The sequence below is a fragment of the Glycine soja genome, chromosome 12 (assembly GCF_004193775.1).
Source record: "Glycine soja cultivar W05 chromosome 12, ASM419377v2, whole genome shotgun sequence".
Classification (NCBI taxonomy): domain Eukaryota; kingdom Viridiplantae; phylum Streptophyta; class Magnoliopsida; order Fabales; family Fabaceae; genus Glycine; species Glycine soja.
Window position 1 is genome coordinate 44,236,755 of NC_041013.1, and position 123,660 is coordinate 44,360,414.

At 33.0% G+C, this 123,660-nt stretch overlaps 15 protein-coding genes and 1 long non-coding RNA gene across 22 annotated transcripts; 10 read left to right on the forward strand and 6 right to left on the reverse strand.

The window, feature by feature from the left end:
- The first annotated feature begins 3,549 nt into the window (after positions 1–3,549).
- Positions 3,550–7,604, forward strand: LOC114378359 (transcription factor bHLH130-like). Of its 2 annotated transcripts, none has more exons than XM_028336941.1 (7): positions 3,550–3,695; positions 4,192–4,821; positions 6,011–6,342; positions 6,469–6,639; positions 6,918–6,983; positions 7,077–7,145; positions 7,245–7,604. In XM_028336941.1, exons 2-7 carry the CDS (start codon positions 4,209–4,211, stop codon positions 7,296–7,298), a joined length of 1,305 nt encoding a protein of 434 aa, XP_028192742.1. In that variant the 5' UTR covers positions 3,550–3,695; positions 4,192–4,208; the 3' UTR covers positions 7,299–7,604. The 2 variants fall into 2 exon arrangements, with proteins under 2 accessions (XP_028192742.1, XP_028192743.1); XM_028336942.1 differs by lacking the exon at positions 3,550–3,695 and adding an exon at positions 3,748–3,965.
- A 4,537-nt stretch (positions 7,605–12,141) lies between these two features.
- LOC114379159 (ras-related protein RABA4c-like) lies at positions 12,142–14,218 on the forward strand. Its single transcript, XM_028337760.1, has 2 exons — positions 12,142–12,698; positions 13,498–14,218. The coding sequence occupies exons 1-2, from the start codon at positions 12,472–12,474 to the stop codon at positions 13,955–13,957; spliced, it is 687 nt and encodes a 228-aa protein (XP_028193561.1). The 5' UTR covers positions 12,142–12,471; the 3' UTR covers positions 13,958–14,218.
- Positions 14,219–17,238: 3,020 nt separating this feature from the next.
- Positions 17,239–21,366, forward strand: LOC114380041 (sm-like protein LSM7). Its single transcript, XM_028338944.1, has 6 exons — positions 17,239–17,350; positions 17,488–17,525; positions 17,610–17,691; positions 18,487–18,552; positions 20,256–20,308; positions 21,053–21,366. The coding sequence occupies exons 2-6, from the start codon at positions 17,523–17,525 to the stop codon at positions 21,140–21,142; spliced, it is 294 nt and encodes a 97-aa protein (XP_028194745.1). The 5' UTR covers positions 17,239–17,350; positions 17,488–17,522; the 3' UTR covers positions 21,143–21,366.
- A 71-nt stretch (positions 21,367–21,437) lies between these two features.
- Positions 21,438–24,950, reverse strand: LOC114380040 (cytochrome P450 705A12-like). Its single transcript, XM_028338943.1, has 3 exons — positions 24,354–24,950; positions 23,029–23,353; positions 21,438–22,269 (listed from the first exon to the last, which is right to left on the reverse strand). Exons 1-3 carry the CDS (start codon positions 24,917–24,919, stop codon positions 21,616–21,618), a joined length of 1,545 nt encoding a protein of 514 aa, XP_028194744.1. The 5' UTR covers positions 24,920–24,950; the 3' UTR covers positions 21,438–21,615.
- A 2,483-nt stretch (positions 24,951–27,433) lies between these two features.
- Positions 27,434–32,311, forward strand: LOC114379884 (TMV resistance protein N-like). Of its 2 annotated transcripts, XM_028338684.1 has the most exons (6): positions 27,434–27,976; positions 28,694–29,795; positions 29,956–30,231; positions 30,359–31,135; positions 31,631–31,703; positions 31,856–32,035. In XM_028338684.1, exons 1-6 carry the CDS (start codon positions 27,468–27,470, stop codon positions 31,885–31,887), a joined length of 2,769 nt encoding a protein of 922 aa, XP_028194485.1. In that variant the 5' UTR covers positions 27,434–27,467; the 3' UTR covers positions 31,888–32,035. The 2 variants fall into 2 exon arrangements, with proteins under 2 accessions (XP_028194485.1, XP_028194484.1); XM_028338683.1 differs by having other exon boundaries at positions 31,631–32,311.
- A 1,539-nt stretch (positions 32,312–33,850) lies between these two features.
- LOC114379886 (putative pentatricopeptide repeat-containing protein At3g08820) lies at positions 33,851–37,958 on the forward strand. Its single transcript, XM_028338688.1, has 2 exons — positions 33,851–36,283; positions 36,839–37,958. The coding sequence occupies exon 1, from the start codon at positions 33,860–33,862 to the stop codon at positions 35,918–35,920; it is 2,061 nt and encodes a 686-aa protein (XP_028194489.1). The 5' UTR covers positions 33,851–33,859; the 3' UTR covers positions 35,921–36,283; positions 36,839–37,958.
- Positions 37,959–40,600: 2,642 nt separating this feature from the next.
- On the forward strand, positions 40,601–44,934 carry LOC114379891. Its single transcript, XM_028338693.1, has 7 exons — positions 40,601–40,932; positions 42,200–42,373; positions 42,453–42,545; positions 42,611–42,679; positions 43,535–43,741; positions 44,332–44,457; positions 44,567–44,934. The coding sequence occupies exons 1-7, from the start codon at positions 40,708–40,710 to the stop codon at positions 44,711–44,713; spliced, it is 1,041 nt and encodes a 346-aa protein (XP_028194494.1). The 5' UTR covers positions 40,601–40,707; the 3' UTR covers positions 44,714–44,934.
- Positions 44,935–49,908: 4,974 nt separating this feature from the next.
- LOC114379889 (chaperone protein dnaJ GFA2, mitochondrial) lies at positions 49,909–57,580 on the reverse strand. Its single transcript, XM_028338692.1, has 18 exons — positions 57,315–57,580; positions 57,137–57,227; positions 56,762–56,848; positions 56,504–56,586; positions 54,601–54,684; positions 54,449–54,487; positions 53,636–53,725; positions 53,095–53,145; positions 52,925–53,012; positions 52,750–52,814; positions 52,580–52,654; positions 52,180–52,252; positions 51,740–51,831; positions 51,580–51,651; positions 50,898–50,954; positions 50,765–50,813; positions 50,519–50,585; positions 49,909–50,390 (listed from the first exon to the last, which is right to left on the reverse strand). The coding sequence occupies exons 1-18, from the start codon at positions 57,384–57,386 to the stop codon at positions 50,294–50,296; spliced, it is 1,332 nt and encodes a 443-aa protein (XP_028194493.1). The 5' UTR covers positions 57,387–57,580; the 3' UTR covers positions 49,909–50,293.
- A 2,706-nt stretch (positions 57,581–60,286) lies between these two features.
- LOC114379883 (FT-interacting protein 1-like) lies at positions 60,287–64,181 on the forward strand. The gene has a single exon (XM_028338682.1). The coding sequence runs from the start codon at positions 60,413–60,415 to the stop codon at positions 63,953–63,955; it is 3,543 nt and encodes a 1,180-aa protein (XP_028194483.1). The 5' UTR covers positions 60,287–60,412; the 3' UTR covers positions 63,956–64,181.
- Positions 64,182–66,817: 2,636 nt separating this feature from the next.
- LOC114379880 (TMV resistance protein N-like) lies at positions 66,818–74,058 on the reverse strand. Its single transcript, XM_028338678.1, has 6 exons — positions 73,712–74,058; positions 72,420–72,957; positions 70,406–71,495; positions 70,031–70,306; positions 69,134–69,934; positions 66,818–68,695 (listed from the first exon to the last, which is right to left on the reverse strand). Exons 2-6 carry the CDS (start codon positions 72,908–72,910, stop codon positions 66,908–66,910), a joined length of 4,446 nt encoding a protein of 1,481 aa, XP_028194479.1. The 5' UTR covers positions 72,911–72,957; positions 73,712–74,058; the 3' UTR covers positions 66,818–66,907.
- A 4,170-nt stretch (positions 74,059–78,228) lies between these two features.
- LOC114379881 (TMV resistance protein N-like) lies at positions 78,229–84,162 on the forward strand. 3 transcript variants are annotated; one of them, XM_028338680.1, is made up of 5 exons: positions 78,230–78,813; positions 79,584–80,673; positions 80,764–81,042; positions 81,171–81,971; positions 82,267–84,162. In XM_028338680.1, exons 1-5 carry the CDS (start codon positions 78,347–78,349, stop codon positions 83,758–83,760), a joined length of 4,131 nt encoding a protein of 1,376 aa, XP_028194481.1. In that variant the 5' UTR covers positions 78,230–78,346; the 3' UTR covers positions 83,761–84,162. The 3 variants fall into 3 exon arrangements, with proteins under 3 accessions (XP_028194480.1, XP_028194481.1, XP_028194482.1); XM_028338681.1 differs by having other exon boundaries at positions 79,584–80,655; XM_028338679.1 differs by having other exon boundaries at positions 78,229–78,813; positions 79,584–81,042.
- Positions 84,163–86,564: 2,402 nt separating this feature from the next.
- Positions 86,565–89,681, reverse strand: LOC114379887 (O-fucosyltransferase 20-like). The gene is made up of 6 exons (XM_028338689.1): positions 88,891–89,681; positions 88,477–88,642; positions 88,101–88,190; positions 87,706–87,989; positions 87,345–87,603; positions 86,565–87,240 (listed from the first exon to the last, which is right to left on the reverse strand). The coding sequence occupies exons 1-6, from the start codon at positions 89,520–89,522 to the stop codon at positions 87,004–87,006; spliced, it is 1,668 nt and encodes a 555-aa protein (XP_028194490.1). The 5' UTR covers positions 89,523–89,681; the 3' UTR covers positions 86,565–87,003.
- An 8,789-nt stretch (positions 89,682–98,470) lies between these two features.
- Positions 98,471–103,001, reverse strand: LOC114379888 (beta-glucosidase 13-like). 2 transcript variants are annotated; one of them, XM_028338691.1, is made up of 14 exons: positions 102,920–103,001; positions 102,496–102,587; positions 102,319–102,388; positions 101,743–101,801; positions 101,552–101,627; positions 101,292–101,369; positions 101,111–101,198; positions 100,755–101,007; positions 100,516–100,631; positions 99,588–99,802; positions 99,462–99,493; positions 99,169–99,271; positions 98,960–99,056; positions 98,471–98,850 (listed from the first exon to the last, which is right to left on the reverse strand). In XM_028338691.1, exons 1-14 carry the CDS (start codon positions 102,933–102,935, stop codon positions 98,682–98,684), a joined length of 1,464 nt encoding a protein of 487 aa, XP_028194492.1. In that variant the 5' UTR covers positions 102,936–103,001; the 3' UTR covers positions 98,471–98,681. The 2 variants fall into 2 exon arrangements, with proteins under 2 accessions (XP_028194492.1, XP_028194491.1); XM_028338690.1 differs by lacking the exon at positions 102,920–103,001 and having other exon boundaries at positions 102,496–102,692.
- A 1,361-nt stretch (positions 103,002–104,362) lies between these two features.
- On the forward strand, positions 104,363–108,591 carry LOC114379885 (TMV resistance protein N-like). Of its 2 annotated transcripts, none has more exons than XM_028338687.1 (5): positions 104,363–104,770; positions 104,931–105,460; positions 105,654–106,755; positions 106,956–107,231; positions 107,313–108,591. In XM_028338687.1, exons 2-5 carry the CDS (start codon positions 104,967–104,969, stop codon positions 108,483–108,485), a joined length of 3,045 nt encoding a protein of 1,014 aa, XP_028194488.1. In that variant the 5' UTR covers positions 104,363–104,770; positions 104,931–104,966; the 3' UTR covers positions 108,486–108,591. The 2 variants fall into 2 exon arrangements, with proteins under 2 accessions (XP_028194488.1, XP_028194487.1); XM_028338686.1 differs by having other exon boundaries at positions 104,365–104,770; positions 104,926–105,460.
- Positions 108,592–110,775: 2,184 nt separating this feature from the next.
- Positions 110,776–112,312, reverse strand: LOC114378023. Its single transcript, XR_003659242.1, has 2 exons — positions 111,878–112,312; positions 110,776–111,630 (listed from the first exon to the last, which is right to left on the reverse strand). It is a non-coding gene; the product is annotated as an uncharacterized LOC114378023 (long non-coding RNA).
- Positions 112,313–118,135: 5,823 nt separating this feature from the next.
- On the forward strand, positions 118,136–120,930 carry LOC114379056 (G-type lectin S-receptor-like serine/threonine-protein kinase LECRK1). The gene is made up of 2 exons (XM_028337608.1): positions 118,136–119,012; positions 119,312–120,930. The coding sequence occupies exons 1-2, from the start codon at positions 118,136–118,138 to the stop codon at positions 120,928–120,930; spliced, it is 2,496 nt and encodes an 831-aa protein (XP_028193409.1).
- Positions 120,931–123,660: the final 2,730 nt, after the last annotated feature.

Genomic DNA, 123,660 nt, shown 5'->3' on the forward strand with positions numbered 1-123,660 from the left:
CTACCATAAAATCATTTTCTCTTGAATGATGATATATACTCAGCACATTTGTAGAATCTATTTTAGAATAAAAAAAGGGAAAGAAATATGAAATGTGCATGATGTGTGATATAATAAAAAGAGATGACAAGACAAATATTACTCTATAAATTAGTGTATGTGTCGTTGTATTGATAATAATGCAACTTTTTTAAAAAAATTTCTTGAATTTTTTTACCGTAAATTTCATTATAAATACATTTTATCATATAAATTTATTGTATTCAACATTAATAACGTTAATATACATTACACATAAAAAAATTAAAAGAAAATGAGTTATTTTTGGTAAATAATAAAAAGAAGTTATCTTAAATTATAAGTTATTTTTTAATATATCTTCACTTTTATGATTTTGGCTTATTAATTTATTCTTGGATCCATTAGAAAAGGTAACGATATTGGATCTGGCTCAAGATATCGTCATGCCTAAAGCAAAGTGATCTGAAATTCAATACCACTCCGATGACTTGCTGGTATATTAAGTGATAATTTAGTTAATTAAAATTAGTGACTAATTAATTTTAAATTTAGTGAGAATTTATATATTAAAAGACAATCTATTTGATTAAAAATAATGACAAATTGATTTTAAATATGGTGAAAATTAATGTATTAAAGACAATTCATTTAATCAAAATTAATAACTAATTAGTTTTAAGAGAAACAAAAAAAAAAATATCAGTAATAAACATTTTTCTTTTGGGTGGCCTATAGTAAGAACTTATCCGTCTAAGGCTTACAGAATATTGTAAAAATTTTCATATAAATTAATACATGTAAATAATAAATGAAAGGGATAAGCGAATGTTATATTTTGTTGGTCTTATTTTAAAAATTTTTAAGTACGAAAAATATTTATTTGAACGTAAAAAATTGTCATGGCTTCCATAGTTTCTCTCTTGCGTCTAAAACAATGTGCTAAAGAACTAATTGACCGAGACTCGCTTATTTGTCTTTTTATGCTTTTTCCACTGAACCAATGAGAAAATGACTCACGAAACCGATTTTGAACCTTTCGTACACATCATCATCATCTTCTATCTTGCTCTATTTTAATTGGATATATCATTGTGCAAATATATAAATCATAGCCACCCTTATTTAAACTTTGTGAAAACAATAAAGCAAGAAAGAAAAAGGAAGCTTCTGAAGAAGCACATTTCTAAGACTAATGTAGCCATCTTTTCTATGCTAATTAAGCGTGATGGTTGAATGAATAGGTCTTGTTTTCTTCGTTCACCGTCGTACAAAGTTGAGTAGTAATATCTGTAAAAGAATTCAAGAAATTATAGCATTACCCAACAAATTAGTTAAGAAACAAAAATGTTTATAGGCTGACTTTTTTATTTTTATTTTTTTGACAATACTTACATTGTAAAAAACTTCGCTATTACTGAAGTACAATGCAAAATTTTGAATGGCAGATCGACGACGGTTAAATATCCGTTAAAGCTAAGTGCGTAAAAAAAAAATTTATAGTCAAAATGACACTGCCGTTAAGTTTACTCATTACAGATGATCAAGAGGTGGTTGTTGATAATAATAGACAAAATTCTAATTGTTGTTACTAATGGTTTGACAATCACTAATTGTTAGTAGTTATTTTTTTTTCTTAATTCAGTCATTCATTAGGAGAAAGGAACCATGACTAATTTAGAATTACAAAAGATATGTAAAATTTGATTAAAAATTATTTTTGTTAAGGATAGAATTTCCACCCAAACAATTTAAATTTAACTTTAGCATATTAATCACTCATGTCTAATATAGTAATTGTTATTAGCTTACTTTGTTTACAAATTTTTAAGCAAATAAATTTTAAGACAAAATTAAAAAAAGTACTATATTAAAATAAATAAAATCAATTACAAGTATGTATAGTACCTAATATCCTACATTATATAAATAAGTATTATTATAAAATATTTATAACAACTAAAAACATATTGAATTTTTATAAAAGACTACAACCAAAATTTGAAATATTTTTAGAAATCAAAAACATATTTTACCCTATCATAACAATGTATATAACACATGTATATCCTACATTATATAAATTAATATATAATTATTATATTTAAAAAATATAAATGCATACATGTTTAAAGAATATACTTGACAAACAAGGAAGAGTACTAACAACATTTTCTAAACAATTTTTTTATAATTAATTGAAATTTACTAGAAACTACTAAATAACTAGCAAAGGCCCATTGAAAAGGAGTAAACTTACATAATTTTATAATTTTTAATTAATTTTAGTCAATAATAAAAAGTGTGTTAGAATGTGTTACCCAACATTTTTTTCAAGTAAATATATAAACACATGTAATAAAGATTGTATTATATTAAATTAAATTAAATTAAATAATATAATTAATAAATATAAAATTTATTCTGTGCGAGCATTATATATAAAATTGTGTTAACAACAAAAAAATTCATAATAATAATAATAATAATTAAAAAATTATCTAAACAATTGCTACGTCACTAATATCTATACCAAGGGTTAAGTAATGTATATAAAATATAAAGTAATAAAAACTTATAGATGAAACATTATTGCCAACGACTAAGTTGTTAATAATATCATATAATAACTGTCAATAAAAATACCATACAATAAATCCTAGTCAGTGCACTCACATCGATGTGTTTAGATACCAGTTCACACACATTTTAATGAGCACAAATGAAAAAACTTCTTTCTAGTATCTACAATCTAAAACTCACTCATGCTATAAATCGTCATTGAGCGTCAGACATTTTCGTAAAGAAAGAGTAATTTCATTTTGAGAAATGTTGTAACAATAATATATTCTAAGAATAAAGCAACTCTACCCTTTTTGAGTTTCCTTAAATTTATAAACTAAAGGAAGATTTCCTTAAATCCGTTCAATCATGCTTTTGTATCCAAACTTACTAAAAAGTGCTTTTCCTTGGTAACCATTAATCATTTTTTTTTTTTACGAAAAGGATGGTCGTTATATAATAAACAATAGAACCATTTAAGAGATAATGGAAGAACCTAATAAGGGTAAAGGTGGTTGCCCCTTCCTGCAACCAAAGAACGCCAAATATGCACATTCATTCCTTATATACCCTACGTTCCTTAATTCTTTGATCCTTAAACTAAGTATCACTTGCCCAATTCTACTCATTTTTTGTACTTCTTTCTATTATATATGACTTCCTAAGTTCCATGAAAAATAAAAGAAAAGCTTCCAAAGCTTATTTGTTTATAGTATGACTTAAAAGAGAAGTGTAATTAATGCACTTTCTCCATTTAGCAAGTATACACAGAGAAAGTTAGATGCCAAAACACACATTCTTTAAGTTTGGCCATTTCACGGGGTAATATATATTTCGTCAAAGGGAAGATTATGAAGAAAAAATAAATAAAGAGAAAAGGACAAAAGGTCATCATGGTATTATCGTTATAATGGAGAAATATAAGGGTAATCACTGAGCAACAAAGTACATAAATATATCCCAAAGGCAAGACAAATAGGCTTAGCTTTCATCCCCACAACTCTTCTCTTCCTCTTTGATTGTTTGTCTGGATTTTGAGTTCTGATCCAAACTGTTGAAGCTGAAGAACCTGAGCCCAATTGAACTCTAACGTGCCAAAATTTTTTGAGTTGCATGTATGCCCTCTATTGTGTTTCAATTTGCTAATTTCTTTTTTTTTTTTTTAACTTTTTTTATTTGATTTTTAAGATTTATGGTCCCAAAAGCTACTCCTGCTATGGCAGGAACAGAGGTCAAGAAATAGTGTTTCTCATTCTGTTAGAGTGACACTTTTCTATTTCTGACCCTTTGTCAGGTTTTGCTGTTTTAAACTTTGTTGAGGACAGAATTTGCATTTCTCTTTGAAATTTTGGTCTTAAATTTTTTAGGCTATCCTGGTCACCAAGGTAATTGCAAAACATGTAAAATTTTTCCATGAAGAAAACATAGCTAGTTATATAAAGAAATCAATATAAGGATAACCTTTTTTTTTTCTTTTGGGGTGATTTTCAATTTCTAATGAAGAAAATCACTAACTAACTAGGAAAGCTAACAATTACAATAAATCACTAGTGACATAATTGGTGATTTCGAGAATAAAGATACAATGAGAATTTTTCTGGTTATTTTCAGGTGATTGTGAAGATAAGATGAGTATTGTGTATAGTCATGCTGTGAAGTACTCTCAAGGGGAAACAAGGATGAACCCAGAAATGGATTCAAACATTGGTCAACATTGTCACCAACAAAATTCTGGACTAATGAGATACCGTTCTGCCCCAAGCTCATTGCTCACAAGCCTTGCGAACAACAACAACATTAATAATAACACCACCACCAATGGTTGTGTTAATGGCAAAGCTTTCAGAAGTGTGCATAATCATCATCAGCAGCAACGTTATCCTCCCTCCACAAGTTCTGAAATGGAGACCATGTTGGCCAAGTTGATTTCTTCAAACAATTCTGAGCCTTTGCAAGTGAAGGAAGAAGCAGTGGCCTCTGTTTCACAGCCACCACAACAGCACAATGGTTACTCCTATGGGTCTTCACCTCAGATGATGTACCAAACTCAGCAAATTCAAGGCTTGCCTATGCCAAATGGTTCTTTAGGGAATGCTTTTGATGGCTCATTCAGTGCAGTGAATTCCCTTGCTTCACAGAATTCCACACAACCTAGACTGGGTGCTTCCACCAATTGCAACAATCTCATTAGGCAAAAGAGTTCCCCTGCTGGGTTTTTCTCCAATTACTCAGTTGATAATGGTATGCCCTTTTGTCTAAGTAACTGTCATGGAATTTCATTTGAGTTTAATTTTTCATACACCCAAAAATCACCTAAATTATGACTTTTAAAATAATTATTACAGAAGTTAATCTAATCATACATCACAGTCTATAATTGAATTTACATTATCAGCGCATTTTAATTAAATTCATTTCATTTTGTGTAAAATTTCTTCTTCCTATGAATGTCAATGTGTTCTCTCATTTTGCTTAAATTCAAAACCATTTTCCATAAAAAAAATTAGTTTGGTCATGTGAATTGAAGGGGTTAATGGATCATATCTGATCAAAGATTTGTGGAAATTTTAAATTAATATAATGAAGTTTGCCAGTTAATTAATTAGCTTCAAGTGAAGTCAAGTTAGATCCCTTTTTTTCCTGCAGTATTGCTAAATATAGTAAAGCAATTGGGGGTTACTTGTACAGAATATAAAATCGAGTATCCATTTCCTACATAGAGTTGACTTTAATTTTAACTATTCTTATTAAGAAATTAAACATCTTTTAATCAAAAGAAAACTAATCATATTGTACATTTGAGGGAAAAAGAAGATGAGAGGGAATGAAATATCAGGGAAGAATCTGAGAAAAAAAGGCATAAGAGTTAGCTGTAAAAGCACTAAAAAAAAATGGGTCACAGGTGGAATCCTTTAATTATATGTATTTTTTTTCCTTCTGAGTAGCAATTTCTCATACCAATAAATTTAATTTTTCGTTACCAGCACCCTTTGGTCTTAGTGAGAGTTCGGTTAAAGTAAGATGTTAGATCCAAATATTATGAATTCAGAAATAGACTTCAGTAAACTTTTTTCTCTCCCCAGTAAATGGTTACTTTTGCTTGGTTTGGTTTTGAGAAAAGAAAATGAGAGGATTTTAAAATTTGAATAGAAGAGAAAATATAAGAAAAAAAAATTTGTTTATCTTTAAATATGATTTTTTCTCTTTTTCCTTTTTCTTTTCTTTTTAACAAACCAGACAAAAAAAAATCATTATCTGTGCTTTTTTCTCTTTATTTTTCTTTTCATCAAAGATATTATAATTGAAGTTCAGATTTGTCGAGGCTTGAAGTGACTTTTAGATATCAGGACTGTTATATAAAAAATAAAATAAAAATCCTTTTTAGTGTTGTAAAGAGTATAACATTTTGTATTGATTGCAAATCTTGTAGCAATGAGAGATGTGGCAAGTTTTAGGGGCTGTGATGTCTCAAATGGACAAGCTATTACATCCTCAAGTGGGTTGCATGGTGGTACTTTGAACTTATCATCTAGGCCATCCTCTTGCTCCACCCGAATGCCACAGATTGCTGAAAATGGAAATGAAGGTGTGGAAGGAAATTATGTTGAAAGTAGAAACCTGAGAAATGATAATATCAACAGCACTAAATGTTACATGCCTAGTTTCACCACTGACTTCTGGGATGGTTCTTCATTCAGTCCCAGAACAGCTAGTAACAATGGTGAAATCTCATTTTCCACTTCAAATGCTATGGATATTCAGGTACAGAATAATTGAATTACATCATATGATCCATGTAGCCAACCTCACCTAGTGAGATAAGGCTTTTGTTGTTGTTGTTGGCCTTTTTGTTCTTTGTTGTTGATCAGTGAAAAATTATGTTACCAGGGTGAAGATTTTGGATATCAAAAAGTTGGTTTGACCCACCATTCGAGTCTGCCTGGCTCTTCTAGTAGGGTGGCTACAATGGAGAAGTTTTATCAAATTCAAGGATCTGTTCCATGTAAAATTCGAGCCAAGAGAGGTTTTGCCACTCATCCGAGAAGCATTGCAGAGAGGGTAAAAGTCTCATTTGATTCTACTGTTACTCTAGATTACTAATCATATGCAAGGTTTTAAAAGATGGTTTGCGACCATGATTTTAGTCACCACATCAAAGTTTTTGGGATCTGTGAACTGCAATTGTGACCGCATTTGTGTACAATTTCCCACAATATCAAAAATCGCAACAAAACCATGACTGCAATTTATAATCTTGATCATATGATTGCATTGCCATTTAATGAAGTAGCTACTGGTGAACTGCTTCTTATGTTATCTTCATATGCATATTTCAGGAAAGAAGAACTCGAATTAGCGCAAGAATCAAGAAATTGCAAGACCTTTTCCCAAAAACAGACAAGGTAATCTAATCTAACTCTTTCACTAGCAAATCACATTGTTGAGTAAAGCTTCTTCATGGGCACTATGATGACTTGATGCTTTTCTCTTGGCAGCAAACAAGCACTGCAGATATGTTGGATTTGGCAGTTGAGTACATTAAAGACCTGCAGAAACAAGTTAAGGTACTGAGAAATATAAGTCTTCCCATAAATCCTGAAAACAAAATTTAGCCTCCACTATAGTCTATGTTGTCTCACCAAATAATTTTGTTCATCTTGCAGATGCTTAGAGATACTAGGGCAAAGTGCACTTGTACAAGCAATCAGAAGCACTGATTTATATCCTTGTAGATATAAAAAAGAAGGAGCATTTTTTTTCTTTTTATGTATTTATCCTTTGGTGTACCAAAATTTTGGGTCAGTGTGATTATGTAGAGTAGTGCTGATATTTGCAAGTATCTAAGAATTTAGGTCCAGGCCCGAGTGAATCTCTTCAGTTTTTTTTTTTTTTTTTCATTCTCCCTCATTTGTTTTTCTTTCTTTCCTTTGCTTGATTTAAGGATCATAATATACTAGCAAGTTTAGAAAGAGTCAATTGTAACTGTTCATTTTACTCATAAGAGGTTTGATGGCATTACAAAATGAATGTGTCCTGAGAACTGTCACACGCTAAAGATTGAGTACATTAAGCGGTATAAGATCTTTGTATTCGTGTTGCATATATAGGGGGTTTCCTTATTAGGAGTGCAGAAAAGAGGGGTGGAACTGCCTTGATACATTGCTAAAATTTATCTCTCCCATTTGGACTATTGCCAAGCTATGCATACTGCAATGCTTATAATCATTTCAGATGGGTGTGACATTAGATCTGAGAGGATAGGTCTAGCTTATATTGATGTAGCAAAGAACAGTGCTGGGAATTCATTTTCTAATATACTTCTTTTAACACTTTATTTATTCTTGATTAAAATTTATCAGAAATTACAAAATTATGAGAGAGGTTTATTATTGATCACAAGTAGTTAATGACATACGTCAATATGTTAACTTTGACTCACAAGTGGTTGAGAATAAATAACTGTGATTGTATACAATTATTGATATATGGTTTAAGGCCATACATAACCGAAGAATGAACAAGATTCTTCAAGAAAAAAATAAAGGTTCCAAAAGTGTCACAAGGTTAGTGAAATGTCATGCTAGTTAGTTTTAACTCACAAGTAATTAAAAGTATTGAGGTTATTGAAATGTATAACAATGATTAATATTAATTATGCCTTAAAAGTGGTCAACATATAACCCTGTTGATAGTTTGTGATCACTTATTCTTAACCACTTATAAAGCGAAGTTGATCATATTTATGTAGTTAATTAACCACGTTTCTGGATAAATGTTGGGTGTACAGATTCCTATATGGATCTTGAACATTTTCCCTTTTACATACCTGACAAGTAGGATTTAGATTCTTCCACTGTACGAGAAAGAATCCAGATCCATTTATTCCAATATATGACACCATATGAAGAGCATAAAGCACTCTAGCTAAAAAAGTGGAAATGACAACAAACAAACGGAAACAAAGTCAACACATGTAAATTCTACTTCCCTATCTATGATTCAACTCAAATGAGCCTTTTAAGCCATTCAAGTACTTCTTGATTGGAAGTCCTTCCCTATAACCAATCAGAACCACTTTCCAATCAAATTCAACAAAGAATTATGAGTCTTGATTATCCTCACAGGCTAAAGGTGGAGCAAATGGTGACCCTGCATCATCCTCACATTTCTTGGATAGAAGATTCCCATATAGTTCTTGGTTACCCTCAAACGAACTATCTTGAAATGCAGAAAACTGCTTATTTTGCTGTGTAGGACCTAAGAGGTCGTTAAAGGACATATTAATAAAGTAGACAAAAAGGTAGTTCTTCCCAATTATTGCTGAGGAATCTTCCCTGATCAACTATTCAGAGAAAGGTTCAATGCTTCATTCAAGGTTTGAAAGCTTCCCTAAGGACGAAGAAATAATGCTACTACGCAAGTTGTTGGACAGGTTGAGCACAACAAAGCATGTTAAGTGTTACATAGGTAAAATTAGGGCCACAGAAATTAACCTAAACTAGAGTAAAAAGGGAAATAAAATCATAAAATAAAGAAATATTTTTCATTCATTCATTGATTTTCCTAAAAGAAGAATACATTTATATAGACCTAATTGATGCTAATCAATGAATATTGTCTATCCATATATCAACATCTCATTATTTAAAATAAAATAATGTCACAAATATCAATTTTACTGCATATATTTTGAGAAATCACTTTTTAGGATTGATATATGTTATTCTCGAAAGTAATTTTCGCTAGTCATACAAAATCAAATATCTTCCTTTAGGAGCCGCAATAATTGCTAATCACTTATTGATGGATGCATATTTATTTTTTTGTTAGATATTGTAAGATTGATACCCGTATATGAAATTCCTAACGGACAAAACATGTGAAGACACTTGATGACGTGTTAGCAATTTTGACTTGTGATTATTGTTACTTTTATATTCAGTGTAAAAAAGAAAAATAAAGTGTCTTGTACATTGTATAATAGATGAAGTCAACTATGGATGTACCTTTAAACACATTGTCACCCGGAGGAAAATACACATTATCACAATTCACAAATAAATTTGATGGAAAATGTAATATTAGGTAAACAAGCTTTAAAGAATAATGAGTACAAATTAAGATGGGTAAAAATTAAGATTTAAATAATGATAAAGATAGGGATAAAATAGGAATTAAAAAGTAACAAACAAGTGATGTAAAAACAGGGTTTAAAAGCATATAATTGGTAATAATAAATATATAGATAAGGGAGAGCGGTGTACTAGCAAATTGGGAGCTGTATTTAGGAAGAGCCCAATTTTCCCAGCCTAACCCACCATTTTGCACTCCCCGGGCCACTACTCATTTAAAAATAAATAAATCCAAATAAATTAATTTTTATGTAACAAAGTTAATTTAAACAAAAATATAGGTTGTCAACAGGGTAAAATATATTTTTGGTCCCTAAGTTACAATTTTTTCGTTTTTGTCTTTATAAGTTTATTTTTTTCTAATTTTAGTTTCGGTAAGTTTAAGTTTTTTTTAATTTTTATTTTTATAAGATATTTTGTTCATTTTTAGTCCTAATAATTTTGTATTTTTCTAATTTTGATTCCTGTAAGTGTGAACATATAAAGACTATAAATGAAAAATAGAATATTAAAGGGTCTAAAAGTAAAAAAACATAAACTTACAAAGACTAAAAAAACAAAAAAAAAATTACATGAATCAAAATTGAAAAAGTGTTAACTTAGAAGGATTAAAATTAAAAAAATAAACTTACATAGAAAAAATAAAAAAAAATACAAAATTATAAAGACTAAAAACATTTAAATTTATAAAATAACAAAATTACAATGCATAATAATAGAAGTAAAATAGAGTACATTAATTATATCAATAAACAAATATTAGAAATTAAAAACAAAACTCAATGCGCATAAAATATCAACCTTAAAATGAATATTGACTACATATGTAATATTAAAATTATCATTTATGATTTAATCAATTATAAAAATAGTAATAAAAGAAAAAATAGCCCACCCACTTTGGACCAATGAAAATTGGAATTAAACTAAGCCAAAATGAAATCGGATCAAACCATCAAATTCGGCACATTTTGACACCTCTAGGAACAAGATACTTCGTTCAATCTCAACTATAAACACTCAACTATAAATAACAATAAATATATGATGAATTGTGGATCAAAATATAAATAAATATTATTTAGTTTTAATTTATTTATTTTTAAAATATCTTTTATTTAATTGAATTTTTTTTTCATTCAACATTTTTTATTCTTAACATGAAAATCTAATGAAAGATAATTTAGAAAAAAATATTTTTTAAAAATGTGATTAATAATATTAAATAATACTAATTAGCTTTCTTAATAAGTGCATAACTTAATTAATTTTATTTAGATTTAATTAGAGGAAATTACACTCTAATTTGATCCAATGAACAAGTTTATAAGAAATTCAATATTCACAAACACTAAACATCAATAAACACCATAATACATTCGTTTATCAAATTTGATTCAATAATGCATAAACGAAGTTGAAATAATTGAGACCTTTTATGCAAGAGCATGATGATAATAAGTAACAAAACTCACCATTTTGGGATGGAAAATTAATAATAAGTGATGCTTAATTAGTTATAGTATGTTAATAACACATAATAATCACAATAACATTCACAAGAGGGTTAAAAGACGTGTGTATCTGGAGCGGATATAGAATTTATCCCAAGTATGCTAATTGAATCAAAATCCCACCGAATTAGATAGGGAGATACTATGAATGAGAGAAATACTATTATCTTCTCTGCCTGATGGCTACGATTTCCTCAAAGTGTAGTGTGAATCTAAATTTTTTTAATGGGACAAATATTTTATAATCACCAGACAAGAACAAAAGTTCTTCATTTGGACACCGAGTGAGACTAGGGACAGATGTAGGATCATCAGGTTTGATTAAATTCGACACGATCAAATCGAATTGCTTGCATTTTCAATCCTTCACCATAATGAGACCTCTCAGATCATTGAGTTCCGATTAGCCCATCTAATTTTTATAACTATACCCCATGCATGTAATTCTTCTTCCCTAAGTGAGATCCTATTCATCATAGGAACACTTACATAAGTCCAAATAACTAATATCTATCAATTAATATATCATATATTATTGTATTTTATTTACATGATTGGTATTAATAATCTAATAATTAAAAACGTTAATTCACAAAACTACAACATTTTGAACTATATACAATCAAGATTAATTTGTCACCATCTTTTTTTTTCTTCGGAGATTTGTCACCATATATAACATAAAAATAGATTGTCAAATAAAATAAATAAAAATGATTGATTTTTCAATAATTACTTTAAAATCCATCTCCAAAATTATTTCTAATTAGTTAATATAGAAAAAGTTATATTAAAAGTACATTTAGTTATTATAGGACTTCTCTTACATTCTGTACCCCCCATCTTAGATTCCATCATTCCACGTCACAGACTCACAGCTAAATATATTTGCTTTGCTTCAGTTAATAAAAGTGGTGTCAATATCCCAATCTTCCTTTCTTGTCGTGTGTCCCAAGTTGCTGTCCAAATTCCAAACTGTAAACTCGTTTTCTCTGCTTTCAGCAAAAGAACGCCTTTGAGTGGCAACATGAAACAAACATTAATGAAAGTGAAACTGATTGACATGCCATTTTTTGCTTACCCAAATGCCTCTCCAACCAAAACCAACCACCCCTTTTTCTCTTTCCTATAAACAACCTTCCTTGGAGCACACAAAGCGTGTGCACACAAAAAAGGTCCCATTTTTATGCAGGGTTTGCCTTGTTGAGTTCAGTTTTCAAAAGGGTTGTTTTGTTTGTTGAAGAATGGCTCAGTGGCAGGGTAATGCGGATGAGGGAATTGACTATATGTTCAAGATTGTGATGACTGGGGACTCTGGGGTGGGAAAGTCTCAGCTTTTGAATCGGTTTGTGAAAAACGAATTCCACATGAAATCGAAACCAACAATTGGGGTGGAGTTTCTGACTAGGACGGTCGTCATGGATCACAAACTTGTCAAAGCACAGATTTGGGACACTGCTGGTCAAGAAAGGTCCAACATTTTTCTACTATGCATTCAGTTTCTACAAAATGAATTGCTTTATTATTATTATTAGTTTTATGTGCCATAATGTCACTCTGCTTGTGTTGAGCTGTAATTATCATTTTTATATTGATAATGATTAGGATACAACTAAGATCTGTGAAGTAGAGATTGAGATCTGATCAGATCTTTTGAGAATTGAGATCAAATATAGCAGCATAGTTTTTTTAATATAATTAAACCAAAAGATGCATGTCGGTGAGTTATGGCCCTTCAATTAAGTTATACTCATCAAATGTTTATCATTTGATGGTTTCTTGGTTGCCTCGGTTGCAGCATCAGAATGCGGCGAGTGTGTGATGAGTTTTAACTAAGGTTTTGAAAAACGGTCCATGGCTGTGAGTTCGGCCGCAACAACAAGGTCTTGGGGTTCTCCGTGATTGCAATTGTCGTTGCATTAACTGTATTTGTCTACAATTTCTCGTAATGTCAAGGATGACAACTAAATTGTGATTGCAATTTAAAACCTTGGTTTTAACTATAGTTACAGAATTCTCTTAGTAACCCTGTGTTACATACCGAATTCACCGTACCACTAGTACTGTGTACTGCGGGATGAGCCCTGTACCTACATGAACTGCATAACCGTGTACTATGTACCTAGTAACTATGATTTTAAATAGTCTATCAATTGCCATGTTTTTGTGTTTTATTAGTTTGTATGGATGTTGTTGATTTAGTTCCTGAAAGTGTCCTTCAGATGCATGTCTATTTCATTTTCATGTGACAATGTTGGTGTTCATCACAGGTACCAGGCTATTACGACTGCGTATTACAGGGGTGCAACCGGCGCATTACTAGCATACGACATAACCAAGCAGCAAACCTTTGATCATGTTGAGAAGTGGTTGGATGAACTACGGATACACGCGGATAAAAACATACTTGTCATGCTTGTTGGCAACAAATCTGACCTGAGTTCTCTTCGAGCAGTGCCTACTGAGGTAGCCAGAGACTTTGCACAGCAGGAGGGTCTCTTCTTTCTCGAGACATCTGCGCTTGACTCCAGCAATGTGGAATCAGCTTTCATTGGTCTCCTCTCTCAAGTATATAGAACAGTCAGTAGGAAGCACATCCTTGTGGATGGACATGAATCAAATTGGGATAAAGTAAACCTTGAACTTGAAGGAACAAAAATTAAGGTCCCATCGCAAGAACCAGAATGCCAGAATGCTAAAAAGAGATTCAATTGTTGCAGTATTCTTTAGAATTTTGTATTCACCTAGAGCCACCTTTATTCTTGGGTAAGGACTATTTTCCTCCCTCCCCCATGCTGTTGTGGATTTTATGTATACATTGCCATCTATTTTTTTTTCCTTTTACTGTACTTTACCTTTCAGGAGATAGTTGTGAGGCATAGTTTTGCAAACTCAAGAATGATATGATGAATTTGAGTAGTCTATTCAATGTATCTAGCTGTGACTCCTTTACCTTGATTATTTATTCAAAGCAGCTACCCATCCCAAGAATGCAAATATGACAGTATTCTCAGTTATACATGGCAGGAGGATGACATTGTTTAATATTATGGGTTATGGATAAACATACTCTTGAAGCCAGAAACAATTCATTTTAAAGATACGGGGTTTGCTATGAAATAATGAATGACTATCCCCTCACTGGTATTGAATAAAGTTTGACCATCCATGGAAAGTTTTCAATTGTTATACTAATCCTGAAGTATTTCCGTGCTAAAGTTGTTACCCCTTTTGCCAGGCACTAAATTTTTGTATTGTTTTCATTCTTCATTGATCTCAGCACATTCTGGTTGATGTGGCCATTAATTTTCATTTAGGATTTCTCTGTTATAATTGAACCAACCTCATTGCTACGCTTTAGTAATTTCTTTCCTCCGATAAACTAGATGCAAATGAAGGTTGATGAAACTTCTAATGAGTTTGTGGGAGACCTTCTTCATTAATATTAAATCTGAGAAATATTTATGTTCCTCTCTGCAATAGGTTGATGGGGTTTTGCATTACCCTGGAATTAATGTTTATATATTTGGGTTTGATGGATCTCAAACATTTGTTAAATACTCGATGATTAGGATATTTCTGATAATAAACTCGTGTATATTTGACATGAGTACATGACATTTCTGTAGAAAATCTAAACTAGAGGAACCAGGAAAAGAAACACACATATGATGTCTATCCTGCCTATCCTCTCTAACAAAACCTAATTAAGTAGTTTGCTCCTTGGCAAGTGAAAGTGCTGGTTGCATCATCATAGGCATAGCTATAAGCCTGAGGACACGAAGCCTTGAACACCTTGGAATAGCTTGTTGGCTGACACTTCCTCGGGTTACTGAAGTCACCTGTGCAACAATATTCCGGTTTGTTGAAAGCCATACATGCACTCTTACAATGCCATAACTAAGAGATGTTTGTGGTTTGTGATTTGTTGAATATAATTCTGATTATATCACAATTTACGATTTGCATGAGCTAGGTGATACATAGGAGGTTCAACAAACGCAATCTTTATACAATAGGGAAAAGGTGAAGTTTAGTTTGCTTGCTTGACATTATGACAACCGAAAAGTTTATATTGAAAGAATCAACAGATTGCCGATATTTTATTTTTCAGGTGCTAAACTGTCCGGATTTTTCTTAACTAAAATCAAAGAAAAGGTGACTATGTCCTTTTGACTTGAATAATAAAAAAATTGATTTCGTGTTGGCTAAAGTTTTCTGATTAGGAAGAAGCAGATGATCCATAATATGGGGTTCTAGTTTCAATGTTGTTTTCTGTTCTAGGTATGCGTTACGTATTGGAATAGAATGCTAATGAAGTATTGATCTTAGCTGCCATTTCAGGCACAAAGTTCTTGCGTATGGATTATACTCCTTGGTTTCCCAAAGCACCTTTATTTTATCATAAAATGTAATACAATATTTTTAGAGAACGACATTACAGGTCAATGTTTGAAGGAATAAAATCGTATGTAACCCAAATATCAATTATATAAGTAAAAATTGTTTATTAACCCACTTAATAGTGAATTGATTTAAATATTTTATTTTTTTCTTTCCTTAGAATCAAAATTTTACTTTTAAAAATAGCCAATTTTTTTTAAAAAAAGAGTTTCTTTATCTATTATCTATAATTATATAAAAATTGTCCAGCCTTACCACGTGTTGGCCGGATAGTGTGCAAGATTATTATTACTATTATTATTATTTCTTAAATAACTTTTTGTTCCTTATAAAATAGAGGTTTTTGATTTTAGTACTTTAATTTTTTTTATTTTGAATATAGTCCTTTAAAATTTTTTATAGTCTTGTCAATCAAGTAACAATGTAATGTAAATTATGGTATAACAATATTGACAACTTATTCATTTGTTACATCAGCATGAAGTTTGACAAGATAATGACATATAAGTTTTACTGTTAAATTGTGGTTTTTTAAATCTTCGTTTGTTTAAAAATAGTTAATAATCACAGTAATTTATTAAGAAGTTTGAAACACAGTTTACCAACAAAAATTACGTGGCTGTCCTGTGAGATCGAGATTTCGAAACAAATCATTAGTTAATGTTGTTAATTGACCGTAGAACTAAAATAAAATAAAATTTAAATCCTTAAAGCACTAAAACAAATAAAATTAAGGACTCAAATTAAAAAAATTCTATTTTTTAGAGAACAAAAATTTATTTAAGTTTTTTTTTCACTTTACTTTTTTACTCTTTATTTTTCGTTTTGATTTTTTTTTTAAATTGTACAGATGGGAAGAATCCTCTTGAGTATGAGTGATCACGGATCTAGATCAATCTGATAATTTAGTGAATCTGAACCGATTCAAATTTAAAATTTTGAATTGGTTCGAATCATTAATTTAGATCTGATTGAAAAATTGCAAAACTGATGAGTTTAGATTGAATCTCAAATCTTACTTTTGAAAACCAATTAGATTTGATCCATCTAATTACTTAGTATATTTTATTTTATTTTATAAATATTTTTTAACCTTTAGAGTTTGGATTTTTTTTAGCCCAACCTAATTTATTTAATTTTTAATTTAAGGCCACCGATCAATTATTACTATGATTATAATATAAAACATTGTTTAATTTTTAGCTTGGAATAAAACATGTCATACTAGACTAGTAGTTAAATTTTTTATGAGTTAAATGTATTAAATTAGGATAAATATTGATATTGATCCATGAAAATGTAAGACATTAACAAATTATTTCTTAAATGATAAAAAATTCAAATTTAATCTAAATGTATAAAAAGTGAAACATATTGATATGACACTTAACTCTCATTTGTTATATCTCTAACCTAAACACCTAAGTCTTAATGATGAGATGACAACTAATGATTGTTACATACTTAAAAGTTAACTTTTTAATTTAATCTATAAATTTAATAAATGATTGTTGTTTTAATTCCCAATTTAATCCCTTATAGACATTTTAGTTCTTAAATTTAATTATAATGATTAAATTTAAGACCAAAATGCCACGGATCCGACATACTTGAGTATCTGACATCGTGTGACATTCCAGTAGACGTGGTGTGGTGGTTTGAGTGAGATTAGTCTACTGTGCTTGTTTCATCTCTCTTTCCGTCGTCCACCATTCTCAGGTCACTCTCACTTCCTCCTTATTCTCATTTCTTCTCTTTTTGCATTTACATTACATGCAATCAATCTCATATTCTTATTCTTAAATTAAGTAGATTCATCCACCAATTTAATTGTAGTTTGGTTCTTTGTGGTGCAGGTCAAGTTCTACAGTGGCAACTAGCTCAGTGAGACATGGTGAGTTTCCTTCTATATTCTGCTTCTGCACAGCCACATCACACTAAAAAAATTCACTTTTTTTGCGTTTGGTCACATGATCAGTCAGGTAGAAAAGAAACGGTTCTGGACTTGGCAAAGTTTGTTGACAAAGGGGTTCAAGTTAAGCTCACAGGTGGCAGACAAGGTCAGACACCCCGTTTCATTTTGCTGGCTTTTATGAGTGTTAGTTCCTCTAGTTAGGAGTTTGTTACCATCTTTTAAAGAAGAAAAAAGGAATTGTATTGGAATTTTGGAGTCAGAGCCTCAACAAGTTCTTGGCTTCTTGCACAAGTTAGTTGAGGAATTCTGTTATGATCTCAAGTTTGATGATATATGTGTGGTCTTTTGTTCGATTATTTGCATGCTGTGTGCTTTGAATATAGGTCTTGCTCAGAATTGAGTTACTGAATATGCAGTTTAAGCTCAGAGACAATTAGCTGCATTTTTTGCATTGCAAGGTTGTTACTTTCCTGTTGAACAATTTTTTTTTTCGGGGGGGGGGGGGGGGGGGGGGGGGGGGGTCTTCAGGATTGGTTTTTTTTCTTTGGACCAATTTGCAGTGGCAGTATTCACTTTATACAACTCCTTCTTACAACTGACTGGAGCACAAATGTTAGCATCTATAAGGGCATCCCTTTTTCCTCTTAAAATTTGATATAGTGTGGGATTATTTTTATGGCTTCTCTTTTCTGTTCTCTATGACTATTTATAGGGAATAGATCTTTCTAATAGCCATAGTGACTTGGCTGCCTTGAGGCATTGTTGACCATTTCTTGTGTACTTCTATGTATTTATTTTTAAATAGTTTCAGAGGACATCTTGTGTTCCCATTGTTTTAATTTCCTTCTTTTCTGTCCAATAATTTGTTTTAGGTTAAAACAAGAGAAGTTAGTAATGTGGGTGGTCTAACATATTTTAACTTGTTGCATTTCACTGACAGGAACTCTGAAAGGATATGACCAGTTACTTAATCTTGTCCTGGATGAAGCTGTTGAATTTCTAAGAGGTAATTACTAAATAGCATTAAGCCATTAATAGTTTAATACCAACACCATGTATTGGCATTTAGCGCTCAAATCATGTGTTTCAGCATTGGTGAATTTTCAGTCACTTACTATTATGTCCATGACTTCATCTTTCCTACAACATTCTGAAATAAGTTGGGGGGCAATCCATATGAAAATTCTTCTAAATTTTTGCCTGTTTGTATGTGCTTTAAAGAAAGAGAACTTTTTAATTTAATTTTTTTTGGATAATTAGATAAGTTTAGTTGAACAAAAAGTTAACCGCATCATCAAAAAATCACAAACAAATGTGAGAGACTAAAGAGTAAAGAATAAGGCAGAGATCTGTTAGGCACTACCATCCATCCAGTCCTCCCAATGCCCAACTTATTTCTTAAGTCTTAACTACAATCATTTTCCATTACTTGATTTTGCTTATCTTTTTGCCATGAAGTCCCCATAACTCTCTGGTTTTTCTCTGCTCTAGGCAGAATATGGAGAAAAAACTGAAAATAAATTATAGAAGAAACATCATGATTCCCTTCTTGCTACAGTTGTTTGGTGAACTACTGTACAGATTAATTTCTTTCTTCAAGCTTAAAATGAATAAGTAGTTGCCCAATTAAAAAAAAAGTTTAAATTTTTTAAGTAAGTTACACAAATGAGTTATGGTAAGCTTACGCTAATTAGGTGATTTTGGTGTTTCCCACCTTCTCTAGAATGGCCGAATTTTAGCTGTGATGGGGTCAGTTACCGACAATAGTCTAGTTGCTGCATGTATGGAATTATGGCTTAAGGTTGGCTCAGCCATTGGGAAAAATGGAAGCTTATGCTGGAACCAGAATTCCTCACCACAGTCAGGATGCTTGATAAAGGGTGTAGTGATGCCAACATGTGTGCCTCTTTACTTCTTGGAATAAAGACTATACTCAATATGGACAGGGATGTTCAATGGTGTCATGTGGTTAGAGAAAGTAACTCTTTTGCTCATGGTCATGCCAAATGTGGGCTCAGAGTTAATGATGATCTAGTTGTATTTCATAGTCTACCTCCTTCGATTTCTGTTGCTTTCAATGCAGACGTAATGAAAACTCTTATGGATGGAGTTGTTAGGATGTAGTTTTGTTGGGCTTTTGGTCCCTTTTCCTCACCAAAAGAAGGTTACATAACTGAGTTTTAACAACAAAAAACAAATAGATGTACAAAATTTAAGATAATTAGATAATTTTATTGGTATTTTCCAAAGTTAAAAAGAGTAGCTTCTTAAAAAGCTATATCATAAAAATATTTTTTTTCTAAAGAACCTTTTCTTTTTCAGTTTTATGCTGTTAAAATGTGAAAGTTTTTTTTTTCTTATTTTACAAAATTATCAAAATACTTTAAAGGGACTTTTCCCCTACTTTTGAGAATTAATACCTGAATGAATAATGAATTAAAAGTGGCATGCTTTAACATAATTCTTAATATTGCTTATTTTACAAAAATTATCAAACTGGACCCTTTCTTTCTCATACTAGAGACTGCCTTCATACTTAAGAATGGAGTTAACAGTGCCCTTTTGCAAATAAACTATTTAATTTAAAAAAATTAGAGTTCAATAGTTAAATATTTTATTGTTTAGTTACCAAAAAGAAAAATCTTTTATTAGTATAATAACATTTCAGTTCAGAATTAAAATCCATTGTATCTTCTTTTTGTGCTGCAGATCCTGATGATCCTTTAAAAACTACTGATCAGAACAGAAGTCTTGGCTTAATTGTAGGTTTCTTTCTTTCTTTCCCATGTAATTTTGTGATTTTGTGTAAAACATAAATTACCACCCGAGTATCACATGCTGAAAAAATTGCATAAATAATTGTCTGGTTTATTTATCAGAAAGCTGCTGGGTTGTTTTACTTGTTGATAGAACGTACGTAAAGGGGAATGCAATTTGTCTTGCAGATGCTTTGTTTGTCTAGCTCAACAAGCTATCTTGTCAAAAGTTAAATTCGCATGAATAAATGTTGAGGGAAAAACCATAGGCAGCACCTGTAGATTCTTGTCAACTTATTTGTTCAGATCTAAGAATGTCAAGAGGGGTAGGGGGAGAAATAGAAAAAGCTGGAAATTGGGTTCCATAAACCAGCAACTATACATTTCCCCTCTGTGTTGAGGAATTGTGAGAAAAATAAATTTATAGCGTGTTTAGCCGTAGGTTTCTTTTTAAAAGAGTGATGATTGGCTGATTTTTTATATGGTTGGACGTGTGTTTCCTGAGAGTGAAAAGTTTTCTTTTCCTTGTTTTTGTGGGAGCTAAATTTTAAATGTTATAATTCATACATGCAAATGCCTATTAAAATCATGTATTAAAAAAGTTTGGAATTACACAAGATGACCAAAGCAAACACTCATAGTTGAATAATTGAGTAGCCATTTTCTTTTCATTTCATGATTTGAATCTTGTTGAGCTATAGTTTTTGTGTATATTACTCTTGAAAATTTACTGCTTTTGCTGCAATGCAGGTTTTTAGGGGAACTGCTGTCATGCTTGTGTCCCCAACTGATGGAACCGATGAAATTGCAAACCCCTTTATTCAGCCTGATGGCGCCTAGGTGTTACATGTTTATATATAACACGTAAATTTTATAGGTATGCTAATCAAGCTTCTCTTTATTTGCCAATCATCATTGTTGTCAGTTTAATATTACTGTCCTAGGTGTCATCGGACTTTTTTAGTGCACTTAATGGATAGATTTTAACATGTTTTCAGTGTTTGATAAAAACACGTTGCATTTTGTTTTACTGATTAAATTGAACTTCCTGTTATGAGTTTTCAGACGCTCAGATTACAATGATTTATTGTTGTTTACAATTTAACGTGGCACTTTTAATTTTTACACGCATTCATTCGAACATGGGAGCCCTTCATTATTACTGAATGAAAAAATAACAAGACTTGGATTCAGGAAGTGTCTTTCCGTAAAACAATGAAAATTAGGATAAAAAAGGATAAAATTGAAGATAAGGGTTATATTATATATTACCCATCATATCATAATATAAGTTCTTCCTTGGTGAGTCTTCATTATATTGAATTATATAATATATCATATGGGATAAAATGTACTACGGGAACGCAAATAAGGGGGTGAACCATGCTCAAAGACATACCAGACCCAGATTCCATATCAACCTTTTCTCCTTTTCCATCTTTACCAATTTTCCAATCAAAGCACTGCACCATAGCAGCAACTGCAGTGTTCATCAAGCTGAATGCCAATGCTGTCCCTGGACACCCTCTCCTCCCACCTCCAAATGGAACAAAATTGAACTTCATTCTCTTACCATCATCACTCAAATCCTCATGATCTTGTTCTTGCAAGAACCTTTCAGGGCAAAACTCATTAGGATTGTCCCAAGAATCAGGGTCTCTCATTATGGCATACAAATTGATTGCCACTGCTGTCTTTGGTGGCACATCGAAGCTGTTTATTTTGCAGTGTTGGCGACACTCTCTTGTCGTGATTGGTGCCGGCGGGTAGAGTCTTAGTGTTTCCTTCACAACTGCTTGCAAATATGGCAAGTTTGTGATATCGGATTCATCAACAAGCCTAACATTGCCAGTGACTAACTCTATCTCCTTTCTCACCTTTTGAAATGCTTCAGGGTGGTTGAGGAGCTCGGCCATTGCCCACTGTGTTGCTTCTGCTGAGGTGTGTGTGCCTGCAATGAAGAGATCCTTGCCAAAAGAGTAGGATTCATTTTAGTTTCTGAGGCCATCACAATTTTAATCAACAATTAATAATGACAAACAAGGTTTTAAAAAACAGTCAGGGATTGTAATTTCAACTGCAACTTCAACAACATTTATCTGTAATTTCTCACAATATAAAAAAATGGGACGAAATTGTAACCATGGGCTCAGTTTAAAACCTTGATGTCAAACTAAATCAGTAGTAATGTTCTTGTCAAGTTTTAACCGTGACAAATTTTAGTAAGAGTTTTGTGGATAACTACTATAAATTAGTTAAACAGTAAATTGAAATTAAAAAAGCGTTAAATCTAATTCAATGCTAAAACATTCAATAATACTTTGTAAAATAATTCAATAGTTAAACTAAATTATTTAAATTTATTTTTTTGGATTTTTGGACGAATATAAATACTTTTTTTCTCTTTAAAATGAACACATATAAGAGAGAAACTAATTAACTCTGAGAATGAGAAAACAAGTGGAAATAAAGGAAAGAGAAAACTACATTCACACTCCTGATTTTTTTTTTGAGTTACACACAGCTTTACTTTTTTTTTTCTATTCCAAAATTAATCCTTCAATATTTGACAATATTACACTGTCCTTATATATTACAGTAACGTCCATTACAAGAAAAATTATTGTAAACATTAAACAATAAGAGATATCATGTGTAATTCAAAAAAACTGAAAGAAGTGTTAATGTAATTTGCTATAAAGAAAAATATGATAAATGAAACTTACCATAAAGAAGGCTTTAATATGAGCCATTGTGATCTTGAACTCTGCATGAGCATCATGATAAACATCTAACAGAATATCCATCAAATCCCTTTCACTTTGATCACCATTTGCACGCGATAATCTTTTGTGTTCATGCTCCTTGAGCACCTCTTCCAACAACTCATCGTACCTTGTGCTCATGTCTATGGCCTTTTTCCCATACACCCAAAAACTCAACTCCTTGAAAGGGCCCAACACATCACCAAAGCACAATTTCGCAGCTAGCTCAAAGGACTCCTTTACTAGCTTCCTGATCCTCTCAGCATCCTCGCATTTTTCCGCACAACTTGTTGCAAATCATGACAAAATATAGTATAAGTATGACTTAGAGAAAATTGAGACACTGAACTTTTTTTAATAGGAAAAAGAACTAAGTATAACTTAATGTATTTAATTTGATAGAAACAAATCAGATAAAAGGAAAATTAGGTCACATTAATCCATGTTTGATAGTGTGAAAAGAAAATTAAAGAAAAAAAATTGAAATTAAATTGGAGGAAAGGTTTAAAATTTGTCTTTAAACTTTTCAGTGTTTTTTTTTACTCAAAAAATTGAAATGAGCTATTTTTAGACACTGCTAAATTAAAAGCTTTCTAGACACATGAATAAGGACGGTTCTAATAAAACTGTCTTTAACAAATGATCGGTGTCATTTTCATAAATTTTATTGTTAGTTGTGTCTTCTGTCTTTTCTTTTATTATTATTATTTTATTAGAATTTATTTAATTTTTAAATAGAAAATGTATATTATAATTTTAAGATAATTTTTTCAAAAAAAATATCTCAGAAGGCTAACCTTCTACAACGATTCTAAGATGATTTTTTTTATGGAATGTGGTTGAAAGTTAAGACGTTGGCTCTAAGGATCAAATTGTCTTTGAATGTACTCTACAATCGCGTCTTAGAAGATCAGTTTATATATTTGAACTTAAATGTATTTTTTTTATATCAGTTATATCTATATATATAATTGATATAAAAACATAAGTTAAGATTTATCCAAATTTTGGTTCGAAAAAAAAATTTAAATTTTGTAAAAATAAAAAAAATGTAGTAAAACTTTTGTGAGACAAATTTTAAACATTTTGATATGTCGAAGATGAGAAATTGCATTTTAATTAATAATATATTTAAATTTTGTAAAAATGTATTAAAAATTTTGCGAGACAAATTTCAAAGATGTTGATATCTGGGAGAAGAGAAATTGCATCTTAATTTTGAAAGTTAAACTTTAATTAATTAATACACCTAGGTGACTAGCATGAAACTGATGATCGATGATCACCTGGTGCTCATGGCCGTCCTGCAAGTGACATTGTTGGTGAATTTGGTGAACTCGGAGCCCAAATCAAGTGCAACAGTCTCACGAGCATTGTCAATAACCCTTTTGATGGAACGTAGTATCTCTTCCCTCCTTATGCTCCTGGAGCGCTCAAGTTGGCGCGTGGAGAGAAGCTCCGTGACGCAGAGTTTCTTCATGAAGCGCCAGTAGGGCCCATAGGGGGCGGTGACGAAGCCGGAGGTGCCGAAGGGGAGCCTCTCGGCGAAGGCGAAGGCGGGGCGCGACGAGAAGGCGAGGTCGTGGGTCTTGAAGACATCGGTGGCGACGGCGGCGGAGGAGACAAGGAGGAGGAGGCGGCGGGAGGGGCCGAGGCGGAGGAGGAGGAGGGGACCGTGCTTGGATGAGAGGGTGTAGAGGGATTTGTATAGGGAAGGGGTGAGGTGGTGGAGGTGACCTAGCAGAGGAATGCTTGGTGGGCTTGGGGGAAGCTGGAGGCTATTATTGGAACTGCTGCTCAAGATAAGGGATATAAGCAAGACAAGGAAGAGGAACACTATCATCTCAATCATGCTATCTGCTCATCATGGAACATCATTTGCTGCTCTCTATTTATGGAATTATGGCCTTTTACTTTTATTCAAAATCTAACTTTTTTTGTGGTTAGGATTTTGTTAAATTTCCTTTCAAATTTTTTACAACCTCAATTGTTTCAACTCTGTTCTCAAGTCTTTCTCACAGTCAACAAAAGTGAACAGATAAATGTACTTTAATAGGTAAATACGACTAAAAGTATTAGGTGTTGTTTCTGTGCTAATTTTTTTTTACCCATTATCTTTTGAAAGGTTAGCCGGTTTTATTTAAAATTATTTTTAAAAAAATGATGTTATTTTGGTTTAAACAAAAAAATATTATAATTTATGATATTTTATGTGAAATTTACTTTTTATTATTATCTATTTATGTACATATTATATTATTATTTGTTCAATATTAATAGGATATTATATTAAAATATTAAAAAAAATATTTTGTTAAAATTAATTGGATCCCAGTTTAATCATTGACCCTAAAAATAATTATTTAATTCATCAAGACTAATAAAAATGCTAGATTGCTTATTTATCATAAATTTTAACTTTATTTTAAGAGTATCATGACATTAAATTATTTAAGATAGGATTATTTTTTAAAAAATAATTTTTTAACCAATAAGTATATCTTATTTTGTTATAAGCTCAACAAATATACTTACTTTTATGAAAAATGAATGTTTATCATTAATAAATCTCATATTAATTTAAATTTAGTAATAAAATATTTTTATTTTTCTTATAATTAGAACCATGAAAATATTGTGTTTTGTTTCTTATATATGATATGAAGTATTACATGCTCAAAGTTGGTTTACTTTAAAAGTGAAAAGTTCTGTTTATTTGACATACACCCACCTACCGTACGTAGATGCCGATTGAACTCTAAAAACTATAGTATTAGCAGCCAAATAATTAACGTGAATAACATTAGAGTGCAAAAACTAAGGTTAAAAACTTCTCTTACCTAGCACCTTCTCAACAAATAGTAGGAAAAACAAATGGATATAGTGAAATTTGGAGCATTGACATGAGCGATATCCCAGTTGATTCAATAAGTTTTACTTGGATAGTGGACAATGCGATAATCTTCATAGTTATGCATTGTTCACATTTTGAATCTGACAGTAATTATCAGCGACCGATGAAGGCAGCAAAGAGTTATGAGTATAGGCTTGGAGTTGTACTGCTAGAACTCTTCACGGGAAAGGAAGCTATATTCAAGTATGGGAGGCACCACATTAAGTGTGGTGGACTTTGCGGTGCAGTGCCCTAATAATGATTATCTCCTGTTACGAAAAATTATTCTACACAACACATACTATTATTAGTATCAAACTAATAATTAATTCAATCAATGTAATGATTCAATGAGTCATTGTTGAACGAACCAGTCAACAGTTCAAGTGCATAACAAGAATATAATAACAGAATAAATGTCTATTAAACATTTGTCTTGTTTTGATGTCCAAACTTGATGTCCAAACAAACAATCTCACTTCCCTCTTTTCTATCATATACGTATCATGCATCACTACTCTTCTTCTTCACCAAAAATATATCTTGTGTAGCTTTGGTGGTATATTCTTCTTTCTCTATTTTTTTTCCTCTCCTGATCCAAAGTCTAAACATAACCAAAAATAGGTTAAATATCAATTTAGATCTATTATGTTTTAGTATTGATTTACTTTAGTACATTAAATCTTAAAACATTTTATTTTGATCTTTTATATTTTTAAAAGTTTATCTTGATCTTTTATATTTTCAAAAGATTCATTTTGTTAATTTCTTTTGATCCACCTAACAAACATGATTATTTTGTTAGATTTAAAATAGGACGACTAAAATCACCATTATCTTTAAAATACATTCAATGCAATCACTACATCCATCATTAACAACTAGTTTAAAAATGTAACCTCCATCCACCAAACAACACCAGTGCATTATCCTATAACCACATTGTTATTGAGCACCAACATGTATAAAAAAAATTGGGTTTCAATGGTGATGAGAAACATTAAATATGATTTCATGGTGATAATTTTAGATCTTGCTTAGATTTTTAACCTCTACTATTTAAAATTAATTATTTTAAAAGTTAAAAATTAATGGAACACTAACATTGTTTAATCAATGAAAATTAGAAGAAATGATCAAAATAAAACTTTTAAAAACATAACAAATCAAAATAAAATTTTTGAAAATATAAAAACAAAAAATAAATTTTTTAAAACTTAATATAGGAAAATGAAACTTTCTAAAACACAAATAATCAAAATAAAATTTTTAAAACTCAATGGAATTAAGTGAAATAATATTAAAATATAATAGAGTAATGCACCAAAAGTGAAATTAAGGAGGAAAAAAAAAGCATGTCCACGATACTCTTGTTCAAAATATTAAATCTTTCCGGCACTAACAATCCATCTAGTTAAAGTAACATTTAACAATACTTGCATTGGTGGCATCAAAGATCATCTCTCCGTACTTTGCATTATAGCTGTCATTGACTTCAATTCCTTTGATGGAATTCATGTCGTCGTCGTCTTCTTCTTCATCCTTCTCAAAATCCAATCCTGGAAGGATGTACGATGTGTTCATCAATTTCAGGGGAGAAGACACCCGTAGGAATTTCGTTTGTCATCTCCATTCCGTCCTCTCAAATGCTGGGGTCAACACTTTCCTTGACGACGAGAATCTTGTCAAGGGAATGGAACTAATACAACTAATGCGGGCAATAGAAGGGTCTCAGATATCTTTGGTTGTTTTCTCCAAGAACTATACTCAATCTACATGGTGTCTTACTGAGCTTGAAAATATCATCAAATGCCACAGACTTCATGGCCACGTAGTTGTGCCCATATTTTACCATGTTTCCCCATCCGATGTACGTCGTCAGGAGGGTGATTTTGGAAAAGCTCTGAATGCATCTGCAGAAAAAATATATTCAGAAGATAAGTATGTGTTGTCCAGGTGGGGCAGCGCACTCACCACTGCTGCAAATTTCTGTGGTTGGGATGTGATGAAACCCGGGTAAATCAACCAATACTTTCTAGTTTCTTGCTTCTTTTATTTGCGAATAAAGCTCTAATAGTATAAACTTCTCTATAAACATAGAAGAAAGTGGTTGTCTAACTTAACTTAAGTAAAAATGGGGTTAAACAACCCAATAGATAGATGTTAATACCTGCAACCAACCACACAATTACACCAATAATCTATAATAGGCTTATTTAACCCCATTTTACTAGGGGTAACCAACTATCTTTTAGTACGTAATAGAATTACACCCATCATCTATAATGGCCTTATTTAACCCCATTTTACTTGGGGTAAGTTAGACAATTGCGAAAAGAAAATAACAATGCAAAATTATTCGAGTTTAGTGAAAATTTAGTTATGCACTTGATGGTTTTATATAAAAGCTCTCATTTAACATTTTCAAAAGCTGAATTGCATAACTTGATTTTAACTTATTGGAGAAGCTCAAAACTTTGTTTGAATAAACTTTTCCGTAAGCAGAAAATAAGAAGGTAAGATAATTCAAACTTCTCCCATAACAACTATGATTTTATTGAAACATGATCCAATTAATTTTACCTTCTTATTTTCTTTTTCTGTAAGTGCTCACAGGGAAATTTATCCAAACAAGCCCGAATGAAGCATATTTAAAGCTTATGATATGTCTTTCTACTTGTAATACATTATCATTCTGCCTTTTTTAAAAAAAAAATGTTATTGAATTTGAAGGAATGAAGCTAAACTAGTGAAGGAAATTGTTGATGACGTTCTCAAAAAACTAAACGGAGAAGTGTTGTCTATTCCCGAATTTCCCGTCGGATTGGAACCCCGTGGGCAAGAAGTGATTGGTTTTATAAAAAACCAGTCCACCAAAGTTTGTATGATAGGGATATGGGGAATGGGAGGATCTGGTAAAACTACCATAGCCAAATTCATCTACAATCAAATTCATAGTAGATTCCCAGGTAAAAGTTTCATTGAAAATATTAGAAAAGTTTGTGAAACAGATGGTAGAGGGCATGCTCATTTACAAGAACAACTTCTTACTGATGTCCTAAAAACAAAGGTGAAGATACATAGCGTTGGGATGGGAACAAGTATGATCGAGAAAAGACTTTCAGGAAAAGAGGTACTCATTGTACTTGATGATGTGAATGAGTTTGACCAATTAAAAGACCTGTGTGGAAATCGAAAATGGATTGGTCTAGGAAGTGTAATAATCATTACAACTAGAGATAGGGGCTTACTGAACATACTTAATGTTGATTATGTTTATAAAATGGAGGAAATGAATGAAAATGAGGCCCTTGAGCTTTTTAGTTGGCATGCGTTTAGAAAAGCAGAACCAAGAGAAGAATTCAACGAACTTGCAAGAAATGTAGTTGCTTATTGTGGAGGACTACCACTAGCTCTAGAAGTTCTTGGTTCTTATTTAATTGAGAGGACAGAGAAAGAGTGGAAAAATTTATTGTCAAAACTAGAAATAATTCCCAACAATCAAGTTCAAAAGAAATTAAGAATAAGCTTTGACGGTTTACACGATCAGATGGAAAAGGATATATTCCTTGATGTTTGTTGTTTCTTTATTGGTAAAGACAAAGCCTATGTCACGGAGATACTAAATGGCTGTGGACTGCATGCTGATATTGGAATAACAGTTCTGATAGAGCGTAGCCTCATAATAGTTGAAAAGAACAACAAACTTGGAATGCATCAGTTGGTAAGAGACATGGGAAGGGAGATAATTCGTGAAAGTTTAACAAAGGAACCTGGGAAGCGCAGTCGATTGTGGTTTCATAAGGATGTAATTGATGTATTGACAAAGAATACTGTAAGAATATTCTTCATTTTCTGTTTTGAAACTTCTCATGAAAGTGTTTGCCTTTTCATGTGCAATACATGTGTGGTTAGGCTGAGCTTTAAGTATCATTTTCTTGTGAACTAATATCATAAATTTCCAAATTTATTTTTCTTCACTCTTTTCATCACAGGGGACAGAAGCTGTAGAGGGATTGGCACTGAAATTGCATTTAACCAGCAGAGATTGCTTCAAAGCTGATGCTTTTGAGGAAATGAAGAGATTGAGATTGTTGAAACTTGATCACGCACAAGTCACTGGAGATTATGGGAATTTTTCTAAGCAACTGAGATGGATCAATTGGCAAGGATTTCCTTTAAAGTACATACCTAAAACCTTTTATCTGGAAGGTGTAATTGCGATTGATTTAAAACACAGTAATCTTAGGCTATTTTGGAAAGAATCCCAGGTATATATTACATGTCTTTCTCTATTAAAACTCATAGGTTAGTTAAAATAGTAATTGTTGCCACTTACCTCTTTCAGTTTCATTAGCTTCTTTAACTTCTTGTAAAAAACACTGTCTCTTGTTGTAGGTTTTGGGGCAGCTAAAAATGCTCAATCTCAGTCATTCCAAGTACTTGACAGAAACCCCTGACTTTTCAAAACTACCAAAACTTGAAAATCTCATTCTCAAAGATTGCCCACGTCTGTGCAAGGTACACAAGTCCATTGGAGATCTCCACAATCTTCTTCTGATAAATTGGACGGACTGTACAAGTCTTGGCAATCTGCCAAGGAGAGCTTATGAATTAAAATCTGTGAAAACTCTCATCCTTTCTGGTTGTTTGAAGATTGACAAGTTGGAAGAAAACATAATGCAGATGGAATCCTTGACAACTCTAATTGCAGAAAATACTGCCGTGAAAAAAGTACCCTTTTCGGTAGTAAGATCCAAAAGTATTGGATATATATCCGTAGGTGGATTTAAAGGATTAGCACATGATGTTTTTCCTTCTATCATTTTGTCTTGGATGTCACCAACAATGAATCCCCTATCTCGTATTCCTCCGTTTTTGGGCATATCATCGTCTATAGTTCGCATGGATATGCAGAATAGTAACTTGGGTGATCTAGCACCAATGTTTAGCAGCCTTTCAAATCTTCGAAGTGTTTTGGTGCAATGTGACACAGAGTCTCAACTATCTAAACAATTAAGAACAATTCTGGATGACTTACATTGTGTAAATTTTACTGAATTAAAAATAACATCATATACATCACAAATTTCAAAGCAATCCTTGGAGTCTTATTTGATTGGCATTGGAAGTTTCGAAGAAGTCATCAATACTCTCTGCAAGAGCATATCTGAGGTTCCTTCTCTTCATCTTTCTCTGCTTACCTTTACTACTCATTTTAGCTATCAATTAAGCGAACATGAAATAATCCTAATGAAGTATCTAAAGGAAACTTCCATACTCACCTTTTAGCACATTTCCCTTCTATAATCACATGACTCCATTCAAAAAATACTTTATTTTAATACTCAACAAGCATAGTGATCATGCTCATATTAAGAACTAGAAAATTGATGTCCCCTTTCTTCTGGCTACGCTTGCTTCATGTTTGTTATATTTCCATTGATCATCAAAAAATAATTGAAATATAAGTTGAAAGACTTGTAAACAGAAATATCCTAATGATCTACTGTTGATTTATATATAACAAAACAATTAACCAATTTGTTTGATGCATTGTCATTTTCTTAAAAATGCCCATTTTGTAAAGAATGACAAAATATTGATTGAAGAAGGCCATTTTAATAACAGAATTGCATAAATGACTAAGGTTTTCTGTTCATGCTACAGGGATTGGCAACCAGTGAGGGTTGTGATGTTTTTCTCCCAGGTGACAACTATCCTTATTGGTTGGCCCGTACAGGTAAGGGACATTCAGTGTATTTCATTGTGCCGGAGGATTGTCGCATGAAGGGAATGGCTTTGTGTGTCGTTTATGTATCAGCCCCTGAAAGCACAGCAACTGAATGTCTTATTAGTGTCTTAATGGTTAATTACACAAAGTGCACCTTGCAGATATACAAGCGAGACACAGTAATTTCCTTTAATGATGTGGATTGGCAAGGCATAATATCTCATTTGGGATCTGGAGATAAGGTGGAGATTTTTGTTACTTTTGGGCATGGATTGGTGATCAAGAAGACAGCTGTCTATCTAATGTATGATGAATCAATTGACACAGACATGGAGCCTACTCCCGAGCCAAAGAAAAATTCCTTTGTAAGATTCATAAAGAAAATTGTAATGAGTAAGATTCAAGAGGAGTAAAGGTTTCAACCAATTTTTATTGAACATGCTAAAGTCAGTCTAGGATTCCCATACGTACTTTTTCTTGGAGAGAGAAGAGAATAACCTATGTTACGCTGATGCAAAGGAGAATTTCATTAATAAAGTTCATAAAATTTTGTTTAGAAATCATTTCCCATCGTGATAGGTCTCATTATTGCTAGACAAGGTGTGATGCAATAGAATCATAGAAATTTTTTTATGGATAACAGGTATTCTTCTAACTACAATTTTAGTTCAGTAAAAAAAAAACTACAATTTTAATAAACAAACTATGCGTATTCATAGAGCTGGAATTTCTTAAATCATTTTCATCCCATTGGTGTGCAGAACATGCCTTTATTTTTTTCAGAAAATATTTAGGTAAATAGGTAGTACCTACCTTGAATATTTGCCTGAAGTGTGTTAGCTCTATTATTTTCTAACTATTGCTTAGTTGTGTGATTTATCTCTGCAACTGCGGCTGGGAACTGATGTTTTATTCAGTATAATATAGTAATTAATTGTAACAAATGTTCTCTTCTACATTCAACACGGATTTAAGTTCGAGTGATGAAGCAGTGGCGAGGATTGACGCTTGAGTATCCCTGATTCTGCTAGGCCATTAGAGATAGACGGGACAGCTTGTTGTGTGATATTTCATTTTCTTTCTGTTAGTCTTAGTTTGAAAAATAAATAGCTATTCGGATTTTAGATTGTGGTTTTCATGGATTGATTTTTTCTTTTTTGTTTTACTTGACCTAGATGACCAAAATTAGCAGTGCTTTTTCTCCTTCTAGGTGATTTCATGTATCTAGTTTTGATTATATATAGCACCTTTTTCTCTAGTTGTCATGTTGCTATCATATGGTTGACTCATACCCATTCCCACCATCCACGTAGTCATTTATACTTTCTTGAGCATCACTTTCATTTGTAGTAACAATTCACTTTTCGAAAGTTTAATATCTCAATTAAAATATTTTCACATGATAAGTCAGATTTAAAAACATGAAAAGATGAAGTCACTCACCTTATCAAGACATAGCTTCACCGCTTGGAGGGATTTGAAGATGGTTGTTAGAATGACGTGAAGTTGGGGATTGATGTTAGTTTTTGCCAATTCTTGGGTGAGTGGAGTTAAAATTGAAAGGAGCTGAACTTTTGGAGGCCCCAGAACTTATGTCTTGATAAGGTGAGTGACTTGTCATCTTTTCATGTTTTTAAATCTGACTTATCATGTGAAAATATTTTAATTGAGATATTAAACTTTCAAAAAGTGAATTGTTACTACAAATGAAAGTGATGCTCAAGAAAGTATAAATGATTACACGTGGATGGTGGGAATGGGTATGAGTCAACCATATGATAACAACATGACAACTAGAGAAAAAGGTGCTATATATAATCAAAACTAGATACATGAAATCACACAAAACAACTTCATTCCATTATTATATATATTACATTTCATATATCAAATCATATTCATTCATGTCCAACAATGCTTCCATCAGTGTTTAATACACTTACAACAACTATTGGTGTCTAAATAAAAAAAATGGATATTAAAGTGAGAAGTATATGTATAATAGCATAAATATGGAGGAAAATAATTGGGAAATTGAATATATATATATATATATATATATATATATATATATATATATATATATATATATATACATGATCAAATTTATTGCATTTGGTTGAAGGTGCACAAACCTATATATATATATATATATATATATATATATGGTGCATTTAGTGATGCGTGGTAGTAACATGGGCTCAGAGCTGAAGAAGTGTTTCGCTTGGGGCTTGAAGTCTCTGCACCAAGCGAAGCAATGCCACTGCCTTCTCCTCCGTCTCGGTCTCCACCAAGACACCTACCTCATCAACCTCCTCCTACGCTCTTCCCTCCACTTCGCCGCCACGCAATACGCTACCGTCGTTTTCGCCCAAACCCCGCACCCCAACATCTTCCTCTACAACACCCTCATTCGCGGCATGGTCTCCAACGACGCCTTCCGCGATGCCGTTTCGGTCTATGCCTCCATGCGCCAGCACGGCTTTGCCCCGGACAACTTCACCTTCCCTTTCGTCCTCAAAGCCTGCACCAGACTCCCACATTACTTCCACGTGGGTCTCAGCCTTCATTCCCTTGTAATCAAAACTGGGTTTGACTGGGACGTGTTCGTTAAGACCGGCCTTGTTTGTTTGTACTCCAAAAACGGGTTTTTAACCGATGCGCGCAAGGTGTTTGATGAAATTCCTGAGAAAAATGTTGTGTCTTGGACTGCTATAATTTGTGGGTACATTGAGTCCGGTTGCTTTGGAGAGGCTCTCGGGTTGTTTAGAGGGTTGTTGGAGATGGGTTTGAGGCCAGATAGCTTCACGTTGGTTCGCATTTTGTATGCTTGTTCACGGGTGGGGGACTTGGCTAGTGGACGGTGGATTGATGGGTATATGAGGGAGAGTGGGTCGGTTGGGAACGTGTTTGTAGCGACCTCATTGGTTGATATGTATGCGAAGTGTGGGAGCATGGAGGAAGCGCGCAGGGTGTTTGATGGGATGGTGGAGAAGGATGTTGTGTGTTGGAGTGCCTTGATTCAGGGGTATGCTTCCAATGGGATGCCGAAAGAGGCACTTGACGTGTTCTTTGAGATGCAGAGGGAGAACGTGAGACCGGATTGTTACGCCATGGTGGGAGTTTTTTCGGCGTGCTCAAGGCTCGGGGCGTTGGAGTTGGGGAATTGGGCTAGGGGTTTGATGGATGGGGATGAGTTTTTGTCTAATCCTGTGTTGGGTACTGCATTGATTGACTTTTATGCGAAATGTGGAAGTGTGGCACAGGCGAAGGAGGTTTTTAAGGGGATGAGGAGGAAGGATTGTGTAGTCTTCAATGCTGTTATTTCTGGGCTGGCTATGTGTGGACATGTTGGAGCTGCCTTTGGGGTGTTTGGCCAAATGGTAAAGGTTGGAATGCAGCCGGATGGGAATACTTTTGTTGGTTTGCTTTGTGGATGTACTCATGCTGGTTTGGTTGATGATGGTCACCGTTATTTTAGTGGCATGAGTAGTGTTTTTTCTGTAACTCCTACTATAGAGCATTATGGATGCATGGTGGATCTCCAGGCTCGTGCAGGTTTGTTGGTTGAAGCGCAGGATTTGATCAGGAGTATGCCAATGGAGGCCAATTCTATTGTTTGGGGGGCTTTGTTGGGAGGATGTAGGTTACATAAGGATACCCAATTGGCTGAGCATGTGTTGAAGCAGCTGATTGAGTTAGAACCATGGAATTCGGGACATTATGTTCTCTTATCGAATATATATTCAGCAAGTCATCGTTGGGATGAAGCAGAAAAAATCAGGTCTAGTTTGAATCAGAAAGGGATGCAGAAATTACCTGGGTGTAGTTGGGTTGAAGTTGATGGGGTCGTTCATGAATTCCTTGTAGGCGACACTTCCCATCCTTTGTCACACAAGATATATGAAAAACTTGAAAGTTTATTTAAGGATTTGAGAGAAGCTGGCTATAACCCGACCACTGAGTTTGTGCTCTTTGACGTAGAGGAGGAGGAGAAGGAGTACTTCCTTGGCTGTCATAGTGAGAAGTTAGCTGTTGCATTTGCACTGATCAGTACTGGGGCCAAAGATGTGATTCGTGTTGTTAAAAATCTTCGTGTATGTGGCGATTGTCATGAGGCTATAAAACTTGTTTCAAAAGTTACAGGGAGAGAGATTATCGTTAGAGATAATAACAGATTCCATCATTTCACTGAAGGCTCATGTTCTTGTCGGGATTATTGGTAAACTTTTGATGCATTCTAAGATGTGAAGTCTAAATTCATGGTTTGCCTCACTTCAAAAGTTGTCAGACATCAGAGTTTCATTTGAATATGTTGAAATGGAATTTTATGTTCTGCCAACCCTTTACACAAGTTTTGGATGGGGATAAGTGAAATCTATGACATCTTTTGTCTGACTTGAATATGGTCAAGGTCCAAGATAGTTTTGCTGCCTTTCAGATGGAGAAATGGCCCACTTGTTTGTCAAATGCAATTGCATAGATCACATCACATTCTTTCCATCTCTCAAGTTGAAGCAGCAAATTTGGGTCCACTGATGAACTTCAAAGTACCTGTCATTTTGGGACATGCAAATACTTCCTGCCAGGTTTGTAAGATTGCTAGTGAGCACTTGAATTATGGAGTTGGTGACTTTTTTTTCTTCCCTATGGACCTAAACTTGAGGTTCTGGAAAAACTTTCCATGACAGTGGTACTGATTGGTAGAAGTTTTGCATAGATTTTAAGATCAATTTTATTGACTTAGACAACTGATGGAAGTATAGCAAGAACACACGCATTGTGTAGCAATTGGTTTGCAAGTCATACTATGTTACAAAAATTGTAGTCTATTGGTGGGGGCAAACATACCAAATTAAAGCTTGAAAATTGAACCATGCATTTTCTAATATAAAAAATGGATTGAGTTTCTTTACACCTCTTCAGTTGTCTCTATTATGCTGTCAAGGATTCTATTATTACACTGCTCAGAAGTTCTTAAATGGATAATATAAAAATGCAAAATATTGTACAAGGTAGAACTTCTTATTTAACACATAATGTTAAGAATTAAGCTGGATTCTTACTGCAGATTATTTCATCTTCCTTTCCTGGTATTTTTATAACTAGAACTGATTCTTCTTTTTTATAATATTGCAAGCTAGGTTGTTGAAAATGGAACAGGTTTGCACACTAGAAGTTTGGCCAAAAAGAGAGCCAGTCCTTTTTTATCTACCATGGTCCATGGCAACTTTGTTAATGTTTCTAGAATGGACATTCCGATCAAAGCATTGGACCATACATGCTAGAATTGTTTGAATGACAGATAATACTAGTGAAGTTCCTCGGAAGCCTCTTCGTCAACTTCCAAATGGCAAGAGATGGTAATGATTGGCCTTTACATCTGTATTTTAATAGCTTTCTCTTTGGAAATGAATCTTATAGGGCAATACTAGTGGGTTTTATCTAAGTTTTGCATCCCTTGCAATGGCCCACATATTAACAATTGCAGCAGTTGGTATTTTCTCTTGGAAACAATGGGTTACTGGAGAGAGCGGTGACTTGTGAAGACTGAAGAGGAATCTGATCAGATAAATTGATATAATCCAAACGAGGAATGTGAATGCACAGCCTTGGATGTCTAGCATAATGAAAATGGGATGACGCTAATGCAAAGAATTTAAATGGGCAAAGAAGAGATCTAACCAAGGCAAAAATCTCATTTTATATAGGTGCCTTGGTGTAGAGACATGCGATATTTTATAGCGTGCAGTCGGTTCATTAGTTCTTTGGTGGCATGAAGAGAGATTGTCTCATCATCATCATCCTTCCTGCCAAGTGCCTACCACTGAAACCTCCAATTTCAAAAATTTATTCCTTATTCTTTTTTCTTCGCACACAACCAAACACATAAGGATTTTGAAGCCAAAATCAATGATCACTGTTATCAATTATAGATGACAGAACGTAGCGGAAGACTGAAATTTCACCATATAAACATGCCATTGTGTCTTATGGTGCTGCCATGATGGGTCTCCTGTCACAAATTACCTATTGTAGTTGGCAAAAAATCCACCAGGCTATTCCACCATGGCTGCCATTTAACAACAATGTCAGTGACCGTAAGAGATTGTGAAAGTAAAATTAAAGTGAACGTATACTTAGTGTTGTTTGTGCTTGCCTTATATTTTCTCTACTTCGTTGCTAGGGTAGAGTTAACAATATGGGTGCCCGAGGGATACATACAAGCTCATTAAATGATATTTTCGACTAGTATTTGGTGCAGCACTCATGTATTGCTCATCATGTAGTACTAGGGAAACGATGACTCTTGCCTTTGTTGTTCTCATTTACGTGTGTGCCAACATGTTTGCTTTGTCAAATTTAGGCCCAATATGTTAATTCAGATTATACTAAATATGCCGGTAGTTCTTCATCCACCCTAAAATTTGTTTCCTACTACACCTTTTTACCTTTTGGATAGATTAATCTGGATTGTAAAATTACATTCCAGATTAGCCTTTTCGGAATGTAACTTTTAACATCCCTAAAATTTGGAGTGCAATTTTGCATTTTGAATTAGGTGTAAGAAGCAATTTTTGGAGGTGCAGGAAACAACTGGCCAATATGCTGTTTCAGATTAAGCCCAATGTGTCAATCCAGAACAATATGCATGCTTTAAGTTTAAATATAACTTTATATTATTAACATGTTATAGTTTTTGTTATGATTATGAACAGGTAGAATTTTGTACCCATCTAACACTTTTAGTAGTAGGTAGAATTCCATTTTTACGATCTTGATTGCGTAAATAAGATGGCACCTGCTTTTTCTTTTTCTTTTTTTCCTTTTATTCAAAAGCAATCAAATATTGGAATAAATATAACTATTGTTTTTCTCCTTCTCGCATATGGTGTTCTTACTTTAGTCCTGAAGACCTAAACTTTACATCTTTATTGGCAAACTATTCTTATAGTGATATATTTTACTTATACTACGCACCTACAAGAAAGACTTCGTGACCACGGCAACAATTATTGCAAAAGTAAATGTAGTTAGCTTCCGAAGGCAACTTTGGCAACGGAAATGGAGCCATCCCTTCCCGACTCATTTAAAATGATAAATTCTTTTAAACAAAAATAATAATATTAAACAATGCTATCAAGCCATTCCTTTAAGTTTTAGCCTTTTTTTCCTTACTAACATTTTTTCTTTACACATTTAATTATTGAATGTGTAAAAGGCATAATAAATTAGTTTTGTCGTTAAATTTTTTAGACCATTTTGTTATTAAGTTATAATTTTTAAAAATCAATTTCATATTAAGTTGTAATGTTTAAGGGTCTATTGGACATTAAATTATTTACGGTACCAATTTGTTACATTTTTATACATTTAAGTATTAAATTTAAATTTTTTATTTTTCAAGGACCAATTTATCAATATCTCACATTTTTAGAGATAAATTTAACTATTTATCCAATGAATTGAGTTCATATAAGTATTTTGAATTATGCTATTGAAATAATTATTTTTTATAGAAGGATACTTAAAGTCCATTTCATTCATAACAAGAACATAAATACAAGATGAAATGCTATGGAAATTATGGGAGCAAGCATAAAATTGTGAGACCCTTGCTATTGAAATAGTTACTCTTGCTATATTTTTTTTGGCATCTCAGTCATTTCATAGAGTATTTTTCTAAGTAAAGGTTATCCAATATTTGAGAAATTATTTATCTAAACAAATATGTATTTGAGTAGGTTTTACTATATTGGGTGTGTTTAAAAATATGCGGGACCATATAGTTCCACCCATTTAATAATGTTTAATTATATGTCGTATGAAAATTAGGTATGACCATAATAGTCTTCATTTTCATTGAGAAGGAACAACTCACTTTAGAGTGCCTTCAAATGTGATTAGTTTAAATGATCAATCAAGAATACTCCTTATAATCACATCTGTATATAAAAAAAATATAGTCATATTCCTTGTTTAATAGGTTCTATTCAATTAGTGTGAAAATCATGTAAATTATAATAAATTAAAGAAGTGTGTATTAGGAAAATAATGTTAAAAGAGTGTATTATTTAGGAATGGGTATGAATTGAGTTTAGTTAGGTTGAAGAGATATTTAGATCTAAAACAAGTTAATCAATTAGGGTTGTTTTTAGATTTTCAAATAATATTAACAAATAACCAAATCAACCTTACATTGAGGTTAGATTAGGTCGAGTGGTTGAGTTTATTTAATAATAAAAAAAAGTAACAAGACAAATAGGATTAATAAAACTAGTAAATCATAATAGAATGAAAAAACTAATAAAAAGTTTCAAAAGTCATAATTATAAAATTACGCAACATGAAAAGATATAGAATTTAAAAATTACACAATATAAAAATTTATGTAAAATAGTATAAGTCTAGGTTGGGTTCCATGTGCTCATATTCAATATCCAAATTGGTATAATCAGCTTTTCAAGTTCAAATTTCAAACAAAACCTATGGGCAGAACCAACTCAAATGTTTTTGTTCAATTTGGTTCAAGTTAATTAGGTGATTGAGTTAACTAAGACCCATGCCCATTCCTAGTATTATATTAGCATTCTTTTCTTACAAATATTTTTTTTCTTAAAAAATAATTAAATGTTGCTCACAAGTATGAAATAAAAATTAGGTAATTTGAACATGTATGTGTATTTTATTTCATTTTCTTCTAAAGCCAAACAAGACAATTGAAGAACGAAGAATCTAGCTTCATTAAAAATAAGATATTTGTTTTTAAAAGTGACAAACTATAACTATTGACCAGAAAATTTTGAAAAAAAAATCATTCAAAAAATAAATAATTCATTGTGATAATCTTAATTATTATTTTTTTGGGTTATTGAAAGGCGTAGATGGATGAAATTCCGCGCACATGATGAATGAGCTCCACACTCCACTCCCAGCAAGGATGGGCCCCAAAAAGCATCGTATGTATAAATACACGCACTCACTCTCCCGCCATCATCACTGCTCTTGAATAATGGATCTCCCCGTTATAGATCTTTCTCCCTCCCTCTCCGGCGAGTGGGACCCACTTCTCTGCGCCGAGGTCAGCCGCAGCCTCAGGGAAACCGGCGCGCTCCTCGTCAAGGACCCTCGCTGCACCGTCGAGGACAACGATCGCTTCATCGACATGATGGAGCGCTACTTCTCAAAACCCCGCGACTTCAAACACCGCCATGAGAGACCCCACTTGCATTACCAGGTCAAGTTTCTTTCTTTCGACGTCATTTTGATTCCTCAACGCTCTTCCCCTTCTGGGGTGTGGCGTGAGGGTTGACTCCACACTCTTTTTGTTTTGGGTATAAACCCTATTTATTCTCTTTAATGTGAGCAGTGGTAAAATAAATAATAATCTCATATTGCAAAAATCATGAATGTGTTGATGATTTTTCTTATCAACTATCTCTCGTATTCAGAAACATCGATTGTCGATATATATATTGGAGATATAAGGTTGGTCTAACGGTGAAGGGAGAAGGAAAGGCGAAGAGGTTGCAGTTTCGAATCCCTTTGCTAACAGAAACTAACAACTGACATTTACAATAAAAAAAAATTGTCCATATAATATGAACATATATGACAAATCATGAATGTGTTGAAATGTCATCTGATGATTTTCTTATAAACTACTATCTCAAGTTGAGAAAAGAAAAAAACAATTGTTGATGTTAGGAGGAGGTGCATAACAAATCATGAATATGTTGGAAGTTGGAACATAACTTGATGACTTTTTGTTTTGTTTTGTTTTGTTTTTTTGTTGACAATTGAGATTACTTTCTTTTTTCTCTTGTTCACTCTAGAGGAATCAAATCCAATCCCCCTGTTCTAGTTTTGAGATCGAAAGTGTCAATGGCTAATTAGAAAATCAACTGTCAATATTGTGTGTATCTTCTTGAAAAATCATGAATGTGTCGTAATATCAACTAATCAATGATTGGGATTAGTTGCATTACACTTGTTTGGTTTTAAGGAATCAAATTCAGTCCCCCATTCTAGTACTAAGATTGTAAGTGTCCAATACTTTAGTCCTTGATGTTGTAAATAATCTTTTTTTTAGTCCTATGCTTTGTTTATTTTTTTGCTGTCTTTTTATGCCAAAATGAACTGAATTGAACCTCTTTTTACGTAGTTGGGAATGGAGATGTTATAAAGCTAGAGATTCAAGTTACTAAGATTATATTATTTTTGGGACCAACAGTAGAGATTCAAGTTACTAAGATTATATTATTTTTGGGACCAACAGTGTTTTTTTTTTCATTTTGTTTAATTGGCCAAGTTTTAAGGTTTTTACTTATTATTTGATCTACATAATTTGCGTTAGTTTGGTTTTCCTTTTCCTGCTGCAATTGCCACATTTCTCAACATTTCATTTCTCTGTACTCTGTAAATGGTTTCTGGTAATTGAGGTTTATCTTTGATAGATTTTAAGACATGGTAATAACAAATGATGCCTCAAATGGGTGTAACAGGTTGGGGTTACACCAGAGAAAGTAGAAGTTCCAAGAAGCTTGGTTGATGAAGAAATGCAGGAGAAACTGAAAGCGATGCCAAAAGAAAACCAGCCAAACACTCCTGTTGGACCTGATCTCAAATGGAGATACTTTTGGAGGATCGGTCCTCGACCGTCAAATACTCGTTTTCAGGTCTCATGCTTTCTCTTTTTTCTTATCCGTAAGACATTTGTCCTAGTTCTTAAACCTAATGTTTATATAAATTGTACAGGAACTTAATGCTGAGCCAGTAATACCTGAAGGTTTCCCTGAATGGAAAGAAACTATGGATTCCTGGGGATACAAAATGATAGCAGCAATTGAAGTCAGTCATTTTTTTTCATGCTATTTCTAATGTGTGGTGATCTAAATGTGCATATTTGTTTTTAGGTGGTTGCTGAAATGGCAGCTATTGGGTTTGGTCTTCCAAAGGATGCATTCACTTCTCTTATGAAGCTGGTGAGCACATCTATTGCTTCCCGGTGATTAATGTTACTCATAGGAAGGCAAAAGAAATCAGTTGATTAAAGAATTTATAGATCATGACAAATAATTTCTTCAAGATTCATTTTAACACAAATATTGTGGGACACAATTCACAGTTTCATCTCATAGATTGTATTACTGACTGCCATTTCCTTTTGCACAGTGCATCATATGCATTTGCTACTAAGTATTACCCATTTTCAACATGGAAACAAAGGTTCCCCAGTTTGTGTGGCAATGTTTTTGTCAGAGTTGCAATAATTTTATTTGATGTATTTCGTTAGTTGTTTGATAGTTTCTTCCCTTGCTTAAAATTATATTTGTATCCACTGTCCAGCAAGGCATGCATTTTATATGACATCTCCAAAAGGAGCAGGATGCTCTTTACTTGTGCAAATAGATATACTGCAGAAATCCCATTTGCAAAGGAAAGCATATGTTCTGTAAACAAAAATTCCTCACTCTTATGGTTCAATGGTATCATTGTCTTTCATTTTGACTTTAATAAAATGCTAGCCCTTGTAAGACTCCACAATGGTGGAAGCTTCACGCACGCTGCCACTTTTGTTATTTTAATAACAAAAGGCACATCTGGTTGAAGCTTTTTTGTCTATGATATAGCCACCAAATGGGCTATACCTTAGGCTTTTCAACATGTCATTTATTTGGTAAGACATTTTATTGGGTTGTACCCATGCAGCATTATCAACAAGTAGAATTGAATGATAGGTTGAACCACTGAAGCATATTCTTACTTGCATAGTTCAAGAAATTACCTGTGTACTCTAGTGATTGTATAATGTATTCTCTCTCTTTACCATGTACTAGGGCCCGCATCTGTTAGCACCAACAGGGAGTGACCTTCAAAAATATGGTCAGGAGGGAACTATCTTTGCAGGATATCACTATGACCTTAACTTCCTAACAATTCATGGTAGAAGTAGATTTCCTGGTTTAAACATCTGGTTAAGAAATGGACAGAAAGTTGAAGTGAAGGTTCCAATAGGATGTCTTCTTATTCAGACAGGAAAGCAGGTAATCAAAATTACTGGAATTTGCTGATGTTTCACCGGAAGGAATTCAAACTTTGATAGCTTGAAATATATACCTGATTTTTTGTCCTTTCATATTTTCTGGCTTTTTGATGAAATTGACCTTACCAGTTTTTTACTTTGTCTTATTTTTGGCTTAAATATGTTTTAGGTCTCTAATAAATTTGTGAATTTTGTTATTAGTCCCTGTCAAATATTTTTCAAAGGGACTAATACAAAATGAACAAAATATTATAAGGATTAAAATGAAAAAATAGATATATTAGAAGGACTAAAATAAAATAACAAGGATCAAAAATAAATTTATTGTTATATTAGGGACTTGATGCAAAGAAAAAAATTATTAGGGATTCAACAAAATTTGTTAATTTATGAGGGACCTAAAACATATTGAAGTCTTTATTTTTAAAACTGTTTAGCAATGTTAGTTGTCTCAAATAACTGGTATTTCAGTGTTTTGTCAGCATTACTCTGATTTTATTCATTGCCGTTGAGGTCATAATTTCACATATGATTGACTCTACATTATTAATGTTCTTTTGTGTGTTTTCTTCTTGTTGTTTTAAAATGCAGATAGAGTGGTTAACTGGAGGGGACTGCATAGCTGGCATGCATGAGGTTGTTGCCACAAAGAGGACACTTGATGCAATAAGTTTAGCACAAGAGCAGAATCGTAGCTTATGGAGAGTCTCTTCAACGGTAAGTGAGGACTAAAACATGGTCGTTTTTCACTCTAGGAAAGAAGAGTTTTATGAAATTGACTTGTGTCAGTGTTATATTGACTGATAACATATGTCTGTGAATGTAGTTGTTTGCACACATAGCATCAGATGCAGTTCTGAAGCCATTGGGACATTTTGCAGAATCACCCCTTGCAAGCAAATATCCACCTATGTGTGCAGGAGAGTATGTTGAACAAGAGCTTTCAGTAATCAATCTCAAGGGAAAGAAGTGAGAACTTTCATTGTTGACAATTATAATAAAAAGTTGGATACATTTTTCTTTCACTGGATCACAGTCACACTGCCTTACAAGCTATTGAGAAAAAACCATTAGGGCAAGAAACTGAAAATTATGGTTTCATTTTTGTCCCAAGAAATGGAACAATTGTGAGCTTCCAATTGAACACTGATTAATTTCAATACATATAAATGTCTACATGCTTCAGCGTTTTAACTTGATTTCTTTACCCCCATAACCCTTTTGACTTTTTTTTTTTAATCTACATGAGTATCCCCTTCCCAGATTATATACCAAATTATCCCCCATCACTGTTGCGGGTGTGAACTTGGGATGGGGATCCGAATTCACACCTATTCCTTGAAATTATGTGTAATATTTTGGTTTAAAACAAAATTTAGATAACTTTTTTTTGTTGTTGTTTGTGTCTAAGGGTTATCACAAAAATGTCTACATGTTGATTCTGTTAGTGTTTGTCTCTATTCATGATATTATTTGGTTGTGATAAACTAATTTTTAAAAAATATGAATAATTATAAAAAAAAATTCTTTCAGTGTTACATTAATATGTAAATAATTATTTATATTATTAAAATATATTTAGATATACTACTAATTATTATTTTATTTGCATTATTAAAAAAATTAAACAAAATATGCAAAGAATTAAAAAAATAAAAAGCAAGAAAAAAACTCCAGAATTTGGGTTTTAGATTACCGAATTCCGAAGAGGGGGGGGGGGGGAAAAGTTATTTGGAAAAATAAGTGTGAATTTGGCCCCCATTCCCGAATTGGCAGTGGTTACAACAACACGCAATAGTTGTGTATATAATTGTGGGAGAGGAATACTTTGGTATATAAAAAAATGAAAATGTATAATTGTGTAAAACAATGGAACTCACTCCAAAACGTATTTTCAATTACATGTTAGTTTTTTTTTCCCTTGTGATGTGCCACAAAATATCTATTATTTTTTTAGTGATTTTAATTACTTTTGACCATTAGTGATTGTTTTTAATCATTTTGTCCGCACCCATTACGTTCTATTTAAGTACACACTGGAGCAAGTTATCGGAGATTAGAAAGAGTAAAAAAAATAAGGAAGTGATTTGATTTTTAATGTTTTATTTTAAATTTTAACTTTAAAATAGTCTTTAACTTTTTATTAAAAAAAAATAAAAGAAACTGGACACACTAAATGAAATAGCACCAACTTCATCAATGTGGATTTCTCTTGGCAGCATTACGCCATAGTTACTATGGACCCTCATTTAGAATGTGTATTTGCATGATTTTTTTTTATATTCATGATATTATTGTAGAGTATATACTTACCAATTTTGTTAATGACTATTCTTCGTTGAAAAATTTGGTTGTCCACCTTTAATGAGGTATTTTCTTTCGATTATGTTTTACTCATTTACAAACTTTAAATATAAAACCTTAAAGAAATTAAACTTATATAGTATCACTCAAATCAAAATCTTATTCAGATACCGCATGAAATTGATAGTGCATCTTTTATTTTGGTGGCAAGGGGGCTTTTATTGAGGTACTCAAATACCGGAATTTAACTCCTGTGAAATAGACATGGTATACTTCTCATTCGGACATTTCTTGCAAGTACAAAATATTAAATTAATAAACAATTTAAAAGAATTAGCTCTCAATAAAATGTGTCTAATATTTGTATATATAATTAAATTAATATGGTTTTCTTTTTTCATATTTGATTTTTAATTTTCATAAATTGTAAATTTTTTAAAAATAATTACTATTAATAATTAGTGTTAATGTGACATGTATCTAACCACATTATGTGAGATGCAATTTTAAAATGACTGTTGACATGATATGCTAGTTGCATGTGAATTCTTCATTAAGTAATGACAAATTATTTTAAAATAAATAACTTTATTAAGATCATAAACAATGATTTTTGTGTTTTGAAAAACTCAAATGAAATTATATTCATAGGAACTTAAATGAGATCAACCTAGTAGTGGAGGTTTGGGTAGCATGCAAAAAGTTTTAGGTTAAATTCTCATTATTGTCTTTGCATAAAAAACATTTAAGTTATTATAACTTTTTGAATTATGATGTTGTTGATGGTAGAAGATGTAAATCCAAAAGAAAAATAAATGCTAATAACAAAAAACAAATGTAGAAAATAACACCACCCACAAAGATGAAGCAAGAAAAGAGACTAAGACAGGTTAGACTAAGGCACAAAAATTTAGGTTGTTTATCGATTGTGGACTACAGCTGTGAACAACAATATAATCTCCATTAGAAAAATTAGAAAAATATTAACAATATATTTTTTTAATACATTTTATTTTATCAGTTAAAATTTATTAAAAATGATAATTTTGCGAATCTCACATCATATTCAATGATTTTCTTTTTATTTTATAATTTTTAATAAATTTTAATTAGAAAAAAATTGTGTTTGAATCTCTCCATGCATTATGATTGAATGAAAATGTTACAAAATCCCTCTCTAAACTCTCTTTTTCTTGTAGAAGAAGAAACCTTCAATTCATGGAGAATAACTCATTGATTTTCTCTCACAAAAACTATCTCATAATGAGAAGCTTCTTTAATTTCCTAACTATTTCACTTTTATAGGAGTTCTTTTATCCAATCTTTTTTTCTTTTTCTTGTTGGATATGTCATTCGTATACATCTTTTTATTTCTTGAATATATAAGGTCAAATCTTTGTCAATTGCATCATACATGACTAATTAAATTGCAAAAAAAATTGGATGAGTATCCTCGTCCTGGACTTAGCCTTATCCTTTTTCTGTTTGTGTTCGACCTCTGCTTCAATAAATTTACGACATATAATTTTCTGCTATGTCTATCGAGCACGACACTGTTCTAGCTAATCTCAACAATCCTTTTCAGTTTGAAGGTGCAAATTGAAGAGGTTATTCTTCTTGACCATGCGCAGAGTCACTTTTGTTCTCACTACTCTCAATCTCAAACCTGTTTTACCAAAAAATCTAACTGATGCTCAATAAAAAGAACTAGAGGCATGGATTGAAAATGACTTTGATCATGTGTAAGAACTTTATTTAAAATGGTTTACCTGATGATTTGTATGATTATTACAATACACACACTACTGCCAATGGTTTTTAGAAGGAATTACAAAAGAAATATGATATTAATTTAGAAGCTAGATCAACGAAATATGTTGTTAGTTGGTACCTCAAGTTTCAAATGATGGACGAAAATTTCTAGAAGCCCAATCTCATGAACTCTAGAAGATTGCTCATGAAATAATCTCCGGAGGTATGGATTTAAATGAACAATTCCAAGAGGTTGTAATAGTTGATAAATCACCTCCTAGCTAGTTGGAAAGATTTTAAGCACATGCATCCTGAAGCATAAAACTAAACACTTCTCAGTGGAAAGTTTGACTACTTGATTTCGTATAGCCTGGAAACACACTTTTATTATCTTGAAACCAAAAATTAAAATATATTTAAAATATCAAAATTGTGTTAGTTTGGTTGGAATTATGAAGTAAACATTAAGGGAAACAAAACCAACCAAACAAACAAAATTTAATTGTTTGGATTGAAAAGTCATCTAAATCCAAATCAACCAACAAGTTTTTGTTTGCCATTGCACACCAAATTTAAAGGCTTAATTTGTTACATAAATTACATGCATGAGAGAATGGCTAATGCATTGAATATGATAGTAACTACATTAATGATAGTTATTTTTTTTAGAAAACATTAAAGTTAAGAATAAAATCCAAATATAGACGTAATTATTTAATCTCATTTTTACTTAAAGTAATTAGTTAGTCAAATCCAAATATTGAATGTCAAGATAGCTAATGCACCAAAATTACACAATTAAAAACAGTGGAATGATTAAATTCGTGAAATAAAACGTAGAGACCAAATTCAAGAAATGACAAAATAGAGAATCAAAAGTTGAATTAAGCTAAATTTTAATTATTGAAGATTTTTTATTTATTTATAAAATAATTAATTTGTTAATATTGAGAATTAATTGATTGATTTGTTATGTGTAGGAGAGATGAAGAGTGCATAAAAATCTTGAAGAACTGTAAGCATGAGGACGTAGGTTTGATTCTGGACATGGTTATGATGGCGCACACTAACTGAGACAAAGAGAGGACATTGAAAGAGTGGAATTATGTGATCAAAATGGCAGGATTCAGCTCACACACTGTGAAATCCATCCATGCTCTGCAGTCCGTGATTATAGCTTTGTATTGAAGTTATGAAAAGAAATAAAACAATGAATAATATTGTGGTAAAGAAAAAGTAAATCCGTAGTCTTGATCTTGAATGATGTCAAATCTAGTATACCTAAAAGGTAAAATGTAGTAGTGTGAAAAATATTATGAAACTATGTTGGACTTATTGTTTTAACCATTCAACTATTAATTTTAATATTTCTGTCACTAGTTTTTATATTTTTACTATAAACTTATATTGATTATTTATACTCTATACTAACTATTTATATTTATGCTATTGACAATTACTAATTATTTATATTTTTATCTTACTGTTTATTATTCCATGACTAAATTATTTATATTTCCATCACTGTCTATTTATTTTTTCTCAGTTGACTGTCATTAACCGTTTCCTATTCTTAATATTTTATTTCCTGCTTTCTAACTATTTCCAACTATTTATACTCTCACCACTAACTTTCATTATTAATTAATTACATTTTGTCCATGTTTCATTGTCACTAATCTCATTTTTCAAAACTATTTACTACTACTGCCTACTGTTCATTGTGTAAAAATAAATACTACCTCCTATTCATATTGACGTTTTAAATTATATTTGTAAACTATTTCTAACTATTTTTTTCTTGTTACTAGCAATGAAAAATAAATTACACACCTTAACATTTCTATTCCCGTCTAATCCTAAACTAATTAATGTGAAAACAAATCACTTTTATTTTATTTTTAAATTTCTTATACTGAACTTTAACTATAAAATAACTTTTAACCGATAAAAACAATGAGCCAAGTATATCTTTATTTAAAGAATTAAGCTCACTTATTATTTAGAGATAATTACTTTAACTTAGTTCAAAGGCACTAAACTTGCAGACTTTTTAAGTCATGCTAGGCTTTTAAACATGCCAAACTAAGTCTAAAAAAAAGGTCTATCACGTAAACACTAACAGGCCTAGCCCAAACATAGATTAAGATGCATGTCAATGTTATAGACCTAGGAAAGTAGGGTTTAAGCAAGCTCTTCTATCCATGGTACAAGAATGACAGCTTGTGACTTGCACACCTCCTGTTAGAAAAATATATACAACATGACCAGAATTCCACCGATGCATAAGCACAAGGGAATTGTCTTCTAAATACTAACATTTAAAATTTGAATTGTTAACATCACTTATGAAAAAAAAAATTACATACACTATGTATGGATGGGGCAAAAAAAAAAAAAAATCTTTAATGCTCCTACAAAACTTCTAACAAGTGGATATCCACCTAGTTGAGCATGACTTGGCAACAAACAAATAGTGGAGATTCTGCAAATGTTTTCAACCAGAAGCCGAAGCAGCTCTCCGTTTATCACATTCTTCTTGCTCTTCCTTGGCAAACTCTTCAATTAATTCTCGCTGTCTCTGTGTCAGGTTTCTGTAATAATATTTCAAATACAGGCATTTATATTCTAAGCATCCATCAGAGAACCTAAACATGGTGTAGAAAGAGGAGCGAACAGCTTATAATAAATGACACTATAAAATATGTAAGGAGACACTTACGTTGGGATGTTGACATTAAAATGAACATATTGATCCCCAAATGTGTAAGAATTTTTTGTCTTGACCCCTGTTAAAAGAATAAACAAGATAAGAATGGTGAAAAAAATGTGCTTAACTGTTTAAACTAGCAGCCTTTAAAAATCCATGAAGCATCATGTCCATAAATTCCAAATGTATTTTCTCCCCAACGATCTCAAAAAAGTAACAAAAGTTCGCCAATTCCCCATATGGTATCAAATTGCTTACCTTTCTTTTTCAAAACCACTTTCTGACCAGGTTGGGTGCCTGGGCGAACCTGCCAAACAAGACTCATCATTCAAACTTCCCCGGTTACTAAAAGTGCCATAAGAAATATTATGTCTTTCAATATAACACTAACCTTAAGTACAACATCTCCAGTAAGAGTAGGGACTTGAATAGTTCCCCCCAAAATTGCCTAAAACACACGCATAAACAAATTTCCAGTGTTTAGTTTAATTACAATAATATCACTAAATGCAACATAAACAACTAACCAAATGTTTGGGATCCAAAATATTATGACAATAAACTTCCAGCACTAACGACATCCACCATCATCACTATTAATACTAAATAAAAAATTTAAATAATAATTTACATAAAACCGATTCTCTCCAACCGTGACAAACAAAATTCACGCCATCAAAACTTGAACAGGACAAAAGTTTCTAACACAATTCTTAATTAGATATTTAGATCAACAAAAACACCTACTCAGTATTACCAAGCGATTATATATACCTCAGCGATAGATGTCTAAACTTCATATAGAAATACATTTTCTGAAGTATTGCATGTGATTCTAGAGAAAAACAATTTTAGTGAACACATTTCCTTTTAGTGTAAACTATCATTGTGGTTCCTAAAAGATAGGTGACACCAAAACAAGCAACATGATGTCACCTATCTTTCATAAGCCAAATAGATGTCAACCCACACTCTCTTAGGGACCATAATGAACGTACAAATGGATCACAAGAAAACTCAACCAGATAACTGCATTAAACATTGCTAAAGGTTTCTTCATCAAAGATCATCACCTGAGTGATACTTAAAACAGCATCTACATGAATATCAGATCCTTCTCTGCGAAAAACAGGGTCTTCTCTAACCTGCAAAAAGGAGAAACAAATAAAAATGTCAAGACTAAAAGTATTAACAAAAAAATAGAGACTTCCAACTCCCAAGCTATTGAAGTACCTTGATAGTAACATAAAGATCACCAGGGTGATCTCCATCAGGATCTGCTCCACCACTTCTAAAAACCTTTATGGTCTCGTTGCTGTCTATCCCTGAAAATGTCAAAAACATAAATCAGTCAAACCTCTCCATAGCAATTAAGGCGAAGAGAAATAAGAGAAGGGATGTGCATACCCCCCCCCAGAAAAAGAAACAACTACAAACATATATAGAAAGGCAGCAATAGAGTCAACATGCATCCTAAAATTATTCAAAAAATTTAGGGTTTTCCACCTTCAATAGGACATTAGGTATTTTCTTTCCTATGTGCTATTATTATTATGATAATTAAGTTTAGTGGGCAGAGGAGTGGGGTCGCCTAGTTCCTTGGATGTCATATCCACATGGCCTACGTAACTAGTAACAGCAATTCATCCCTAAAAAATTGAAATGACAATTACCAGGCATAATATCCAACTTGACCGACTTCGTTCCTTTGACAATCTTTGCACCCCTGCAAGACTTGCAGTAATTCTGATACCAACAAAAGACGAAAAGTTACTATTTACAAATATATTCCCACAATTTTGGAATTTGTATGAAATACCATATAGTATAATGAACATAGAGTCATTCATTGTATATTTTTACTAAAAGGGGGGGGCGGGGGAGTGGAAGAATAACTTGAGACATTGAATACTACCAAGCAGAAACAATATAATTAAGAAAAATAACCCAATTATGTGGATCACACTATCATAGTGACTCCATCCATCATATTTTCTGAACCATTGAGAAATATACTAAAATTAAGAGATTTAAATATTACAAAAGTAAAAGAAGGGGCTATTTATACCATACCGATACAATTTTTCCAGTTCCCTTGCAGGTACCACAAGTACTCTCCATTCTGAATATGCCAGCTTGTACAAATAACTGAACATGTCCCAAAATTATCAATTTAACAATACATCTCTAACTTAAAATTATATATAAAAAAAAGATTAAATTATTTTCAAGACAATACTGACCACTCCTGACCCTTTACATCGCTTACAAGTTTCAGGCCTAGTACCAGGTGGAACACCACTGCCACCTGTAATAGATCATTAAGCAAAAGGTTTGGGGTTGAGAACTTCATTTCCAGGTGCAGTGAAATCAATATAGTAGTGACAGATAACCTTTAGAGCTTATTAATGAGCATACCACAAGCATTACAAAGCACATCCGTTTGAAATGTCAAAGTTTTGGTGCACCCTTGTACTGCTTCCATAAAAGATAGTTCAATAAAAGTCTGAAAGAAATTATTGAGATGCCTTTGGTCAAACAACTCCTTAGCTTACTTAAAAGAGTCCAAATATGAAGAAAGAAAAAACCTTGACATCCTCTCCACCAATATTCTGATGGAAGAAGCTCTTGACAAAATCCTGATTGCCATTGACAGAATTGAGAAAACCATATTAGATTTCAAATGTGGATGAATGTCAAAGGAAATTTTAGAGCCATTTATATTTAATTAAAGACTATATAATTAGTAAAATACAGATTTCCGGTGATAAAGCAAGCCCAATATACACTTACAATTGAAAATGAGAAACTGATGCATAACCAAGCATAAAAATTAAATGGAAATTTTTTACTACAAAGTTCACCATATACATTTTTGTCCAGATGTTTAATGAATCATTAGATCATTTCATCTTTAGATTGAATTAATAATTGAAGCTCCACTTCTAGGGTGCTAGTACATCACAAATTTAACAACTGAAATGATATAATAATGAATTTTCCTTATTATTGTGGAGTATGAATGTAATTACTTTGATTTTACAACAACAACGCAGACCAACAAAGAAAGAAGTATCTCCTAATAGAGATGATTAATAAAATAAGGGGAAGAAACTACTAAATCCTTACATGATCACGGAATATCTGTTCGAAAGGATTGAAGCCACCCTCGCCTCCAGAACCAGTGCTTTGTTGGTTTACATAAGCATCATGACCAAGCTAGATATTTATGTTAAAAGTGAATCAAATGAATGATGCAGTAGAGAATTTAGAGAACGTAAAAATCCACTCAAAACAAATTTAAAATACCAATTTAACCAAAAAAACATGCACATGAAGTATGAGTTGTACTCAAACATGAAATAAACCTAAATTCTTACCCATACAAAATATGAAATGCTGCTATTGAGCATAAAGAGTGTAATATCAACAAAGCCAGAAAAAATATTGGAAGCATTAGCAATCTGGGCAGTAAAAATTCACAGAAAGGAAAATTTTCTGACCCCACTCCGTAATGACTATAGATACTAGGAAATGAAAGTTTTATCTCATTTTAGATTTTCACAACATATTAACACAGCAAATGACCACATTATCAGTTCTTTTAGCAATATCATCACTGTACATGAAGGACAAATACCAGGGATAAGAGAATACTCTTATTATCTTCCAATGCAAAGCACAAATGTGCCATGTTACCAACCCCCTTCCTCCATTTTTTTTTTCTTCATAAGTATCCTTATTCCTTAGACAAATTTCTAATTCTCCAATAAGCAGAACTCCACTATTTAAATCTTACTATTCCCTCAGTTTCTAATTGCACTATGTCATGCACTAAAGTTAATGTAATTTATTCTACAATTTATCCCAACTTAGAGAAAAATGTGTAACAGAAAAAATTTGAGCAGAAGAGCTAAAAAAGTATTCAGGAAAGTGCTAAACCTGATCGTACTGTTGACGCCTTTCCTCATCCTTCAAAACCTACAACACAAGAAAAAATAAAACAAAGAAGCAGTGAGTTAATTTGGGATATGAAGATTTAAAATAGACCTCTGGCTTTGGTACAAACGAAAACAAAAACACCAAGAGTCCACCTCATATGCTATTGAAACTTCTTGAAACTTCTTTTCAGCCTCAGGATCATCTTTGTTTGTATCTGGATGGAGCTTTTTTGCAAGCTGCAGAACATGAAGAGAAATTGAGAAGGAAAAAAATACATATCATTTTAGAAAGATAATTCATATGCTGGCCAACCTTGTTTGATGACTTCATGTCAAAGTAGAAAGAACGGCAAAAAGAAAGGATGAACTAAAGTACTTTCACAATTTTGAAGAATAGGGCATGACAATGCAAACATGAATATAATACAAAATTGCATATTCAGATTATCAAAGCATATAAAACAAATAACAACAATAGCCTTATTCTACTGTGTGAGGTCACTATATGGATCCCAAGATCCCATTAGATTCAGTTGAAAACCAAATTTCCAAGGATATTATCACCCTAAGACCCCTTATAATAATTTCCTTCAATGTCCTTCTTAGTCTTCCTCTAACCCTTTTCACATTCACAAGATTAAAAATCATGCAATCTACTCTCCTCACCAACGCCTTCTTTGCATGTGTTCAAACTACCTTAACTGATTTTCTTTCATCCTTTCCCCATTAGACATCACACAAATATTTTCTCGTATACAATCATTCTGTATCATATCCTTTCTTACATGGTCACACATCCATCTTAACATACTCATCTATACTACCTTTTTTGGTTGTCCCTTTAAAATGCTACATTCCCTACACTATGGTATAATTGGTCTATAGCAATATGATAAAACTCCCGTTTAAGCTTGATAAGTATTTTGAGATCACAAATAATCCCCAATGTCTTTCTCTATTTTAGTCACCAACCTTGTATCCTGTGTGTGACATCTTCATTAATGTCTTCATCATTTTGTAATATTAATCCCAAATACTTAGAAACATATGGTATGACATCTCCAATTTTTACTTTCAAGAAATTTTCCTCCTAATTCTTACTAAATTGCAATGTATATACCTTGTTTTGCTCCTACTAATAGGTTTTATCTCTTTGTAAATTATACAATCTTGAATATCTCTCTTGTTCTTATATATAGGAACCAAAAAATTCATCCTCCATCCATATGACATTTCCTTAAATCTCAATTGTAATAAATAGCTTAGTGAACCAAATGATACCCTGTTTTTTTACACATTTTCAAGCTTCAATAAGAATTAGCATTAGGACCAACAATTTTATTATTATTCATCTTCTTAACAACTTCTTCTACCACTCTAACTCAAATTGTGCTAGTAAGCCAAAATTTTCTCATCCTCTTGACTCTTGAGTTTCTAACCCTTTCATAGTCAATCCTTACCCATCATGTAAAAACTTACAAAAAAAAAACAATTCACCAATCTCTCTTTGATATCTTGATCTATAACCAAAACCTTTTCTTTCTTCATCCTTAATACATCTTACTTGGTTTTAATCTATGTCCTTTTCCTATTTTTGCCAAGTTTATGCATCTTATGTTTTCCCTTCTTTGTCTCAAGATCTTGATAAAATTCCTCAAAAACTTTGGATTGTACCTCACTCACAACTTCCCTTGTATTATTTCTATTTTCTAGCCTTCTGATACATTACCTAATTTGCAGCATTACTGCACTCATCTAAGGCCTTAAAACACCCCCTTCTGTTTTTTTACCTCTTCTTCAACCCCTTTATTCCATCACCAAGATTCCTCATCTCTTTTTCTCCTAAGATTACTTTAACAACATTCTATCCAGGAAATGGGTCAGATAACTATCTATTTTCTTTCTATTTCTATCCCTCAAATTTCTTCCCTATCTATTTTATTCCTCATCCAAACAAATCATTAATGAATTGATAAAGTTTAACCAGGAAATGGGTCAGATAACTAAAGCACACATATTGCAGTACCTAAATTCATGTAGGCAAGGAAAAACTTACCCCATAGTAAGCTTTCTTTATTTCAGAAGAACTAGCATTCTTACTCACACCAAGAATATCATAATAGTCTCTTGCCAATGATGCTGTAATAGAGTTAGGGGAAAAACAAATAAGTCATCCACATGCAAGCGACAACAAACAAGTATGAATATGGAAACAAAGAGAGTATTGAATGAAAGGTAATGAACTTCAAGCTCCTGATTCCATGAATAGTAAAAATCAAGCCATGTATGTGATGTTGTATTTTATAATTTATACCCGAGCCATGAATTGATCTAGACGGTCCCCAATATTTATTTGCCGCTCCCAACAGCAACCATTTCTTCAAATTAACGCCATCTCCAGCTGCAAATGGACAAGGGAGACCAGGTGAGCATAAGCAACAATTGAAAAGTATATACCTTTGGGGGTGGAGAACACGTAAATAAAATCCAGCATTGCAAGGAAAACAACCAATAGTGAATTCATTAAGCAATTCATTGACCTTACAAAATAACCACACAACCAAATCACAAAAACCCGAATAGAAAATTTTGAAACGAAAACAAAAATTGACAATTTACTAAATTTCCCAAAGTGTCATGTAATGATCTTAAAAAGAAAAGAAAAGGGTTAATTTAACAGTTAACACACCATTGGATGCAAAGCTACCAACAACTCTAGATGGATTGCAAGGCCCAGAGTTCAATGTCCTATAACCCCTTTGGAAAAGTGCTTGATAAACCTGAAAATTAAAAATTCCCACACAATTGGAAAATCATATTTCATAGAAAAATCCCGAAAGAAAGAATAGAAAAGGATGCGCGCGAACAGAATCGTTGGCGTGACAGAAAGATCGACGAGCAAGGCGATTAATGAGGGTGACGCCATGGGAGCGAACCATTTGGGTATTGAGAAGGAGAAACTAGGATTGGGGTTTGGGGAATTGGGATGAGTAATTAAACCCTAGATAAACCCTAATTAGAGGAAATTGATTGGGAAGGTTCTAGTAAGAGCAGGAAGATGGGCTTTGAATATGCTCCTACGTTGATGGAACTCTCTGAGTGTGTGGTTCATGTCCCTCACAAGTGTTTGGCTGCGCCTTCACTATTTTATTATTTTCTTTTCTTTTCTTTTAGTCTTTTCCAAATTTCGAGTTAAAAAAAATATTCTCTTTCTTTTGAGTTTTGAGCTTAAATCCAATGGAGCATAGTTTAGTTGATGAACTACATTGGAAATTTGTTGAGAAGGACTCACATTTAAAATATCAAAGTTATAACTATTAATTTTTCAATATTACAATTAAAATATAAAACTTTTACTGTACATCCGAAATTTTAAAAAATAAATTATAACAATAATTACACAAATATTTCATGTTTTTTAACCATTAAAATATGAGAAAGTAGCTATATGTATAATGTACATAAATAATTTGAAATGCATATTTATACTAAAAAGAAATTAGAATAGTTTACTTGATATATAATTAAGAACATTTAAGAAGTTAGAACAATATAGCCTATGTTTAAGTAATTAAGCCTATATGTATTTAAGTATATACCTTGATAAGTAAACTGATCTAATTGCTCTTGGATCTCAGCTCAAAGAGGACGGACGACATAATATCTAATCTCGATGGTTAAGTACTTATAGCTTCTTATTGTGTATGTGTATATATTAAAATATTTTAAAAAAAAAGAATTGTAACTTTTTCCATTTTTTTCCTTTTAGGTGATTAAGATTATTGGTCTGTGTCCTTTTCATTTTAGCCCATCCATTCCCATTTTCAATAGGTTATTTTTGTCCTGTATAAATATGAAAATATTTAAAATTTATTTTTATAAAATTTTTAATAGATTTTTTCATTCTCACAAAATTAAAATATATTAATTTTTGATATAATGTAAAGTTCCAACATTCTAATCTAAACTTATGATGCATTATTCTTTTACATCAATTATATATATAATTAATATAAAAATCATCACATTTTACATTAATTAAAAATATCACATTTGTATCAATTATACATATATAACTGAAATAAAAAATTATGATAGTATATTTGAATTTATTTGAACTTATATGTTGAATAAAAAATCATACATTTCAATTTTATAAAAATAAAAAATATAATGAAAATTTTATAAAGATAAATTTTAAATATTTTTATATTTATGAGTAAAAAAATATATTTTAATTTTTCCAATAATATATACACTTGTTTGGTAGTTCTCGTTGGAGGTAATCCTAGTTTAACTTGGTAAGACTGTGATGTATAATAAAATGTTTTCAAAGACCGCTGGTTAAATAGAAATAATTCTATACTAATTGATCTAAACATTCAATATTATTTTTTATGATTTTAAAATAAAAAAACATATAAGCCAAGTTAATTATTAAATTAAAAAATATTTCTTAAACAAATAACAAAATCTAAACCATTAGATTTAATTTAATTAATGGTATAAAATAAAGGAAAACCACGCCTCCGTGTAGTCACTGAATCCAAATCCAACTCGAAACCACAATAAGAATACAAAATTATGTTCATGTGCACTAAGTGTGTAACGGGCTTAAATATGTTTCAACACAATGGGAAGTATATAAAATATTTAAATAAAAGAAAAAGAAAATGACCTTCAAGGTAATATTGAACATCGATCTTTTTTACAAAAAAAAATTACACATTTTTTCTTTACCAATTAATTACAAGATAAAATTTAACACGTGAGACTTAATTTTAAAAATTTACATGATTACCCACTTCTAAATTATTCGTTTTTATTTTAACTATAATCAAAAGACTCAAATAATTATTTTGACTAATTATTACTTCATTTTTTTTCACAAAAAACTTGCATGAAATGTATGTCAAATTTTGGCATAAAAAATATATGTGCCAGTGCCACGGCATTTTTTTTCGTTTGCTAAGTCCTTCGTCTTGCCCTATTATCTTACTGCGTGACATTTGACTTGCCTTAGTTACATGTGTCTTACATGAAGTCATGAATGAAAGCAAACTCTGCATATAAGACAATTATGATATATAGTACTCAATCTTAAAAGGAGGGAGGATAATGAAGCACAAGAAAAGTATCATAGTCTATGCTATGACACATGCCTTAACCAAATCTACCTTTGCTTTCTTGCAGCTTCAGCTATGCCTTTCATGCTCCTTTTATTCACTTTTTGTACACTTAGACATTGCTGCACATAGAAGAAAGCAATTATCCTAAAAAATGAACATACATAACCTTGCAATTGCTTTGATTAATCTAATCCCTTCAGGCTATTTACCTCCATTAAGTAACTAATACATTGACAGACACAAAGTTGGGAATCATTTTTGCTTTATCAGTAAGTTACGAATCATACAAATTTAAATTTTCCTTATTGTCATTAAACAATGATATTGAAATTGGATAAACAATAAAAGCAAAGGTAAACAAATAACAGCTAAATAAAATTGGACACTCATCACGCATTCTATTTTGATGTAAAGGAAAAAACATTTGTTTTTACTCTGGAAAATCAAAATTCTGATATTGCCATTTAGCATTCATATTTTTATAATTGTGGAAGAGTTAACAAAGAATTATAACAATTACAACAACCTTCAGACTAGAATGGTCCTGGTTTTAAGTTAGATCAATCTGAAGCTTTCCCACCATTCTTTTCTGCTTTCCCATATTCATATTGCTAAAGCTCATGCAGCTTCTCCATGAAATTATTCCTTGCTTAACCAAAATAGAAGCAAGTACTTGTGGATGAAAGAGAGAGAACCACAGCTGTGTTTTCTTTTGGCTTTTGCATTCTTAAGTAGAACTTCTTTGCTTCAGAATCGAATTTCTGCTTACTTTGGCAAACCACCTAGCTGCAACTGCTTGTGGCTGCTTGTGGCAGTGACACTAGAAAGAAAAGGACATGAAACTGGTTGTGGAGGTTATTAATGCTCATGATCTTATGCCCAAAGATGGCGAGGGATCAGCCAGTCCATTTGTGGAAGTAGACTTTGAAAACCAGCTTAGCCGAACCAGAACTGTCCCAAAGAACCTCAACCCCACTTGGAACCAAAAACTAATCTTCAATTTAGATGCAACCAAACCTTACCATTGCAAAACAATTGAAGTATCGGTCTACAACGAGAGGCGACTTACTCCAGGCAGAAACTTCCTTGGAAGGGTGAGAATTCCTTGCTCTAATATTGTCAAGGAAGGTGAGGAAGTGTATCAGATTTTCCCCCTTGAAAAGAAGTGGTTTCTCTCACCTGTTAAGGGTGAGATTGGCCTCAAAATATACATTGCATCAGAGTCGAACTCCAAACCAATACCTCTTTCTCCTGTTTTCCCTTCAGAACAAGAAAAACTCCCACCTTCTACTCCACCCCAAGAACCAGAATCCACCTCTAGTAACCTTCCTCCTCCTCATAGTATCCCCTCAGGCCTAACTGACAGAACATTAGAAGCTGATCCCAGTGAAGAACTTCCTGCATTTGACACCCCAAGAGCAAGCACAGAAGAAGCAGAAGTATATTCTGTTGCAGAAGCTCAGTCTATCAGTGTTGATATCGATCAAGAGCCAAAGAAAGAAAGCAGAGAAGCTGTCATAGAGACAGTCCAACAACTAAACAAGCACCAAGTTCTCCAGCCACAAATTATTTCAATAAAGAGAAGACCACAAGGTACTCCATCCACCATGCACTCAGTTGATCCTCAAGTTCAATCTAGCCATCATAAAAACTATAATCACAATGACACCAATCAACAGCCAAGGATTTCAATAAAGAGGCGACCACAAGCACAAGGTACTCCATTCACAATGCACTCAGTTGATCCACAAGTCCAACCTAGCCATGGTGAAAGCTACAATCATAATGACACCAACATGCAGCCAAGGATTTCAATTAAGAGACGACCACGAGGACCAGGTACTCCATCTCCAATGCACTCCTTTAATCCACAAGTCCATGCTAGCCACAATGAAAGCTACAACAACCTCATGGGAACCAACCCACAACAGCCAAGAATTTTAGTAGAGAAACAACCACAGAATACTCCACTCACCACACACCAAGTTAGTCCCCAAGTCCCTACTAGCAATGATGAAAACTACAATCTCAGTGACACCAATGTGCAGCAGCTTGACAAGCGGTGGCCAAGTGATAGAGCTTATGGTAGAAGAGGGTGGGTGAGTGGTAGTGACAGATTCACTAGCACGTATGACCTTGTTGAGCAGATGTTTTATCTGTATGTTCGTGTTGTGAAGGCGAAAGTTCTTCCCCCAAGCACCATCACCTCAAGCTGTGATCCTTATGTGGAAGTGAAGCTGGGGAACTACAAAGGAAGAACAAAGCACTTTGAGAAGAAATTGAACCCAGAGTGGAACCAAGTGTTTGCTTTCTCCAAAGATCGCATTCAGTCTTCTGTTTTAGAAGTCTTCGTGAAAGATAAAGCAATGGTGGGGAGGGATGACTATCTTGGAAGGGTAGTTTTTGACCTCAATGAGGTTCCAACAAGAGTTCCACCAGATAGTCCACTAGCTCCTCAGTGGTACCGACTTGAGGACTGGTGCGAAGAAGGCAAGGTGAGGGGTGACATTATGCTTGCAGTTTGGATGGGAACACAAGCTGATGAGGCTTTCTCTGAAGCTTGGCATTCTGATGCTGCCACTGTCTATGGGGAGGGCGTTTTCAACATCAGATCAAAGGTTTACATGTCACCAAAACTGTGGTATCTCAGAGTCAATGTAATAGAAGCTCAAGATGTGATACCGGGTGACAGAAACCGCCTACCGGAGGTTTTTGTGAAAGCTCAAGTGAGCTGCCAAGTGCTGACAACCAAGATATGCCCCAGCAGAACAACCACCCCATTCTGGAACGAAGATTTGATCTTTGTAGCCTGTGAGCCATTTGAGGAGCAATTAACAATCACTGTGGAGGATCGTGTGCACCCTTCAAAAGATGAGGTACTGGGGAAGATAAGCCTACCAATGACCCTCTTTGAGAAGCGATTAGACCATAGGCCGGTTCATTCACGCTGGTTCAATCTTGAGAAATTTGGTTTTGGAATGCTAGAAGGTGATAGAAGAAATGAGCTCAAGTTTTCAAGCAGGATTCACATGAGAATTTGCCTTGAAGGTGGATACCATGTCTTAGATGAGTCCACATTGTACACTAGTGATCAAAGGCCAACATCAAGACAGCTATGGAAGCAACCTATTGGAATACTTGAAGTGGGCATCTTAGGTGCACAGGGGCTTCTCCCAATGAAGATGAGGGATGGCAGAGGCAGCACAGATGCATACTGTGTTGCCAAGTATGGTCAGAAATGGGTCAGAACCAGAACACTTTTGGACACTTTCAGTCCTAAATGGAACGAACAATACACATGGGAGGTCTATGATCCTTGCACAGTGATAACATTGGGAGTTTTTGACAACTGCCATTTAGGTGGAGGGGAAAAAGCCCCTGGTGGCAGTGCTGCTAGAGATTCTCGGATTGGAAAGGTAAGAATAAGGCTATCAACACTTGAAGCTAATAGGATTTACACCAATTCTCACCCTCTTCTTGTTCTACACCCCCATGGAGTTAAGAAGATGGGTGAGCTTCAGTTAGCAGTGAGGTTCACAGCACTCTCACTAGCCAACATGGTTCATATCTATGGCCAACCCTTGCTCCCCAAGATGCATTACTTACATCCATTCACAGTTAACCAAATAGACAACCTCAGGTACCAAGCCATGAACATTGTAGCTGTGAGGCTAGGCCAAGCTGAACCGCCTTTGAGGAAGGAGGTGGTGGAGTACATGTTGGATGTTGATTCTCATATGTGGAGTATGAGAAGAAGCAAGGCTAACTTCTTCCGCATCATGTCCCTTTTCTCTGGTATGATCACAATGGGAAAGTGGTGCAGTGATGTTTGCCTTTGGAAGAACCACGTTACATCAGTCCTGGTTCATATTCTTTTCCTGATACTGATATGGTACCCGGAATTGATCCTGCCAACCATGTTTCTCTATATGTTCTTGATTGGTCTGTGGAACTACAGGTTCCGGCCTAGACACCCGCCTCACATGGATACTAAACTCTCATGGGCAGAAGCCATTCACCCCGACGAACTCGATGAAGAGTTTGACACATTTCCCACTTCAAGATCACATGACGTTGTGAGAATGAGGTATGACAGGCTTAGAACTGTGGCAGGTAGGATTCAGACAGTTGTTGGGGACATAGCTACACAAGGGGAGAGGTTTCAGTCTCTACTGAGTTGGAGAGACCCCAGAGCAACCAGCCTCTTTGTAGTGTTTAGCTTCTGTGCTGCTGTGGTTCTCTATGCAACTCCATTCAGAGTGGTGGCTCTGGTGACAGGTTTATACTTTTTGCGGCATCCAAAGTTTAGGAGCAAGACGCCTTCTATACCAAGTAATTTCTTCAAGAGGCTCCCAGCTAGAACAGATAGTTTGCTGTGATCTTGTTTCATAGTTTTAGTTTGTTATACATAGTTACATACAGTTTGCTGTTTATTCATTACCTGCTTTAGTAACTTTGTTACTTCCATATAATAATAAGCCCCTTTAAGTACCATATTATCAGAATGTGACCACTTGGCAAACGCTGTTGTAGTCAATTAGATAGTGTATCAATGAACTTATCCTTTGATAGCTGCATTTTATTAGACACAAATACTTACCAGATTTAATTTGGATCATTGCATAGAACATCAAATACTACAGAAGATTTTCATGTAAAGTATTTTGCATTTTGGATGGAGTTATAAGGTTGACTTAGTGGTGAAGGGAGAAAACAGAGGAAAGAGGTTTGTGGGTTCGAATCTCCCAACTACGACTAATATTTGCTCATAAAAAAAAGTTGTGTTTTGGATTGGATTGCCTATGATATGACAAAGACTTATACTACATGCACTTTGCAAGATTCACAACAACAAAACATTGTAGTACAGACCCCATTTAGGCTCAGTAGTAAGTAGTAACATCCCATAAACGAGATCAGAACCAACTCAACCAGTAAAAGTTAACTATGCCGAATCACCAAATCTCAACAGAATAAGTGGAAACGAGGGAAGAGGTAGTAAGTAGCAAAAGATGAAGTTCTTAATGTTCAGATTACAACCACTGAGCATGCCAAGCAGCAATAAAGTTAAAGCCATTTTGAAACCTGCAATGCAAAGATCAACTATCTATTTTCTAATTACCACATTTATTTTGATTAAAATTTGAAGAATATTATAGCATAATTATAACATTAATATTTAAAAAACAATAAAATTGGTTAAACTTTAAATTAAAATAAGATTTAATTTGAATTCAAAGATAAAACTTATAAAAACAATGAATATTTTTTATGTAATTAAAATTTATAGTAAATATCTCTTAATATAAAAATAATATTTTATATTATCAATGAATAATTTAAACTATGATGTAATATTTTTTTAATTACTGATTAAAAATTTGAAAAAATTATTAAAATTTAATTTAGAGATGAAGATAAAGTCTTAGTTGCACATTTTGTCACTCAACTGTCATAATTTCTTCAATTTATCATCTATTTTTTTGTGCATTTTAATTATCATCATGTTTTTAATTTTCAAGTATTTTATCACCAATTTTTTTCTGCACATTAATATCATGTTTTTTCAAATTTTGTGCATTTTATTATCATGTTGGTATGTAACAAAACAATGTCATTTTGCAAAAATTTATTGACAACACAATGTTATTTTTTAGGGACACAAAAAAACTTGGTGGTGAGATAAAATTCACAAAATTGTTATAATTGTGTAGTAAATTGTGCAATCAAGGCAAAGTTAAAAGAGAGTACATTGAAAGAAATAGATGATTAAGTAAATCAAATATACACATAAGCATAAAAACAAATGTAATTTTAGATGATTCAAAGATATTTTTTTTAGGATTGTTTCAAAAAGGTTGTTCAATTACAAAGGTTTAAAAGAAAAGTCCAGTTATAGGTTCCTCCATAGAAGAGTGTTCAACCTTAATGGTTTTCAAAAATAGTGGCAATGCAAAGCTTCAACTTTGATTGGTAAATGAAACACACCACAATGGAGGCTGAATAATGTATGAGTAACTTAGAAACTTTTTAAAAAAAAAAAATCGCAAATATATGTTTCAAAACAAGTTCACAAATGATTTGTTAAATAATAAAAATGTGAGGAAATAAATAAAAGCATTAGACCAAGACAACTGTTTTTATATCAATTCACGCAACATGAATTGAATTACATCCAACTCTCCTTAGACCTGAGAGAAAAAAGTTCTGTTAATCAATAATTTATTACAAAACAAGTATTTTTTCATTGTCATTCCTAGTTCACAACAAGTATTCTCAAGATCACTTTTAGTACATAAAAAATCACCTCCTGGCTATTACATTTCTGCAAAAAGAACATACGGCTTCTAAAGTTTCAAAAATAGTTTACTTTTAGATTTCAGAAGTCCTTTTAGGAGCACAGTACTTTGTATGAAAATAGTTTTTTTATAGGCTAAAATATAATTTTAGTTCCCCTATTTTTTATCATTATGATTTTGATGCCTCTATTTTAGAACAATGAAATTTAGTTCCTCAATTTTAAAAAGTCTGTAATTTTAGTCCTGCATCCAAATTAACATGTTTACCGTTAAAAATTAAGGTTGATTCACGTTAATCCTGTCTCCCATAACTCTCTGCTCCACTGTTCCCCTCATTGTCTCTTGAATCTCTCCAAAAATTACTTTGTCGGAGTTCATCAAACTATCAAGTAAATCAGGCCAAAAGAAGAAGGAAAATTGGCTTTTCAAAATTAAACAACTTCCAAATTCCCAGCTGATTCAGTTGGTTGGCTACTGATATCTTGAAAAGTTAGTGCATGCTTTGCTGCAGAAATGTTGGGTCAGAAACATCATAGTGCACTCTTCTCCCACAAATCACAAACCGCTTCTCCCATAAAAATCAAAGAACAAATCCCCTGCGAACAAACAAAAATAATGAATAGTAACAAACCTACCCCAATAAAAAATCCAAAAAAATAAAAAACTCAAATCTGATTAAAAGATCTGAGATTGGCGAAGAGGTGGGTAAGACATGGCCACGATGGGGATCAAGAAGGTGATGTTTGAGCGGCTAGATCTGCACCACCAGTAAATCAAATTTCTTGCAAATCAGTTCAGCACTTTGGGATTTTTATCTTTTCTTGAAAGAAAAAAATAGGTATTGCTTCTCCCCCACAATTTCTAAAATGGTCAACACAACATGTGCACAATTTCTAAAACAGTCATTTAAAACTACCTTGAAGGACAATTCTCTACAACAAATTGCATAAGACACGGATAAAATAATGCGATACAAATTTTCCAGAGAGAATGTATTAATTGAATTCAAAAACAAGCGCTGGCTTTGTAGCCTTACATAATAGAAGATAGAAGCAATGTGAAATACCTACGACACCTGGCGACTAATTGGTTTAAAAGGAAAGAAAACCTGTCATTACATCTCCAGAGAAATCGAGTTCCTAGAAACCAAGTAACCAAATTAAGAGTTATAGTATAAACCAAGAAACCAATTGTTAATCCTAAATGATTTTGTAACCAATGGACTGATTTGACATGAATTAGAGCTACAAAATAATCCAACGAGAGAGGTACTATGAATTTCAAAATAAAATAGTTAAATGATGGAATAAGGTTAATTAAGCAGCCCAATAAATTCCAGCGCCAATCATCATGAAGCTCCTCCCTTAAGATCCCGTAGGACATCTTCTTAACCTTAGTTCCAAACAATCCCGGTGGGCACTGTCCGCAAATTAACATTCTAATCACCGCGTATCCCAATTGTATTTTTGTTGGTCCCCATTTTCCATCTTCCAGTTTTACTATTGCATTCAAGAATATTCCTTCCAAGGAATATTTGTCAGAAACCAAGTTATCTGACGTAACCGGAACAATAGACGCCTTCAATTTCCCATAAGATTTACTCAACCTCGTAGCATCTTCCGCTATTTCAGACATCAATTCTTCCAATATAGGGTCATACTCTTGCCATTCTCCCTCCTCCTCCCCCTGGCCAGAGGTTGAAGCTTCCTCTCTTTTCAACAGAACAACAAGCATTGACTCCTTTTGGGCACTTGTGTATGACATGAATGCTCGGCGCAAACAAAGGAATTGCAATTCCTTCCTCTCCATTTCATCGAACCCTGCTTCTCCAGCTTTCAACTTCAATGTTCCCCAATAGCGACGATTTCCATCTTCCTCCTCTAGGATAATAGCGAATTCCACGACTAACCGATCCTCCCCTTCTGCCCATGACAATTCTTCGCGTGCCTCGAGTCCAAGTTCCATAAGTCCATATGTAGCTTGTGTGTCATCAAGACGCTCCTTGTAAATCTTCATAGTGTGCTTCACATCGCCGCTAGATTCATCGTGAGCTTGCATTAAACTTGCCCCATAATCGCAGGCTGAAACTAGTTTCCCTTTGATAATGTCGGCCAGAATGTGCCTAAAAACCATGTTTGAAGAAAACAGCTGGCATTGGTCTAATGACTCACCATAAAGAGTCAAACGGTCGCCATAAATTTCTCTCAGGTTAAAATTATTGAAGAAGTGTCTTCTTCTCTGCTCAGACTTCCATGGAGTTTCTTTCTGAACCAAATTAGTCAATAAGCAGTTGTGACGGGTATTCGTAAATAGGATATCATCAGTGTTTGTTTTCTGCTTGTACACAAATACTCCCCATTGACTCAATGGCAAGTCTGATTCACATTGAACCTGAATTACCCTCCATTCATCATCTCCAGTGAAATGTGCATCAAGACCCTCCCACTCTTGGTCACTGAACAAAACCATTAGATCACACAATAGCACGTGCTCCTCCCCAACACAACAATAATGGTACTCTTTGCGGCATATTTCTTTGCCGCCTATGTACAAGTGGACAGCAGCAGTGTAAGATAACTCCCTTTTAGGGTAGCCGTCGCCTACGAACACGTGGAGACCAAGGGTGCGGGATAACTCCGTTTCAGAGTAGCCAGATTTGGCCTTGCCCAATGCAAATGCTACAGCAATAATAGGGAACTTATTGCGTGCCAACATAAGCGGAGTAGGACTATCTGATCCACCAACACAATCAAACTCAAACCAATCTGGAATGTCTGTTTCTGCCATCACAAATTGTATCCTTTCCTTCTCTTCATTTACCTATAATGTAACATAAAAAATGTTCAGTTTTTTTTTTTTTATATATGCTAATTGATAGTTCATTACCTTTTGTTAGCAATGGGATCGACCTTCCCTCTTTTTTTTTTTTTAACCATCCAACTAATCTTATATCTCCTGCTGTTGCCTATGTTTGGTGGAAGAAACAATGAAAGGAAAGAAAACACAAATAACAAAGCATTTTCTTTTGTTTGATTTTGGAGAAAAAATGGAAGGAAATGAGGAAGAAAAGTTGACTTATAAAAAAAAGTTTAAATTTTCCTTCCTTCTATTTCCTTTTCGATTCAAATTTTAAACTTTTTTTCTTCCTCTTTTTCTTTCTTTCAACCAAACGAACCATTAGTGTTAGTGTTAGGTCAAGTAGACTCTACATAGAGTTTAAGTCAAAAAAGATCAAAAGTAGTAGTATAGAAGTCAAACCTTAGACCATAGCGAATTTGATGCCTCTGAAGTTAAGCGCCCACAATATCTGGCATTTACTTTTTGGATACTTGGAGGGAGTTCTGGAATGCTGCTGAGATTCTTGCAATAACTCACATCAAGACTTTTTAATTGCTTAGAATCTTTGATGCATTCTGGGAGAGAGTGGAAATCATTATACGAAACCTTCAAGGCTTCCAGTCTTGGAAAACCTTTCAGAATTGCATACAATTCTTCATTTGATAAATTTGTCTCGCTTAGATGCAGTGTCCTCAAATTTGGGCAACCATTTGCCATTGAATGCCTTTCTTTGAACCTTTTAAATGATTGTCCAATATGTGAACATCCATCAACTAATAAGGTCTCAAGTTTTGGCAACAAGAACAACTTTCTTGATATATTAAGTTTTTTGCAACCTGAAATGTCTAAGTACTCAAGCCCTGTAAGTTTGCCGATAGACATTGGAAATTCCTTAATTGCAGTATTTACCAATTGAATCTTTAACGGCCTATCCATCTCTTCCATTACGTCTGGGAAGTGTTCAAGTCTGCTGCAAAAGCTAAATGAAAGCACCTCAAGAGATGGTAAACTCATGCTTGGCACGAAACTTTTGAGCATGTTGCACCTTAGAGCACTTACATACACAAGGTTACGCATAAAGCCAATGGATTTATCAAATCCTTTCAGTTTACGGCATTTATCGAGTGTCAAAACTTTTAAATTTATAGCTCCAGACACATCAGGAATTCGAGTTATGGATTGACACTGGGACAGGTTGATGAATGTCAATCCCTCATATTTCTGCGAAAATCCAAGTAATTAAAATGATCAGGAGCACAGTGAGTAATTTCAAGATTTAGATCATGTTAATAAGAGAGAGAGCAAATATATATGTACCTTAAATGACTTTTCCAACATTAGAGAACTATGATTTAACTTGAAATCAACAATTTTGGTGGGATAAAAATCTGGTGGAAAAGACTTGGATGGGTACCCTTTCCACTCAAGTAATCGCAAAGTGTTTGGTAGATAACTAGGTGCCGTTGAAAATGTTGTATTCCGAATGATCAGAATTCTTAGGTTCTCCATCTTCTCAAAGGCAGTATCTATCCTATCATCTACTTTTTCATGACTAGGGGGATCAAGCATTATTCCTTCAATTCTATTGCTTCCCTGTATGTAAAAACATTCAGTTACCCCTGATTATATTTGTCATAGCTAGTACAAATTAAACAATATAAAGGTAAAGAGTAAAAATTGTAAGATTCGTACCGAATTTTCTATAAGTACTCGAAGAACTTCCTCATGAGACCAAAGTCTGCTACGGTCACCAGCATTTATCGATGACTCCTTTCTGACAATCTCTCTACCCATGTCTTGTATTAGATCATGCATATCCAAGCAGCCATCTTCATCAATAGTTATGAGACATTTCGCAGTAAATACTCCAATACTTGGGCAGAAATCACAAGCCTTTAGTATCCTTTCAACATATCCCCTTCTCTCTCCCTTGAAGAAACAAGCAATGTCCAAGAAAATTTTCTGGTCCAAGACATCTAAGCTGTGGTAGCTTATTTCAAGTACTTCTTGAATCTTGGCATTTGGAATCATTTTATATTTTTCCAATTCCATTTCCCAATCCTTTAGGCTCCCACCCTTTAGATTGGAGCCTATTACTTTTAAAGCTAACGGATGGCCTTTTGCATAACGCACTGCATCATTAGAAACACCTTCAAAGTTTTCTGCAGGTTTGCTCATATTAAAAGCATGCCAACAAAAGAGCTCAAGAGAGTCACCATAATTAAGCGCCTTCATTTCATATGTTTCAATGACAACATCATCAATGACATGCTCATCTAGCAATGTTGTATCCCTTGTTGTTATAATGATCCTACTTCTGGAACCAAACCAATCACCTCCTCCAACTAGGGACTCCAATTGTTTTGTCGAATCAACATCATCCAAAACCAAAAGAACCTTTTTATGACCAAGTCTGCGTTTGATTTCACTGGCCCCTATAATTTCTGTTTCCTCACCCATCTCAGATAGAAGTGTCTTTTGGAGATCTTCCAGGCCTTCAGTGCTTTTGTTTGATTTTTCTCTGACATTAGCGAGAAAACTTGCAGCTTCAAATTCATGTCGAATATTGTTATATATATCCAAGGCAAATGTAGTTTTGCCAATTCCACCAGCTCCATAAATTTCTAAGATGAGGACGGTATCATGAGACTCGATATGTATCATTGATTTCACATCTAGAAACCGAGAATCGAGTCCAACTACATGTTTAATTGGTAAAGGGATTGGAGGTAATTTAGCAGAGGTGTCTTTCACAATCTTCTTGATAAGTTCAGCTTCGTACCTACAGGAACACAATACTCATCCTATTTATTTATTTTTTTTTTTTTTTACTAACTTTAGTTGTTAGTCTTTGTTAAAATGTTAATGCAAGATTCCTTCCACAATGTATCTCCTCCTCCCTTCAATCCTATTTATTCCTATTTGTTTAACCATGATACTTATACTAAAGAAGAACCATTCTTTTATTAAATGATCAAAAACCAAGCATTGATACAAGAAAGAAATAAGTATTAGGTTATGATTATGTTTGATAAGTCATTTTAGTTCTTTTAATTTTTTTTACTTGTAGAAAAATTTGTTTAACAGGTTGATAAACAATTTCTTTTAGTATTTTTTAGTTCTAGTATTTTTGAAATGCTAAAGCCTAGCTTTTAGGTTTTTTTATATTTTATTCATTTTTTATCTTTAAAATATTTTTTAAATATCCTTATTATAATCACAAATACTATAATGGTAAAAATAAATAGTGTAATATAAAAAATGTATGAAAATTAATAGTGAAATGATTAAAATGATAAAACTGTTATATTTAAAAATGGTCTAAAGACAATAAGATACTAAATATATATATATATAAAAGTTTAATGTCAATTTTGATTATTATGTTTCATGTTGTTTTATTTTAGTACATTCATGTTTAATTTTGGTCTTTTAAAGCTTTGAATGTTTTATTTTTGATCATTTTATCGTGTTTCTTGCAATAATGTTAATGGTTTAGTTAATCTCAAAATTTTGAATAATTAATTTAAGATAGTGATAGTTTTTAATTACCATTATGTGTAAATTATTTCTACTATAATTTAACATCATCAGTGTTAATTTTTTTCCTTTTCTTTAACAACATCAAAAGCGACATTAAATAAAAAAAATAAAAAACTTTGAGCTAAAAATATACGAAACTCAAGTTATATAAAAAAAAAAGTACCCGTCATCCTTGCAATATTCTCTGGTGAGGTGGCGCAGTTGAGACAAAGCTTTTCTCCAATTTTTCACCTTCTCGGGTTGTTTTGCGAATCTGTTTTCATGGTCAGCCATGGCTTTTGCATACGAATTTTTCTGGTCCCACACATCAGAAGGTTGAACTTTGTAAAATATGAGCAGAACTTGTTTGGGCTTATTTGCATGATAGCATTGAATGATCTTGGCAAGTTCATCAAGACACCAAGTAGAAGACGCGTAGTCTTCACAGAGCACAACCATTGACATTCTTGAATTTTCTATTGCCTTCAGAAGCGCGGGTCTGATGTCTGCTCCAATCCTAAGCTCCTCAGTATCTCTGAAAGTGTATATTCCCTTTTGCCGCAAAGCATTGTAGAGACGATTCGTGAACCCATAACGGGTCCCACCTCTAAAACTCAGAAAAACATCGTAGAAGAAATCATCTCTGAATGTTGCACCGTGGTTCAGATTTGCCATAAATGTAAGTATTAAGTATTGAGAGAGTTTTCCAATTGGACTTTGCACTGCACAAATGAAGCCTTTTTAAATAGTTAATTAATTTCAGCATCAAGAGTAGACTTTGCGAAGCTGCAAGGAAGGTCGCTCATAATAAACAAAACTTTTTTTTCTCGGATTGTGTGAAACTAATAAGAAATTAGAAAGGTAGCCACACTAATTTCAACATTCTGCCTCAGGCTTGGCATTGATCTTGACATAACAAGGTGGTAATTATTGGAATATTAGGTTGCACGAAACTACTGCTACCACTTTCCGTCATTCTTTGTCAAGTCCTTCTACCTAAAAGAAAGTTGCAATTTCTTTCCTGACACAAGAACTTGCTGTTTCACACACATGATTTCCCTCACACGCACTTAGGATCAGACCCTAATAACGGAGGAGCTCAGATACCAATCGTTAAAGCAAAACAATGTGAGATGAATTTTCAAGACAGAATATGTACTATTGGATTCAAAAACAAGTGTTGGCTTTATAGCCTTTACAAGACAGAAAACATAAGCAATAACAGAACCACGTTTTACATGGTCTACAACGTGGTGATCAGACAAAATTAAAAGTTAACCCATTTCTCCTTACATATCGCTGGAGAATAAGATTTATTATAGTTATAATACACAAAAATAACAAATAACAAATAAAAATATAAACCAAGTAAATTATTAATGATCCAAAATAGTTTAGGAACCAATCGACTAGTTGAACATAAAGAACAGAAGTCAAATAATTCGATAAGGTAGATCCCAAAATAAATATACTGACCAAAAATAGAAATTGAAACAACTGAATTAACATCCCGTAGGGCATCTTCTTCAACTTAGTTCCAAACAATCCCGGTGGGTAAACTCCCTTGAATAACCTTTTAGTCACTGATGACAATCCCAATTCTGACTTAATTTGCACCGTGATTCTGATCGATTTGCCTTGACAGTAATAAGTAAACGTTGGATTAGACTAATTCCAGAGAGTTTTGCAATTGTATACGTACGTGATTAATTGGGATCACGTTGTTTGCACTGTGGTGTGTACAAATTAATGAAGCCTTATTAGCCTTTTAAATAGTGAAAGTGAACCAATTAATTGCATCTAGACGCTGCGATGCTGCACGGAAGGTCGAACATAGTAAAGAAAAATATTTTTTAATATTTCTTATTCTTATTTATTGCTGTTGCAGTTTGTAGAGGAGGAATCACATGGTTTCTGGTTTTTATTGTTTTTAACATAATCTGGGCTGGGTTCCTCATGTAGGGTTGATATTTTAATATTATTTTTCTCCTTATTCGGTAAAACTTGAAATATTTACTATTAAAATATTTGAAATTTTCAAAATCACAATAAAATTAATAATCTGGGCTGGGTTCCTCATGTGGGGTTGATATTTTAATACTATTTTTCTCCTTATTCGATAAAACTTGAAATATTTACTATAAATATATTTGAAATTTTCAAAATCACAATAAAATTAATAATGCAAGTGTAGTATTTAACATATGTATAAACATATATTAAAAAATTGAATTATTTATTTAATAAGTATTATTCGGTTGATATGATTATCCCAAATATGAAAATAGACAAATAATTGTTAGTGTGACAAACTTTACTTAGAATTTTTATTTTTCGTATCCAATTAACATTACAATTTTATATTAAATGTGATTATCTTTATTTAATGGAAATGAATTACTGAACAACATTTACAAAGAATATGTTTGAAATATGTAGAATCGCAACATGCTTAATATATTAATTGTAGTATTTAATCGTATTATTCACCCAATATGATTTGCACATGTGTGAAAATAAACATGACAATTGCCCTTAGTGTCTTCGGTCTCGGTATGGCAAGTACCTCTTTATCTTCTTTGAGCTTCTACTAGAAGAGAGAAGTGAAGATGAGTGTGGCTCACCATTTGTTTTGAGGAGCTCGGAGAGGGTTTCAATGGGATCGAAGAAGAGGTGCAAGCAAATGGGAGTTGGAGAGTGATAGCAGCAAGGGATGTTTAGGGTTAAGCAAAAGGGTGATTTTGGTTTTATAGTAAATATCGAGGACAATTTCATCTAGCAATATAAAAATGAAATGTTACTCAACACTATTAGGAGAAGGGTGGTAAACGTAATGTCAAAAAATGAAGGAGTATCAAGTGTAACAGGACCAAAACACAAAAGGTGTGACTACAATTTACTCTATCTTTTATTATTCTTTTGGAGTTTTAAATATAATAGAAAATATTAACCCTACACTAATAATTTGTCTCAAGCATCGTACTAGTACATACATTAGTAATTTTAAAAAAGTTTAAATACATCTTTCGCCCCTATAATTTAGCTTTTTTTCAATCTCTTTCTTATAAAATGTGTGTTTTATTTTTTATCCTTAAAATATTTTAGATAATGTTATGAACAGTGAAAAAGTTCTATCTAAAGTGTTTTAATGACAAAATAAAACAAATACATTTTGCAAGGACTAAAGAGGAAAAGAATTACAAGGACAAAAATAAAAAAAAAAACATTAAATTATACAGATAAAAAGTATATTTAAACGTTTTAAAAATGATGGGATCCACTATATTATTTTTCATTTATTTATATTCATTTTTCTATATCTGCTGAGGGACAGATGAAGAGGAGGGCAGGCAGGCATGGCCTGAAGCCTCCCTCCCTTGACACTTTTCATATACATATATATATATATATATATATATATATATATATATATATATATATATATATATATATAATTGTGTAAAATTAATTGTGTGTTTGTTTTTTTATAATGATTAAGGTTATTATCATTTAAAATAAAAATTAATTTCAATTTTGTGTGTAAAAATAGTAAATACTTTTTTTTTAAAATTATTACTTATTAAAATTTAGACATTTAAACAATTACAAAGAAAAAAAAATTAATTCTCTCTCTATCAGGTTTCTTGATCCGTCTCTACTTATACTCATCTTGTTTCTTTTTTTTTTTTTACAACAAACACATTTAATTTTTACTTTATTTCTTACATTTTTTTTTATCATTTTTTATTTTCATCCACCCTATCTATCCTCCCTAAAATTAAAATGCAGTGCCTAAGCGATGGTATCGAAAAAGAAAAACTCTCCTTTTAGACTTTTTCCTTTACTGATTCATTTTCACTTCAGCCGATTAATCTTGTCTCCGTATGTTCCAGATTTGATTGCTTCAGTAACTTTCACATGATTCCCCTTCTTTTACAAGATGCAATATAAGATTGCAGAGACATTGACACATGAATAATTATGGTCACATGCCAAATGATAATATAGCACGTGACAACGTGATTTCATATTATAAGATTTCTACTTTAAGACATAATTCCAAATGGAGTACTTCAAATCAGTTAGAGGGGAAAAAAATATTTTTAAAGGTAAAAAAAAAAAACTCTTTTAATTAGCCAAGTTAAATTTTAGTTTTTATTAAAATGTTAATAGGAAGATTCAAATTTATGATCTCTGTTGTCTTCTCTCTTTAACCCTTAAACTTTATTTCCAACCACGAAATTAACTTGATAATTCTTAGTAAAAAATAACATCTATCTTTCTTATATGTTTCCTCCCAAAAAAATTATTTCTATTTTCTTTTGTTGGGAATATGAGTAAAATTTTCTAAGTGTGGAGGTTCTATGTCATTTTCAAATATTAGTCTAATTCGATTTGTCAGATATAATGTTATTTTCGATTGGTAATTTAATGTGGAGTATACTATGATTGAATCGAAAACGTTTTTCTATAGGCTAATGTTATGATTAAGTATTCACATTAGAATGAGGTGCATATGTTATTTGGGTTAATTTGAGAATTATTTGAATATATGCTTGATTGGATAGTTGATTATCAATTGGAAACAAGCTTACTAGAATGTTCATTTCGATTGAACAATGGATGGGTGAATGTTAATAAACAGATTTTTATGATGAAACATTTATAAAGTTTCTTAGTGTTTGATGAATTCAATTTATAAAAAGAGTTTCTGAATACATAGGTTATTAGAAAATGCAAATGAGAATATATTGAAGACACGTTGCTTTTGAACGTGCATCTCCGAAGAAAACAATAAAACGATTTCTGATAGAAATAATGAAAGAACAGATAACATCTTAGAAAGACTTACTCGAATATGATGTGCACATATATAAATGTTGTAATTCAACTGTTAGGTCGATGAAACTATAAATAGACACTCAGATGATAATTTTTTTTCTAGTTACGAAGATTGCACAAATTTCATTTACACTAACACACCTCACCTAAGAAATGGCTACTAGTTAGGAGAATAATGTGTATCTTCAAACCTATACTTCAATGCAATTCTTTCAATCAATTTACCTTTTGCAATTCTCTTCCACTCTTCTTCAAACTCTAAATTCTTTCCAATTCTTATTTCTTCTCGGAACTTTACTCTTTTATTTTACTTGTACTTTACATTTTGCACTTGTTATTTTTCGTTTAATCCGCATTTTATTTACTTTTATTGCACTTAAACTTTGCATTTCGTTTTTACTTTTTGGTTTTATAACCCAATATATCTCTACTTGTGAAGATATAGTGCACAGCTTTCTGATTGCATTAGCATTTGAAGGATTTTTGTTTTGATTTCATAGTTGATCATATCTTAATTTCTTAAGATGTTTTTATTTTGCATGAAATTCTGAGTGCACTGATCACTTATTCAAATAAGTTATGTGTCAAACTGATATTTGGTTCTTTGTTACAGTAACCATTTCAAAAACTCAAATGGTGCAAATTTATTTTAAAATTGAAGTGTTGTATTTTTTAATTAATCTCATAATTCTCTAAGTTGAAAGTTATAACAACATTATAATTTTAACAAAAAAAAACTCATAATTATAATTGTATCTCACTAAATAAAATAAGTTGTTTATAATTGATTAAAACAAAAATAAAAAATTAATAAAATTTTAATTCAAACATCCAAAAGAATTTTCACCATAAACACCACCCTGCCAACCTTCTCCCCACAACCAATTGCGTGGAATCAAAGAAGGGATAAGGGGTAAGTAACTGATAACTGATAAGATTAAATAATTTTAAAAAAGACAATTTATCTTGTTTTCTTTCATTTCATGAAATAAACTCACGGCATTCCAGGCAACTTCGTAGCATCCAAGGAGTTATAAATTCTTCCACTAACATTCTAATAAAAATTAACAACTAACATTAACATTGGTGGATAAAAAATATAAAAAAAATCAGCATCTACCTGCCCAGTTAGTGTTCCCACTGGTATGTATGATTAAGGCCAGTGCTTCATTTATATTTCACTATGTGAAGCGATGCCAACCAACTAAGACTACAGTTGCAAATTAAACTCCCAAGTTCAACGCTTAATTATTTATTATTATTGTTACTATGGCTATTAGTGGGTATGCACCAATGTTCTCAGATTTCAGCTACGATGTTTTTCTAAGTTTTAGTGGTGGAACCAGCAACCCTTTTGTTGATCCTCTCTGTCGAGCTTTGCGTGACAAAGGAATCAGCATCTTCAGATCAGAAGATGGAGAAACTAGACCTGCCATTGAGGAAATTGAAAAATCCAAAATGGTAATCGTTGTGTTTTGTCAAAACTATGCATTTTCCACTGAGTCTCTTGATGAACTTGTCAAGATCCGAGAGTATGTTGACAATAGAAGAAAACAGGTTTGGACAATTTTTTACATAGTGGAACCATCAGATGTACGGAAACAAAGAAATTCTTACAAAGATGCCATGAATGGTCATGAAATGACATATGGAAAAGACTCGGAGAAGGTAAAAGCATGGAGGGAAGCTTTGACTAGAGTATGCGACCTAAGCGGAATACATTGCAAGGACCATATGTAAGTTATTCTTATCAAGTTAGTAATATAGTCATCTATCATACTATCAATGGACTTATATCTGCTATGTGAACTTAAAAGATTTGTTATATGCAAGGTTTTAAATTGTGGTTGCGGTAGCAGTAGCAACCTTGTCGTGAATTTTGATATTGCAAAAGGGAAATGTTAGCTACACATTTTCATATCAACTCTTTATTATTGATTGGAATTTGTTAGAAATCACAATATTGTGGTATCACTTCTAATTTAACGAGTATCGCTCATGATTTGTGATTAAAGAGTGTGTTAGAGAATGTTTTACTAGCACTCTTCATTGCGAAAAATTGTGTATAAATGTAGTTGATGGGACCACCATTGCAGTCGCAACGCCATCGAAGAAACTCCCGAAAGTCCAAAATCTTGACATTGGGGCTGCAATTATAGTTATAGACCACATTTTAATACCTTGGTTAAATATCAAACACTAAGTTGAATGATTTTAATTAAATTACTCGGCAACTGCAAATTAGTCTGCAATTTTTTTCAACGTTGATAATTGCAATGCAACCGCTATTTAAAACCATGTAAGTTGATATAGTTGTTTGATTTTAGTTATCGATCATATTTGAACATGATTATATGTTGAAACGAATGGGAACATGGAAAATTTTTATGAGTTTGGTCTTTATTGGAGTCTAATTTTTCTTTCCAGTATAACTGCAGGAGTTTTTATAGTGTAGTTTTTTTTTATAGTACTATAATGAAATAGGAAGAGTGTTTTGTTCCCGTAGGTTTGAAGCTGAACTTCAGAAGATTGTTGAAGCTGCATCCTGTAAATTATTTCGTGTGCCTGGACAAATGAACCATGCAGTTGGACTTGATGATCACTTTGAACAGGTGAAAGCATTCATAGATGTTGAGTCCAATGATAAGGTTGGCGTATTGGGAATTTATGGAGGTGGTGGAATAGGCAAGACCACATTTGCCGTCTATCTATATGAAAAGATTAGACATTATTATTTTGAAGCTGCAAGTTTTCTGATTAAAGTCAGAGAACAATCAAAGGAAAGCAAGAATCACTTGGAAGATCTCCAAAACAGACTTCTATCTCAACTGGGTGTAGACACAGGAACCATGATAGGGAGTACGAATAAAGGAGAACTTGAAATCAAACACAGGCTTGGCCATAGAAGAGTTCTTCTAGTTTTGGATGATGTTGATTCAAAAGAACAATTGGAGTTACTGGCTGGAAAACATGATTGGTTTGGTTCTGGCAGTAGGATCATTATAACAACAAGAGATGAAGCGGTGCTAGATTATGGTGTTAAAGTTAAGAAATATAAAATGACGGAGCTAAATGATCGTCACTCTCTTGAACTCTTCTGTCAGAATGCCTTTGATAAGCCTGAACCTGCAAAAAACTTTGAAAGTATTTCTCATCGTGCAATAGGCTATGCAAAGGGTGTCCCTTTGGCTTTACAAGTAATAGGATCCAATTTGAAAGGAAGAAGCATAGAGGAATGGGAAATCGAATTGGGAAAATATCGGAAGGTTCCAAATGCTAAGATTCAAGGTGTACTAAAACTAAGCTTCGATAGCCTGCCTGAGACAGAGATGGGAATATTCTTGGACATTGCTTGTTTTTTCAAAGGGGAGAAATGGAATTATGTTAAAAGGATATTGAAGGCTTCTGATATAAGTTTTAAAGTACTTGCTAGCAAATGTCTAATAATGGTTGATAGAAATGACTGCTTGGAGATGCATGATCTAATACAGGACATGGGTAGAGAGATTGTTAGGAATCAATCGCCATCAAACCCTGGTGACCGTAGTAGATTATGGTCTCACGAAGATGTTCTTGAAGTACTGAAAAAAGATTCAGTAACAATCCTCCTTTCTCCCATCATTGTTTCAATTACTTTTACTACGACTAAGGTAGCTAGTTTTAATTCCTTATGCATTTTTTTACAGGGAAGTATAACAATTGAAGGAATTATGCTTCATCCTCCTAAGCTTGAAGTAGTAGATAAATGGACTGATACTGCCTTTGAGAAGATGAAGAATCTCAGAATTCTTATTGTTCGGAATACCAAATTTTTAACAGGACCTAGTTCTCTACCGAATAAATTACAACTTCTTGATTGGATAGGATTCCCATCAGAGTCTTTTCCACCTAAATTTGATCCCAAGAATATTGTTGACTTCAAGTTATCTCATAGTTCTCTGGTATCCATAAAGCCACCTCAAAAGGTATGCATATGCACATTTGCTTTTCTGTAAGACAAACATAGTAACAAAATTGTCATTGTAACTAGTATGATCTAAAATTTAATATGATGAAATGCTACTAACCATTGTTAATATATTATGTTTCATAGGTATTTCAGAATTTGACTTTTGTCAATCTCTCCCAGTGTCATTTCATAACTAAAATACCTGACATGTTTGAAGCTAAAAACTTGAGAGTACTGACAATTGACAAATGCCCCAAATTGGAAGGGTTTCATCCATCTGCTGGACATATGCCTAACCTTGTATATTTAAGTGCATCAGAGTGCACCATGCTCACGAGTTTTGTGCCAAAAATGAATCTGCCATATCTGGAAATGCTTTCATTTAACTTTTGCAGTAAACTTCAAGAATTCCCAGAAGTAGGGGGGAAGATGGATAAGCCATTAAAGATTCACATGATAAATACTGCTATTGAGAAGTTTCCAAAGTCCATTTGTAAAGTTACAGGGCTTGAGTATGTTGACATGACAACTTGCAGGGAACTCAAAGATTTATCAAGTTTTGTGTCATTGCCAAAACTTGTCACATTAAAGATGAATGGATGTTCGCAACTTGCAGAATCATTTAAAATGTTCAGAAAGAGCCATTCTGAAGCAAATAGCTGTCCAAGTTTAAAGGCATTATATTTAAGCAAGGCTAATCTGTCACATGAGGATCTTTCCATAATTCTTGAAATATTTCCAAAATTGGAATACTTAAATGTGTCCCACAATGAATTTGAATCACTCCCAGATTGCATCAAAGGATCATTGCAGTTGAAAAAACTTAATTTAAGTTTTTGCAGGAATCTTAAGGAAATTCCAGAACTTCCATCAAGTATTCAAAGGGTAGATGCAAGATACTGTCAATCCTTAAGTACAAAGTCATCAAGCGTGCTGTTGTCTAAGGTTAACTACATTCTCCATTTTTTTCTTCCTACATTTCCTTAGTTTAATGTCTTTTTCAACTGTTTATATATATATATATATATATATATATATATATATATATATATTATCTACTTTGACATAACCTATATATCAAACAACCCAGGTTTAAGGTTTTTAAGCATCAATGATCAAATGATCATTTTTAACTTAGTATAAGAGTTATGTTTTTCTTAAAGCTATTTGACATACAAGGTAGTCTAAATATATATTATTTGGCTTAACTTCATGGTTCACTATTTTCTTGATGTCACAGATTTATAAAGAAAGGGAAAAAATACAAGTTGTGATGCCAGAAACTGAAATTCCAAAGGAGTTTGACAGTAAAGATGTCCTGCTTTTCTGGGCTCGCCGGAAGTTCCCTGTTGTTGCTTTTGTTTTTGTTTTCGAGGAAGTAAAAAAGAATGATGATATACAGATGGATACCTCAGAATTGTTTCCTGGAGTTGTATCAGCTGAGGAGTCCTACACTGTTGGCCTGAACTTGTTTATAGACGGCAAAGAAATATGTCGCAAAGATCATCATTATTGGAGTATTGGGGATCAACATTTGTTAGTATGTGATCTACAGGTTTTGTTTAAAAATGAAGAGTGGCAGGATCTTGGAGATGACTGGAAGGCCTTTCAGATTCAATGTGAATCAACGTTGACTCTGAGTCATCAGGAAGTTTATGTGGACAAGCAGAAAACAAACACTGATGATATTCAATATATCTCTCCCAATTTAACAGGTTTGGTTCCAAAAACAAGTCCACATAAGAAAACAAGACATGGACAAAATTGTGATGTAATAGAAAAATTTGGCCAGAACTTGTTAATACAAACTACCTCTGTTGCCAACGTGTTATTGAGCTGGTGGAGGAATGCCAAGGCTGATATTAGAGGGGAAGTTTCAGCCTCTACCTATGAGGCAAGTTCACTGCAAGAACATGAAGATGTTGTCTGGGATGTGGCACAGATTTTGGAGATGCTGCTGGAGAATTTGCCCCAGCATATTACTGATTCAGAAGTTCAAAGAACAGGCCTATTGGCGGTTGAATCATTGATTGCACGGGCACAACATAAGAAGGAATACGGTCATGAGAAGTTGCACATCAATCTAACCATGCCTATTGTTCTAGTGGAATGTAGATGTCACCCTCATAAAGAATTAGAAGGAGCTCAAAACCTTCGCTATTGGGGATCTGTGGAGCTAGAAGAAGGAGACCCACGTGTGTGGAAAATTTGGAAGAGCAATGAAGCCTTCAAGGAGAGGCTAAATTACACAGTTCTGTTGAAATGTGAGCATCACTCTAGAGAGGAAGCTTCAAAATCTGACCATGGGGAATCCTTGGAGGAAGAACACAAGGGTTCTGAATTACAAGCATTGATGAGGAGGATAGAAGAAGACACTATAAGGTTGAATAAGTCTTATGGAAAGTTGAAGGCATCTATTGTTCCAATGGATGTTCTAGTTTCTGACAAATATCTTCTGGAAACGGCAATCATTAGAGGACTAGAAAGATTGGGAAGGTTGGGGTCTAATTTCAACAAGACAGAATATGGAAAATTGAGGGTGGAGCATCATGCTCATAGCATTACTCATATGGAGCATGAGTTGAGGATGGAGCAGGATGCTCAGAGCTCTACTCAGAATCAGGAGCGGCATGAGTTGGGGGTGGAGCATGATGCTCAGAGCTCTACTCAGGAAAAGAATAAGTTGGGTTGGATCAGATCATTACTAGGTGGATTTGGGAGGCAAAGCAGGTGAAAGGAGGTCAAAGAACAAAATGGTATATCCTACCTTCTATTTTGCTTCTTCTGTTCTGGTTAATTGTTTAACGAAAGTGGTAAATTTATCTTTTGCATGTATTGTCGATAATTTTCTTTGGAAGCATAACTGTAGTCTTAATTTTGCATTTAAGTGACATGTGCTAGTGTTTGTGATAACAAAAATTGATCTTCACAAAGACAGTAATGTGCAAAGGCAACTTGTGCTTATAGGAAACGTAGTAAGTGGTCGGTTAAAACATTTTTATGGTTATAACACTCTTTTATTGTCAGTGAGATCAGTCGCTGCTCCTGCCAAAGTTATAGCAGGTTTTGATGACTTATGTAAAGCACCTCACTCTTGTATTTTCCACTGAGTGATTGATTCTCTTGCTCGGGTTAATTACATGTCTTCTAGTTCTATGATGCTTTCGAGCAAACTGCTTTCTAATCAGGCCAAGTGTGTCCCCTGTGTGACTCTATTCGTTATATACTTTACATGATATGATGGACATTTTATCAGAAAAATCTAGAAATTTCAGTAGACATTCCATATATTCAGGTGTGGTTCGTGGCTTTGAAATCGAAATTTCGTACATCTTACAATCTATAATATGAAACTAAAACAAATAAATAAATACTCCACTATATCATTAATGCCAGTAAAAGTAATGATTTAATAAATAATTAATGGGTCAAATAAAACTTGCCATGACTACAATTTCTTTAAAAAGGGCTCCGACTAAATTACACGCACATACAAGTTCAATAGTTCATATTAGAGTCTCAAAACAGCCCCGACTAAGAATTAAATGTGGAACACCAATCCGGTACGATTTTTTGATCCCTAGGGAACTGTACTTTCATCTCTTCTAGTAAATAATTATGAATTAAATGTACTCTGTCCTCCAATTTCAAAACATTTGCTAGTAGTATAAGCTTATACCGAAGACTTATCTCATGGGGAACAGCTGGTTGTGATCAATCTGAACCTTTTGCCAGCTGTACATACAGAATGACTGTGATTGTTTTGTAGTTTGGAGTCGAATTTTGAATCTGTTATTTGGAGTCTGACAATTCTAGGACTGGCAGAGTTGGTTTTGATTATGTTTATTGTTTAATTTAGTTGATACTCTAATCTGAATCTATAAGCCTCAACTCCAAACAAAATACAAGGCATTTTGTCCTCATTCTAATCAAGATCATTTAGGGAAAATGACTCATTTAATACCTTGAAAGATACATTTATCTGCCAAATGTCGTTCTCACAATTTTGAATACAAGGTTTTATTGTGACACTCTCTACTTCGACATATATATAAATAAATATAATATATAAAAATATATTGGTAAACAAAATCACATAAATAAAAGGTTCACATCCACTTCAATTACCTAATAAAACTTATTAAAAATATATTTGGCTCCAAACAAGGCTGTCAAGATTTACAAAATATTTTGTTAAATCAGTGAGGTAAAATGAAATAGACTAACATCATGCAATTAATATAAACTTATGTTCCAATATTACATCCTATCAAATTGTGTTCCGACGTCCTTCAGCACAAGGTTCCTTCAAAAATTCACCTAGTCATCTGCTCCCTTGAACACAAAGTTCAAGATCATCATAGGATTCAAACACAAATAACACACAGGGAGTGAGTTATCACATTTCTAACTAATGAAGAGTAACGAGACAACACATAGGTATAAATATCATAAAAACAAAATAAAACCTACACATGTTCATTTTAACTCCTAATTGCGATAAACTCATCTCTTACCTCTAAGCGGACTCACGTGTCTTTCGACAGCAATAGCGGCACACGTGTCTTTCGACAGCAATAGCGGCATCTCTAGCAGCTCCCTGAGATTCCTCCAATTTTTCCTCCGATTGACTGATCCGATAGAGTTCCCAAAATCAGAGAGACGGAGAAGGGATTGAAGCCTCCATATGTATTATTTTCGTGCGATTCTTTTTCTCTCTCCATGAATATTATCTCACAAATCCCAACGGTGAAGGTGTGCGGAATTGAATCGCGAACCACATATCAAAATTTCATGAAAATCCAACGGTTAATGAAATCAGGATCAAAGTTTTACTGGGATGGTTTTGGGTTTCTGCGAAAAAAGAAAAGGCTACGATGCGAAGTGTATTTCTCTTAGCTCCGACATGATTTCGAAATTCCCAACGGTGAGAATGCTCGAAATTGGGTTTCAAACTTGGTACTTAAATTTCACGACGGTCCAACGGTGAATAAGTCTGAGATCATCATTTTCCTGAGACGGTTTTGGTGGTCTGCGGAAAAAAAAATTTGGGAAGGAGGAAAGGGAAAAAAATTGAGAGAGATAAGCAGTAGTTAACATATGACTATTTATACCTAAGATACTCACAACCTATTATTTTATTTATTTTTATTATTTTATAAAAATAAACTTTATTTTATTTTCTATCAAATTAATAAATAAAATATCCTTTTTTATTTTTTTCTCAAACTATTATTTTAATACACTTATTTCTCTTTATTTATTTAATTACAAAAACCTTATCATAAAACTCTATTTATCTCATGAGAAATTGCAAGCATGCCATAAAGTGAATATTACACCTCATCTATAATGCCAAACCTTTGTTATGCTTTGAAAGGGAAACATCGTTTGGTAACAAATGGCGGGTCCTATAACACCCTGTTCAATTTATTTAAATGAACTGCAATAATGCTTACTTGAATCGCAGGTTCAGTTTCTTTTAATTTGCAACTTGTGCAAAACTCCCGCTGCTGAATTAAGTGAGATAGCATAAGGTGATCTTGAAAGGGCAAATAATCAATACAAAACTAGAATTTATACAGATATGTACAATAGTACAAGGCTTCATACTGTAATATAAAGAATTATACGTAAGTAACAAGAGTAATATATATCCTATACAAACTCTAAAGAATCAAAGAATGATCTGCTGTTCATTGTTTTAGCCTATTCTGATGAAAATCTACATTGCCTCACATAACAACATACAGTTACGTATATTTAAGGAACAAGGTGAATACACATGTAGGGATAGGCATGCTTGACATTATGGCTCTTAAAAGATGGTGCTCTTAAGAACTGTGGTTTCTGAGGAAATGACCTTTCAAGCAAAATTCGCAAGGGATCAAAATCATACTCGTAGCATCGCTTCCGTGTTTGTTTATCCATTTTCGTGTAATCTTCACACCAAAAGCTTTGGTATCAAATGTGCAATTTAGGAAGAATGATGATGAGAGTCATCATTGCACATGCACTCAGGAACAGGATACTTGGTGACATCCCTCCCAGACTTGCTAGTCCTGAGTTCTGGCTGACCTAATGAATCCTGATGCAATTCCTTGATAATCCTATTGAACTCTTTTTCAGGGAGGGAAGAATTTAGAAAATAGGGGAGCATCTGTCTTTTGTTTGGTGTTATATATTTCTTGTGTCCCGCATAGGCCCGGTGACCCTGAAATAACATATAGTTTCAATATTTAGAAACTGTCGCATTAAGACTGAGTTATTACAATATAATTATAGAAACGGCCATCTATATTTTATCTAATCTTATACCTGAAGTGCATGGCCCATATTGCCTCCATGAGATGGCATGAAAACATCACTCTTCTCAGAGACTATGTAATCTATGGCAGCCATTAGAGAAGCTTTATTTGCAAATGGTTCTAGCTCTCCAGGCAAAGCAAGATCTTCCTTACTGTAAAGATGTGGAAACTCATTGATTAATGGTTGTAAGGCCTCTTTTCCACCCAGTGGTTGTCCTCCAGCCCAATAAATTCTTGCATTTTTTGGAGCACCTAGACCTTTAAGCAGCCTATAAATGAAAAGGGGTAAATAATCAGAAAAGCTTGTCACACTAATACTTAGAAGACACCTAAAATCTATTTAAAGATGAAAAGGATTATATTATATATACCTTGTAACCTCCAAAGCATTCAAGGGGCAGAGGCCAGCCAGTTTCCTTCCATGGTAAGTCATGTTTGATTTTGCTGTCAAGAGTTCAGGCCGTTTTATCCTCTCGTTGTTAACAATCTCATCATACTCAGGACTCAAACCGGGTAGACAACCAGTTCTCACCCAGACATCCTTTTCCATCCGTAGATGAAGAGCAAGGTAGGGTCCCTTGCTTTTCATTTGCTCAGCAATATCGTTACCGAGTTCCTGAACAGGCTTTGCAAACCTTAATGCCTGAAAAGCAACCTGAAAGATAGAGAAGAACATTTAGAATCTGCTATCAATTGGCACATAAAGTTAGTTACGAATTTCCTTTCTCTCTTTGTCTTTGACATACGAATAGAGACTTTGTAATACCTTGCATCGAAGCTTCTGAAGATCGGGAGGAAGATCCTTTGTTAGCCTCGAATCCAATCCACGTAAAAGCAAGACACCTTCTCTGTTGAACTGCATAGGACAAGAAGAATCATGTCAAACTCTCGTTCAACAAAAACAACAGTTAACAAATCAAAACTTTCCTAGTTATCATTGCAAAATTGATACATGTTAATATTTAATTTCGGTAACTACTTGTGTAGAACACTGTAACTCTTATTATGGTACTATAGGTAATCTTTGTTCCATCCATCAAAACTATCATAGGTGAAACTGTGATAGTTAACATGAAACTAGTAATTATAACTTAGTGCATGCTTGCATGAATAGAACTGAAGAAGAGAAAACAAACTCTTACTCTTCTGAGATAGTGTGACCGAATCCAACTGGGAGTGGCATGAGGGAGAGGGCTCCCCTCCACTGGCCTTGTCATTAGGTGTGTTGATGGTAATGCAGAAACCACCCGCACATCATTGACAAGAACACTCTTGAAGTGCTCCAAATCGAATATATCAGCAAATTCACTGCAAAATGGGAACAAACCCCCCAATAAGGAAAAAGACAAAAAAATTTTGCAAAAGACTCTCTTGTGAGACATTCGCATATAAGAAAAGAAATTAAATCAGTATCAAAAACAAGATTGAAACTAAACATGCTTCAGCTTCAGCTCAAATAGTGATATCTATGAATTGAAGATTCAATCCAAAAATGTTAACAGTTTAGTTCATAATGAAGACCATGAAGAAAAAAACATTTATTTTTTCTTTTTTACCTTTCATCTCCCCAAATGACATTGACTTGCAATATGGGGACAACCAAAGAAGCCCCAAGAATCCTAGCAATGACAACAGCATCAACAATCTGATTCCTCTGCTGATTCATCCCTCCAGAAACCACCACCATGAGGTACCTCCTCCTGTTCATCACAACCCCTTCACTCTCCCTCCTATACTCCCTACTGAAATCCAAGCAAGGCTTGTACCCCAACCCATCTGGCTGCTCCCAAAACTCACTCTTATCTTCAACCACCCCACTTGGAACCTGTGCACCATGTAACTGCACACTGCTAATCATAGCCTCTGAAACACTAACATCACCACCATCCAAAGCTCCAAGATTGGATTTTGTGGGGCCTATTGAGGGTGCACATGGGAATGGAGGAAAAGGGGTGTCAAGATTGAGGCCAAACTTGAGCATGGCAAAGAAAGCAAGGAAAAAGAGGGTGAAAAGGAAGAAGAGTCTTGGCCTCATGCACTTGACAAAGGTGAAGAATTTGGAGTGCCTTGCACACTTCTTGGGAGATTCAAGCAGAGATTGAAGAGATGAAGATGAGATGGAGTTGATGATCTGAGATGGAACTGAGATGTAGGACAACTTCTTGGCATTGTTCTTGGACTTGGCCATTGCTGGCTTCTTTTGCTTTCTTTCTTCTTCAAAGATTCAATGCTTCTTTTGGTTGGTGGGTTTTATAAAGCCTTGTTGTAATGTGGTGTTTTCTAGAGAGAAAGGATGAATGGGAATGGTAGAGAGAGAAGGGCCGGCGGGAACACCAAGTCTGATCACCAGCCTACGCGTTCATCAAAAAGTAGTTGCGGCTTTGAGTTTGGACAAATTAATTTTTTTTTATTAAAATTAGTGTTGTATTAAGATAAATTGTCGTAAAATAAGTATTAAGATACATAGTTAAATTTGTCTGAAAAAGTATGAAATATCGATAAATTGATATCTAAAAAATAGTTTATAAATATAAAAAGCATGTCAAATTAATTATACATATAATTTAATGATAAATTAATTTTTAAACATAAAATTAATTTCACTAACAGGATTAATTTATTATACTTTTAAAGCAAATTTTATATTTTATATTTTTCATTTTTCAAAAATCATTGGATCAGCATATAACATTTTTAGGAACTAATTTAACTATTTTTTTTAATATAATATTAATTACTTTTTTTATCAATATCTTTAATAAGTATCACTTTAATTTTTAAATCTAATATTAATATTACTCTTTTTATTTATTTAATAAAGTTAATTTTATTGAATAAATATTTTTTATCTATTTATTAATTTTTATTTATTCGTGTAAAATAACCTAAAACATCAACACTTGTCATGTACTTATTTTTGTGCTTCATGTCATCATGACTATTGGTTACTCGTTTTCTAGCTGCTCATGATTTATTTTACAGTAGGTTAAAAAATAGAAGTAAAAATATTTTATTTTAAAATATTACTAATACAGTTTTATCCTAATTTCTAATGTAGATCTATAGCAATAAAAAGTTTTTGGGTTAGAAAAAATTTCAAAATTTTTGTTTTTGGTTTATGTTTGAATAATTTTTTCTACAAATATTTATAAAATTAAGAAAATAAAAAAAGTAAAATAAATTTGACTTCTTGTATAAATTAAATCAACGTATGCACTTAATTAATTTTTACAAGAAAAATTATTTGTTTATCTTTTTAAGATAAATTATGATGTTTGAGGAAACAAATTACATTTTATTTATTTTCATTTAGTGAAATGTGAGATTTTATCTTCCTATAATTTTTAAGATAGAGTAATATTATATATTTTTAGTTATCTTCCTATAATTTTTCCTATTGAATGAAAATTGAGAAACTAAATTTCTTGATTAAATATCCATGCTTATCCTTATGCGGATTAAGGAATGAACTGGAATTCCTTTCCTTTTCTCAACCCATACCTTTTATGAACTCATCCATCATCATCATCAATAATTGTCGACAAATTCAGGTAGAATTTTCCACCTAAATTCAGCCACTAATTTTAGCAATCATTGGTTTGTTTCACCCAAAGATGATACTATCCGATCCTACTATGAGAGTTAAATAAATTCCAAACTAATAGTAAGATTTTATTCCATTAATTTCCTGGTTAGTAGTAATAAATAGTAATTTAGTAATAGAAATAAGTTGACTACATGTTTTAATCTAAAAAAACGGGGGTAATAAAGTAATGATCATGATTCTAAAGACAAACTTGGCGAGTAATTAAGTACAGCTCCCACTCACAGTAAAAGGTAGAAAGGTAAAGGTGAAGAAAACAATTTGATAGTATTTTGAAACACATGATGTTCTTGGAGTGTGAAAAAAGGAAGAGAAAAGGATGAATGATGCACGATGGAATATTAGGTTAAAATGCATTAAATTAATGTGTGTGTGTTGTGTTGTTTCATGGCAAAAGCCAGCTGGATCCTGTTCATACCTCACCTCTAGTCCTCTACTTTTGTGGGACTCTAGTATAGTACTACCCTCCTAAAATAAAAACCAATTTAATGGGCTTCATTCAATTTAGTTCATCTTTTTACATTAAATTAAATAAATATGTGATTTGTTATTGGAAAATGACATGTATTAAAAGTGTGTTTTAAATTACATAAGAATTAAATTTATACAGAATTTAACAAAAAAATAAATATAAATATATGAAAAATGTAATTTATTTTGATTTGATTTATAAAATAAAAACTAAACTGAAACAAAGAAAAAAAATGAACTTTTCTCAATTCTTTACATTTATTGATTTGGTCAGCTTTTAAATATTTTTTTTAATCAATATGAAGGCTTAAAATGACACATAATTTTTGTTAACTTATTCAATAAGTTTCATAAATAAACTCATAACATAAATTTTGATGTGCTAAATATTTAATAAACAAATACTCAGATATATTTTTTACTCAATGAATATATCCTAAATTTAATTAAAGGAATGGTTTTTAAAAGTTAATGATCGAGTCAAATATAATTAATTAAAGTAAAAATATCAATCATTAATAGCTGCTAGAATATGACTAAATTATTCGATAGAATCCATCATAATTCAATAAGTTAAAAATATTTTCCGAAAATAAAGGAATGGTTTTTGTTCTATTTTTTGTGTCCAATGATCGTAAGCTACACTGAAACATGTGAATCCAACTTTGCTGGTTTTTCTATTCCAGATAATGTCATCCGTTGATGATGCATCGTAGGGTCCATGTGTTGCAGCATGGCTTGGTCAACATTTTCCACCCAATGAACAAGGTTCCTCCTTCTTCTCTCTTATTTTTCAACTCAACTTTTCACTAATCACCGCGTATAAGAATATAAGATGTCACATCAATAATGCTCCAATTATTAGGTTCATTATGAGTTTACATCACAAATGTTAATTATTATTCTTATTATTAAGAAATAAAAAAGTATTTTTTTGAAATATTATGTTATTTATAATTTTTTTGTTTTTTATGATAAATATTTTTTTTTTAATTTTTTAATCAATATGTAAATATATAGGATGATTAACAAACTTTTTTTACAAGATCGTCTTGTTATATTTTCAGTTTCCCCCCTAGAACACTACATTATGAGTATATAATCACAATCAAACTTGTAAAATTAAGGTGTCATTAATAAATCTCTAAAAATAGCCCCATCATAAGGTTCATTATTTATCATACCAATATTTTAACAGTTTCATTTATAGTTGAATATTGGGTATTTTAATTATCTCTTTTCAAATGGAAGGTTCAGTTTTTTGTTAACACGGTGAAAAATATAAGTAGCAAAGATTAATTCCATCTAAATCCTACTTAAAAAAAAAAGATCGAGAGAGAGATTAACTGCGTGTGTAGCCTCCAAAAGACAATTATTATCACTTTCTTTTACTATTATATTGATTATAAATACAGTATAATATTTTCCTTTTATTCCATCATAAGCATTCAAAAATCGTGCGGGCATGTGAATGGAATTTTCAATTTAACACATGCATATATATACAAACCTGGCATTGACATGTAAAGATAAAGGCATTTATCTCTGACTCCTGAAATTCTTAAAACATCATGCATGCATAATGCCCATTATCGCGCACAATCTCAAGTCACGAGCATGATTCTAATATATAATAATTGAATTATAAGAGGGTTACACATATTTATTTATTTTATCACAAGCGATTTATTCCTCTTACGCCCCGAAGTCCTGAATTTATTAAACTAAATTTTAATCTTTCGATTATATATTATGTATAGTTGGATTTAGTCTACGCATAGCAGAAGCAATAATTGGTTGAATTGAAGCTTAGTATTTAATATAAGAAAAGGTTTTCCAGTTTTATTTTTCTTTCCTACTAATACCAATTATTGCAACAGCATTCTCCTACCTAAAAGCAATAATTGATGTATAACTTTTATTCAATTATTACAAGTAAAAAACAACCATTACATAACATTTTAATATGTTTTGTGTATTTTTCTACCGCAATTTATATATCATCTCTTTCTTTGGTTGTAACCTATTTATTAACTTTTAGTTTTTTTTTACAGGTTTATTACCTTTTATATTAGTTGGGAGTTTCTTTGTTGAGACATTCAAATATACCAAAGTGGTATCGTCATGTCACACAAATTTTTGCATGGACTTTGTCTTCGGACGTATATATTCCTTAAATTGAGCATAAACAAATAATCCTGGAATTGACGTGATGTGTCCAAAAAAATTAGAATTAAGAACTGATATTCATAGCTTAACTACACCGATTGGACCTCTAGAATATAAGATTATATTAGAGTTAAGGCTTTGATTATTTGTGATTATTAGGTGGTTATATGTAATCGCTTATAACTGCTTATAAAACATGCGTAACAACTCTAAAATATTGTCCTATATATTTTGGTGAAAGTGGGTGTACCAATCTTATTAGTTGTCTTTACAACTTTATTCATTTGGATTCTGGCTCGAGAGCTAGCAATGCTAGGTTGTAAATAGTAGTTGATGAATTTTTTTGCCGATCAACTCCTCATACTTTAGTTCAAAAGGGAAGAACAACTAGCTAGCTATTTGATAATTAATTGTTCCATCGTCTGGAATTAAGATTAAGAAATACTTTGTTGGAATCAAGGTGCAAGTGGAGAGAAAAACTTCCTTTTTCTTATAAGAAGGAAATTATATATTAGTGGATCTTGACTTTAGGAATATGCCAGAAACTTCATAATCAATTGGCAAAGAAGAGAAAGCCAACTATCATTATTATATATTTATTTATGTCTTAATTTCTCTTCTTAGCTGAAATTGGATATGTTTCAGTAGACTTCAAAAGGTTATGGTTTAATTTGGCATTTTGGTAAATCTAACAATACAAAGCGGTAGTTAACTGGTCAAAACCATAAGAGGAAATGAGGTTATCAGAATTATAGTTTATCTAATTGATGAAGGGCAAATTATAAAAGGTTAATTAGATACATACTAAATTTTAGAACTAATAGATCGAATTGATATATAATTATATATATCAAACTTGTATAGTAATCCTATAAGTAGACCTTTATTAACAAGTCATTGCAGCACTATCAAATAGTATTGAGAGTGTCTCTTGTTCTACTACTTTTAGTCACTAAATGAGAAAAATATATTAGATAATATTTTTAGAATAATGTCTTCAAGACTATATATATATACTATTCATTCAATTTTATAATAGATCACATAATTATATAGATTTGTACAAAATAAAAATCCAACTATTCATTCAACTCATTTTTATAATTCTAAATTCACCAATTAATAGATATTCAAATTTAAAAAATTCTATAACAAAAACAAGCAAACTAGAAACAAACTGAAGTTGTAGAAGGGGTAGTTTATTTAATAGTTTAATGGCACGTTTTCTCTGGTAGGAAGGGTTGCAAGACAAGGTTGAATTACGCCATTAACTACTCAAGTTTTTGAAACCTTTTCAATTTTTTATTATTAAGCAAGGAATATTGCACAAACAAGTAACCATTTGGATTGTTGAGGTGGTGTGGCTATGACTTATGGCACTATCGTTTTCGATAGTGTATAAATATGGTCTAGTTAATTAATTACTCTTTTTTCCAAGACATCATAATATTAGTTAAGAATATGTAGAGTCATAACCCTACTATCTTATATGTTCACTTTGAGTAAAATTCAAGAAAATAATGTGTCCAAGTGTTCAGTGGATGAAAATCCGTCTGTGGCACAATCCTGCGTCTGCGTAGGCGAAGATGCCAATCCCAAGGTAAAATATAAATTGAAAGAGTTGAAGTAGGAGCATTTTCCATAGGGTTCTACATAATAATTTGTTCCAAATGTTAAAAAAGTTTAATTTTCATATGCAGTTAGAGCAAACAATTTTACACGGATAACAATTAAAAATTATAGTTGATATTAATTTTAAATAATTATTATAAAAGTTAATAAATATATGATAAATTACAGTTTTCAATGAGATATCACACAGTAGTGTATAATAAAAACTTTCTTAAAAAATGACAAATAAAAAAACAGTTGTAATAAATGTCTTTCCTAATATAAACTTAACAATTTTTTTAGTTCTTAAAATATGTTCACAAGTGCATGTTTAACTCTTAAAAAAAGTGCATGTTTAACAAAATCATAAATTAAACAATGTTTATTTGGCTAGAAGAATATTGAATCATAGAAAAGACACAGTATTTGTGTGAAGGATATATAGTCCATTAATTACATTGGTATCCTTGTTAAATGGATTGAATTCCACCAACACAGGCTATGACACCCACAAGTTAACTTATTCCAAACCCATTTATGGTTTGTACCCAGCTTGGAGGACAAGCAAAGCGACCAATTAGTACAAGCACCTGAGCAATTAAGGCTGCATTATTGGGTGAACACCAATCATAGCTTCGTCTTCATCATTAGTATACGATAGGAAAATACTGTACAACAAAGTGGCAAGTGGGTCACTACTCCCTACTAGTTTGGCACTAACTAATACTCTAACAAGTAAATTAAGTTACCATGTACTCTTGTTTAATGCTAATTTTATGTATAAGTCCCTTTTTAATGGAAGGGCTCTTTTTGCAAGAAAATTGAAAGGTCCTTCATGCTTTGGTCAGAACAGACAAGTTATACAGTTGAGTTGTGCAAAGGATGGGCCCATTTGAGACTTTGAACTATTTGTCAGGGGCAAAAGTGATGGGTGAATAATTTGGCAAAAGGGGATAAGGAGAAGGGGTGTGATTGGCTGCACCATAAGAAACCAAAGTGGAAATGCTTTGCATTCAGGAAGCAAAGCAGTGGAGGACCATGTTTCTTACATGTGAGGATTGTCCCTCTTCCATGTGCATTTATTGAGTCCTCTTTTAGCTCATGTCTACTTAAGCAAGCATTTCATCTTGTTTTGATCTTATAAAGTGCTTTATGTAAATTCTCAAGGAGAGGTTCAGCATTGTGCATTATTGGAGGTAGAATATCTACCCATGATTGCGATTCTATACAAAATAGGAAATATATGTAACATCTTAGGTAAATACGTTGCATAGGTTAGGTTTGAAGTGATCTATGAGCCAAAAGGAAAATGCATAAGTAGAGTTCTATATTTGTTATAGTCTTGTAGACTTTATATTAGTTTAATTTTGCTTTGAATTTCTAAGTTCGATGAGATAAGGAATTATTTCCTACTATTTCCATTCTTTACTAAATTTTGGAGATGAAAATCCGCTTTCAAAAGCTTGCAGGAGCATGTTTGTTGGCCCTAGGTCTAGTTATTAGTTATATATATCCATGATGGTAGAGAAAACAAGACATTATTGATGTTGCCATGTTGGCCAACAATTACATATGCAATAAGGGGGTGGGGGGATTAAATACACTATGTCTCTGCACTACCACAGCATCCAATGAAGTTATATTTATTGGGTTTATTCCAGAATTTGGTTTTGATTTTTTAGAGAATTAAATTGATGTCATTCTTAACTTTTTATAAATTAGATTAAAGTCACTTACAATAAATGTCATTAAACTTTGATCATTAAATCACTTATCAAACTGATTAAACATTGCTTACAACCCAATTCTTTGAGAATCGAAAATGCTAACTCAAGATTATACACAAACTTTATATTAGCTGATATTCAGTTACAAATTTAGATAAATACATTTATTTGAATTCAGCTGTACATACATAAATACATTTATTTAAATATCAGCTAATACTTTAAAACAATTTTAGTTGTTCCGTTACAATTCTTCCGACTATTTGCAACAGCAATTTTTAGTTAATTAATATTGAATTTTCCTTTTGAATATAATTGTGTGTTTTTCTATGAAAAATTGGTAGAACAGACAGACCCTGAATACCACCGAATGGGTGTAAATGACATGTTAGTAAGCCAGCAGAGGTTCAACCGGACAGAAGTGTGCAGTGGAAAATAATCTATATGGGCATTGCTCTCTCTCATGGGATTGGAAACTTATGGACCTGCCATTCTGTATTAGATACAACTTTTTCATTAAAAAAAAAAAATTAATTTGTCAGCTTGTTGAGAAAGCTTTTAAAAATTAAGTTGACAAAAAAAAGTGAGAGTGAGTTAATAATGTCTTAACATTTTAAATTCATGGTCTCTTGTTGGGAGTTGCTATTGGTCTCAAGTCCCAACAAGAATTTCTATTAAAATTCATGAAAAGACCATTTTATCCTTTATTTCAAACCCACCACACCCCTTCTCTTCCCCTTCACCTTCCCCACATCCCAACAAATACATAATGAAAACGTAATTTCATGTTCCATTGTAATGCAGGGGTCCAAACAAAATATAAAACAAAAACACATTTCCATATACAAAATCTAAAATGAAATCATGATTCCATTTTTAAGATTTTGTTTGCACCCTTGTACTAGACCGAAACGTGATTCCATAAGAAGGATATTTTCCGGAAAAAAAGTTTCCACCACTTGATAGAGACCAATAACAATGATGTTGGGACCAATAACTGCTTTAACCTTCTGTTTATTTTCTTTTGGCCCAATAATACCGAACTTGTATCCTAAACAGGATCCAAGTCCAATAACTACCTCCCTCTGTCTAAAGGATTCTATAGCAACAGTGGCAGTTCACTCTGGTCAATGACGCACAAAAATGCATAGATAATTTAAATTTGTCTGTTCACAAATAGTGACCAAATAATGTTAAAATGTTTGGTGGAAAAAATATGATATAACTATTGAATAGTAAGAAACATTTTCACTAGTTTATCAGGTGTCTTGAACTTACGTTTTTGGCTTATACAATGGATGGATCAATTATTAATTTATTATCATGATGTTGAACATAAGTTTTCATTTTGAACATAATGTTTAGATGTTAATCAATTATTGAGATTAAATGCAATGAACATTTAGAAATCCAATTGAGGCAATTAAAATTTGAGAGATCAAACACACATGTAATACCTAGAGGAATAAAAATATAATTAAGCCTAATTAAAATAATTAAAACGTGCTGGAGTTCCTAGAGAGTTCTTGGTTGTCGTTATATGAGTGTTGGGGCTGGGACAGGAAAACCAAATACATAAACTTATTAATGAAAGTAAGTTATACAGATAACCATGAAGCCTCACCATTGGCAGGCTATCAGAAATCATCAAAGTAGCTCTGCTTAGATCTTACAATGGCCTAAAGCAAATGACTAGGATTAAGAAAGAAACAACATATTCTTATTTCTTCCCCATCAATTCTGTCTTTCACTACAAAGGATCATTTCATTGGTGAAGAAATATTTTGAACCACAAAGCTGATCTTTTGCGGTGTCTTTTCAATCCATTCTTGTAATCCACATACACGAGCCCAAAGCGAAGACTGTACCCAGCATTCCATTCAAAATTGTCCAACAATGACCATGCAAAGTATCCTTTCACCCTCACTCCATTCCTACCAGATTCAAAGTTTTAGCCTTAGCTTACAATTATTGAGTCAAGAAAATAAGAGGTCTAAAGTAAATTTCATAAGACTCATCTAAAAATGTTCACTTTAAACTCACCTTATGGCCCTTTGAAGATACAAAAGATGGTGACTGATATAATCAATCCTTGTTCTGTCATTAAGTAACATTTTCCCGTCATTAACCTCGTCAATTCCTGCAAAAATTCAAATAACACAATTCATCGATACGGAAAAATGAGTATTTTACCATGGTAAAATTCAATTTTAGGAAGAAAAAAAGTGGCATAACATTGCAGATAATTTTACCATTTTCTGTGATGTAAATAATTGGGTTGTTAAATTTCTCCTTAGTGTACTCTAGTAGACCTTGAATTCCTGGTGGATAGACGTAGAGCCAGTCTGAGGCTGCCTGCAAAATTATTCATTTCTCAACTCATTTCTGAAAAATTCTTATGGAGTAGGTTTAGTGAAAAATAAGGTGCAACTATTTGTAAATAGAGTGAACTCTTGGCTAACTAGTACTAATGAAGTGATAACTAATCATTGTCATTCACTAAAAGAATCTAAACAGAGTAAAAGCTATCTCCAGATGCAAGTACCTTTGGACCAATGAGAAGCCCATTTCTCACAGCTGATGCAAGAGCAACAAAATGGATCATGAGTAAGCAAGTGTACAGGAAAATTCAATACAAGTTAATTGGAAAGTATGTATGAATTTGACGTACTAGTAAATCTAACACAAGCGTCTGTAAAGGCAGTTGGCCTTTGGCGTGGGCAAGGAGAACTAGTTGCATAAGTTGAAGTGTAATAATTTAATCCTATAAAATCATAAGACCCTTTAACCATCAAGTATTCCCTTCTGGTAAACTTTGGCAAACGACCTCCAACTCTGTTAACCATTACAGCAGGATATGTTCCCGAGTAAAGTGGTTCCATGAACCTTCAATAAACACAAAAACACCAGTTAGATCTGACTGTGTCACCACAAAATATTAAAAAACTGCTAGTTGTTATGGTATTCATTTTGTTAACTGGAGAATGGTAGTGTGATAAGCTGTTAAAACATTTATTGGTTGCAATTTCCACCTGGTTCTCACATTAAATGTTTAAGCAGCAACCAATAAATACTTTATAATTCATCAAGGTACTAAAACCCAGGATAAAATAAAGGTACCATAATAAACCCCAAAAACGAAAACAACACACAAACTGATGCAGCTTATGTCGTAAAACAGATCTTGCAATCCCAAAGCCCTTTGATTCGTTAGGATACCGATAAATTGAGAAAATTCTCAAACTTTTTTTATTTTTCCTCCCCTCCCCAAGTCTTTTTTTTATTACCTTATATAGAAGTTCAAGTCTCTATTATCTATTAAGTTAAGGAATTTCAAGAGCAGATCTTAGACAAAATCAAATCTACGACATTCCTAATGCTAATGGTCAATGACATAATGCCTAATAAAAGGAATAAATCCTGAGTGACTCAAAAGCCTCAGCCTTTTAAAATAAAAAATATGCAATAAAAAAGGAGACAAAGAAAAAGCTAATTATCTGCTACGAAATCCCACTCTTTTTGTACTGCATCACAAACTTTTGTGAAATTTAACAGAACTGAAAACAAGAAGAGTGGTTCTAAGTGGCAAAGACACTTACCAGTCATACATAAAAGCAAGACCGCGATATGCGGCTTCTCTGTCCTCTTTTGATTGAGAAAGTGGCACAACCCAGGCAGAATTAAGTGTTACCCCAATTTGACCCTTCTGAGAAGCCTATTAGAAAATCATTCACTGTCAATTTATCTTGTACTAACCACATAATGAATGGTTTTTGTCTTAAATTCTAACCAATTCTATTCACTGTTGTATTTAAAATAATAATAATAATGCATTAACCTGGAACTTCTCCCTGTAGACTTTTACCGCTGCAGCATGAGCAAGTATGAGGTGGTGTGTAACCACATAGGGCTCAGTAGTAGAATCACCAGCGGTGCAGTTAGCAAACCACTTGGAGCATCTATTGGGTGGGGATCCACCACTTGCATAACCTCCAGTGCTATATAGCACTGGCTCATTTAATGTAATCCAGTGCTTAACCCTGTCACCAAATTCCCTAAAGCATACTTCTGCATAATTTGCAAAATCTTGCCTGTTTGCAAAATCAAAGTACCAATTCTTCATCAGTTGGGAGTGAATAATAAGGACACGTCCATTTCAATCTATTCTAGATAAAATATTTCACTATTGCTTACTCAATTTTGGGACTTAGAAAACCACCATATTCATCTTCAAGAGCTTGAGGGAAATCAGAGTGAAATAGAGTTATAAAGGGCTGTTGTCCTGTAAAGTGTAAACAAAAAAGGTACATCTAATTTAGTTTGATTTTGAGTATCACGAGAGATTGAAAGAGAGAGAAAATTGACTTCTTCTGACCATTTGCTATCAGTTCATTTATGAGATTGTTGTAATATGTGATGCCTTCTCGGTTAACTCCTCCCTGCAGGTTTCCACCTAAAATTCAAGGTGGTTTAAGCTTAATTGCATTATGGACACACCAAAATCTAAATGGAATTCAAAGTGCTAATAACTCCCTTTAAATAATGCAAACTAATGATCCAAAAACCAAAATAATAAATAACAATTTATCAAACAACTAATCTGAGGATAACTAAAGGATGATTAGAGTTTCTCACGAGGTAGTATTCTTGGCCAAGAGATGGAGAACCTGTAGGCATTGAATCCAATATCCTTCATCATGGCCACATCTTCCTGAATTTTTTTTTGTGTGTGAACAAACAATATCATCAATCGAGATGAAACAAAATCTCAAAAGCTAAGGAAATTCATCTAGATCTCTAAATTCAAATCAAGAGAATGAAAGTACCTTGTAGCGGTGGTATGAATCAATGGCAACATCCCCATTACTGTGGTCTGATATTCTGTCTGCACAACCGAGAAAAATGTCTCAATATTTTGAGTTTTTTTCATTATCCAATAAACCAACTCTGTTCTATCTTAAAGTACCTTGTATAAACCAACTTCAAAATGAGAAAAATACCATGAAATTCGCTTTGCCAAGAAGCAGCATTGCTTATATTGTTGACAGAGATAGTCATTGTTTTTCTCTTCCCACACATTAGCCCCCCAAAATCAATTCGGTCAATCAAATAGATGAAATGTGGGGTCATTGAAGTAAATCTTCTTCAATGCTAACCCAATATATATTTTAGCATTATCCTTATTATTATTATTATTATTATTATTTTCACTTAAGCTCGCCCCATTCAACTCTTTGGGTATTATTGATCGGTTTAATAGCAGTTAAAATTGCTACTTAAAATATATTGACAAAGGGAAATAACCATGAAACATTGCTACTTAAGATGAACAAACAAAGAAATAAGGTGGAAAAAAAGAAGAAAGAAAGATAACAGAAATAAAGAAGAGAGGAGATGCAAACCTGGGTGGCTATGAGTGAAGGTGTCCCATATACTAGGTCCCTTGCCACCTTCACGTGCTGCACCTTCATACTTCATATCCCAAGTACACAGAACCCAGAAATGCAAATAAGATCCAACCTTTTACATAGAAAGATTGAAAGACTAAAGACTTAAACAAGTTGGGGACAGAACAACACCTGGTAAGCTGAAGAAGCTGTTCCAAAGAAGAAATCTGCTGGGAAACTGCTACGATTAAGAGAAGCTGCTGCTGAGTGAAATAGAGAAAGTGCTGCAAGGAGAATAAAAACAACCTTAACCCACATTGTTCAAATCTGAATGAATTCAATTCTCACACTCTGGTTGGGCTGCCCCCATAAACAGAAGTTTATTAATATTTAGTTGTTTATTTATAGTTTATATTTATGAACCCCAAGACGAAAAAAGGAGGATTCTTTGTCTTTTAGCAAGTGAAAAGGCAGAAAAAATGCAAGGAAAAAGGGATAACTTTATTATATTATATTACTATATTGTTTTCTTTGATGTTATGATACGTTAAAGTGCTTGAAATGAAAGATGCCATTATTCTTGAGAAGGGAAAATAGGTTCCATGCTTAAAACTACCATATGGCGTCTTCATCGTATCATTCGAGTTGTGTTGTGAAAGCTATGAAAATGTGTTCCCTTTTATGCATGGAAGTTGGTGGAACCTTTGAAGGAGGGTGAAATAAAATCATTATTTTAAGAATAAAATAAATAATAATACTATATGTATTAATATTTATACTCTCGTCTAACTATAAATTATTATCTATAATAAATTTATTAATTTTATAATAATTACTTCTAAAAGCATACTATGATAAAGTCTACCCATGTGTTAATTTGTTTGCATCTTGAACGAGTCCATTTTGTTAATTTAGTTCCTGTTTCCACGCGTTGAAAATTAAAAACATTATCTGCGTCTGAATGTCTGAGCTGATGTTGTCAGTGTGCGGAAGGAAGAAAGTCCAAAACGACACAGCGTGTGGAGACGTCACGATGGTCTTGGTGCCATAAAACTTAAAAGTAAAAGGGGAAGAAATTTTTTGCCTTTCACTTTGGTGGAAAAGAAGTTGTTCTTTTTATTTATGGCAAATGCTAATCATTATCAGGTACGAGGTAGTTAAGAGTTAAAATAAAAATATTTTTATTGAAAGATAAAATTTTTCTTATGTTTTCCTGTCATTTATATAATAATTTTTTTATTTTTTAATTAATATTTTAAAGATTTTGATTAGCAGGATTTTTATTTTATTATTTTAAATTTTTTTTCTTTATACGCCAAATTTGTCATGCAGTTGAAAAATTTTCAACCGTTCAATTTTATTAATTCCTCATATTGTGCCCCCTTTCTATAAATCTACTATCAATCTATGCCATATTATGATTTTGATACATCGTGATTATGACCACGTTGGCTCCAAATATCAATATTGTAAAGTAAACAATGCGTCTTTGAATAATGCACTTTTAATATATATATGGCAGACTCATTGTTTGAACGTCTTTATGTGAATACTTAGATATTTATGTAAAATATAATTTAAATATAAAAAATTATTACTTTAAAAGGATAACGTAATATTTATATAAATTTGTCCACCACTCTAAATCAAATATTTATTAAAAAATTATATTTATAAATTGTACATAAATACTAATTGAATATATATTTATTGCTTTTCTTTAATTTGATTTTTCAAATTTGTTACTGTTTACACTTTACATGCATTGAAAAAGACAAAGTTCAGATAGTGAATAATAAAAAAAAAAACTTATGCAAATATTTGAGAGTCTCAAGATGGGAGAGTCAATACCCTAATAGCCCTGATTTAAAAAAATCGAATGTGAACACATGACATGGCATGGGGCATCTCTCTCAATTTATTTATCGTATAAAATAAGGTTGACGCGCTTAATACTAATTCTTTTCTTGACAATGCATGGATTCCACTATTTGCCAAAGCCATGGCACATGCATTCACTCCCCTTCTCATTCTTCATCTTCAACTCAATTCTCCTATTTACTCATCAAACGACCGCGTATGTTCCTAGAATGAATCCTAGCCTTGTCCTTTTGTGTTTTGTTTTTCTTTGTTGGACTTTGGTTTGTGTCTAAATTAAAATTCAATAATATGAACCGTCCAATCTTAATTACATATAGGGTAACATGTATTATATAAAACCACGTCCTCCTTGAATAAACAGTTACTCCTTCATCATCAGTCTTGTACACTTGTTTGGTTGGTGATAGATTTCGGTTTTGGGACTTGGAGGTTATGGTTTCTCTTTCTCTCTCACTCTCGTTCTCTCTTTTCCATATGCTCCTTCCTTCTAACCATCACCACTACCCACAGAGGTACTAAAAACTCAATTGTGCAATGCCTCTAGTGCTCAGATTCTCAACAAATCTCCTCTCTAGTCTTCACTCAGGTGATTTAACTTTTACAGTTTACTCTTAGCTTTTATAATTTTGTAACGACTCGTAGTTATTATTTTATGCACAAAGACTATTGAGAAATGGTTATGCTCTTTTGGAACTTAAATTGTGTTTTGCTTGGCCTTTTGCAATTCACCTTCTAAAATAGGTTAGGTCCTGTGGTTGTTACAATTTTCGAGTTCCTAAGTGATGATAAAGCAGCCAACACCATCCTTGTGTTCCTTCACATGTGGATGGACTTATGATGTGTTCCTCAGTTTTAGTGGCATAGATACTCGCCATAGTTTCACGGACAATCTCTACAATTCTCTTAAACAAAGGGGAATCCATGCTTTCATTGACGATGAAGGGCTTAGAAGAGGGGAGGAAATTACACCAACTCTTCTCAAAGCCATCCGAGAATCTAGGATCGGCATCATTGTTTTCTCCAAGAGCTATGCATCCTCAACATATTGTTTGGATGAACTTGTTGAGATCCTTGAGTGCTTAAAGGTTGAAGGTCGATTGGTTTGGCCGGTTTTTTATGATGTGGATCCGTCACAAGTTCGGTATCAGACTGGGACTTATGCAGAAGCTTTGGCAAAGCATAAAGAAAGGTTTCAAGATGACAAGGGCAAGGTGCAAAAATGGAGGAAGGCTTTGCACGAAGCAGCTAATCTATCAGGATGGCATTTCCAACACGGGTACATCATACCATCCTTGTGTGTGTGTGTTAGAAAGGAAAGGAAAATAAAACATATGAATCCGGTTGAAGGAAACTACTGAATTGAGGGATTAAATTTTATGTGGTTAATAATTTGATCAAAGTGAATATACTAGACATGAGCACAATTCTTTAATTTCAATTCACATGTACTTTATTTCTATGATGGGCAGGTCTGAATCAGAATATAAGTTTATTAAAAAGATTGTTGATGAGGCCTCTAAGAAGATCAATCGCACTCCTTTACATGTTGCTGATAACCCAGTTGGGCTAGAGTCTTCAGTGCTAGAAGTGATGTCTCTCCTAGGATCTGGGTCCGAGGTCAGCATGGTTGGTATTTATGGTATTGGAGGAATAGGTAAGACCACAGTTGCTCGTGCTGCATATAACATGATTGCTGATCAATTTGAAGGTTTGTGTTTTCTTGCTGACATTAGAGAAAAAGCCATTAGCAAGCATCGTCTTGTACAACTCCAAGAAACACTACTTTCTGATATACTTGGGGAGAAGGATATCAAAGTTGGAGATGTCAGTAGAGGAATTCCGATCATAGAAAGGAGGCTTCGAAAAAAGAAGGTCCTTTTGATTTTGGATGATGTTGACAAATTGGTGCAGTTACAGGTACTTGCTGGAGGATACTGTTGGTTTGGCTCTGGCAGCAAGATTATAATCACAACAAGAGACAAAAAGTTGCTAGCTACTCATGGGGTTGTAAAATTGCATGAGGTTAAACAGTTAAATGATGAAAAAGCTTTTGAATTGTTTAGTTGGCATGCCTTTAAAAGAAACAAATTTGACCCAAGTTATGTGGATATTTTAAACCGTGCAGTTTTTTATGCATGTGGCCTTCCATTGGCTTTGGAAGTGATAGGTTCTCACTTATTTGGGAAAAGTTTAGATGAATGTAATTCTGCATTAGATAAATATGAAAGAATTCCTCATAGAGGGATCCATGATATACTTAAAGTGAGTTATGATGGTTTGGAAGAAGATGAAAAGGGAATTTTCCTTGACATTGCTTGCTTTTTCAATACTTGTAATATGCGGTTTGTCAAACAAATGCTACATGCTCGTGGTTTTCATGCAGAAGATGGTATTAGAGTGTTGTCTGACAAATCTCTCATAAAGATTGATGAGTCTGGTTGTGTGAAAATGCATGACTTAATTCAGCACATGGGCAGGGAAATTGTAAGGCAAGAATCAAAATTAAAGCCTAGAAAACGCAGTAGATTGTGGCTTGATGAGGATATTGTTCGTGTTTTGGAAGAAAATAAGGTATGATAACTTAAAACTTCATGCTATTTCTTCTCTTTTCAATTCCTTTATTCACAAAATTTGACCAATATTCTTAATTTCTGAATTCTTAGCACACTTAATTTTCAAAGTTTGATGAAATTTGTTAGCAAAGCATTAAAATCTAGAATTTGTAAATTTATCCAAACTTTTATGGTTAAATTACACTTTGCCTTCTAAAGGGAACTGATAAAATTGAAGCCATTATGCTCAATGTCCGTGACAAGAAAGAAGTGCAGTGGAGTGGAAAAGCCTTCAAGAAAATGAAAAACCTCAAAATTCTGGTTATTATTGGGCAAGCAATCTTTTCTTCAATCCCCCAACATCTGCCAAATAGTTTGAGAGTGCTGGAATGGAGTTCTTATCCATCACCATCTTTACCACCTGATTTCAATCCTAAAGAACTTGAGATACTCAACATGCCTCAGAGTTGCCTAGAATTCTTCCAACCACTCAAGGCATGTATCAGTTTCAAAGATTTTAGTTTCAATGTGAATTTCATCTTACTAATTAGCGTAATCTGTTGTTATTTGTTGCAGAGGTTTGAATCCTTGATTTCAGTTAATTTTGAAGATTGCAAGTTCCTAACTGAATTACATAGCCTCTGTGAAGTACCATTCCTAAGACATCTTTCTCTTGATAACTGCACCAATTTAATTAAAGTTCATGATTCTGTTGGGTTTCTTGACAATCTCCTCTTCTTGAGTGCTATAGGATGCACTCAGCTTGAAATTCTAGTACCCTGCATCAAGCTGGAATCTCTCGAGTTTCTAGATCTCACGGAGTGCTTTCGTCTTAAAAGCTTCCCAGAAGTAGTGGGAAAGATGGATAAAATAAAAGATGTTTATTTAGACAAGACTGGGATAACCAAATTGCCACATTCAATTGGAAATCTTGTTGGGCTTGAACGATTGTACCTGAGGCAATGCACACAGCTTTATCAACTACCAATTAGTATCCATATATTGCCTAATGTTGAAGTGATAACAGATTATGGTAAGAGGGGATTTCAATTATTTGAAGGATACCATGAAGACAAAGAAAAGGTGAGTTCAGAAAAATCTCCAAGTGCCATGGTTGACTATAATGAAGGTTCGTTTATTTACCTTGATTTGTGTTTTCCATACATAAGCTTCCATAATGTGATCGAAGTATGTAGTCCCAATCCACTTGAGTGTCATAATTTTGGTTTCTTGTTTAAACTGCTTCAAGCTGGGAGCTTGAATTGGTACAAGCCAGGAAGCAGGACATCATCAATGCAATTCTGGTTCCGGAAGAAATTCCCCAAGATAGCTCTATGTTTTAGTGTAGAAGCCTACATTAATAGAGCCAGTTGGGTGTTGGATTTTGAGTTTACTTTACTCATCAATGGCACTAAGCAATTCAGTTCTTCATGTAACTACATAACTTGTAAGTGGAATCCAATTCTTTGGTGTGATCTACAATGCAAAGAGGAGGGGGTATTTTCTAAGCATGAATGGAATGAAGTTGAGATTTTATGTGACGTCAAATACCCGATACCATGTGGCGAGAGGGTTATGGTCACAGCAAGGAACAAAATTGGAAGTCTAAACTGGTCCCTAATTTATGTCTATGAGGAGGGAAACAATATGGAGGATGTTGAATTCAAAAGTTCCATGCTCAGTTTTCCATTCTTTGGTGTAAAACCTATGTCCTCCTTACCTGGTTGCTTGTATTATCAAGTTGTATAATTTGACTTTTATAGTTGCGGTCTAAGACATTTTGCATTCAGAAATCATTTTATGTTCAATTAATTCAGTACAAAAAAATTAATGCAATTTCTTTCTTTTTTTTAAATGGCTGTTATAACTGTCGTTTCTTTTACATGAATGGCGTTTCCAAAAACTCTATAATTCACTGTCATTCAGTATGAAATGATGGTTTATCATGAGCCACCATTTTAATTATCATTTTATAGGTTGTATAAAATGACGGCCTTAAAAGAAGCAAGACATAAATATAACACATCCACTGGGATCGGCCAAGTGGTAAATGTTTACGTAGTATGTATAAAGAATTAGGTTTAGTCCTCATTGCTGTTATTGTATACTAAAATGTTTATAAATATAACAACTTAAAAATTAAAATTGTAAAATGAAATCATTTGTTCAATAATTAAAGGTACTTACAATGTAATAAGTAGTACGAGTACTCCAACAACTTCAAAATTACAGAAGTCAAGTTTGATAAATAATTCCGAAACAATTCATTAGCCACTAGCTAAATGTGATTGTTTTCCCCTTATGATCTTCTTGTGTTAATAGGTGATGAAGCTTCACTTTTTACATCTGATGCATGCAAGAAATAATAATTAATCATTATATTAATTAAAGAGTATTTGAATGATAATTTTTAACTCTTTTTTTATCCGTAATTTTTCTTAACTCATTATACTAAACAAAAGCACTCTGAATTCATTATATATGCTAAACAAAATTCCTTACCGAGTTTTCAAGTCAGAGAAGTATCAACACTTAGGCATGCAACAGATCAATTTAATTCATTAGCAGTTTCACATTAGAAAATCAATGAAAACCAGAAACTGAATTTGAACAAAAGAAGACAAATTTTGTAAAAAGGAAGATTCAAATATCACAAATTCATAATTATCTAATAAACTGAATCAAGGTGATTAAGTTCTCCCTGGGTTCAAAGAGATATAATTAAATGTACAGAATATGCTTCCCTTGAGTGCATGCTTTTAATTTTAATTTTGTAGCAAGCCAACTCAATATATGCAGCCATGTTTGCTTTTTCTATTTTAAGGTGAAATGTTAAAGAAGTGCAACAAGCATGGCCTAGAATAGATTCAAGCCAACTCAATATATGCGGCTATGTTTGCTTTTTCTTTGTTAATAATATCAGTCTTAAGTTTAAATCTTACAGATAAAATTAAAATAATTAGAATGAAAGACTCTATTAAAGATAGTCTATTAGGTTTTCCGATAAAAATTAATGATCAACAAAATTTGATAAATACTCTATATCAATATCATGGAAACAAAAAAAATTCAAGTCATGAATTCATAGTCCCTAAGATTTATAGTAATTTTAGAAACAATGATATATACTTTCTTGTTCTAGCGGGACAAGTTAACGTGTAGAGGTTTATGTATCACAATATTTAACAATATAAAAGGCATACAAACCGGTCAAGTTTATTTAATTAACAGTAAACTTGTAAACGACAGATAAAGATTAATGAGAATCTGGATCATAAGGTAGGCAATAGGCGTGTTGATGTAATAAAGAATAAACAAATTAGTCAAGTTTGAAAAGCGGATAGGATTGCTACTTAATCTGACTTCTAGTTTTCAACTATTCAGCTCAGAAGAGGAAGCATGTTCCTGTTGCTGTCTTCACCAGAAGCAAATTCCCTATTGTCATTTTAAACTTCTTGTTTATTTCCAATAAGAACCATGCAAATTTTAAAAATGAAAAAGAAAAATGTAGGAAAAAGGTTTTGATTGTTGTTGCCTTTCCGAGAATACTTTGAAATAACAAGACTTCAATTGCGTGACATTTTATTATTGGTGGAAGATCATCACTATTTGAGAAACCAATTAAAGAAGCAATTAATTCACGCAATAAAGTGTAAAATATAATAGTTTATATGAAAATGAAAGTAAAGATTATCACATTATTTGTTTGGATTGCATGTGTACAAGCCAAAAAAAAAAACTCATTTTTTGTTTCAACTAACTGACTCGACTAATTAAGGAGCTAAATAAAATACAAATACAGTACTAACCCCTTTTGATCGAGTGATTATATTAGGCAGGGATTTTGTTTGTTAGTTGTAGTTTCTCAAGCTAATCTAAAAAAACACTTAAAGTGAAATTCATATCAGTTTACCGAAAAGTTTGAAAGAAATTAAAGCATACATGTAAATAGAAGTTGGTATAAACCTTCTAGCTTGTACCTGTTTTCTATTCATACCCATGTAATTGAAATGATAGATAAATGAATTAGACTACTGAATGACAGAAAATATATTTGAAATTGAAGTCTATATATAACAACTTGTATTTTTAATTCCTGTAATCTTCCTCGTTACTTATTTTGGTTTCTCTCGTGTGAATATATCATTAATAGCATGCATGTTTTACATCCCTGCAAGTAATGAGGAAGATTAAGGAATTAAAAATATAAGTTGTTATATTTAAACCTGTTATGTTTCATAATGCTGAATTTAGAAATATGTTTCTGCTGTTTCTTGATACTACAAATGTCTAAAAGAACATAACCTCATGCACCTATTCACCCTGCCAGTTCTGCTGCCCCCCCTTCTGTTTGATGAATGGCCCAACCCAAACGTCCACCATTCCTTATAGAGTAATTCCATCTACATGACAGCTTCTTAACCTTCCTTCAATGTACCTGACATCAATTTCCACGCCCCTCTTCTATATATGCTGCAACAAATTTGATATATTGTTGATTGCTTCTCATCAGTCATTGTCGTAGTGCACTAATCATCACAACCTTTACACATTTTACTTAACACTCCAGTACCCCGCACATATACATCATCCAAACTCCCCAATAAGTGACACAACAAATCTATCAAACATCCAGTGATAAAATCTCATACGTGGTATATAAAAATTACCTTCCAATGTTTGTTATTTTGCCCCCACCAACCATATGAAAATTTATTATCTGCATAATCGATACACTCTCACACCATATTCACATTGTCCTTAACCCCCAACATCTTTATATTGCAGTAACACTCAAACATGCCAAGAGATTTGCTAACCAAATAGAATAGCAAAACCCCTTTTTCCTTGATCTCAGCCAACTCCAAGCCAAAACCTTCGCAGAATCTACTACCTGTTCAGCAACCATCTCTTTATCCTTGAAGGTATAATAATTAAACACATACCAAATCAAAGTTTATTTAAAAAAATATCGGCAAAGAAAGAATTTTACTAAAAACAGGTACAGGAGGTACAACACAGGAAACAGACTACAGAATTAATGCTAAGTTACAAAGTGGAAAGAACACCCCTCATGATCCATTTCCCAACATAACTTAGCCTTAACCTTACAAAAACCAAAAACAGATTAGATCAGTAACCTTCTAACACCATGAAATTCCAATATTCCTTTCCAAAACTGCACTGGTGATGCATGGCCTAAATCTCGTGTTGTTAGAGATCATATGTTGCAAATCAAGTGTTGCCTTTGCAATGGCTAGTGAAAAAGAGGCACTTATAGACTGGGCATATCGTTGTTATAGCCAAGGGAAGGTAGCTAAATTGGTAGATCGAAAATGATGAGGAGGCAAAGAATGACGTAAAGAGAGTGGAAAAGTATGTGATGGTAGCAATTTGGTGCATTCAAGAAGATCCGTCGTTGAGACCCTCCATGAAGAAGGCTACCCAAATGCTTGAGGGCGTGACAACAGTTTCTACGCCACCTCACTCTTCCATATTCAGTTCATCATCGTTTGAAACTTCATTTACTTTGTAACTAAAATGTTGATCATAGTTCTTGGTTGTATATATTTTATTTGTATGCTTATGATGCGTGTGTTGCATCATGTTTGGTTGAGTCTACTAAGTTGGAGATGCTAAACAATTAGAAAATTATCGGTACCTAGTCAGATTAAACTATAATCAATTCCTTTACGTACAATCATTCATATAAGAGAAAGAATATACTGCAATCCTCAAGAATATACTACAATTAGAAAATTTATTTCACGATGTATTATTTCATCTAGTGCAGACCATAACATATATCAAGCAACCAACTACATTAGCATAGGGAAACTTTGGCATACGTTTCACCTTTTCATCTGTCTTTAGACATTGATCTACAAAAAGCTTGAAGTGGTTTGGAAGTGGAATATGCACTGACTTAGCACTGGTCATGCCAAACCTGTCCAACACCTTATCAACATAGCCCTACTATGAGAGCCACAATGGACCTCTTGTTGTGAATCTCCATTTCAAGAATATTCTTGGCAGGATCCAAGTCATTCATGTCACAGTCCTTCATTTCAAAACCCTTGCCTAACATGCATTTCAACTCATTCACATCATGCAAATGGTTACTAGCAATCAATCATCCATATAAAGTACATAGCAAAAAAATAAAAGAGACATTATCAAGGCTTCTCACATAAATACGACAACCATACTCAAATTGTTTATAGTCAATCCAAAGCATGTAGGAATCTAACTACTTATACCACTACCTTGGACATTATCTCAATCCATCCAAAGACCTCTTCAACTTACAAACCTGTTAGTCCAATCCACTTTTACTAAACCCCTATGGTTATTTGTTCGTTGGTCGACAAGTGTACCGATTCGCTCAAGTAGTATAAAACGGTAAGACCGAGTATCATATCCTTAGGGAATTTGTTTCACTCAGACATTGTACATTCAGTATGCAAACATTTGTATGGATTAAAAACAAGGTAAATATCAAGTTGGATTCTGTACTAAAATTTATTTGAACATAAATTAAATATCAAAATTATGAAGGTGAAAACTATTAAGTAAAAAGCGTTGGGTCATTCTGTTGAATTTCCCTTGATGTTTAATACGTATTTTTCTCTATTTAACATTATCCTAGTGTTGTTATACTGAGAAATTACTCAAACCAAGATCCCTCTAGTGAATGAGCCTAACTCTCTTTAAATTTCGTCCTTGATCCCTCAACAAACTTAGTTTAAAAGAGTTGCATTAAGCCTACAACATAATATGGACTAGATCACTGCACTCCATTCTTAGACATACAGATTTCTAACTTGCTCTACCAAGTTCTAAGTCTTTAAAGCATTTTCCAATGCTAAAAATCCTAACTATACATACAAATGGATGATCAAGCCACAAGCATGTAAAATAAGCATAGATAGAAACAATGAACACATAAAAATAACATTAAATAGATAGTAAGAGTGTTACATCAAGCTTTTTTCAGTAGAACTTCCTAACAAAAAGGCTTAGCCTTTCATTACAAGCAATGCAATCTCACAATACAAGGAAGGAATAGTTTCGAGTGAAAGAAAATGGCAAAAGTTGGTTGAAGATGTCTCCTACAACCTCTAAACCCTAAACTTCACTCCTTCTAACCTAAGCTCCCTCTGCTGCTCTCTTTCTGTCTTCTGTTCTTCAAAAAATGTGCTCTTCAAACTCCCGCTAACCTTAGTGTTATAAAGGCTCTTGGACTTTTTAGCTTCCGAAGGCTCGCTTAGCGAGACAGTCTTGCTAAGCGAGAGTAAGTGAATTTTGGCTTAGCGAGACTGGGCGCACTAAGCGCGAGAAGAGACAATATCCTCGTTGGGCGGCCTGGATGTGCGCTAGGCGAACACATCTTTGACTGATCCTCTTCTAGGGTTTCCCAATCCGCTAAGCGAGTTGTATGCCTTGCTAAGCAGATGTCACTCGCTGAGCGGATCTGCCTTGCTGAACGAGTCATTAGCGACTTAAACCTTTTCTTCTTTGGCCTAAAACTGAGTTGGATTCAACATTAATTCACAGAATGAGAGTATCTACTCTATAAAATCACACTAAACATAAAAATATGTATAATTCCTACAAAAAGAACCATAAATTGGAGATAAGGCGTTATTTCCTTGCAAATATTCAACATAAAACTAACTCATGAATAACGACTAACATTATTCCATGTAAATCTGCTCCTCTAAATCACCATGAAGAAAAGTTGTCTTCACATTCATCTATTGCAAGTGCATATTTGAGCTAACTACCAAGGCTATCGCTACCCTAATAGTAGTATGCCTCGTGATTGAAAAGAAAATCTAATCATTATGTTGTGACTACCCCTTCGCTACTAGGCGATCCTTGATTTTCTCGCTTATTTTTTAATAAAGGAAGTTTCCTCTTGTACACTCATTTGCACCCTATGACTCTCTTGCCTGAAAGAAGTTGATAACTGCTAATTATGAGTGTATTTTGGGGTTAAATTATGAGTGTATTTTGGGGTTAAATTATATTTGTAATTTTTCTCTCCTATTTCTTCTTTTTTGTGCAAATAATTGTTATTTTAATATCATTTAAGTTTTTGCGTAGAAAACATTAAAAGTTGATGAATTTATGATGCTTAATGAGTAAAATAAAGTCCAAAAGAGCAAAATTAGAAATCTGAAGAGGCATGCTTAGCTCATCCAGGCTCTCAGCGTGAGGCATAGACTTAGTGGGAACAATAAGCTTAGCGCCAATAGGACTAATTAAGGAAAGAAGGCTAAATCAGGAAAGAGTCACGCTTAGCGCGACAAGCACGCTCAGCGTGAAGGTTGCGTGAAAACTAAGTTGGTCTGCACAAAGAAGGAGGAGAGAGAAGAAGAAAAAAAATACACAAAAAATTCAAGAGAATACAATTCCTTATAGAAGACAAATGTTAGAAAAAGTAAGTATTGAGAGTCATTCATTTTCTCTATTCCCTTTCTCTGAATTCCCCCTTACTAAATATTCTCCTCTTGTAATTGTAACGTATCTCATGACAATGAGAGGATAAATACTCCTTTGTTAGGAATTTGGCAACCAACTACTTTTGATATAATTTTCTCTTCCTGTCTATTTGATAATATTATTTTTTGCATTATCCTTTCTTGTGCTTAACATTATTGATTGTGGCTTGATCACCCATTTGCATGGTAAGTTTTAGGGGTAGTATTGAAAAATATTATTTTCTAAAAGAACTGAGAAAAGGTATATAATTAAAGTCATCACTAGAAATAGATTGATTTTGTTTAGCCTGTTATATATCTCTATTCTAAATGTAATTTACTATTTTATATTTTCAAAGGGGCTTGAGAGAGAAGATAGATAAGTTAGGCTCTTTCACTAGAGGGATTTAGGTTAGAGCATATTAGTAGATGCATGTGTAAATTGGAATAATTATAAATATGAAAAAATCATTAATATTATATCAAGAGTAGCTCTGATAGGCTAAATTCTCAACATTCTCATCTTCTGAATTGACTTCTACAGTAAAAATGGTTTTTCTTATCTTTGTGTTTTAGTAAATTAATTTAAATTTGTTTAATTTTTTCTCATGTTTATTTTAATTCTCTCTCAATTTAAATTATTGTTTTTCTCATACCCTTTTCAAATCAATTTTCTTTAACTTATTTTATTAATCAAATATTTATTTACCTAAGTACATACAAAGTTCATGTGGATTCGACACTTGGACTTCCGTTTTAACTTTACTACTTGGGATAAATTGATGCACTTGCTAATTCATCAACAGAAGCTCAACTAACTCCCATGCGTGATTCTTATGCAGAAACTCCATCTCCTCCACCATAGAACCCATCAATCTTTCTCCCGGGTGTTCATAGCCCCTTGAAAGGTAGATGGATCCCAAAACTAGTGAGCAGTGCAAAAGAAACAAAGTCTTCAAACCCATATCGGACAACATGAAATTTGAATAGTGTGAGCAGTTGCTAGGCGCGCAGCTTCATGGCACTTAGGCATGTTGAACCATTTTCTCCTATTATTTTCCTTGGGAATGAATGTCACTTGACAACCCTTTTAAATATTCAAATTTATCCTTTAAATCATTTACAACTTTTCTTTATTTCATTATTTATAGTTTTCCCCTTTAATTTTAGTCGTTTACCAATTCCTTTATCACAATTACTATTAGCGGTAGTCTAATATAGAAACATCATTCACACAACTATTAGGAAAACTCTTTAGAATAAATTGAGAATTTAATCAAGAGATAGAATTGTTAGAAAATGAGAGATGAGAAACTAGTTTATGATAAAATCATACATGAAATTGCATGTTAAATAATCAATAATATAAAAGTAAGACCAAAGCACAAGCATACCCATATCCATGAATGATTATTATTTGAGGAAGAAATAATTGGACTCTATGATCTTCTGAGTCTTATTCACTATTAGGAAACTCTTTAGAATAAATTGGGAATCTAATTGAGAGACAAAATTGTTGGAAAATGGGAGATGAGAATATGATAAACATCATACATGAACTTTTATATTAAATAATCAAGAATATGAAAGTAAGACTAAAGCAAAAAACATTAATTCCCATATCCATGAATGATTATTTGAGGAAGAAATAATTGGATTCTATGATCTTCCAAGTCTTTATTCACAATTCCTCTTGATCTTCTCTAGTGATGAGATGTTAGAAAAAAAGACAGTTGCATATGACTTAGGGATCACAATCCTTTTATAATAGTCAACAAGTACCCTTCATGAAGAGTTATCTTTTCAACCTTATACTCTTTCATGAAGAGTTATAATTATTAAATATTTCTTACGTCTATTTCATCCATCATAAGAATATAAATAATTGACGGCAATAGTTTTACTGAGCCTGGATACAACTCATTGCAAATAAAACACCTTGTGCTATTTTTATTGCTGGTAAAAGCAATATTAATTGCCATTAGAAATCATTTTTGCTGTAGTGACACCAAATGAGTTGTTATATATCCCAAAAAATTGTATACTTATAAGATCACTTTATTAGGGACAGAAAATCTTATAGATAACATATAATACATGACTTAGTGTTGTATGTAGACTCATATAAAAATATCAAACAAGAATTCCTTTCTTAACTCAATCACTTAAAAAAGAATCAGTCATTGGTGCTCAGCCATTCCCAAGTTTTCCAATCGCAAATTTCACTCCAACAAGATAAAATAAGATCACCCATGAAAACAAGAAATTTTTCAGTAGAACAAGCTAAGTTAAGCTGATAAAACAATTAGCAGCCGGACAGCAATTATTATTGCTTATTTATTTTAGGCATTTGACCACTCGCTTTCAAATTGTTCCACATTCAGTCGACCTTGGTTTTATATATATATAGACTAATTCATGGAAGAATTTTTCTAAGAAAAATTGGGAGTTGATAGAAAAAGGTCAGAACATGTAATGGATTTTAATGGTTAGGTGATCTTTCTTCAAAATGCTATGCAATCTGGCGGAGATGGTATAGCGTGTCTTAGGTGATTCACAAGGATGTGTCTAAGGTGATTCACAAGGATGTGGATAATTAGGAAAAGTTTTCTTTTTTCTTTCTTGGTAGTGTATGAGAACAAAGAGAAAGAGCAAAACAACAAAATATGATACAATCGAGGGATCAGAATGCCGAAGGCATCTACTTGTAATTAATATAGATAATAAGAAAAAGTTTCAATTCGTCATTAATTAAAGTAATTTTTCGTTAATCCACAATGTAACTGCCATTGCTACTGTATTTACTATTTAAGCTAGACTTGGTCGAACATTATAGATTTATGCAAAGAAATTGTCGTGTAATTACTATAAAATAATGTTTGATGAATTAAAATGTTGTTAGAGAACACCAACATGGCCTCTTCAACTTTTCTTCATTCCTATTCTCTGCTTCTTCTAATTATTCTCCCCTTTCTCCCATCTGTGTTTAGTGCTACTTCTTCAAACTGCAGTGCTAATAGTATACACTTAAATTCCACTCTGGTCACCAATCACACATGGAATTCACCCTCTGGCCTCTTTGCCTTTGGTTTTCAAAATGTTTTATCCAACAAGGAATTCATGTCCGTGCTTGCAGTTTGGTTTCCCAAAGACCCCCACCGAACCATAGTATGGTATGCAAAATACAAACAAACTTCAGATCTTGGTACGATGCACGCTGTTTCCAGTATGCAAAAAAGTCTTGCTTTTCCTTCAGATTCCACAGTGAAGCTAACAAACAAAGGAATTGTATTGTATGACCAAAATGGCCAAGAGATGTGGCACCGTCCAAAAAACAACAGCATTGCCTTAGTAAGATGTGCTTCTATGTTAGACAGTGGAAATTTTGTGCTTCTGGATGAAACTGGCAAACACGTTTGGGAGAGCTTTGAAGAGCCCACAGATACCTTTTTGCCTGGTCAGATTCTGGCTAAGCCTAAAAGCTTCAGAGCCCGTCATTCTAACACAAGTTTTTATGATGGGAGTTTCGAACTCGCTTGGCAGAGCGATTACAATTTCGTTCTTTACTATTCACCACAATCAAGCGTTACACGTGAAGCTTACTGGGCCACTCAAACTAACAGCTATGATGAATCTCTGCTCGTCTTCAATGAGTCTGGACACATGTACATAAAAAGAAGTAACACGGGTAAAGTGATCCGTGAAGTCTTATATGGTGGATCAGAAGAGTTCTTGTACATGGCTAGAATTGATCCTGATGGGCTTTTCAGACTATATCGACACCGCAAAGGTGAGAACCTATGAAGCACCAATATTTTCATTTGCCTTACGTATAAGTATCAGATATGTATGTGATGCCGATACTCATGGTTACTTCACTGATATGTATCAATGACATACGAACATGAGATATAAAAACATGTTTTTAGTAATGTGCAAGAAGTATGTTCTTAATCTGGATTCTTAGAACTTTAATTGTATGTTCACTAGATATTTAGATTTGTATCTTACATGTATTGTATCTTATATATTTTTAGAATAACTGTATTACCATATATCTGATACATGTATCCTATCTATGCATCATAGATGATGACACAATTGCTGATAGCTGCAGTTCGGGATGGTGGAGTGTGGTGGATCGATATCCGAAAGATATTTGCCTTTCCATCACGATGCAAACTGGGAATGCTATCTGCGGTTATAACAGCTACTGCATTACCATCAACGGGAATCCTAGTTGTGAGTGCCCGGATATTTTTTCTTCTTTCGATCATGACAATAATCTCAAAACTTGTAGACCAGATTTTCCACTGCCCAGCTGCAACAAAGACGGGTGGGAGCAGAATAAGGATCTTGTAGATTTCAAAGAGTATCAAAATTTGGACTGGCCTCTCTCTGATTATGACAAGCTGGTTGGAACTGCAATGGACAAAGATATGTGTAGACAAAAGTGCCTAGAAGATTGCTTTTGTGCTGTGGCCATATATGGTGAGGGACAATGTTGGAAGAAGAAGTATCCTTTGAGCAATGGAAGGAAGCACCCTAATGTTACTAGAATAGCTCTTGTCAAGATACCTAAAACAGGTTTAAACAAGGATGGGACTGGGAGTCTTGGGAATGGGAGAGAACAGTCTACAATTGTTCTTGTCATATCAATACTCCTTGGAAGCTCAGTGTTCCTCAATGTCATTCTATTAGTTGCTTTGTTTGCTGCCTTTTACATTTTCTACCACAAGAAGCTTTTGAATAGTCCAAACTTGTCAGCTGCCACAATAAGGTACTATACGTACAAGGAGCTTGAAGAAGCAACTACAGGGTTCAAACAAATGTTGGGTCGCGGTGCTTTTGGAACAGTCTATAAAGGGGTGTTGAAATCAGACACAAGCAGGTATGTTGCTGTGAAGAGGCTAGATAAGGTGGTGCAAGAAGGTGAGAAGGAGTTCAAAACAGAAGTTAGTGTGATTGGACAAACCCACCACAGAAACTTGGTTCGTTTACTTGGTTACTGTGATGAAGAGGAGCATCGTCTTCTGGTGTATGAGTACATGAACAATGGCTCCTTGGCTTGCTTTCTCTTTGGGATCTCAAGGCCTCATTGGAACCAAAGAGTGCAAATTGCTTTGGGGATTGCAAGAGGTCTCACATATTTGCATGAAGAATGCAGCACTCAGATCATTCATTGTGACATAAAACCTCAAAATATACTCTTAGACGAGTTGTTCACGCCTAGGATTGCTGATTTTGGGTTGGCTAAGTTGTTGCTGGCTGAACAATCTAAAGCTACTAAGACGGGTTTGAGAGGGACTGTTGGTTACTTTGCACCTGAGTGGTTTAGGAAAGCTTCAATCACAACCAAAGTAGATGTTTACAGCTTTGGAGTGGTGCTGTTAGAGATCATATGTTGCAAGTCAAGTGTTTCCTTTGCAATGGCTAGTGAAGAAGAGACACTTATAGATTGGGCGTATCGTTGTTATAGCCAAGGGAAGGTAGCTAAGTTGGTAGAAAATGATGAGGAGGCAAAGAAAGACATAAAGAGGGTGGAAAAGCATGTGATGGTAGCAATTTGGTGCATTCAAGAGGATCCTTCGCTGAGACCCTCCATGAAGAAAGTTACGCAAATGCTTGAGGGTGTGACAACAGTTTCTTTGCCACCTCGCCCTGCCATATTCAGTTCATCATCGTTTGAAACATCATTTACTTTGTAACTGCTTAGTGTTTTCTATGATCCTTTTTTATAATGTATATTGTAGTTATTTTATTTGTTGACGGTGGAAATTTGTTTCCAGTATTTTGATTCTTGACTGGATGAAGTTTCATGGTAACTCTAACCAACAAACATATTTTTTATGTGAGAAAGATCAATTTGGAACTCATGGAAAGTTTCTAGTCACTTGTAAATGGTTTATTTTAATTCCTTATGGTGTATATTTGGTATAGTTTAGGAAACAAAAGTTGTGTCTGGCCCTTCTTCGATTCATCTTATGTAAGTTGGCTTTGAACTTTCAAGAGACAGGAAAAGTATTGGATGTGGTGTTCTGTTAAAAGTGAAAGAAGATCAATGTAATCAGATAAGGTCCAAAGGTGTTTAGATGATATGCTACAATATTGCAGAAGCGGATATCACAGTACAGGGATATAACAGGCAGAATTTAAAGGAAAAAGACAGTATAAACTATAAAGTGCTGGTATGGTGGAATTTATTTTTTAAGTACTTATAAATCTAAATAAATATTAGACAAGTTTTAATCTTAGAAGGCATCAAAGTTTAACAAATTCAATTGTTATGGAGGAGTTAGCTTTAAAGTTTAGTTTAGAGACAGTTTTCTGTGTCTCGAATCATTTCAACTTGTGTCAAATGATTTCAAATGGTTTCATTTTATTTTGAGATGTGTTTTAGGCATATCGCAATATTCGTCACAGTTTAAATTCTTATTTTGGACTGCATTGACCTGTTTTGTCTAAGATAAAAAATCGAAATAGGGGAAAAGGGGATTAATCCTATGCTTCTGAGTTATGATAATTTCACATATACGTAGTATTACTATTAGACTTAAATAGATGCATAATTTGTTAGAATTAATGTTTCATGTGAAAGACATGTGACTTATGTAAGGACTAATAAATAAATAATTAATAATTAGAGACTAAATTTTAATTGGATTAAATAAGAGAAGTTTTTGAAAATAGTGATTATAAAATGGATTAATACCCATTAATGTGAAAGAAGGTTCAAAAAGATAGAAAAAATAGTCAAGGAAGCGAAACTCTTGTTTTTATCATCTCTTCTTTCAATACAATCAAAGTACACTAGAGAGAAGTTTCACTATAAAAAAAGGTACACATTGTTTATCTATTATTTGAGAAGATTATAGGTTTCAAAATCTTATTTATTTTTTATAATTGTTAATCTAGGAAACCCTGAAATTTTTACATAATTGTTTTAGTGAGTCTTTTATCCTTCCTGGTATGAAAAATATAGATTTCCATCTCATAAAGAAAACTTTAAGTGATGGCATTAATTTGTCAAGATTCTCACTTTAAATGAGAGAGTCCAAATGCTATGGTTAATAATGCCTTACTTAATTTGTTTTCCTTTTGCTGATGTAACTTTGGAGGTAAGTTAAAAATAAAAAATACCAGATTGTAACTTGTGTGTCTGTTGTGCCACTTCGATTCTGTGAGGTTCTTGGACATCATACATTCATTACAATTTTTTGTCACTTGAACACTGCACATGGTTGTTGTGAGCCTTTTTTTCCCGATCAAGAATGTGCTCAGAAGTGTTTTAGTGGCTTTTGTTTTGTAGAACAATGTCCGGCAACATTATAAATAAGCCACAAATAACCAATATTGTCAATTAACTTTTATTTACTTTTGAACTATTTTCATCTTTAAGCTCTTCAAAAACCAATGTTACCATTTAGTTTTAACTTTAGGAATATCTATACGCTTCTAACTTCAAGCATACTAAATATAGTATAGAGAAACTTTGTAAACTTATTCGTTAGCAAGCCAACCCACCAAAGTGGCTATAAATATAATAGGTAAGAACAATCACAACTCCTACAAGTTTCCTATTTATACCAATGGCAAAGATAAGATGAAATTTGCTGGAGGAAAGCAAATTACTGTGTGTGATTTTGGTTTTGACTAATTTCAAAGAAGAAATAATTTCTTTTTGTCATCTTCGAAAGAGAACATTTAAAAATATTTTTTTTCAAATTTAAGTGTTGTAAAATATGCTCTAAATCTTACATAAGAACAAATTATACAATGATTATATATTTTCAAATTTAAGTGGTGTAAAATATGATCTAAATTGACTATTTGCATAAATTTCAAACTTTAAGATCACACAACCATTAATGATCTAATATTTGTATTTGCAAACTAAAAAGATAGAGTCAATGAAGACTTAGTGTACCCCCTCAATTCCCTCTCCCTCAGTTGTTTCTTGGACAACTAATTCCTATACTTAGTCTCTTTATGCTTATACACTTGAGATTGCAAACCAATGTACCCCTTGAGTCCCTTTCGATTGAATTTCATCACTAAGCTCCCTTTGGTTGGAGCTGCCTTTACTCCATGCCCTCAGGTATCAACCAAGGAGCTCCTAATTGATAGTTTAGCATCCCATTTTTTGTGCTGCTTAGCTATTAAGCGACTTTAACCACTCACGATACATGCTCGAGGAGCTCGAAGCAATGGATAAAACCACACGATATACTCTTGCAAGAATATGGATAGGTCAGTTGTGATGCATTCCCATATAAGCCTTAATGCTTGACCTAGAAGGACAAATTACACTTACACTTGAATGATCTTGGGCTAGGTCTCCTTCCTTGGCATGACCTAGTTACAAGAATATTTTGACGCCTACCGTGGGACACGATGAAACACTTCTTGTCGCCCTTTGTTTCACCTTGTTTATCTAA

What these genes read in the sequence shown, in the direction of transcription:
- LOC114378359 (XM_028336941.1), top strand. Translation starts at nt 4,209, where the DNA reads ATGAGTATTGTGTATAGTCATGCTGTGAAGTACTCTCAAGGGGAAACA. An exon ending in CAATTACTCAGTTGATAATG is followed by an intron (nt 4,822 to 6,010) that starts GTATGCCCTTTT and finishes CAAATCTTGTAG; the next exon opens with CAATGAGAGATGTGGCAAGT. An exon ending in CAAATGCTATGGATATTCAG is followed by an intron (nt 6,343 to 6,468) that starts GTACAGAATAAT and finishes TTATGTTACCAG; the next exon opens with GGTGAAGATTTTGGATATCA.
- LOC114379159 (XM_028337760.1), top strand. Translation starts at nt 12,472, where the DNA reads ATGGCTCAGTGGCAGGGTAATGCGGATGAGGGAATTGACTATATGTTC. An exon ending in GACACTGCTGGTCAAGAAAG is followed by an intron (nt 12,699 to 13,497) that starts GTCCAACATTTT and finishes TGTTCATCACAG; the next exon opens with GTACCAGGCTATTACGACTG.
- LOC114380041 (XM_028338944.1), top strand. An exon ending in AGCTGTTGAATTTCTAAGAG is followed by an intron (nt 18,553 to 20,255) that starts GTAATTACTAAA and finishes TTTGTGCTGCAG; the next exon opens with ATCCTGATGATCCTTTAAAA. An exon ending in ACAGAAGTCTTGGCTTAATT is followed by an intron (nt 20,309 to 21,052) that starts GTAGGTTTCTTT and finishes GCTGCAATGCAG; the next exon opens with GTTTTTAGGGGAACTGCTGT.
- LOC114380040 (XM_028338943.1), bottom strand. Translation starts at nt 24,919, where the DNA reads ATGATTGAGATGATAGTGTTCCTCTTCCTTGTCTTGCTTATATCCCTT. An exon ending in AGGACGGCCATGAGCACCAG is followed by an intron (nt 23,354 to 24,353) that starts GTGATCATCGAT and finishes ATTTGCAACAAG; the next exon opens with TTGTGCGGAAAAATGCGAGG. An exon ending in ATATTAAAGCCTTCTTTATG is followed by an intron (nt 22,270 to 23,028) that starts GTAAGTTTCATT and finishes TCTTTTGGCAAG; the next exon opens with GATCTCTTCATTGCAGGCAC.
- LOC114379884 (XM_028338683.1), top strand. Translation starts at nt 27,468, where the DNA reads ATGGAATTCATGTCGTCGTCGTCTTCTTCTTCATCCTTCTCAAAATCC. An exon ending in ATGTATTGACAAAGAATACT is followed by an intron (nt 29,796 to 29,955) that starts GTAAGAATATTC and finishes TTTTCATCACAG; the next exon opens with GGGACAGAAGCTGTAGAGGG. An exon ending in TATTTTGGAAAGAATCCCAG is followed by an intron (nt 30,232 to 30,358) that starts GTATATATTACA and finishes CTCTTGTTGTAG; the next exon opens with GTTTTGGGGCAGCTAAAAAT.
- LOC114379886 (XM_028338688.1), top strand. Translation starts at nt 33,860, where the DNA reads ATGGTGCATTTAGTGATGCGTGGTAGTAACATGGGCTCAGAGCTGAAG.
- LOC114379891 (XM_028338693.1), top strand. Translation starts at nt 40,708, where the DNA reads ATGGATCTCCCCGTTATAGATCTTTCTCCCTCCCTCTCCGGCGAGTGG. An exon ending in AAATGATAGCAGCAATTGAA is followed by an intron (nt 42,546 to 42,610) that starts GTCAGTCATTTT and finishes ATTTGTTTTTAG; the next exon opens with GTGGTTGCTGAAATGGCAGC. An exon ending in TTATTCAGACAGGAAAGCAG is followed by an intron (nt 43,742 to 44,331) that starts GTAATCAAAATT and finishes TTTAAAATGCAG; the next exon opens with ATAGAGTGGTTAACTGGAGG.
- LOC114379889 (XM_028338692.1), bottom strand. Translation starts at nt 57,386, where the DNA reads ATGGTTCGCTCCCATGGCGTCACCCTCATTAATCGCCTTGCTCGTCGA. An exon ending in GGCGTCAACAGTACGATCAG is followed by an intron (nt 53,726 to 54,448) that starts GTTTAGCACTTT and finishes ATAAATATCTAG; the next exon opens with CTTGGTCATGATGCTTATGT. An exon ending in CTGGAGATGTTGTACTTAAG is followed by an intron (nt 50,814 to 50,897) that starts GTTAGTGTTATA and finishes CTTGTTTGGCAG; the next exon opens with GTTCGCCCAGGCACCCAACC.
- LOC114379883 (XM_028338682.1), top strand. Translation starts at nt 60,413, where the DNA reads ATGAAACTGGTTGTGGAGGTTATTAATGCTCATGATCTTATGCCCAAA.
- LOC114379880 (XM_028338678.1), bottom strand. Translation starts at nt 72,910, where the DNA reads ATGGCAAATCTGAACCACGGTGCAACATTCAGAGATGATTTCTTCTAC. An exon ending in GAGTACTTATAGAAAATTCG is followed by an intron (nt 70,307 to 70,405) that starts GTACGAATCTTA and finishes TTTTACATACAG; the next exon opens with GGAAGCAATAGAATTGAAGG. An exon ending in TGTTGGAAAAGTCATTTAAG is followed by an intron (nt 69,935 to 70,030) that starts GTACATATATAT and finishes GGATTTTCGCAG; the next exon opens with AAATATGAGGGATTGACATT.
- LOC114379881 (XM_028338679.1), top strand. Translation starts at nt 78,347, where the DNA reads ATGGCTATTAGTGGGTATGCACCAATGTTCTCAGATTTCAGCTACGAT. An exon ending in CCATAAAGCCACCTCAAAAG is followed by an intron (nt 81,043 to 81,170) that starts GTATGCATATGC and finishes TATGTTTCATAG; the next exon opens with GTATTTCAGAATTTGACTTT. An exon ending in CAAGCGTGCTGTTGTCTAAG is followed by an intron (nt 81,972 to 82,266) that starts GTTAACTACATT and finishes TTGATGTCACAG; the next exon opens with ATTTATAAAGAAAGGGAAAA.
- LOC114379887 (XM_028338689.1), bottom strand. Translation starts at nt 89,522, where the DNA reads ATGGCCAAGTCCAAGAACAATGCCAAGAAGTTGTCCTACATCTCAGTT. An exon ending in AATGCTTTGGAGGTTACAAG is followed by an intron (nt 87,604 to 87,705) that starts GTATATATAATA and finishes TTTCATTTATAG; the next exon opens with GCTGCTTAAAGGTCTAGGTG. An exon ending in ATATGGGCCATGCACTTCAG is followed by an intron (nt 87,241 to 87,344) that starts GTATAAGATTAG and finishes ATGTTATTTCAG; the next exon opens with GGTCACCGGGCCTATGCGGG.
- LOC114379888 (XM_028338690.1), bottom strand. Translation starts at nt 102,621, where the DNA reads ATGTGGGTTAAGGTTGTTTTTATTCTCCTTGCAGCACTTTCTCTATTT. An exon ending in CTTCACTCATAGCCACCCAG is followed by an intron (nt 101,802 to 102,318) that starts GTTTGCATCTCC and finishes TCGGTTGTGCAG; the next exon opens with ACAGAATATCAGACCACAGT. An exon ending in GGCTTCTCATTGGTCCAAAG is followed by an intron (nt 99,272 to 99,461) that starts GTACTTGCATCT and finishes ATAATTTTGCAG; the next exon opens with GCAGCCTCAGACTGGCTCTA.
- LOC114379885 (XM_028338687.1), top strand. Translation starts at nt 104,967, where the DNA reads ATGATAAAGCAGCCAACACCATCCTTGTGTTCCTTCACATGTGGATGG. An exon ending in GGATGGCATTTCCAACACGG is followed by an intron (nt 105,461 to 105,653) that starts GTACATCATACC and finishes TATGATGGGCAG; the next exon opens with GTCTGAATCAGAATATAAGT. An exon ending in GTGTTTTGGAAGAAAATAAG is followed by an intron (nt 106,756 to 106,955) that starts GTATGATAACTT and finishes TGCCTTCTAAAG; the next exon opens with GGAACTGATAAAATTGAAGC.
- LOC114379056 (XM_028337608.1), top strand. Translation starts at nt 118,136, where the DNA reads ATGGCCTCTTCAACTTTTCTTCATTCCTATTCTCTGCTTCTTCTAATT. An exon ending in ACTATATCGACACCGCAAAG is followed by an intron (nt 119,013 to 119,311) that starts GTGAGAACCTAT and finishes TATGCATCATAG; the next exon opens with ATGATGACACAATTGCTGAT.